At 45.2% G+C, this 121,732-nt stretch overlaps 2 protein-coding genes, 1 long non-coding RNA gene and 1 pseudogene across 10 annotated transcripts; 2 read left to right on the forward strand and 2 right to left on the reverse strand.

Moving 5' to 3' along the window:
• Positions 1 to 2,227: 2,227 nt before the first annotated feature.
• On the reverse strand, positions 2,228 to 4,655 carry LOC132646344 (uncharacterized). Its single transcript, XR_009584525.1, has 3 exons — positions 4,520 to 4,655; positions 3,945 to 3,993; positions 2,228 to 2,356 (listed from the first exon to the last, which is right to left on the reverse strand). It is a non-coding gene; the product is annotated as an uncharacterized LOC132646344 (long non-coding RNA).
• A 63-nt stretch (positions 4,656 to 4,718) lies between these two features.
• Hmox2 (heme oxygenase 2) lies at positions 4,719 to 31,155 on the forward strand. 4 transcript variants are annotated; one of them, XM_021632410.2, is made up of 6 exons: positions 4,719 to 4,849; positions 27,411 to 27,529; positions 28,948 to 29,065; positions 29,528 to 30,019; positions 30,676 to 30,802; positions 30,891 to 31,155. In XM_021632410.2, the coding sequence occupies exons 2-6, from the start codon at positions 27,447 to 27,449 to the stop codon at positions 31,016 to 31,018; spliced, it is 948 nt and encodes a 315-aa protein (XP_021488085.1). In that variant the 5' UTR covers positions 4,719 to 4,849; positions 27,411 to 27,446; the 3' UTR covers positions 31,019 to 31,155. The 4 variants fall into 4 exon arrangements, with proteins under 4 accessions (XP_021488085.1, XP_060220072.1, XP_060220071.1 ...); XM_060364089.1 differs by lacking the exon at positions 4,719 to 4,849 and adding an exon at positions 4,903 to 5,050; XM_060364088.1 differs by lacking the exon at positions 4,719 to 4,849 and adding an exon at positions 5,145 to 5,163.
• Positions 31,156 to 31,798: 643 nt separating this feature from the next.
• Cdip1 (cell death inducing p53 target 1) lies at positions 31,799 to 63,556 on the reverse strand. 5 transcript variants are annotated; one of them, XM_021632409.2, is made up of 7 exons: positions 43,650 to 43,752; positions 40,883 to 41,005; positions 35,330 to 35,404; positions 34,806 to 34,913; positions 34,434 to 34,589; positions 33,673 to 33,946; positions 31,799 to 33,578 (listed from the first exon to the last, which is right to left on the reverse strand). In XM_021632409.2, the coding sequence occupies exons 4-7, from the start codon at positions 34,888 to 34,890 to the stop codon at positions 33,467 to 33,469; spliced, it is 627 nt and encodes a 208-aa protein (XP_021488084.1). In that variant the 5' UTR covers positions 34,891 to 34,913; positions 35,330 to 35,404; positions 40,883 to 41,005; positions 43,650 to 43,752; the 3' UTR covers positions 31,799 to 33,466. The 5 variants fall into 5 exon arrangements, with proteins under 5 accessions (XP_021488084.1, XP_060220075.1, XP_021488083.1 ...); XM_060364092.1 differs by lacking the exons at positions 40,883 to 41,005; positions 43,650 to 43,752 and adding an exon at positions 63,433 to 63,556; XM_021632408.2 differs by lacking the exons at positions 40,883 to 41,005; positions 43,650 to 43,752 and adding an exon at positions 54,688 to 54,840.
• Positions 40,211 to 40,311, forward strand: LOC132646559 (U6 spliceosomal RNA; annotated as a pseudogene).
• Positions 63,557 to 121,732: the final 58,176 nt, after the last annotated feature.

Raw genomic sequence — 121,732 nt, forward strand, 5'->3', positions numbered from 1 at the left:
CTCCTATCTAATGTTAAGGAATAAAATGGGGAGGAGGGATGAATTAAAATGGGGCTATAGGAACGATAGGATATTATTGAATCTACTTTTAAACTAAAGAGCTTTCAATAAGCCAGCAATTTTACAATGGTTTTGGTCTTTTATATTGATACAAATTTAAGGCTATTTTTGTTGCAACATACTGTATATGTGTTTTAAGTATTATATAAGGTATTGTACCTATGCAACTCATTCCAAAATATATGAAATTCTAGTTCTTGAAAGCTGCTATTGCAAACTGTTTAGGATAATTAAGAAATACAAATTAATATTAAAATTTATGGTCATGTTAGGTACTAGTTTAGTTATTTACAAAAATAAGCCTTATTTAGCTTCCCATAGAGGTTTTTAAGGTTGAACAGATAGTAAATAGCTAGAAACAAGTGTTTGCCTAGTCAAATAAACTATTATGATAGAGAGATGGTCCTCAAAAACCTCAGAGATCTACAGAATATGGCATTTAAAGATGTGTTATTAGTAAAAGGCTTTTTTTGACAGGCATGTCAGCTCCTGGCAGCACCCTCATTCTACAAAGAAGAAAAGAAGAAGAAAGAAGGAGGAGGAGGAGAAGGAGGAGGAGAAGAAGGAGGAGAAGGAGAAGAAAGAAGAAGGAGAAGAAAGAGGAAGAGGAGAAGGGCATCCAAGACCCTCCATATGGAGTTTCCTTCTTATGTGGCAAGCTAAGCATTGGGCAAGAAACTGCCCTTGCTCAAACTGCTGACGGTATGCTGACCAAACCGGAAGCCGACTTTGCCAGGACAAGTTATGCAAGTCCTTCATACTTCCTACTTCTCATAAAAGTCTGTCATATACTAGACCAGAAGGCCAAAGGTGATGCCCCTGTGTTGCAGAGGAACCTTGGGTGACTGTCTAGCCAGCTGCTCTGTCATTTCTAGCGTTTTGGAAGCGGTTTACCCTGCACTTCTTGTCTACTCTGGTAATGTTTATCCTTCTCAGCTCTCTGATGGGATTGAAGACTAGATAGTTATAGTCTCACAATTAAGCTTAAGTTATTTAGGATTTAAGAAAATATTTTTAAGGTCTAGGAAGATATTTTTAGGTCGATAAGTGCACGTTATGATAGAACATGTTTTGAGTTCAAAACTATGAACTCACCAAGATAGGATAGATCTCTAAGGTTGCCAAATACAAATGGACTGGATGGACATTGTGAATGTAAGTATGCCCTGGTAGTTTTTGTAATTGTTTTTATTGTCTATAGTTCATTAATGTAAGAGAAAGAGCCTTTTGTTGGACTAAAGGGGGAGATCTTGAAGGATGTTTTGTTCACTGTGTATTCAGATGATGATTATTTATTTATTTATTTATTACGTCTACAGTGTTCTGCCTGGATACCAGAAGAAGGCACCAGATCCCATTATAGATGGTTGTGAGCCACCATGTGGTTGCTGGGAAGTGAACTCAGGACCTCTGGAAGAGCAGACAGCGCTCTTAACCTTTGAGCCATCTCTCCAGGCCTCAGATGATGATTTTTATACCCAGCGATCTGGTTAAAGTCTGGATGTTGGCATTGTCATTTCTATGAAGCATCTCCTATGAAGCATCTCAATGTTGTGTTGATCTCCATCACATCTGATTGGTTAATAAGGAGCTGAACAGCCAGGTTGGAGAGATGGCTCAGAGGTTAAGAGCAATGGCTGTTCTTACAAAGGTCCTGAGTTCAATCCCCAGGAACCACATGGAGGCTCACAACCATCTGCAATGAGATCTGGTGTCCCCTTCTGGCCTGCAGGTACTCATGCAGGCAGAATGCTGTATAAATAATAAATAAATAAATAAATATAAGAGCTGGACAGCTATTGGCCAGGATTTGATAAGGCGGGACTTCTGATCCCAGTGAGGGGGTCCCAGGTGGTCCCAGGTGGAGAGCAGATAGTGAACAGGGAGGAGGGAGATAGTGAACTTCCATGAGGGAATTAGGATGAGGACTGGCTGGGAAGTAGGCCGGGCCAGCATAGTTGAGTTAGAATAGATGAGTATTATCTGCTCAGCTATCATGCTTGTAGTTTATTAATAAATATAATCGTGTCATTATTTGGGAGCTAGGGCAGGCATAGAAAAGCCATAATTTTATAGTGCACATATAAACATTGAGGAAAAACACTCGTACACAGAAAATAAATCTTAAAAAACAACAACAATAACAACAACAAAAAACAGCCTGGGGTGAGGTGACACATGCATTTAATTCCAGCATTCAGGAGGTAGAGGCAGGAAGATCCCTGAGATGTTTGAAGCCATCCTGGTCTATATACATGAGTTCCAGGACTGCTTGGGTTATATAGAGAAACCCTGTCTGAAAAAAAAAAAAAAAAAGATAAATAAATAAATAAATAAATGTATACAGTTCATTATGGATTCATTTCAAAGCAACTTTTCTTAAAAGGGGGACAGGCTAAAAAAAATATAAATAGCCACACTAGAAGAAAAAAAAAAAAAAAAAAGCCGGGCATGGTGATACATGGCTTTTCACCCCAGCACTCAGGGAGGAAGGGGTAGGCAGATCTCTGTAAGTTCAAGGCCAGCCTGGTCTACAAAGTGAGTCCAGGACACCCAAAGCTACACAGAGAAACTCTGTCTCAAAAATAAATAAATAAATAAAAATTATAAAATAAAAAAGAACTGGTTAACATCAATTTCTTCTAAGTTCTATCTTGTGTAAGGATTAAGGCCAAGAAAACATTTATATCTTGTTAATTGAAACCTGTGTTGTCGGCCTTCTGGCACCTTGCTGCCCCCTAAATTCTGGCATCTGGCTTGACCGGACTACTGCCCGGATATATTAGTGCATTCCTGGATGACCTGGGGCTTTCGATAAGATCATCTTCCTGAAATACCTTAAATCCTCCTCTCCCTCAGGGCTTCCTAAGTAACTCTTCTGAGGAACTTTCCAAATTACCATTATTAGCACATCTTGGTGGGCCCTCCTGTGATTTCTAGTCACTTAGTAACCCTGCCAAAGGCAATTACATTCCTTTCGCCCTGCCTATATAATTGATTGGAAAACTCAAATAAACGGAGACTTTGATCAGAGATACTGTCCTGGTCTTCATTTCTCAAGCCCTTGTCCTCTTTTTCATTCCCACTCCCCCATTCAGGATCTCCAGTGACAGACCTGCGGGACGGGTCACTGTGTGTTTGGGAAATTTGGCTATTCCTGCATATTATTTTTCTGAATGTTAAGATAAATAATTTAGTTTCAACTTGGAAATGTGAAGCCTGAGTGATCATTTTGGTTTTTAGCCTGATCTGGTCAGACTTACTAAAGGAACTCATTCCAACATTCCCCTGTAGCCGGACATTTGGCTACTTTACTGGGTTCTTTTTCCTACCTCACTACGCCCATCCCTTCCAACCCCGTAACACTAGGTAGGAGGAAAACGGGCGTTGATATTGTTAACTATTTCCTGCTTATTAGGGCCATCGAGTTCCTTGAACCAGATTTGATCTTTGTCATCAGGATATCTTCACCCAGTAATCCAGCAAACAGCAACAGCAGCAGGGGGAGCAGCAGCCACCATGCCTCTCTGGGCCCTGGAATTATACACTCTCTGAAGCGTCTCCAGAATTCCAAACATAAACTATCCTCAGCTGGAAAAAAAATCATGTAGTTGCTAGAGCATGAGGCAACTCATAGTCGGCTCCTGTAGAAAATCTGAAGCAGCCCTATAGCCCACACCTGGGATTAAAACAAACATACTCACATAACATTCCTATGTTTTTAAAGAAAGCAAAACTCTCACTGAACTCTCCAATAATTTTCATATGATAGGAGTATCTTTTACTGTGATGCAGTGATCTTTCTATTTATGCTTTTTTTGGGGGCCTTGAAGGTATTTAAAATATACAACTATATAGGAATAACTACCCAGAAGCGGTCTTACCTCAGGGTAGTGTGATGTACGAAGAGCTTGCGCTCCAGGCCAGAGTGGGCTGCATAAGCAAGATGTTAAAAAGGTGAAAAAAAGGGGAAAAGTTTATCTTTATTTTGAATTATGTGCATGTGCCAGTGGAGCCCAGAAGGGGGCATCAGATCTGGCAGTTCCTAGACAACCAATCTGGGTGCTGTGACTAGGACTGGCTATATCACTATTTACTCTGAGCCATTTGTGTAACAACCAAGGTCCACAAAGGAGACTGATAGGGACTCTTAGCAGAGGTGAACAGAGACTGGGAGTCAGGGTGAGCGTTTGAACTGCTTAGGGCTGGCTAACGTGCCGACCGGTCACGGGGTATATGTCAAGATTTACAACCTGGATCTTCCATCTCTGAGCAGATATGGGAGGATTAAGCAAGAAACCGATGTCACTGTAAAACGCTCATTAATTTTCTTCTTTCTTTCTCTTTTTCGGTGTTAAGAATCTAGTAATTCTTTCCCGACGACTTACATCCGCAGCCCTGTGGTGCTTTGTTTTTTGGCAAACTCTCCCACTGTAGCTCAGGTTGCCCTTGAACTCACCGCAATTCCCCGGCCTCAGGGCCTCCCCCGGACCCTCAAGCCCCTGCTGCCGAGTGCTGGGACGGTAGGCTCGAGCCACCACTCTGGACCAACAAACAGCTGGCTTCTGTTGACCCACCTCTCCGGTCAAGTCCCGAAGCAGCGCTGGAAGGCAGGGTCAGCGTAACCACGTGCCTCCCGCCTGCACGGCTCGCGTGGGGGCGTGGCCCGTCAGCCCCCGCCCCTCGCTGCGTGCGCACGTCGCGCCGTCCTCGCGCTCGCCCGCTCGGCTGCGGCGGCGCCGAGGGAGTCGCTGACGCGGAGATTGACGGCCCTGCGGAGGTGCTGAGGGTGAGTGGCCCGCGCTGTCCCGGCCTTCCCCGCCCGGGTCCTTGCCTGGCGGGGGCCTCCCCCAGAGCTGCGCTCCGCTGGCCCGCCGCGCCTCGCCGCCGGCCCGCGGGGACATCTGGGCGGGGGGCGTCCGGAAGCGGGCCGAGCGGGCCGGCGGGAGACGGGGGTCAGAGGGACCGTCGGACGGGCCTTGAGCATCGGGTGAGCCCGAAACCGCGGACGGCGCGCTTCAGGGCACCTCGGAGCTCTATACCCCAGCGTCCGCTGGTGTTCCGGTGGGCGCAGCCCCTCCCAGCGTCCCGAATGCTCTTGAGGTGACTCCAGGGTCGAAGTTAGTGCAGCCCAGCGCTTGAACCGACCTGGGGTCCCGTAGGCGCCCGGGGCGTGGTGGCCTTCTTGGCCTGTCCCCCAAAGACTGCCCCCGGTGGAAAGATCTCTCAGAATCCCTGTGGAGACTTCGTGATTGAGCTCTAGTACAGGATGCAAGACGAGGAGTACTCAGACATAGATGTAGCCGGTCGGTCTGGACTGGGAGGTCACCTGTCACCTCCAGAGCGCAGGGCTCCAGGTGACTTAATTGCCTTGTAAAAACTGCCAGGACCGCCTTGCACACAGTGTTTGCACAAGGGCTCTCTGTGTCATAATTGGTTCTGAGGGATCAGTTGTTGTGGCCTGTGGCTGTTCATCCTTGCTGTCTTCTGTTGCTGACGCTGTAAACTCAACAAGAGTGAGTGTAAACGAAAGGCATGACAGCATTTAATGTTCGATTAGGGAGCAATTCGCTTGCTCTTCATCCCTTTGTAAATCTTTGCGTGTTTTCTTACTTATAAAATGAGATTATTGAGAGACTCGTGGAGTAAATGGACTAACATCCCACCGGCAATGCACAGAGGATTTTAAATCTGGTGGCCTGCCTGGACATCCTAAGCTTTTTCAGAGATGGTTATGTTGTTTAAATGGACATACAGGCCTTAACCAGTCCAGTCATGCAGAAAGAAATAAACCCATTACTGATTTTGTGCTTTTCTGTTTTTGGTATGGTGCTATGTTTGTAATAGCTATTATAAACATATATATAATTATTATTAAAATATTTTTTGGTAGTGGATGTTCAACATGATGAGCACGTGTTTTACCACAGAACCCTCAACCTACCCAGTGTTTTGTGTTTTTGAGAAGGTAATCTTGCTATGTAGCTGTGCTGGCTGAATTCGAGATCCTCCTGCCTCAGCCTCCTAACTGCTAAGATTATGAGCTTGCACTTACAGTGCCCAGCCTAAACCTTTTTGTTTTTTCCTTTGAGTTAGGGTCTCTTAAAATTATATAGTCCTGGCTGTCCTTGAACTGGCTGTAGACAGGCCTCAATTCACAGAGATTCTCCTGTTTCTGCCACTCCAGTTCTGTGATTAAAGGTTTATACATTATGCTGGGAACTGTTTTGATTTATTTATCAATGCTTTTAATTTCTTTAAGGAGTGAAAATGATTATTCAGAATTTTTTCCCTAGAAACATCACAAGACATAATCTGTTTGCTAAGAGTTCCCAGCTCAGTAGGGCATTAATAAGTTCACTTGATTAAAATTGGTAAACATTTTCTAATAAAGTGCCTCTACCAAAACACTGATTAGGGTGTGAGAATCTGTGAGCCTCGGAAAGTGACTTGCTCACTGGATGACTTGATTCAATGGGGACACGAAGAGGAAATCCGGTGATTCCTCCAGTTCGACTTGAGTTCCTTTTTTTCTTTGCTTAGGGCAGTGAGTTGAGAAGCTGTTGAGTCACCAGAGTATTTTAGAACGGATAGGGCCTTTGAGCTGCAGAGGTCACACATTAACTGCCTTTACTTTACAAAATGTGTTGGAACTTGCAGACTTGGATATTTGGGCGTACCTTGATTTTTAATAGCTGACTCTTTACAGAACAGCTTGGCTTTGCATCAGGATTGCACCAGAAACTGAAATACCACCCTTCCAGAAAGCAGATCTTTTAGAAACTGGAATTGTATAGTTTAGAGTAAATTTGTAATCCTGCTTGTCACTCCTTGGAGAAACAACAAAAACACAACCTTCAAATGTTTTTCTTTGTATCTTACTGGCCATAGTTGAGGAAAACGTTACTTAAATGTGTGCTTCTTTTGGAGGCTTGGGAGTAACCAGTAGGAATTTTGAGGCCAGTACGAAATGAGGTGCTATGATGCTGCGATTTCAGCATTTGGAGTTGTTCAAGGTCATCCTTGGCTATATAGTGGGCTTGAAGCCAGCCTGAGCTACTTGAGAACCTATCTAAAGCAAAACAAAATAGAAAAAAGTAACAAAAATGGGATAAAGACTTTAAGATTTTTGTTGTAATCTGAATAATTTCTCATTACTTTTGTAGGTGGAAAAATGATACTATTATCAATTTAAATTATTTTTATTTTTTATATACATTGGTGCTTTGCCTGCATGTGTGTCTGTAGGAGAGTATCTGATCCCCTGGAGCTGGAGTTAAAGACAGTTGTGAGCTGCCACGTGGGTGCTGGGAATCAAACTCTGGGTCCTCTGGAAGAGCAGCCAGTGCTCGTAACCACTGAGCCATCTCTCCAGCCCCCCTGTTATTAGTTCGTGGCTATGTATAGATTTTCTTGCTTGCTCAAAAAAAAAAAAAAAAGTTATAGCCAGGCATTTGTTTCTAGATCTCTTTGTGGCATCTGAACTGGGATTGGTATACAAAATAGTCTACTTAAAGATGCTAGTGTAGAGTACCTCCCCCATTCCCCCATCAGTGGACTTGGGGAGGGGCATGCATGAGGAAGGGGGAGGGAGGGTGGGATCAGGAGGGGAGGAGGGAGGGGCTTATGGGGGAATACAAAATGAATAAAGTGTAATTAATAGTAAAAAAATAAAATAAAAAAAAAAGATGCTAGTGCAGCCAGGTGTGGCATTACACGCCTTTAATCTCAGCATTTAGGAAGCAGAGGCAGAGAGTTCCAGGACAGCCAGAGCTACAAATACAGAGAAACCCTGTCATGAAACAACAACAAAATTGTTTAAGTTTTTAAAATTGAGGTGGGTTAGGGTTGTAGAGGTCAGAGAACACCATGTGGGAGTTGGTTCTGTTTACACCCTGTGGGTCATAGGGATTAGGTTGTCAGGTTTGGTGGCAAATGCCTTTACCCACTGCACTCTCACTGGTCCTGTTTTGTTTATTTATGTGCTCTTTATGTACATTGGTGTTTTGTCTGCAAGTATGTCTGTGTGAGGGTGTTGGATCCTGGAGTTACAGACAGTTGTGAGCTGCCATATGGGTGCTGAGACTTGAACTTGGGTTCTTTGGAAGAGTGGTCAGTGCTCTTAACCACTGAGCCTTCTCTCCAGCTTGACTTTTATTCTTGAGAAAAAAAAAATTTTTAACTTAGGAGTGTTTTGCCTGCATGTAAGTATGTGTAACACGTGTGGCAAATGCTGTAAGTGACAAGTGTGAAAGGCTGTAAGCTACCACGAGGGTGCTGGGAACGGAACCTGGGTCGGCTTCAAAAGCAGCAAGTGCTTTAATTTTAAGCACCATCTCTCCAGCTCCCATTATCTACCTACCTACCTACCTACCTACCTATCTATTTAAAGACAGTATCACCTGGCTGTCCTGGAACTCCTTGTATTAGATTGGCCTCAGACTTGTAGGGATCTTTTCTTCCTCCGCCTTCTAAGAATTGGGATATGTATTCCGGGTTAGCCTGAACTTAAAAGAGATCTGCCTCCTCTGCCTCATGTCATTTCAACTTACATGTCATCTTCTCTTTTCAAAAAAGGTCTGGGTTTAGGACTGAAAATATTCACTTTAGTCAGGTGTGGTGGCACATGCCTAAAATCCCAGCACTCTGGGAGGCAGAGGCAGACGGATCAGTGTGAGCTCGAGGGCAGCCTGGTCTACAAGGTGAGTCCAGGACAGCCAAGGCTACACAGAGAAACTCTGTCTTGGAAAAGAAAAAGTTCACTTTAATACAGTGGTTATTTTCACTAGAAAGTTCTGTGACTATCTAGGAGCACAGGCAGAGACACTGCATTAGAATAACAAATGCTTTTCTTGGAAACTCCAAGGGATTTGGGAGGTCTGCCTGCCTCTGCCTTTCAAGTGCTGGGATTAAAGGCTTGTGCCACTGCACCCACCTAGAACCAAGAATAATTATTATGTCATTCTCTGTAAGGATTCTAGAAGCTATGTGTATTTTAAAAATCTCAGTATCACACTGGTGTATAGACCCAAATTTTAAAGGAGTTGACATGTTAAGTGCATATGCCTACCGGTAGAAGGAGAGAGGAACAGAAATGTGAGCCCATTTGATAGGTGTGTATTAAGTCTCTAAGCTGTGCTAAAGACAACAAAAACCTGGCATTATATTTACTAGGAACTGACAGTCATCTTGGGAAACCCAGAAAAGTACAGTTGATGGAAGATTTATGATTATCCTTCTGATGCTCAGTGTTTTGAGGAGTCAGGGAAGTTAAATAGCTGAGAAATTGAAAGTATGAGGAACTAGAACCAGACCCACAGCAGGTCAAGGAAAAGGAAGAGGAAAACAGGAAGGAGACCACAGAAAGGAGAAATCTGTAGAAGAACCTCAGGTTGTTGTGGAAGTTTCATGCTCACAGAAAAAGAATTTCCTAAAATTACACTAAGTGGGCTGGAGAGATGGCTCAGAGGTTGAGGGCTGGCTGCTCTTCCAGAGGTGCTGTATTCAATTCCCAGCAACCACATGGTGGCTCACAGTCATCTATAATGAGATCTGGTGCCCTCTTCTGGCATGCAGGTGAACATGCCGACAGAATATTGTATACATAATAAATAAATCTTTAAAAAAATTTATGCCAGGCACATAATCCAAGATTAGGACAGAAGATTCAGGTTAGCTTTATGGAGACCTGTGCTTGCTTGCAGATGGAATGAGAACTTCTTTTTCTGAATGAAAATGTGATTTGACCTAGAGCCTTCATCTGACTCTCAGTACAATGAAAAATGGCAAATGTCCTTCCTCTATATTCAGAGATGGACAGCTGTATCTTTATACCTGTTAGACAAGCACTCTACCAACTGAACTATATCCAAACTCAGAGTTTTGTTTTGTTTTTTGCTTTTCAGCAACTTACGGGCATTGATTTATTTTTTTCTTTATGATGACACCCAATGTGAACAAACATAGGATGTGAATTTGCTGTGCGGTTGTATTGGTTTTCTAGTGGTTGGCGCCTTTCTCCAAGGAACAAATGAGAAAAGACCTTGATGCTCTGAAGTACAGACTGTCAGGACATCTGAGACGACACAAAGTATACAACAAGGAATGTCTGGTGGAGGCTGGGAAGCATTTGTTGGCATGATTGTTAAAAAGTTGCCACTGGAGCCTGTAGAGTTGGTTCACTGTTAAGAGCAAGAAATGCTCCTGCAGAGGACCCAGGTTCAATTCCCAGTACCCACATGGAAGCTCATAACCATCTACAACTCTAGTTCCAGAGGACCTGATACCCTCTTCTGACCTCTGAGGTCACCAGGCACACGCATGGTACTTATAAATACATGCAAGCAAAAACATTAATATACATTGAATTTTAAAAATCTAATTTTTTTAAACTTTATTTTTTGGAATTTGACACAGGGTTTCTCTGCATACCCTGGCTGTCCTGGAACTCACTCTGTAGACCAGGTTGTTCTCAAACACGGAGATGCACCTGCTTCTGCCCATGCTAGGGTGAAAGGTATGTGCCACCACTCGACTGAATTTTTTTTTTTTTTTTTTTAATTTGCTTGTCTCTGTTTCTTAACTCCCCTGGAGACATTCACTAGGAACACTTTTCTCCCCTCCCCCCACCCCTTTTTTATTTCTGTGCTGGCACATGCCTCTAATTTGGGAGGCAGAGGGAGATCTCTTGAGTTCAAGGCCAGCCTGTTTTACATAGCGAATTCCAGGATAGCCAGAGCTATATAGTAAGGCCATGTCTTTTTTTCCCCCTATTTGTGTCTCTATATTATATATGCGTGGGTATGTTTGCCCGAGTTTGTGTGTCTATGTGGAGGCCAGAGGTCAACTTCAGGTAGCCTTCGCCTCCTTCCCCAGAGAGGGTTATGCTGTGCAGCCCAGGCTGTCCTAGAACTCACTCTGTAGACAAAGCTGGCCATCAACTCACAGAGATCCATCTGCCTCTGCCTCCCAAGTGCTGGGTTGAAAGGCATGGACTACCACTGCTCAGCTGGTTCTTTATGTCCAAGATAATCATGTTGCCAGATTTGGTTTCTATTGAAGCTTCTATGCTTGGCTTGCAAAGGTAGCTTTTAGTTACTTTCCAGTGTGTCATTGAACCCAGGGCTTGGAGTTTTGGCTCAGCTGTCTTTTCAGTGAGCCTGAAACCTTCCTATCTTTGCATCTCTCATCCCCTAGCACGGAGCTTGCAAGTGCCTACCCACCATTTCCAGTTTTTATGTGGTTACTGGGGAATCTTAAGTCTTCCTGCTCGCACAGCCAGCACTCTACCCGCCGAGCCGGCTCTCTAGGGCAAGCATTCTACTACTGGATTGCACTCCCAGTCATCCTGTGCATTTATTTGTTTATTTTTAAAAGGTGAGGTGGGTGTTTAGGGTTTAACTTGCTGGCAGAATGCTTGCCTATTATGCCCCAAGGCTCTGGGTTTGGGCCCTAAGCACTGCCTAAGCAAAACAAAAACACAGAGGTGACTGGCATTCTCAGACTTTTCCATGACCTTAACACAGAATTTAAAGGTCGGGTGCTCACTGGACCCTTATCTGTGGTGTGAGGGAACCTACTTAAACCAATGTAACCCAGTATTTTTCCTCTAGAAAATGAACAGAAATCACCATATGATTGATAACCCCCCAAGGCCAATCTTACCCCTACTAAAAGTTTCTCTTTTGTTTGATTGTTTTGTTCTTGAGACAGGGTTTTCTGTAGGGTTAGAGAAAAACTGTCCTGGACTTGCTTTGTAGACCAGGCTAGCCTTAATCGAATTCACAGAGATCCATCTGTCACTGCCTCTCTGAGTGCTGGGATTACAGGCATATGCCGCCATGCCTGGTCTTACTAAAAGTTTCTGCCATAAAAATGCTCTTTAAAAAAAAAATGCTTACTCCAAAAGCAAACAAAATTTTAAAATGCTTACTTTCATAGAGTGTGGTGATGTATACCACCTACAATCCCAGTTGGGTGTATGAAGTAGGAGGTTAGCAAATTCTAGTATAGTCTGGATTACACAGTGATATCCTGTTATAAACTAACAGGCTACTCCCTAGCTAGCTATTTTCTTTATTTCTGTAATTAGATTTTGTTTATATGTGTGTCTGTGCATACGTGATGCCTGTGCAGGTGTCCACATTGGCCAGAAGAATGTGTTCACTGGAGCTGGAGTTACAGACAGACTTTTCGTTGGGTGTTGGGAAACTTTCTTGGGTTTTCTGGAAGAACAGCAAGCACTCTTAACTGCTGAGCTTTTTTAGCCCCTCTGGATTTCTCGTTATTTATTCATTGTTCTTTATCAGCAGCTCTTTTGAGTGTGCCTCTATTTTGAGAATACCTGATCTTTTTTGTTTGGTTTGTTTTGTTTTTCCCTGAAACAGAGTTTATCGGTGTAGCCTTGGCATGTAGACTGTGCTGGCCTAGAACTCACAGAGATCCACCTGTCTCTGCCTCCCTAAACTCTGAGATTACAGGCATGTGCCACTGTGCCTGGCTTTGAGAATACCTCTTAATTCTGGAAATCATTCATTCACTCAACAAACTCTTGATTATATGTACGCATTGTAATGTATAATGATGCAGGAGAAACTTGAGATAGTAAAATTAATGCTCTAAAGGATTTATGAATCAACTTGCTTAGGAAAGATTAAATTACACAAAATAGAATTTAATTAAAGGAGCTCTGCCTCCTGGAAGATAAGTAGTGTACCTACCAGGCTTGTTAGAAACTGTTAGAAAATTTTGTGTTCAAAATAATTGAAGTTTGGGCTTGCTGACTTAAAACCAGCCATTAGGCCCATCCACATATCAAAGAACATGCTCAAGGGTAGCTCAAGTGGGCAGCTCAGGCCACAGCCATCATGAAGTCCTGGTCTGCCATTAAGTTCCTCAAGCTCTTATCAGGAAAAGTATAATTTTGCCAAGTGGACAAGGTGAACCTGGTAACAAACTCCCAAAAAAACAACACAGTTGTTCACTCATTTGCTTGTTTGCTACCTCACTCCTTTCTCTCTCTCTCTTTCTCTCTCTCTCTCTCTCTTTCTCCCTCTCTTTCTTTCTTGCTCTTTCTCTCTCTCTCTTTTTCTTTCTTTCTCTTTTTCTTTTTCTCTCTTTCTCTTTCTTTCTCTCTTTTTCTTTTTCTTTCTCTCTTTCTTTTTCTCTCTTTCTCTCTCTCTTTCTCTTTCTTTTTTCTCTCTTTCTCTCTCTTTTTCTTTCTCTCTTTTTCTCTCTCTTTCTCTCTTTCTCCCTTTCTTCCTTCCTTCCTTCCTTCTTTTCATTTTTTTTTTCCGGTTGTTACTGTTTTGCTTTGTTTTTTTCTAGACAGAGTTTCACTGTGTACTCCCTGGCTGTCCTGGAACTCACTCTGTAGACCAGGCTGGCCTCGATCTCCTCGGGTATATTCCCAGTTTTTGTTTGATGTTTTTGAAATAGGGTCTTACTGTATGGCCCTTGTCTAGCCTAGAGCACACTATGTAGACCAGGCTGTCCTCAAATTTATGGCAATCCTCCTGCCAGCCTCTTGACTGCTGTGATTTCTGCTGTGTACCACCACATCCAGCTTGCTGTTTTGAGACATAATCTCTCTGCCTGGCCTCAGACTCCAGTTTTTCTGCTTCAATATGCTGAATTTTAGGATTACAGGTGTATGTAACCATGCCCTGCAGTTTGACAGGTTTAGAACTCATTTCTTATAACTACCTTGTAGAATTGTTACTGCAAAGAGTAGAAACTCAGAGAAATTAAGTAGCTGTTCCTGAGTAACTCAGCTAGTACGTGGCAGAAATGGGGTTTGCTCCTGGTTGTGAGCATTGAAAGCTTGTGCTTTAATCACAGCCGCATCCACGCTGCCTTTTGTCTTCAGTAGACTTCTCTGTCGATGGCTGATTTCAGTTAGCTTTTATTGAGTGCTTACTCTCAGCGGGGCTCTAGAACTCATGACTCTACACCATTTCAGCTTCTTGTGGGTTGTGATAGCACATATGGTGGACTGCTATGCAGGGAGGATGTCTGGGCATATGCCTGCTGTTAGATTTGGTGAACTCCTTTTCTAGAAACTTTTCAGATGGAAGGATTCCATCTTCAGGTCATAGAAAATGTAGAATTATACAAATACTGAAATGTGCATCTAAATTAATAGTCATATACTGCTTTCATGCAAATGGCAAAAGACTGTTGAGTTGGAAAGACTATGTTCTGAGAATCCACTAGTTAGGAAACTATCACAACTCTGGAAATTTCTAGTGTGGATCAAGTAATGAGGAGATGAAGTGTCTTGAAAGCTTTTCTAGAAATCTAGTTGAAGGTTATTCTGCTAAGTAATCACCGTGTTACTATTAATTTTTGCCTTTTAAGTATGATTATGAGGTATGTTCAAGTAATTTTTTTGCTAATAGTGAATGATTATGAATTATTTTTAAAATTTGGGGATATAGTTTGGTAGCATGCTTGTCTTATATGTGTAAGGTTCTGAGTTCAGTCCTCAGCCAAAATAAACTTTTGATTGGATTAAGGTATTTGACCTGCATCTGAGAGTCCTTTTTTCAAGTACAGTTTTAATTAATCGGTTTCTTTATTTATTTAGTTTAGCTTTTCAAGACAGGGTTTCTCTGTGTAGCTCTGGCTGTCCTGGAACTTGCTCTGTAGACCAGGCTGGCCCAAACCCAGAGATTCTGCCTCTGCCACCCAAGAGCTGGGATTAAGGGCATATTCTAGCACTCCCTGCATTTTATTTTTAATTATGTGTATATATATCTGAGTGTGTTTGTACAGTGCCTGCAGAGGCCAGAAAGGGGCGTCAGATTCTCAGGAGCTGGAGTTGCCAGTAGTTATGAGGCACCCAACGTGGGTGTTTGAATCTGAATTCAGTTCCTCACCAAGAACAGTATTGTGGAACCATCTCTCCAGTCCCTGTGAGGCTTTTTGTCGTACCAAAAATTTCATGAGTCTATACTCTGGTATGTGTCTCTTTTTATGAGACATCATTGTCTATATGTAAATCAACCCTTATTTGATAAGAAAATACAGTTGAGAACCCCTGCTCCTAGGGATTTCTAGTGCCTTGCTTATTAAGGTAGGAAAACAGCATAAGATGGAAGTTCACTTTTTCTGATACTCCCTCAAGTATAGGCTGTTCTAAGAAATTCAGCTGTTTTACTCTCGATCCATCAACTCTGCTTTATTCTCTACTAGCACAAAGCAGTATAAAACATAAACCAGTCATTGGAGTTACTTGAACCTGTTTTAGGAATATCACTGTTAGGAAGTCTTGGAATAATCCCTAACTCTCTAGGACCTGAGGAAGCATGTACAAGTGCCTTGTAGAAACAGGGTGAAATATGGCACCAGTTGATGAAAGTCTTATCCTGTAAAGTTGCTGATCTTACCCCTTATCCTACCATTTCCGAACAGCATGCATTTTATTTTAGAATTTTTAAAAATATATTTATTTTTAAATTTTATATGTTTTACTTGTATGTATGTATGTATATATGTGTACCACTTACATTCCTGTGGCCACAGGGGTCAGAATAGGATATTGGACCACCTGGAACTGGAGTTAAAGATAGCTGTGAGCCACCACCACGTGGGTACTGGGAATTGAACCTAGATCCTCTGGAAGAGGAGCAAGTGCTCTTAACCACTCTCCAACCCAAGCATACATTTTCAGAAGTACACAGGACTGCTTAGATTTTTAAATGACCAGTATACAGAGATTCTTTTTTTCTTTTTCTTCTTCTTCTTCGTCTTCTTTTTTTTTTTTTTTTTTTTTTTTTTTTGAAGCAGGGTTTCTCTATGTAGGTGGCTGTCCTGGAACTTATTCTGTAGACCAGACTGCCCTCAAACTCATAGAGATCTGCCTGCCTTTGTCTCCCTGCTGCTGGGATTAAAGGCCTTCATCACCACCTCATAGAATCTTGTAACTAGATCTTGTTTCTCTCAGTTGCTATGGCAATTAGTGCTATAGAGATGTGGAGACCCTATTGTGACCTCTTTAGTGTAGGAATGCCCTCAGAGCCTCTGACTTTATTGTCCACCTAGGCCTATAGGTCTGGCTGCTTCTCTCCAGGCACGGAGTGTTGGGGTGTGCCACCTCCTCCTTTGGGACCACCTTGGGTTGCCCTCTTAAAAAAAATTGTCCTTACCAAGGAGCTTGGATTGTATAACCTGAGCCAAGGGACAGGAAATAGCAGCTCTCAGTCTTGTTTGCGTGTATGTGAGTAAGTGCACATGGAGACCAAAGGTCAACATTGGGTATTTTGCTCAGTCCTTCTTCACCTTAGTTATTGAAACAGGTTCTCACTGAACTTGTTGGTCATTGATTTGACTAGGCTGGCTGGTCAGTGAGCAACAGGGATCTGCCTTTATCCTCACTCTCAGAACTGAGGCTACAGATGTGCCACTGTTTTTATGTAGGTCATATGATTCTGAATGCAGGTCTTCATTGCTTTTACCCACTAAGCTGTCTCCTCAGCTCCCTGCTCTTTAAATGGAAGCTTAAGCATTTGTTTCAGAAATAATAGTCATGTTTTTTTCATTCTGAAATAGCAAGCTATGATTTAATGCCTTCCTGTAGGAGTAAATGCAGTGTGTTACAGGCGCCAGTACCTCAGTTTCTGTGTAGCCTATAGTGTGTGGTAATACTGTACTAATTCTCACACGAATGAACCAGTGAAAATTAGTTGGGGACACAGGAAGAATCTCTTGCATTCTGAATGTCTCAGGTTTGGTTACAAAGCTGGTCTCACATTCACTTTGTAGTCAAAAATGACCTTGGGCTTTTGATCTTCCTGCCTCCACCTCTGCAGTGCTAGGATTACAGCTGGGGATTTAACCCAGGACTTTGTCTGTGCTGGACAAACACCAACCTAGCTATAGCTCCAGCCAGATTTCAGTCTCTCTTTTAAGTTTTTTTTTTTTTTTTTTAATGTGCATCAGTATTTTGCCTGCATGTATGTCTGTGAGAGGATGCCAGGTCCCCTAGAATTGGAGTTACAGACAGTTGTGAGTTGCCAAGTGGGTACTGGGAATTGACCACAGGTTCTGGAAGAACAGCCAGTGCTCTTAACTGGTTGGTGAGTCATCTCTCCAACCCCCTGATTTTAGTCTTGTCTTGTCTTCCCCTTCCCTTCCCTTCCCTTCCCTTCCCTTCCCTTCCCTTCCCTTCCCTTCCCTTCCCTTCCCTCCCCTCCCCTCCCCTCCCCTCCCCTCCCCTCCCCTCCCCTCCCCTCCCCTCTCCTCCCCTCTCCTTTCCTTTTTCCTTTCCTTTCCTTTCCTTTCCTTTCCTTTCCTTTCCTTTCCTTTCCTTTCCTTTCCCTTTCCTTTCCTTTCCTTTCCCTTTCCTTTCCTTTCCTTTCCCTTTTCTTTTTCCTTTTTCCTTTCCTTTTTCCTTTTTCCTTTCCCTTTCCTTTTTCCTTTTTCCTTTCCCTTTCCTTTTTCCTTTTTCCTTTCCTTTTTCCTTTTTCCTTTCCCTTTCCCTTTCCCTTCTCTCTCTCTCTTTCTTTCTCTCTTCTTTCTTTCTTTTTTTTTTTAATTCAAGACAGGGTTTCTCTGTGTAGCTTTGGTTGTCCTGGACTCATTTTGTAGACGAGAGGCCTTGAATTCTTCCTGCCTCAGCCTCCCAGAGTACTGGGACAACAGGTGTGTGCCACCATGCCCAGCTTTGATTTTAATTTCTTTATAGTCAATGGAATACTGCTCAAAAGTGACTTAGCCTGATAGAGTATCCAGATCTGTCATGCTTGTAGCCTGATGCTCTGTCTTCCATCTTTTTCTTTGCAGGAATAACTTCTAAAGCTTTTTGGTGTTACTAAATTGGAAAGTACTGGGGACCTTGGTTTGCAAAATGACATTTTTGGAGCCATCTTAATTATGGACTCTTTCCAACCCCAAATGTGATTCCTGTAGGGACTGGCATCAGCTCAGGACATGCCAAAACCAGGTTCTCAGCACAGAGGAGATTTATTTGCCCCAAAGGGACAGAGGGCAGGGAATAAGATAAAGACGGGAGAAAGAGGATGAAGGAGAAGGGGAAGAGAACAAAGGGGAGGGGGCAGAAGTTATTGTCCTAGAAGGATGACAAAGAACTGCCTCTGGATAGAGAGGAGATAGATGTGGCCCATAGGCCAATAGCAGTTTATAAAGGCAAAGGGGGAAACACCATGTTAAGATGAAATGTTTAATTTTGATTGGCCATGTTAATTAGGTTATCTGAAAGAGAGCTTTTGATTGCTAGGCTTCAATACTTTGATAGCTGGGCCTGGTACTCATCCTCAGGAGGAGGAAGTGGCCAAATAAGGGAATGGACCTTGGTGGCCAGCTTAATCAACATTTTAGCAAGGCAGAGGGAATTAGAAAGAAGGTCAAGGCCTGCCAGAGAGCCATGTTTGGGCTGGCAAGAATCTCTTTAATTCTGTTCTTTTTAAAATATATCTTTTGTTAGTTTTTATAAATTTCATACAATACATTTCATACAATATATTTTGATCCTATAATTTATAGTTGTTGTTTTTATAGAAGGTGAAACTACTGATGACAATTTTTTTGCCTGAGTGAAAGAAAATGAGTGACTGCATATCCATAGGGTACATGGCTTTAAGCTTGCCCAAAGTCATCAGAGCTTTTTCTTTTCCCTGGGCTCTCCCAGGCCCCACCCCCGACTCCTTCATAGGGTTTCTTTGTGTAGCCCTGGCTGTCCTGGAACCCATTCTGTAGACTAGACTGGCCTTAAAATCAGAGATCCACTTGCCTTAGCCTCCAGAGTGCTGGGATTTCCAGCTTTTTTTTTTTTTTTTTTTTCTTTTGGTCACAGCTTTTGCTTATCTGTGGTTGACCTGTGGTTTTTATTTGTTTGTTACCTTTCTATTTCCCCCAGCATTTCTTCAGGGAATGTTGTTGTCTACACTTTGTCCTTTAAAAAAAGAAAAAAAGGGACCTGCTGAAGGAGCTAGAGAGATGGATGGCTCAGGGTTTTAGAGCACTGGCTGTTCTTTCAAAAGGACCGGGATTAGATTCCTAGCACCCACATGGCAGCTCACAATTATCTGTAATTACAGTCCGATGCCAATATGACACCCTCTTCTGGTCTCTTCAGGCACCAGGCACACACATGGCACACTGATAAACATGCAGGCAAAAACACGTTATTTAAAAACAAAATAAAACAAAAAAACCCTGCTCAGATCATTTAAAAATTTAGTCACTGCTCTCTATATACCTTTCATTCTTCTTATGATACTAGAATTGTTGCCGTCTTCTATGAGGTTTATGTCATACAGCGTATGACAGATAGTAGTCAGGGAGCAGGAGTGGGTCTGCTGTTTATTTCATTTGTTGTAGGAAGGCTCTCCCCCTTCTCTCTCTCCTTCTCCGTGGCTGTCTTTCTTCTTGGTCTGGGCTGTGAGAAGTGAAGTTAGTGTCTCACACATGCTGGGCAAATAGGAAAGTCTATTGACCAGTGAAGGAAAGAAAAGGAAACATGACTGGTTCCAGGTTTCCTCACCAAATGATGGGGGGTCGGGGAGGAAAGGAGCATGACTGCTCCTAGCCTAGGTATGGTGGAGGGGAAGTTTATTTATTTCAGACATGTGGAGAGTAGCTAGAGGTGGATACACCTGGGAGAACCCAGAGCTGACCTGGCCAGGCTGAGCTGCGCCATGTGAGGAGAAGGGGGAAGGAGGAGAGAGGGACCAAATGTAGCAGCCAGGAGGCCAAAAGTACAAAAAGAGTAAACTGGTAACCAGAATGGTTGGGTTATATGGGGAAGAGCAGCAAAACCCCCTTGAGGTGGAGTAGGCCAACCAGGAGGACCCTGTAACAGGTAGGGGCTGAGGGATGCTGGGAGAACCTGGCTGCTTTAATATGTTGAATAGGCACTTCCGCCCTTTGTCCCTGGTTTGAAACCTAACAACCAGGACTCCTGATTATCTCAAATGTTGGTCCAGGCTCCTTCTCCCATACGTGTTTACTTTACCATTGCATCCTTGGTATCTGTTTTGACGGCTCTTGCAGCTGTATTTGGACGTGCTAGAGATGAGGACATTCACTTTCCTCAGTTTAAAAAAAAAAGTTTATGGAAGGAGCCTAAGACATCCTGAGCTGATGTGACTTATTAAAGTTTCTAAAAGGCTGGTGCTTTTAGATTAGGTTTTTGTTACTGTTTTTGAGATGAGGTCACATTACGTAGCTTGGGCTATCTGTAACTGCCTCATTCCGTTCTTAACCTGGTATTAATATTACAAGGATGCAAGGCCAGTGGTGGTGGCACAGCAGCACATGCCTTTACTCCCAGCACTTAGGAGGCAGTGGCAGGTAGATCTTTGTGAGCTCAAGGCCAGTCTGATCTATAGAGCAAATTCCAGGATAGTCAGGGCTTCACAGAGAAACTCTGTTGGAAAAAAAAACAAAAGACAAAAAAAAAAAGATTACAAGGATGTACCTCTACACCCTGATGTGTTTTTGTTGTTGATTTTTCCAGTGCTGGGGCAGAATATAGGACCTCAAGAATACTAGGAAAATGTTCTGCCAAGAACTAACCTAGCCTGTGCGTTTAGTTTTTTGCAATATGCAAGGGCATATTTCATAAATCAGACTTAAGTTTTTGTCACTGGGTTTTTACTTTTCCAGGCTTTCTTGGCTGGTCTTGCTTTTTATCAAGAGGTTAATAGTCATCTATATTGTGGGATTCAACCTCCACAAATTAAGTGAAGAGTGACACTTAATGTATCAGGTTTCCTGAGGAATGGTTGTGCCAAAGTTCAGAGAGCTTGGGCCATTTATTGTAGAAACTGAAACTGTTTACCTAGATAATGTGGTTTCCTTAGGGTGTTGAGAGGCTCCTGTTATAAATGTCTTGTTGAGTTAGCTGATTTAGCTATCTGCTGTCCCCAGCATTTACGTAGCTAACATGGAGCTCTGAGCTACCCCACACTATAGAGTGTGAGCATTCTTTCCTGCCTTGGTCACATGTTTTTACCTTGAGCAGGTATTGCCATTTCCTCACTCTGTCACAGAAGGCCTGGGTTTTCTAGTATGACATTTCCAGAATCATGCGAATTGGCTGGATTTTTCGTATTTCCTTAGTGATTGTTTCAGAATCTTTCAGTTGTTCTTTCTTAGTTTTTATGTTGCTTGGGATGGGGTCTCATGTATTCCAGGCTGGCCTTGAACTCATATCTATCCAAGGATGACCTTGAAATAAGAGATCAGCATTTGAGGCAGCATTATATTCCATACAATATCTTTATAGCATCTCATTTTAGTCCTCACAGCATATTTGAGAAGGTAAAGCAGTTTTTGTTGGCCTTTTTTATGGTTGAGGAAACTCAGCTTTCAGGAAATTATGACTCGTATACTGCCAAGAACTGTTGAATATGGAGACTTTATCTCTCAAACCTAAGTATTTTTATTCCTAAAGACTAGGCCCTTTGTGCAGGGTCAGTCTCTCAGACTCTTGAAGATAAGCTGAGTTTCTAGTAATATTTAGTAATAAGTAGGAGTCCAGTAGTAGCTTCAGTATACTGGCAGGTCCACTCAGTATGCCCCTCCAATACCACGTGGTGGCTTACCTAGAAAACAGGTTCATATCATCTCCTTACATCCATTTGCTAAATGAGATGGAAAACTGGCCCTTAGTATTTAGTTGATTCTTCTCTTTTCTCTCCTTTCTCTTCTCCCTCTCTCCCTCCCCTCCCCTCCTCTTCTTTTCCAGATAAGCTTTCTCTTTGTAGCTCGGGCTGCTCCTTTCCTTCAGTACAGAATGAATACAAGAAGTCTTATTCTTTAGATCCATCAGATGGGAAATGAACCATGATATGGTTGTATCATGGTTACTTAGATTATGTTTCTGTCTAGCAGCAGTGCTCTGGACTGTGTGGCCTTATGAAATTTGGTGGAGCTAGTCTCTACTATGAAGGAGAGTTTCTTTGAATAACATCCGTTATTTCAGAAAGTCTTAGTGCCTTCACAGTGGTTTACGAGCAGCAGCAGCTTTGAGTTGGATGTTCTAGATCTGCTGGGTGGGTCTGCAGGAACCTCTTGCTATAGACGTCTCTGTGATAAGAACTTGCTGCTTCACTCAAATCAGGTACTAGAATAAAAACAGTAGCTGCCTGTGAAAACAGCTGGCAGTACAAGAATTAAAGACTAGCAGTCAGTGTTTTTTTTAAAAGGGGTGCACAGAAGTGACCTTTCTGAAACTTGTGATAGCAGAAGGGCCAAGGACTGACTTCCTGTTGCCTGTTCAGGGCAGATCTTAACTAGTTTGCTTATACCATCTAAGTCCTATCTCCAGGTTTCCTTTTTACCCTTTCCTTCCCTGCATTTCTCTCCTCCTTCCTGTTTTTCTTTCCAATAGGATCATGCTACATAAAAACGAAACAAAATAAAACAAAACAAAAAACAACAGCCAGTTGGCTAAGTTGCCCAACAAAAACCATGACTTAAGAGTTTTCCAAATTTCTATCCTATCATTGTTAATGTATTTATACACTGATGTAATTCATGCTAGGCAAGCACTCTACCTCTGACCCAACCCTGTCCTGGGCTGTTATACATAATTTCAGTCAGTGGTTTGGGTTTTTGTTTTTTACTTCTTCTTTATTTAAACTATTCTGTGCACGATCACAGCTTATCAGCTTTAGTCAGAGTTGTGCTAGCATTCCATTGTTTACTGTCCTTTGAGTAGCTTATTGTTCTTGGATGTTATGCTGTATGATTTATTTTCTTACTTCATTGTGTGACTACTTATGGCACAATTGCTATGAGCAATTTTTAAGGATTATACAGATCACAGAGGATTTGGAAATGCAGCTTTTCAGAGATTGAAGATAATTATTTCCACCGGGGCCAGGTAACCTCTTAGTGTCACCCTACATGGTTACTCCCTTGAGGAATGGTGACTAGGCAACAAGAATGGGTACAGTAGCCTATGCTGGTTAAATGTAACAGCTTTCTCAGGAAGGGAGCTTTCAGACACCTTGAGGACTCAGTGTTTCTCAAAGGGAATACATAAATTGTACTTGGAGTTTAGAAAACTATTAAAGTGGTAGACAGTAGGTTATTGGTATTATTTTATAGTTTTAAAAAAAATACATTGTAAATTGATATGATACATGCCTGTTGAGGTACTTTTTTAAAAACCCCTTTATTAATGATTTTTACATATTTTTCTTCCTACTCCACCCCAATCCCTTCCATCACCAGGTAGTAGAGAGAAAGGGCTAGTGGGAGAGGGATGCAGTTCTTTTTAGCTGCTTCCTGCTGGTTAGGGTCATAGAGTTCGTTGGAGCCAGGCCAGTCTTGTTTCAGAAGATCTCCGACTTTTTTTTTTTTTTTATATTAGTTACAGTTTATTTACTTTGTATCCCAGCTGTAGCCCCCTCCTTCATTCCCTCCCAATCCCACCCTCCCTTCTTCATCTCTTCCCTGCCCCTCTCTATGTCCACTGATAGGGGAGGTCCTTCTCCCCTTCCATCTGACCCTAACTTATCAGGTCTCTTCAGGCTGGCTGCAATGTCCTCCTCTGTGGCCTAGCAAGGCTGCTCTTCCGGGGGTGGGGGTTGGGGGAGCCAGCCATTAAGTTCATGTCAGAGACAATCCCTGGATCTCCAACTTCTTGTCTGACAACAGCAACCAGGAGCAGCAAGGTGAAACAAGAGCAGCCATGTTCTTTTTTGGAGCCACCGCAGTCTCTGGGCTCTGGCATTTGTTTTCTTTCCAGAGTCCTCAGATTTAAACTATCTGCAGTTGACAAGAATTCCTCTCAGAGCCTGCATGAAGTAAATAGTGTACTGCTGTGGATGACTTGAATCAGTCCCACATCCCACACCTGGGACCAAAACAAAAATATTTATATCCACAACACATGCCTGTGATCTAGAAGGCTGAGACAGCGCTGGAGGATTGAGATTGAAAATAGCCTGGGTGAAACTGGGCCTAGTGGCACACACCTTTAAGGTAGAGGCAGGCAGGCCTTGTGAGTTCAAGGCTAGGCTGGTCTACATAGTTACAGGACAGCAGAGCTACATAGTAAGACCCTGTCTCAAAAAAGAAAAGGAAACAACCTGGGCTACATAGCCAGACTATAGCCTGTCTTGATCTGCCAGCCACCCAAGTAATGGACATAAAGACCTGTAAAAGTATGTTTTTTCTTTTTTTTTTTTTTTCTTTTTCTATGCCTGCCCTAGCTCCCAAATAAAGCTTCAGGCACTGTAGCTGGGCAGATAATGAGCTATTCTAACCTGACTATGCTGGCCCGGCCTATTTCCCAGCCATATGGCTCATTACTTACCATCTTAGGCTCGCTCTAGCACCTCCTTGTTCATCACTCCTCATGGTGACTCATTAGTCCCCATCTGAGACCCTCTCTTTTTTCCCTGGAAGTGTCCCAGCTTATCCTCTCCTACCCAGCTACAGGCATGTGCCATTATACCTGGCTCTTTCCCCATTTATATCAATCTGTTCAACCATCCATGCATCCATCCATCTGATTTAGTTTGTTTTGTTTTGTTTAACACCAACAAGTATTTATAGAAAGCCCAGTGTTCCATGTTATGGAGCTAAATAGTGGAAAAGACAGCTGTAGCCTTTTTGTAGAGCCAAAGGTTAGCCTTTCACTGGCTGTAAGGACAGAAGGCAGGGGCTGGCAAATGGTAAAATTGAAAGATGGTTAGTGAAAGGTAATGGGGGGGGGGAGCCGACACAAATTAAGTGCTCAGAATTCGAAAATGATGAATGGGTACCAACGGAAGCCAACTCTCCTTTTTCCCTTTGTATTTTTAAGAGATGAAAAAGGTCTTGTTGCTCAAGAAAACTACATTCCCAGAATGAGCACTAACTACCAGATAAAAGTGATTAAATTTAGTTACTGCTACCCATTATAATTGGGTGCAAGTATTATTTGCAGAACTATTGAGGTGAGGCATTAGTATTTTATTGTTTTGTCTGCCTCACTGCAGCTGGTAATCTGTGTTACTATGCTTGTCCCTGATATTGCCATGCTGTACTCTGAAAAGCAGGGGACCTGCAATTTTAAGGTGCTCAGCTTGGTTTTCAACATCATGGTGTATCTTAGAAGCTCTGGGACACTTTACTACACTGCACCCTTCTCTAATACAGGCAGCCAAGGGCTCTTAACTTGGTACTTTCTTTGCCTTGTTGCTGCTGCCTGGCACTGAAAGGCCAGAAACACTTCTTGTCTGTCAAGATTCCCAGAGATGTGGGGCATTATTTCCCCCTCCTTTTTTTGTATGGTCTTAACTAGGTAGCCCTGATAGCCTGGAACTCAAATTATAGACCAAGGCTGGCTTTGAAGCTGCAGCCATCCTCTTGCTTCTGTAAATCTACATTAGTTCTTTGAAAATCCTTAGAAGGTACATGTAAAGGTCACCCTATAGTTAATAAAACTTGCCTCAGGCCCTCATGAGAAAACATGACAGGGCAGCCTTGTACAACTGTCTTTTTCATACTGTTCTTTAATCTGCTGTACCCCATCCCCCAGCTTTGAAATCCATTCCTTATTGCTGGTTTTCCTGAAAGCCTCTCTATGTTCCATTATTGATGGTCACCTGCCTTTACATTTTAATGGGCAATTCTGTGTACCATTTAGTTCAGAATTATGTATGTTTTGGAGTCAAGAGAATGTTCTATCTTATACTGTTTATTTTTTATCTCATTCTTAGATTTCACTACACATCAGTCAAAATACAAGTAGAAGACCTAGGATGTTGGCACATATCTGTAATTCAGCACTCAGAAAGCTGAGGCCATAGGATTATCACAAGTTTGAGTTCAGTTTGGGGATACAGAGCTATTTCAAAGCAGCTTAGGAGGTTCAAAGTCTGTTTTAAAAAAAAAAACAGAACAAAAGCTGAAGGGGCTGGAGAGATGGCTCAGCAGTTAAGAATACTTACTGCTCTTATTGAAGACTGGGGTTCAGTTCTCAGCAACCACACAGTGATTCACAAACATCTGTAACTGCAGTTCCAAGGAATTCAACACCCTCTTCTAACAAGTTAAAAAATGACTGTGCTGAGAAGACCATCCCTCCCCCAACCCCTTTAAAAAACTGGAAAGATGGTAGAAAGAACCGATATATACTAATGTGAACCTCTAGGGGAAGATGTGTTTTCTCGCTTTCCAAGGACCTTTTCTCTTTCTTTTCTTTCTCATTCTCCCTCTCCCTCTCTCGACAGAGCTTCTCTATGTAGCTCTGGCTATCCTGGAATTTACTGTATAGACCAGGCTGGCCTCAAAATCAGAGAACCTGCCTAGGCCTCTTGAGTGCTGGGATGAAAGGCGGGGTACCATCACTGCCTGGCTTCCAAGAGCCTTTTCTATAGTGCCGGACATTAAACCTAGTATATCACACATGTTAGGCAAACCTGAGCCTCATACACTCCTACCTCAAGGGTTGTTCTTACACCTAATTGTCTCCTTTGTAGAAGATGCTCATTAAATAAGTACTAACTGAGATAGAAAATTAAGTTTATTTTTCCTTGGCCCAGATTGGCCAGATATAGCTCCAGAGTTGGAATTTTTGTCTTTATGAGTGACCTTATTATTATTATTTTTTATTACACTTAAAAATATCTCAGGCTTGTTGACCTGTTCTGTTCTACAGTGGAACAGTTAGGTATAGCCTGGCTTAACTAAATTCTTGCCAACACTCTGCCCTTATTCCTTTTTATCCAGCAGCCCACACAGGTAGAACTGTGGTAAAATGGAAGCCTTGCATTGCTTAATAAGCTGAGAGCTCCTGCAGATTTTATCTTTTTTTTTTTTTAATGCTGCTTTCTTTTATGTCTTTAGTAGGTTTTTATCTTATGATTTTAAACATGCAGAAAAAAACTGGTAACTTTTGTATGTATCCCTTTTACTAGACTTGTCAGCATTTCTGCCTCCTTTGCTTTCTTGCTTTGCTTTACCTAAATTCATCCTTAAGTGGTGACAGTAATTGCAGACAGCATGCATACTTCTGAATGCCAGGTTGTGTTGCCTAAGAACAAACTCAGCATTATTGTAACCTAGGTCCATCTTCAGATCTGTCCATGTTCTGAAATGCTCCCAGTAATGGCAGAGCTGTGTTGTGAAAAACAATTTTTTTTTTAAATACTATTTATTTAATGTATTCTATCTGCATGTGCGCCTGTACGCCAGAAGAGGGCAACACATCTCAGTATAGATGGTTGTGAGTCACCATGTGGTTGCAGGGAATTGAACTCAGGATCTCTGAAGGAATAGAGTGTTCTTATCCCCTGAGAAAAACAATCTTGAGCTGCAGGAGTGTCTCCTCGGTTATGATGGCCTAAATCAGGTTACTCAGTTACCAACTCCTTGTGTTTCTACAGGACCAGAGTGAAGGCAGCAGGAAATACTCAGCAACAATGTCTTCAGAGTTGGAGACCTCAGAAGGGGTAGATGAGTCAGAGAAGAACTCCATGGCCCCGGAAAAGGAAAACCATACCAAGTGAGTGATAGCACCCGCTGCTTCCTATCAGGAGGGCCTTGCAGCTGTCCTGCCACATGCTAGTGTGTCTGGTTCAATCTGGTGGTGGCATTAGGGAAGGGTCATCAGCCCTGAGCTGTCTAGACCCTGGGATGTTTTGTTGGTACTGTAGGGCCCTGTCCAACCTCGGCAGTTCTACTCTCGTTTTCTCTCTTCTGTTACCCAAGGAGATAGGCCAGATGCTGCTGGGAGTGCTGAGTTAAGTTTTATGGTAGTTATTTTTCTCTTTCTGCTTTTAAAAACCAAGTGTTGCCAGGTGTGGTGGCAGAGTTGGAGGCCAGCCTGATCTACAAAGCAAGTTCCAGGCTACCAGGCCTGCACAGAGAAAACCTGTCTCAAAAAAGCAAACAAAACAAAATAAAAAACTCTACCTGGGCTATTGAGGAATGAGAGGTAAAGCTGGTTCCTTTTACAATGTCGCCTCCCTACCAAATTTGGAATCTGAGCTTGACTCTAGGGCAGGCCTTTACTTTCTAATCTCTCCGAGACTCAAGTTACTGGGCCCTGCTGTGCACTGTTCTTAGGCTCTCATTAGAGTCCTATCATTGGCTAAGTTATTTCTTATATCTTAAAATAATTGCTAATAAACCAGTTCTCAGGATGTGGGGTGATACAAATTAATATCCTAAAAAATAAAATAAAAAAATAAAAACTGCAGATGCTAGACCACAAGAGAACCAAAATTTTCTCATTCTAATAGACTGTGTAGATACACAGGAATACTCCCTAGGTTCCGTTGTCCTTATGATACTTTTCTACCGTACCCATTTATTGGTGTAACTATCCTGTCTGATTCTGTTAAATACAAAACTAGGAAGCAGAGGCAGGTTTTGAGGCCAGCCTGGTCTACAGAGCTAGTTACGGGATAGCCAAGGCTACACAGAGAAACCCTGCCTGGAATGACCGAAAGGAAAAAACAAAAAACAAAAAAACAGACCCAAGATCTTGGTCTCTTTCCCTCAACTATCTTATCTTCTCACACCTAGGCCCATCCCATTCACACAACATCCCTAGAGGAAGGAAGCTCTTTCTGGGCTGGATTAAATTTTGTTTCTTCAGCTACGAAGTGGCCAGAGAAGCAAACTGTCATTCATTTGGGTGTTTACTAACACACACACACACACACACACACACACCCATGGATCCAGGCAGTCTTGAGGAAACCATACTAATCTTCATGTGTCCTGAGTTTTTGCGGCAGATTGTCGTATCTGCTTGTCTTGTGCTCACTGACAAGGCTCACCTGCTCATGCTCACTGAAGTAGGGTTTGAGGCACTCATGCTTGCAGTCTGTATCTGGGGTCTGAACTGTCCTTTGCCCTTGAGTCCTTTCTGGAGAACTGGAAAGTGTTACTGTCTCACAAAATTCATCTCCACAGAATGGCAGACCTTTCTGAGCTCCTGAAGGAAGGGACCAAGGAATCACATGACCGGGCAGAAAATACCCAGTTTGTCAAAGACTTCTTGAAAGGAAACATTAAGAAGGAGCTATTTAAGGTTTGTGCCCTCAGTCATATTGGGGTGAGAAGTGGGGTGGCTTTAGTTGGCTGAGGAAGTTGCCCTGCAACCACTCTAAGTGAGAAGATGCTGGCTCTTTTCTAATTCTTTTTGGCAATAGTCTGGCTGCAGATGGGCTCTAACCCTGGATCCTCCAGCCTTAGCTTCTTGAATACTGGGGATGAAAGGTATGTGCTACCATGCCCAGCCATATTTTTTTTTCTTAGTGTTAAGCCATGGCTGTTCAAGCATAAATGGAGTAACAAAAATGTTTGCCAATATTCACTGTTGTTTTTTTAAAAGAAATTACAGAAGCTCCTAGGTGTATTAAGTATAAAGAGTCACAGTTGGGTCTTTGGGAACTGGACAATGACTTCTATCTTGAGCTACTCTTAAAACATGGTGGGTTCTAGAGCTGCTGTCTTGGCTTATAGCTCTCTCCTACAATCTTCTATCACATAGCTGGCCACTACTGCACTTTACTTCACATACTCTGCCCTTGAGGAGGAAATGGACCGCAACAAAGACCACCCAGCCTTCGCTCCCTTGTATTTCCCCATGGAGCTACACCGCAAGGAAGCACTGATCAAGGACATGGAGTATTTCTTTGGTGAAAACTGGGAGGAGCAGGTCAAGTGCTCTGAGGCTGCCCAGAAGTATGTAGATCGGATTCACTATGTGGGGCAGAATGAGCCAGAGCTGCTGGTGGCCCATGCTTACACTCGTTATATGGGAGATCTTTCGGGAGGCCAGGTGCTGAAGAAGGTGGCCCAGCGGGCACTGAAACTCCCCAGCACTGGGGAAGGGACCCAGTTCTACCTGTTTGAGCATGTGGACAATGCCCAGCAATTCAAGCAGTTCTACCGGGCCAGAATGAATGCCCTGGACCTGAGTTTGAAGACCAAAGAGAAGATTGTGGAGGAAGCCAACAAAGCCTTTGAATATAATATGCAGGTACTACTGGACACTGACTGTGGAGCCTGCTTCGTGGGGTTATAACCATTGATATATGAGCTTGATTCCTTTAGCAGTAGAGTCAAAGCCAGAGGATTCTCAAGAGGCTGTGGGAAGTAGGACAAATGAGCTCCTACATGCCCTAGAAAAAAAAGTGAGAAATCAGCCATCAGAGAGCATGAAGCAGTATGTGGCTCCCAGATGGAGAGACCTGGCTTGAGGCCCATGGCACAGTATTTGAAAGGTCTGAAAATAGAGCCATCTCCCTTTCACTGCAGGATGCTAGAATTGAGGAACGGATAGTTTCCTCATTGTGTAGCGAAGATTGATATAAAAAGACCTTGCTTGGTATGGACCTAGATTCATTGGGAAGTAGAGTTGGGTTTCCCAAGTCGCTGATCATGCAGAAGCCATTTCTGTCCCCAGAACCCCATGTCAGCCCTTAGTGTCAGAATAGTCTTAGTATTCAAGTAAGAGTTGTGAACAGCAGTCACCTAAGCTCCAACTAAGATGTGCAGGGTGCTGCTTGCTTTTCTGGCTTGATGTTAAGCTGGTTTGCAGTCCTGTGGCTCTAGCTTCTTGGTGGGTGGTGTGAAGGGTGCAAATTCTGAGTCTGCCTGGTTCAGGGATTGCTCCTGATGATTTCTGCTCCTCAGATATTCAATGAACTGGACCAGGCTGGCTCCATTTTGGCAAGAGAAACCCTGGAGGACGGACTCCCCATACATGATGGGAAGGGAGATGTACGTAAATGCCCCTTTTATGCTGCTCAGCCAGACAAAGGTAAGTTGTGGGTCCTGAACTAACATTTCTGGAATGGGTTTATCATTGTCCTCCACTAATGTCATATCTCCTGTTATGCTGCATGCAGGTTCTCTGGAAGGCAGCACCTGCCCCGTCCGGACAGCCATGGCTATGCTGAGGAAGCCTAGCCTTCAGCTTATTCTAGCTGCTACTGTGGCCGTGGCTGCTGCACTCTTTGCCTGGTACTACATGTGAAGGACCTGTCATGTTGCATCTTACCCCAAGTGACCTGCTCCACCCCATCTCCACCTTTGACTAAAACTACCACCTCAGGTGACTTTTTTAATGCTGGGTTTGAGAAAACAAGCAACCAATAAAAGCCAGACGCTAGAGCCTCTGCCTAACAGCCATCTTCTCTGCCAGCCAAGTGCACACCAGGCACAGGCTATCACTCTAGTGCCAGTGCATCAATGCAAGACAGCCTTGGACCTCTGATCTGGCAGTGCTCCAGGACTTTGGCCACTTAAGAGGCCTGGGTACATTCTCTTCATTCCTACCAAAACTTGTAGTCATTGCCTTGCTGGAGTGAGCTGCCCACACACCTAGGCTTTGTGGGAAAGGGTCATGCTGGCTGATGATGGTTCAGTTTTCTAAGCTTCAGGGAGTCTTTTGGGGTGGAAGCTCTCCTCCAAAGCCTATCCTGTTCAACCAGGATGTCCCTAAGAAGTCTATTAGCATGAGCTATTGCCACTGTTTGACTGGTGTACTTGCCACAGTGCTCTAAAAACAGACACCACATACTTCCCTCCCTCCTGTGACAGGATAGAGGCCTTCAGAAACAGTGGCATATTGCATACAAATGGACATCTTCTTTGACGACAGTCCTCACCTGCCTTCTGACACTCCTGACCAATTCCTAGCACCTTTTCCCGTGTATTCACGCTAAACACCATAAAGATCCTTAATTATGTTCTTGGACCTGTGGTTTTTCTAACTCAGAAATTCTTATAAAAGCACATATTTATATTTAAACAATTCATGGTCTAAAATATTTTATTAGTTAAGAACCTAGTCCTATAAAAGTCTTGCGTGAAAAAAAATGGTGAAACAGGGAAACTCTTTAATGACTTGAACCCACCACCTTCACAGTTTAGATGATTGGTTTTACCAAGGTCTGAGTGCCCAGACTTCAGTGTTTATCTTCAAACTGTAAGATCTTAGACCTATCTTGTTTAAGGACTGAAGAGCAACAGCTATAGGTTAGGAGGTCACTAAGCTAGGGCAGGGCTCCAGTTCTCAGGTTCTGCAGCCAGGACACCTAATTATGTAAATAGTGGAAACCAATGACCTGGCCTAGAACAACTGGGGTTCCTGTGTTGTTTCCCAGGCCTGGGGTACTGCCTGCCAGTAGAGTTACCTGTAGTCCCACCCTGTCCCTCAGGAAAGAAGGAAGCCAGGCAAGACAGCAGAGGCCCAGGGCAGGGGAGTGTAAGGGCCAATTTAATGAAACTACAAACTGGGACTTGGCCACAGTTCACAGTGATAGGAGGCCATGCAGTGGTAGTGAGACCAGGAGAGGGACAGCAGCAGGATACAGCGTCCACATGGGCATATTCACAGACCATTCAGGAAATGGAAAGGTTTGGGCTTACACCCTGGGCACGACTCATGTCCCTAGGACATCCCCACCACTTGTGACTTCTTCCTGGTCTCCAGCCCAGTGCCACAGCTGTCCCTAATGAAGTGTTCCAATATTGAAGCAAGTCAACTATAGCGAAAAGGCTGGGACTTACTCCAGTGACAATGAACCTACAAGGAGGTTCTTCTGGTCTTCTGTCAACAACCAACCAGGCAGAAGTTGCACCCATACACCACACAGACACAGAAGTTGACAGGACAGGCTCATGGGCATTCATTCCTTCTGGCCCCAGAAAATATAGGGGTTCACAGATGTGTGGCCAGAAAGGAGGTCTGTACACTGACTGATTCAAAGAAGCTAGATAAGAACAGGGCAAACTTTTCTTGGCTACCAGGGCTTTAACTTGCCCAGCATTCTCTTTGCCTTATACCAGGCAGCTCTTAGGTACCTCCTGGACAGTGGGTAGAAGTCCTGGGTTTCCATACCTGAGAGTTCTGAGGTCCAGGGTGGGCAGTCATTTCTTTTTTACCCATGCTGGTACCCCAGACAACATACCACACAAAAACCCAGGCCTTAAGACCCTGTCATCAGGCTTGGGTCCACTTAATCCTACATGATACCCTGACCTCTTCCAAAAGGTCAGGAACAACTGTTGTTTCAGGCACAACACTCACTGTCAGCCCTCATCTGGGACCCGTTGATGTTCTCTGGGTGTTCTTGGCCCCAGGAAGAGTTAAGGGCCAAACTGGACCTTATACAGAAAAGGAGGAATGAGGACCCCATTAAGAGACCCTCTCCAGCTTATCTTCTGGATTGCAAATGCCCAAGCAACACACAGATTATTGCCACCCCCATGTCACCCACTGGCCCTTGGCCTAAATCCAACAGAATGTTTGCTGGAAGAGTCGGATGCTCAGGGAAGGGCAAGGGGAGGACAGGATTTCCAGGGTACAGTAGCAAAACTTCCAACCCTAAATGGGGGGTTGGGGAGTAGTGACCACTGAGCACAGGGAACAAAGCACATGGGGCCAGACTGATAGGTGGGGAGTCCAAGTCTGGCACCGTTAGCACAGGCGCTTGTATGTGTAGATGTAGGCTTTGCAGCTGGGACACGTGTGCGTCACATCCTTGAAGTCATTGATGAGGCAGGGGATCAAGCAGCAGCCAAGATCACACCTGCATTGAAGACAGAGATAGGCTGAGGCCTGAGAAGAGTGAGGCAGCATACAGAGCCCCAGCAGCACCACCATGTGTCTGTGCCCACACCTACCCCATGAAGCAGCAGAAGAAACCCAGCACAAAGTTCATCAGGCCAATCTCGTAGGAGATCTTGGTGGTGATGGCCTGCTGGCAGTGGGGACACACTGTCTGTACAGGTGCACCTTCAAAGATCTCTCCCTGCAGCACTGTCACCGTAGTGGCTGCCCCTGATGGAACCAAGACCGTGGCCGTGTGGCCCCCAGGGCCAGGGTAGGGCCCTGGTGGGTAGGGTCCTGGTGGGTAATAGCCCATTGGTGGGTGAGGGCCTGGAGGAGGGTAGAAACCTGTAACAACACACAGAAAGGTCACTGGCTGGCTAAGAGAGAACACAGACAATAGCTTCTTGCTATCTTCCCCAAGAGGACCAAAGTGTCAGCAGGAACAGGCCTTGCCACTGAGGCCGTGGCTCAAGGTAAGCATTTGTAATGACCCATGTGATCCCTACCACATTGCGACCAAGACTGTTCTTCCATGTTTTCAAGGATGAGGGCTTCAGCAAGAGGGAAGGTATCATTCCTCTTCAACCCAACCCCAGATATTATAGGCACCAGATGAATGTAGCCCAGAGGGTACTGGTGAACAAAGCTCTAGGTCTCCATTGGGGGCTTGTGTCCTTAACAGGGACAAGCCCCACCACACCACAGCCCTTAGCGTGAACCTTCCCTCAGTGGATGGCAAGTTCTCCTTGCCACCATTTTCATTTCATACAGCTTGACATAAGTGAATTTGGGGCAGCAGCTGCCTTAATGCTTCCTTCAGTTCTCAGCTCACCTGTAGGCATGTAGGTGCCATCTGCATTCATGTGGGGGGGCACAAAGCCAGGCTGAGGCATTGGATGACCAGGTGGCTCATAGGGTGGGGGGGCAACTTCAGCAGAGGGCAGTGGCATGCCTGATGGCGGCTGCACCACTGCTGGGGAGGTGCGGCCTGGACAGAGAGGGACAGAAAGGTGGGTCAGCTAATCTCTACACACAGGCTGGGCACAGGGTGACCCTAAAGCAGGATTTGAAAAGCTTCAATTATACTTGGAATACAGAGAGCTGTGACAGAGGCAGAGGTCAAGAAAGACCCTCAAGACAAGACAATCCATCCCATCTAGGGACCTTACCCAGGCCTCTAACCAGGGTAATTTAACATCCTTACCTGGGGTAGGTGGGGCTCCACTTTTTTCTTCCAGTAGTGGGGCTGTAGGGCCTCCCGGATAAGGAGGGGGTGGCTCATTAGACATCTTGGCTGCTGATACACCTGGACCTGGAGGAAAAAATTCAGCTCCTTGCTTCCATGCAAGGCCAATATACTAGGTTGTGACCATCTTCAAATGCTACCTTTTCCTGTCCTCAAAAGGAAATCTCAGTGTGTGGAAGATCAGGGTTGGTGGTTAGATCCATTACCCTTGGCAGCATCAGTGACCACTGAGCTCCTTCTGACACTTGGGATACTCTATCTCTGGTGGGGACAACCCACCAGAGCTACCATCCTTTATACTTTTCTTTGGAAGCTGGAGGGTAAGGACAGCTCTGGTGACAAGCCCAGCAACCCTGTTTGGGAGTCTAACCTGGCCACTACTCAGGGAAGCTTGGTACCCAGTCTTCTAACTCTTAACCATGGAGGGGTGTACTTCTACCACAGGCTATAGCATGGTTTGGAAAGCTGTCTGGATTTCTTACCTCAGATTTCTGATGCACAGAGAACAGGTGCAGGTGAGAGTATTTCAGCTGCTTGCTGAACAGGGATCTAGGAGGCTGTTTCAGGGAAAGAGAAAGCAACACCTTTAACCACAGGCTTCCAGGTGAACTACTCCCCATGCCTGTTCACAGCTTAAGCATGCCACTCTCCAGGTGGGCACAGCTGCTGAATCCTCTATGTACCCACCACTCTCCATCAATGCCTACAGATCCAGTTCCCATGCAAAAGGAGTCAGCTCTGTGATGGTGGCACTAGCTTGTCTCCTTAGGCATAAAAAGGAAAGGAGTTGTCAAAGTCAACACTCAGATACACTCAGGTCGTATTTCACTCTATTTAACATAAAAGACTAACCATTAGCAGTATTCTGAAGTAAGGACTTCTTTTTGCTAATTGAAAAGCAGTAACAAATAGAAAAACTCCAGCACTGTAGTATAGTCAGTAAAAATAACATTTCTAGCAAAGCCTAGAGTCCTTACAGTAAGTCCAAATACAGAGAGAGGTACCAAGTCTACCAAGGGTAAGGGATCCTGGGGTTCATGATTCTTTTCATCCCTCTACTCACAAACCTCACTTTTTTTCCCCTTTAAAAAAGAATCCCATTGTATACTCCAAACTAGTCCACCTCTCCATCCTCTTGCCTTAGCCTACCATGTGCTAAGATTATAGGCATACACCTGGACACCTTGCTTCCTAAGTTCAACAAATCAGGGGTAAGGGCAGAGGGATCACATCCAAGCTTTGGGTTCAATGTGTGGTGGTCTGAATAGGAATGGTCCCCATAGTCTTTTGTTTGAATGATGGCCCATAGGGAGTGGTACCATTAGGAATTGTGACCTTGTATGAGGAAGTGTGTCACTGTGGAAGAGTTGCCATGGTCATGGTGTCTCTTCACAGCAATAAAATCCTAACAAAACCCCAAAGCAAAATTTAATATGACAGTTTGAGAAAATCCATTCATGACCAATGCAACCTAACATCTCCATGCCCTTCGGCAGGAAGTTATTCAGGCAACTGAGTACAGGGCTCTGCCTGCACCCCACTACAGCTACAGTCCATCTTTCCACAGCAGGCCCATAGCTGAGGCTTCCAGGAACAGGTCATAGTTCTAGCCCCATTCACTGCTCCAGGTTGTAGGGCCACTCTTCTACAAAGCCATCCTGATGTCTCACAGCGCCAACCTATAGATAATGTTATGTGCATTTTATTCAGCTGCTTTGGGGGCTGCTTGTTCCAAGTAGCAATCGTGGAATGGAGACCTGTTGGGCATCCCAGCAGTACAGCCCTGCCTGGCTTCCCCCCTCACCCTGTATGAAGCTCTACCAGGGTTGCATACTCTACCTTTGCTTGGCCACACCCACCCACCAGACTGAGCTCTTGCTTCACTGAAGAGCTTCCAGATGGGGGTTTTCACAGGAACAAGGACAGAACTGACATTTTGAGATGCCTACTGAAATTACTAAAGAGCCATGAAATCAAGCAAAAGCTTTACTCCCCCACCCCCATCCCAGGCCATATGGAATATGACTCAGCTCCAAGGAAAAAAAACTCTTACAGTCAGCAAAGCACCAGAACTCCATTTCGCCCTCCCTTAGAGGAGAAAGGATTGGCCTTGTATCAGGCAAACAGAATGACCAACAAAGAGATCTGGAGTCAGACAAACCTGGCCTCAAGCCCAGGGCCTTGGTATGTCCTGTATGAGAAACCCCCTCCCCAGGAACCCAATTTCTAGTACATTCCATGGGGAGGGGTCTAGGGGTTCATAATGTTCTGCAGTTACATCACGGTGACTGTCAACAAATTAAAAGCACCAAACATAATAGTGGGAAATCATTCTTAAAAATAAACTGTTAGGCAACTTTATGTATTACAGAAACTAAGATGACTAGGAAAATAATCTTATGGGACTCTTGTCATATATGCAATCCATTCTTCACCAAAACATTGTTATGTAGCATACTGCCGTACTTTGAAAAGAACACATTCTAAGATAGGACCCTGAAGGATAGTACTGCCTGGTATGATGGCTAATCTTGTCAACCGGGCATACCTGAGAAGGAAGAACCTCAAATGAATAGCTTCTGCAAGATTGGCCAGCAGCATGTCTGTGGGGCATTTTCTTCATTGCTAATTGATGTAGGAGTCACCAGCCCACTGTGGGCAGTAATAACCCTCGGCACTTGGGCCTGGACTATCTATGTAAGAAAAGCAGCTGTGAGTCTGGCAGCAAGCCAGTAAGTAGTAGGGTTTTTGTTTGCTTTTTGGTTTTTCAAGACAGAGTTTCTCTGTGTAGCCTTGGCTGTCCTGGACTCCCTTTGTAGACCAGGCTGGCCTTGAACTCACAGAGATCCACCTGCCTGTGCCTCCCCAAGTTCTATTGTACTTGGTTAAGTAGTGTTTTTGTTTGTTTGTTTTTTGTATTTTTATGTTTCTCTCCTTGAACTCCTGTCCTGGCTTCCACTGGCAGTGATAGACTATAAGCTGTAAACTAAAACAAATCCCTTCCTCTCCAAGCTGTTTTTGGTCATGGTGTTTACAACAACCACAGATACTTGGGATGGAAAGAGAGAAAGAGATGAAGGCTGGACTTCTGGTGTGCTAAGTTCAGATGCTCTCCTCTGGGTTTCTTGTTTCCCAGAGAGGAGTTCCAAGCACAAGGCCTCAGAACCTGAGAACTACCCCTGGCATTCTGCTTGGCTTTCGGCTATTCATTATGCAGTGAAACTTATCTAAGGCCAAACTGGAGCCTGGCAGTTTGCCTGCTGATACAAGGCCCCTTACAGGGGTAACAGCAGGGTACATATCTCCTGGCTAGTACATGTTACAGGCCACAGTTGTAAGGTCTGAGGGCAAACTTAATTCTGGTTGAAACTGTCCTAACACTGTAACGGGTACCAGCAAACTCCATGGTCTTTTTTGTCCCCCAGAGTTCCAGGAGGAATACCACCAAGTCCCAATGCAGCAAAGCCCAGGAGAGAAAAGGGGAATTTTGAATCTTGAGACCCAGTGGGGCAACCATCCTGGCACAAGTTCTCACAGGACTGAAGAAAAGAAATGAGGGGATGAGGCAAGGGTGACAGGACAAGGCTCAGACAGACTTTCTGACATGACTTTTTCCAGGTTTACCAGACCAATGAATGGTTCTCCAAATGTTTCATCCTGTGGACTTCTTTACACCTGATTATTAAGAACTTCAAATACACTATCTCTCAATACCATATTAGAAATATCTCTTAAATACTTTATAAAATAAGGAATTTTAAAAATTAGTTGGCCAGGCAGTGGTGACACACACCTTTGATCCAGGTAGAGGCAAGTGGATCTTTGAGTTCAAGGCCAGCCTGGTCTACAGAGCTAATTCCAGGACACCCAGAGCTACACAGAGAAGTTTGTCTTAGAAAACAAACAAAAATTAGTTCAAGGCTAAGGGTGTAACTCAGGGAGAGGCCAATTTCCTTATATACCCAAGATCCTAGGGTTAGTCTCTACAAGTAAATGAATACATACATATACATCCATACATATGTATGTATGCTGGCAGTGGCAGATTAAGTTTCCAAAATTCTAATTAATACCAACAGATCAAATTTTAAAAGTGGCAACAAATTAATTACAAATTTTCCTGGGAATGGCTCAGCATTTGGGAGGCTAAAGCACAAAGGTTACTGTAAGCTTGAAACAAACTAAGCTACAGAGTGAGACAAGGCCTCAGAAATCCAAAGCAGGGGTCAAAGAGATGGCTCAGCAGTTAAGAGCACTAGTTCTTATAGAGGACCCAGATTCAGTTCTCAACATCCACATAGCCCACAACCATCCAGTTGAGGAGAACCCAAAGCCCTCTTCTGAATGCCACAGGCACCAGGCACATATGTGACTGACTCTGACTCTCTCTCAAACACTCATACACATAAATAAATTTTTTATAAATCCAAACCAGTGGGGTATGAATATGGGTCAAGAGGTGAAAATGTGTGCTATGCAAGTCTAGGAACCTGAGTTTGATCCTTGGAACCCACAAAAGGTGAAGAACCAACTCCACAAAGTTGTCTACTCACCTCTATACAAGTGCTGTAATACACACAACACCGTCACACATAAAACAAATGCAAAAAGTTACTAGCAACATATAAAGAGACAAAAATTGTTTCTCAGCAGGGAATGCTGGCACATGCCTGTAATCCCAGCACTCGGGAAGGCAGAGGCAGGTGGATCTCTGTGAGTTTGAGGCCAGTCCTGGTCTACAAAGCAAGTCCAGGACAGCCAAGGCTACATAGAGAAACCCTGCCTTGAAAAACCAAATAAATAAATAAAATGGAAATTTAAAAATTAAAAAGTTTCCCTATATTATGGAATTACTTTGTTCATATTCAAAACAGTATCTGTTTGTGCTGGTAATTCTTTGGGGAAGCTGAGGAACATGAAGAGGGAACCTAGGGTCTCTTGACCTGCACTTTGCCACTAATACTCCCAGCAACTTCATTTTTTAAAAAAAGTATGTCTGTTTATCTGTTTTCTAATATGTGTTTATGGGTGCCTTTAGAGCTCAAGAGTGTCAGTATCTTGAGCTGCACTTAAAAGCATTTGTGAGCTACTTGAGGTGGGTGCTAGGATCTGAACTCTAGTCCTCATGATTGAGCAGCAAGCACTTTTAACTGCTGAGCTATCCCTCCAGCTCTCAGTCAGTTGTTTTTCTGGGCATGAGGGGGGAAAAAAGCAGCTTTAAACCATAACTTGAGAAACTGTAACTGTGTATACGCTTTACTTCCAGACAGCCATCAATACTGAGGTTTTCTTGCAGGCCTCACACTTTATACACAATGTTGAAAAGCTATGTACTTACTTACATACTAAGAACTAATAAAACTGTGCTTGCTTTGACAGCACATATACTAAAATTCAAGTGATATACAGATAGCAGCCCCCTGCACAGGATGACATGTAAATTCAAGTAACTTCTGTAGTTTTTTTTTTCTTGTTACTATAAAACTCTTTATCAGTATGTTTAGTTTAATAACCATTTTCTTATGAGGAGGCTTTGTATAAAGCTAGTGGAAAAGGTTTTACCATACTTGTTTTGGTAAGTTCTTAATGGTTTAATGTTTTTTTTTAAATTTTAGTGTTTGTGTGCACATGCCATGGTATCTGTGGAGGTCTAAGAACAACTCTTCAGAGTCAACTGTCTCAATCCCCCTTATGTAGGTTCTAGAACAGAACTCGGGTAATCAGGTTTACATGGTAAGCATCTTTAACCACAGAGCTATCTCACTGGCCAGGCACTAACTTTTGACAAAAACCTATCTTTAAATGGGCAGTGGTGGCACATGCTTTTAATCTCAGCACTGTGGAAGCAAAAGCAGGCAGATCTCTGAGTTTGAGGCCAGCATGGTCTACGGCAAGTTGCAGGACAGCCAAGGCTACACAAAGAAACCCTGTCTTGAAAAAAAATCAAACCAAACCAAACCAAACCAACCAACTAGTTAAACAAAAACCCAAATCTATCTTTAAAAATAAAAAAGAATAAAGTTAATTTTTATTACCTTTATGTGCTATGTAGTGGTAAAGACAGGTGCAGGTCAGGTCAGGTTAGTGCCCTGTCTTGATCCAACTCAGACTCTAGTGCTTCTTGCTTTCATCCTGATTCTGAGCCATCCATGCAAATGCTTGTACAATGCAAAGTCAAGGTAACTAACGTTGTCTTTGCTCTACTACTAAGGTAGTCAGACCTCCAGCAGGAGACCCTAAGAAACCCTCCCGCAGGCTGCAGACACCACACCACTAGACTGAATGCACTACTAGGTGCCTAAAGGCAGGGTCAACTCTCCACTCCAGAGAGACTTAGAGTCAGGTTTCTCTAGGGAAAGGAAAGCCTCTTGTTGTTCTATCTGGATTGCACCCCAGGGAGGCATCTGCTGCTGTGCAAGCTTTTTAAATTAAGCAAGCAGTTGGGACAAGGACTCTACATCAACCTCACATGCCTATGATTTTCTGGCTGCAACATCAGAGCCTTGGTTTACTCATTTGCCTTCCTCTCAGAATTGAAGAAAGGTTACTAAAGGGTGTGCAAAATGCCCTCTGCTGGAGGACAGGGGTTGGCCCACAAGAACATGGAATAAAAACAGTATGTTACAACATGAGCTCCCAGTGGTGGTGGCAGTGGTGCATGCCTTCAATCCCAGTGCGCAGGAGGCGGAGGCAGAGGCAGCCTGGACTACAAAGTGAGTTCCAGGACAGACAGGACTATATAGAAGCCCTGTCTCAGAAGCAAAACAAACAAATTAAACAAACAAAAAAACCCTGTTACTTTATTACTCAACAGTGATCAATGCCTCTCTCCTGAAGTTATCTGATCCCTGATCATGGTGCCTGTGGCCATCTACAATGACCTCATTCAGAGACATTCCAGCAAGACCTCAGTCTGAGAAGCTCAGCTCTGTAATGTCCCTTACCAAAACAGCAGAGATCACAGCCTCTGTGAGAAACCTCTAGATTGCTCTCCTGGTAAGACTTGCCTGGAACTCCCCAAGTCAGCAATACCTTTGGGAAGGCATTGTACTCTGGATCCAGCGGCATGGAAGCAGGGTACACCTGCTGTGGAGCTGCATTCCCAGGATCAGCTGACTTCTACTACCCTGTCCCAGAGGTTTAGTCCCCTGTGGCAGTCTTGGCTTAAGACACCAGCTGGCCTCAGATGGACTCCTCTGCCTCTGGGAGCAGATCTCTGGCATCTGGCCAGTGGCCAGGCATTCTTCCCCACCCAGAGTCTCCCATTTGCTAAACACAGCAGGAGGCCATCCAGTGATGGGTCATTACAACCAGTGGGCTCTAGGACCCTTACTGCTTGTTTACTAGCCCCTGGGCAACATCATATTGCTGATTTCCCAAATACCCCAAGGGTAGATTTTAGCAATAGGTTTCTGTGGTGGCCATGTGAAGGAAGGCCATGTGGGTGAGATGAGATCCAGATGGCTGGTGATCCCTCTTGGAATAACCAGCCACCTGAGCTCATGTCACAGTTGAGTCAGCACTCATTCCAAGAACTACTCAGTGGTCCCATTAAAAACAAAATAAAAACCAGAGGAATCAGTGTCCTGGAGTCTATACCCATCCCTGTTTAAAGCCCAGTAAGAAGGCTTGGAGGAGACAGAGTCCAGTAAAAAAGTGCAGCGGGCTAAGCAGAGGAATAGGAGAGGACAGCAGCCTTGAGGTTTGCAGGGTGACCCAGCTATAGGGTTGCTGCTAAGCTCCAAACCTTAGATCCTGAGACACAGCAGGGCAGGGAAGATAGTCCTAGACCTTCTGAGGCTCAGGCTTTTGGGATCCCTGCACCTCACCACTTGATTTTTTACTCTGAAGACACTAGCAGGACTGGGATATATGTAGCTCAATGGTAAAGCATTTGTTTAACAGCCATGAGGCCATGGTTCAATTCCTTGAACTGAAAAGAAAAACTCAGGAAAGTCAGAGCTACATCGTGAGATCCTGTATTGAAAACAACAACAAAATATGTAAAATAAAAAGAAAAGAAACAAGCAAAAAGCCAAGTAGCAGTGGGAGCAGAGCCCCCTTCCTTTCTTGACCATCAATGACATACTAAGAACAGATCTTCCTGGCACTCTAGTATCATGATAATGGCTGAGGCCCTAGACAAATTCCTTTATCTCTGACTTCTTTTGGAAAATGATGTCCTTGTGAGGTGGAAGTAAACTCTTCATGCTGGGCAAAACAGGCTTCATGGAGGTGACAGGTACTAGTTATTTCAGAAGATGCTTTTAAGCGAACTACTATGGAAAAAAACATCCATTCCTAGTGAAATCAAGGCTATGATTATGTCACATTGAAAATAATAGTGACAGATTGTGAAGAATGACAGCCTCATAAAGTAGGTGGCTCAGACAGTTAGCTGCACCCAAAGCCATCATTCCTGTGTTTTGCCTTCTGTTATGAAACCAGTGGATTAACTAAGACACTCCAACCCTAATTACAGTTCTACGAGCATCTGATTAAGCTCTGGCCAAAGTTGGCCTTAGTGCCTGCATGGGGAAGCACTGAGGGAAGTTAGCTTGATCTAAATCACAGACACTTTTCTCCTTCTTGCTAGCTGGCCATAGGACATAGTTACTATAGTACAGCAGCCTTGGAGAGATGTACCAAGGATGGCCATGGGACTCCAGCCACCTCTAACTCTTCCACATGATAGAAATATACTTGTTTTAGTCAATTACTGGTAAACAACTTCCAAATATTAGGAAAAAAACACTAGCATTAAAAGTTAGTGTTCCTGAGGTCAGATGTGGTGGTGCATACCTTTAATCCCAGGGCTCAGGAGGCAAAGGCAGGTGGATCTCTTGAGTTTGAAGCCAGCCTGGTCTACAAAGCAGAGTCCAGGACAGCCAGAGAAGAAACCCTGTCTCCAAAAAAAAAAAAAAAAGAAAAAAATTATATATATATATATTTGAGCCTAAAAGTATATGTCTTTCCAGGAGATGAACTATTAAAACACACCCATTATCTTTCCAGTTAAATGGGTTTCTCCAGGTGACTAAATATAGCCTGTTAGTCTAGCAAGCTGGGGCAAATGTTCTTGTTTAAAAACAAACCCCAGACCTACCTCCTGACTGCACACAACCATGGAAGAATAATCATCTATGCTGGATGCAAACTTTCCAGTATGGCTGCTTTAAGGTCACTACACACTAAGCTCAATAAATAAGCCTAATAAATTCAGTGGTTATCCAGAATAAACTTTGGTAGAATCGGTTTGTTGCTGAGACCACAGAAGCAGGTAGACATTACTTATTTTATGTCTCCCCAAGGGAATAGATTTTAGCAACAGAAGCTATCATGGGCCTCTATGTTGAGATCTTCTCTCAAAAAATAAAAAATAAAAAAATTAAGTCTCTCTCTCTCTCTCTCACACACACACACACACACACATATACACACAAGGGCAGGGGATGTAGTTTAGTATAGATCACTATGTAAAAAAGGGGGGGAACAAATACAGACAACTAGTGGCCCTAAAATGAGGCCACACAATTCTAGTGCTCACTTCAGTGTGACCACCTGATTGCAGAGAATGATGCATAGGGAATACTGATGGAGCATTAACCATGTCAACATAGATGCCCAGCATGGGGAAAGATAAGAAAGGCTCAAACTGAACACACGTGCACCCCCTATGAGTGACCCTTGTAGGGACAGTACATCAATATCTCAAGCCCTCCCCATCTTCTTCTCACCAAGCTCTGCACAAATCTGCAGCTAATTCAGGCACTTATTAGTGTGTAACCAGGCTAGAATTCCTACAGCTGCCCAGAGACAATATGCTAAGGAAAAAAGACAGAGAAAGCCAGGCATGGTGCTCCATACCCTAATCCCAGCACTCAGGAGGCAGAGGCAGGTATAACTGTTAAGACCAGCCTAATCCACATAGAGAGATTCAGTCTCAAAAGAAAGAAGGGGAAGGAGAAGTGTCCTTCACAAAGAGAACCCTAGGGAAAGATGAACTTTTCTATGACTGTGCTAGGAGGACAACTGTGCTCCCACCTGAAACCTGAGACTGGCTGAATCAGCATTGGGTAGACAGTGAAATTCTGTGGTCCATTTCCACCCACTCTCTCTGGAGGCAAACCAAGAGGGGCAATAACTCCACTGCTGGCGCTGACTATCTCTGGCTTGTAGCTATGAGGGCACAAGTATAACATGAGAAAAAGGAAGTAAAAAAGAGAAGAGAAGCCCAATCAAGATAGGACCAGCAGCTCCAAACTTACAAGCAGGCACTATGTCTAGGCCATGATGAGGACAATAACTGTGCATTGATATCCTAATGATCTCTTGTCCGTGCTCTTCGCAAACTCCTTTCCCTTCCTGTGACATCAAAGTGGTGGCCACAACAGAGCAGGTTAATGGTACTTTTCTGGAGGAAAGATGTGCTTCCTGTACATTCTTTTTGATTTAAAAAAAATCATTTAATTTTAAGGTAGTTATCTTAGAGATAGAATAGACACAGACAGGAGCAGCAATTCCCACAAGCAAAGATATCTATATGTATTATCTTGATGTTCAGCCAAAAGAATGGCTAACTCCACCTGATTCAAGTACAAAGTAACTGCATTCACACTTAAAAATGACACCTATCTACTTTTAACCAATATGGAAAAATAGTATGGACAAGGAACTGAGTACAAGTAATTAAGAACACGGAAATCCTCCTTCAGTGGTGTTCTCTGGGTAGTGAGATCTTAGATTTGTTTGTATACAAATACAAATGCAGAAGCCTTTTATTTATGTGTCGTTTCTAGTTTTTCTATGATGAACACCAGGTCCTTGAATGATTCCTTCTTCAAATTGCTCAAAACTGTTAAATGTTATTTCTAAATCCAGAACAGTGCCTCAGACTATGACTGAATTCTGGAGCAACAGGGGTTTCTGATAACTCTCTCTCTGATTCTAATCTTCCTATGTCTCCGTAGGTCTGGTACAGTGACTCCTACCTCTCTTCTGGATCACAGCCCAAGGCTTTGAGCAAACTGTCAAGTTTACTAGGTCTTGCATGGAGAGGCAGCAAGTCACCTGATGGAGGAGGGCAGGCAAGTAAATCCCCAAAGGACACATGATACACTAAAGAGTGATGAAGTTACCCAGCCTGAGGCTGATGATGGTTGGTTCTTAGCCAAGAACACAGCCTGGGCTCCACCATGGTCCTGTGCCCTGCTCTCTGAGCTGTTTCTGTATATTCTGCTGCTGGCATAAAACATTATGGAAGTTCACACAGGAGAGGAAACGGGGAGCAAAGGGTGGAAAAGGAGCTACAGCTGCAGGCACAACCAAAGATAAACAAGCTGTCAGCACCTGTTCTAAGGCAGGCCATGGTGACTGAAAACTAATTTTAGAAATACCACAAGCCTAAAGACCCATCTCTTAAGCCACCAAAATGGAACCCTGGGGAAAAAAAACCTCCTGATATCTGCCTGCAGTAAGCTTACACAAATGGACATAGTTAAACTATGTAGTTACGACAATCATAGCCACCAGGTGCAAGCTTTTTGTTTATAAGATTTTTATTTTTTGTATATGCCATGTGTGTTCTGGTGCCTGCAGAGGCCAGAGGTGGGCATCAGATCTCCTGAAAGAGGAGTTACAGATGGTTTTGTGCCACTGGAAACTAAACAACCTCTGGGCTCCATTCTTTCATATAGCTCAGAGTTGCCATATATGCTTTGTGCTTCCCCACCAAACTTTCTCTACAGCAATGAGGTGACATCATCTTTATGATACTGAGCTCTCATGCAACAGGTCACTCCTATTATTCTGCAGAAAGTTCTGCTTGGGCGAAGATGATAAGCTGCAGAGGTGTGTTTTTGATAGTACTGGGCACTCTACAAAAGTCACAGCAATTAGTAAAAGGAAAGAAAATACCACAAAACACAGCAGACCTGGGCAAGACCTCAACAACTCTTTAATGCTACTGTCAACTGCTTTTTCAAGAGCAATTTAAAAGAAACAGGACCCTATGTTGGCATATATTTTTAATACCAGCACTAGAGATTAAATTGTGAGTTTAAGGCCATCCTGATTCACTTTCCCAGGCCAGCCAGGGGTACAGAGTGAGACACTGTCCAAAAAACAAACAAACAAAAACAGCAGACATTAAGAAGTGACCCCAAAACCTGAGGAAAATGTGCCTACTTCAGGGTCACAGTGAAATCTTTCTTTCTTTTTTGAGACAGGGTTTCTCTGTGTAGCCCCAGATGTCCTGGACTCACTTTTTTGAAGCCAGGGTGGCTTCAAACTCACAGAAATATGCCTGCCTCTGCCTCCCAAGTGCTCTGATTAAAGGGGTGAGCCACTATGTCTGGCTTCACTATGGAGTCTGTCTTATCAATAGCCTTCCCCGTGGATCCATGCTGATGTCAGCAAAAGCACCAGGAAAAAGTGGGAATCAAAGTGCTACAGGAGTGGAAGACAACTAGAATTTTATATGCATTATATAACACAGTATACAGAAGTTGAACCAAATTCTTATTACCTGAAGTTGACATGGGACCCTGGGATGTTCACTCCTATCAGCTGGCATGGGAGAACTCTGGATTTTCTCTTTGGAAAAAAGGGGAATGTGTGTCAAGTTTGGAGCTGTCACTGGCATGTGTAGGTATCTCCCTGACTCAGATATCTCAAGTGTCTGGCTAGAAAATCATCAGAGATAACTAAATCTGAAGTTTCAACTAACATTCATTTGGGTGTCAAATACTTATTACGCACCCAAGGGCAGGAGCCATGTGAACTCCTAGAGACTGAAGGAGAGAGAAAAAGAGCAGCAGGTTGGGGGTGGGCTGAGGAGGGATGCTGCTATTCTGGCTGCTAGAACAGACACAGGACTCAGCTGTCCTGACAAGCGCCCCAAACACCTGCTGCAGCCCTCTCAGTCCTCTCCTGTCACTCTCCAAAATGTTCAAAGCACCATCGTTGCCCAGCATGGTGGCACAAGTGCATAATCTCAGTATTTGGAAGGTGGAGCCAGGATGACCAGAAGTTCAAGGCCAGTCTCAGCTACATAGAATGTTTGAGAACCGCCTGGGCTATATAAGACCCTGTTGCAAAATCAAACAACAATAACACTGCACCAAACTTTTTTTTTTTTTGTTCTGCCTCTGTCTCCCTGAATGCTCGGATTACAGGTGTGTGATACCTTGCCCAGTGCACCTGAGTGTGTGTGGGTCTTATGCTCCCAACAAAGAGCTACACCAGTGAAATCCATCCTCTGCACTTAAGTTTACATGGAGTTCATGGTACCTAGAACAAAATGGTGGTGAAGTCTCCCTACCTAGCCCCTGGCTTTTCCAATGAAAACAGAGCCGAAAAGAGAGTGGGAAACAAAATGACATGTCTCCACATTTCTCAAAACTCACAAGCTAGTCAAGGACTTTACAGGGCAGTTTGACCTTATGAGGTCTTTGCTCTACTAACTGTGCTCTACTAACTGACTTTAGAACTGATCCAATGACTATACTTGAGAATTGAACTCTTCATTCAAAACTATATTTCGAAGGAAGAATGCATACGCCATGCTCCTGTGCCTTCAGAACTGATAAGCTCATAGGAAGACAAGACTAACTGTAAGTCACGAAGTACCTGATTTTATTCAACCAATAAATACTAAGTGTCTGCCATGAGTCAGATTTTTTTCTAGGCAGTCAAGGTGGGAGACACTTCTCTTAACAGATTGGAAAGAGGAAGCTATAAACACAGAAACAGAAACAATGGTACAGTGATGGAGGAACAAGAATTAGGGAAGAAGTCCTACAGAGCTTAAGTCTACATAGAAAAGGCTTCACTGAACATGGAACATTTCAGCACAGGCAAAGGTGAATTACAAGCAGTATGGGAAGAAGGTCCATGTAAGAAGCTACATGGAAAAGCCTCCTGAGCAAACTGATGAGAGGGGATCCTAGGAGAGCTTCCACACTGAGGGCAGGGCAGTAGTCAGGACAGCATTTGGACTATAACCTCTTTTATACCAAATAATTTAGAAAATGGGGGTGGGGTTGGGTTAGGTTGTCCCAGTTTCCCTTTGCATTGTGTGGTATACCATTATCAAATAGGTGGCTGCTAGAGGGAAGAAACCTACAGTACTTGGGTACCTCTGGCAATGCTAAGTACAGTTCCTTTTTGGTCAGTTTGAAGCCACAGAGAACTGGTCATAGTGTGGCTAATCTCCAGGCCAATCATGCATATGTGGAAGCTGAGCTTGACTATACCAAGGGCCAAAAATTGAGGCCTGACACTTAAGAGATTCAGAACTCCCAGGAAATCTGAGACCTGAGTAGTGATCATTTGAGGTCTTCCCTCAACAGGGCAGGGTTATTCAGGTCTGAATTTGGGCCAGTTTTACCTAGTGAATCCATCATTAGTCAAGTTTCCTTTTCTAAGTGACTTATTCAAGAGTCAAGACCCTTAACTCCTTAATTCAGACAATTCACTGCACCCCTAAGAGTAATTACTCAATTCACAGTCCCAGTTCTCACGGACCTATAGACCCACCTGGGAACCTGGGGCACCCTTTGGAAGAATTTACAAAATATGCAAGAGCAGCAAGTGGCTCTAGTCACCAGAGAGATCTGTGGGCTAGGGGCCTGCAGGATGGCAGGCAGTGAGTTCCTGGCCCAGGGCATTAGTCACTCCCAGCAGAAGTTCAAACATTGTGCCCAAGAGCCCAGACTTGGGGGATAGTCTCATGACAGCTCATAAAATGTGTACTACAGCTTGACTGCCATTCCTGGGCAGAATCTCCCCACCCAGAAGGGTTATTTCTGTTTGTCACACCCTAGTCATCAAACCAGATGGGTGAAGGGGGTTCCAAACACGTTTTTTTTTTTTTTTTTTTCAAAACTACAGTTTATTTATTTATGAATATGTGTGAGCTCATGTACCATGGTATGCCTGTGGAAGTCAGAGGACAACTTAAGGGAGCTGGTTCTTTCTGTTATGTCTGTTGTGAAGATTAAAGTCGGAAAGTCAAATGCCTTTATCTGCTCAGCATCTTGTCAGCTGCTAATTGTTTTTTTTTTTTAATTTTTATGTGTATGGGATTTTGCCTGCATGTACATCTGTGCACTGCATTCATTCAGTGCCTGAGGAGGCAAGAAGAGGGTGTAGGATCCCATGGAACTGGAGTTACCATAGGTGCTAGGAATTGAATGAAGGCTCTGGAAAAGCAGCCAGTGCTCTTAACTGCAGAGCCATTTCCCCAACTCTGAAAATTTAAAGTATTTCCTTCAAACTTTGACCAGAACTTCTAATTCTGTGAAAAACCAATAACCAGTCTCTCTCATCTGATGGCCACGGTTTGAAAGAAAAGGTCTAGGTTCAGGTTCAGCCCTATGTCCCAAACCTGCTTCTGTCCACTACAGCCCTACCCACTGTACTTTGCACATCTCTGAACATACCTGCTGAATACATGAGTCCATGAGCTTTGGGATTAACCTCCGTGGACTCTCTATACTGTCTCTAATCAGTGGAACCAGGAAAGCTCCCACTTCTGTATTCCTTCTTCCCTTTAACCCCTGTTATCTTAGGATGTGAAGGCCTGCTTTGTCATTATTTGGAAACTCTTGCTGCTTTCTCTGCTAGAACTATAGGCTACCTCCTAGACCAGTGGTTCTCAACCTTACTAATGCTACCTACCTTTTAATACCTCATGTTGTGGTGAGCCCCCAACCATAAACTTATTTTTGTTGCTACTTCGTAACTGTAATTTTGCTACATTGTAGTGATATCTTCAAAAATTCTGGAATTTTGGTTTCTTTAAAAAACACAGAAATGTTGTAAGAAAGTGTTTTTGTTTTAATCCCAGGAGTGGGGATTTGGGAGTGATTTGCCTCCTGCTCTAGCAGAGGTATGTTTTTGCCAGCTGCAGACAAGTTCTGCAATTGTGGGTATATAAATGCTAGGGTCCCAAAAGGTGAGGTTGGTTGTTATTGGTTGTGGTTTTTCAGTAGTCATGCTCAAAGAAGAAACAAGAAAAAATTAAATTCAAGAATGTCTCTCTTTCCCCCCCTTCTCTATTCTTCTTTCTCTCTTATCTAATGATAGGGGGTGAAACTAGGGGATAAAGGGTGGGAAAAAAGAAGAACCCACAAAGTAGCAAAGACCAGCTACAAGCAAAGAAAAAACAAGAAGAAAGAAATCAGATCCCAAGATCTTTCTCTCTCTTTTCTCTATCCTTCTTTCTCTCCTATCTAGTGATAGGGGTGAAATAGGGAGGGGATTAAAGAACCCACAAAGTAGCAAAGACAAGCTACAAATCATAATGTATATATGTGTGTTTTCTGATTGTCTTATATGACCCCTGTGAAAGGGTCATTTGACACCCAAAGGGTTGTGACCCATATATATTGAGACCACTGTCTTAGACAGATGACAGGTAAGAGTCAGCCAAAGAGCAACAATAAATACACAAAGGGCACTGTATTGAAATCTTATTCTACTTCCTCAACTTGTAAGGCTATTGTACTTAAGTCACTGAACCATAACAACTGCTCACCAAGTAGTAAGAGGTTAGAATTCTTCTCAAACTCAAATAACCCTTGAATCTCACTACCAACTTTCACTTGTACTTCTAGAAGCAAAATCCCAGACACAACATCCAACTGGATCTGAGTTTAGATTAAATTAACATTTACTGAGTATGTGGCTTTTCAGGCATATTCAGAGGTTTAGCTGAACCCCTCTGACACCTTGTAGTCAAGAACTGGGTGATGGTGGCACACTCCTTTAATCCCAGAAACCAGGAGGCAGAGGTAGGCAGACCTCCGAGTTCAAGACCAGCCTGGTCTACAGAACCAGTCCCATCCAGGACAGCCCAGGCTACACAGAGAAACCCTGTTTCAAAAAACAAAAACAAAAACAAAAATAAACAAACAGGAGGAGGAGAAGACAAGCCATATCACCCAGTGGACAGGCTAACCAGGAATTCTCAGCACACATCAGGAGTATAGAACAAGAAGTATTTTCTATAATGAAAATGTTCTACAAACAACTGCTTTAAAGGGAAACCAGCATCCCCTGTCCATCTTCTGGGTCCAAGCAATCAATCATTCCACCTCAGCCTTGACTTGACTCCATCTCCTGGGCTCAAGCAACCAATCCTTCCACCTGCTTAAAAGTAGCTGAGAATACAGGGGTGCGCCACCAGGCTGTTTGTTAAGACTCCTTTGTGTTATGCAGCTTAATGTTCTTTCTTTTGTCTCTCATGAATGAATCCTAATCTTTTCAGCACTTAGAGCAGACACAGGTCTTCATCTGGTCTGGGTAGGGAAATGCTTGTCATAAAGCTTCAGAGTAACAAAGAGGGACTCTTCAGGGTGGTCTGCCTTCTCCAAGTCTAGGAAATACTTGTCCCAGAATCCAATTATCACCAGACTTAAAAAAGAGGCATCAGGTAGGCCCAAGGAGCCACAGGCTCAGGACTGTGTGAGTGGGTGGTCGTGGAAGGGTAGGAAGCTCTGAGGCAGGGCCTGAGGCCAGCTTGCTGTTTCCTCTGCAGTGGTATACTACCACGAATCCTCTCCTACAAGACACTGTTTGGGAGAATCCTAGGTGGAGATCTTTGGTGGGCTCCCAGAAATGGGTCTATTTCTATTTTGTACAATCTACTAAGTTCCCTCATAGGACACCTCCAGCCACTCTCCTTCTCCTTGACCCAGTAAAGATCAAGTCCTCTGTAGAACACCCCACATATTGACTTCCCACTAGAACATCCTTCACTTACAAGACACCTTGACATAAATGATGAGACTTCTACTGCCACATCTCCCAATCAGTATCTCTTTACATTTTTGACTTTTGAGTAGTGTTTCTGAAAGCAGAGAATTTCACAGAGCCTGTCTCTACTCCTTTCAAATGAATAGGGTGTGTGACAGACTGGTGTTCAAAGCTTTGGAGCCAAAAAACAAAGAACTGTGGGACTCAAAGCTATAACTATAATTCATCAGTACTGTGAGGTTACCGACTGTGCACTTCAGCCTTGTTCTAAAGCTTAGAAAAACATCCACCAAACCAGCAGGTTCAAAATGGGCAAGCTTGGAACATACAAAGGAGCCAAGAGAACAAGGCCAAGGGCTGAACAAGCAGACAACTCACTTTAATTATTGCCAACAAAATCTGTTGGGACTACACAGCCTCTGGGACACATTCCATTTTCCCTCTCTCAAAACAGTTTTGTTCCCTGAAGTATTCTTTACACATTCCCAATTTTTTCTGATTCTAGAAACATAGTCAGTTAATTTAATGGACTCTCAGAGTCCATGTAAAAGTCTTTGCTGGTTCTAAAAACATATTCCAAAGAAACCCTCCAAAACCATTTGGATCTCTAGGCCTGGGGAGCAGACTGACTTTCAAACAGCCAAGGTTAAAAAAAAAAAAAAAATCAATACACAACAACAAGATTTCTAAGTCTAGTTAATAAATGCAAGCTTTACTAGGAATGGAAATATACTCTTATCTGCAGTGTACTTTGGCAGGTGTAAAAATAAGAGACTACTAAAAGTAAGTATACAATAAAGGACGATCTTAATAGTACATTCTAGTTGGTAATCCATGAGTGTGCACTGTGAAATTCAGCATCTTCTGTATGCTTTAAATTTTTCCTAATTAAATGTCGGGGTAGAGGTCTTTCAGACAATGAATGACTGAAAAATACCTTATTATGAGCAGAGGGCAAGAAGAGCAGACATGCCCACCTCTTCCCACCCAACTCAAGTCAGCACCAACAAGAAGCAATCTTGTTGTCCAGACAAAACCCTGTTTGGAGTACACTACAAAACTGATACAAAAGCTATTGAATGCTCTCTCCCCGGAATACCTGATCCTCACCTCTGAGACACAGGTTCTCAGTCTCCACTGCGTGTGAGAATTTCCGAAGAGCTTACTAAATGCAGATTTCTGGGCCTCACTCCATAACTACTCAATCAGACCCCGGGAAGGGGATGGGGAAAGTTCAGGACTTTCTCATGCTCACTCCACCTTCCTTGACACCTGTTGAGAGGCCCCTGGGGAGCCACCTCCTCCAAGGTCTTGGATAGCTTGGGGCTACGCCAGCCCACCACCTTTCCTAACGTCCTGCCTGAGCGCCAGTAGAGCCACGTCCAGACCTGCAAACCCGCAGGAGAAGGCGAGACCGGCTCCTCTGGGACCGCCAAGGTCACCCACGGGTCTCTGAGGTGGCTTGGCGCAGGGATCCTCCCCAACCGGCCGCAGTTCCTCTGCCCACCATAACCCGAGGAGAAAAGGCACACACTACCTCCCCTTACAGAAATAAAGAAAGGCGTGAAAATCACCCGAGTGGAATGGCCTTTCTCCGGCCCATAACCTCAAGTGTGCAGGCCCAGTCGCTCGCGGCCCTCAAATGCTGTCCCTCACAGCCCCGCAGCAGCAGCCACCCCGAAATTAACTCTCCGCCCTGGTTCTGGACTGCGTTTCAGGGGCAATGAACTCTACTGCGCCAGCCCAGCTCCGTTTACCTCAGAGTCCCGGGGCCCGAGGCCGGAGGAACACAACACCGTGCAGGTCGCGCCTGGTGCTCTGAAGAGCCCCTCTACAAGCGGCTCGCAGCGCACGCCGCCCCCGCACCCAGAGGCGCCTGGAACTTGTAGTCCTTCGGCGCAACCGCAGCATTCCCTGAGGCGGGGGCCTACGGCTCCCGGCACCCTCCGCGCGAGGGGCGAGGGCGGGGCCCCGCGGGCTAAGTCACGCGGCCCCAGCGTTTCGAAGCCCAGCCCCCGCCTCGAAGTGCGGAGGGAAGGGGCTCATCGGAAGCCGCCCGGAACTCTCAGAGGTGACTCACCGTCGCTGGGCCCCTATCGGGCCGCGAGCAACTGCAGGACCGGCTGCCTCAGTTCGTGGCCGTCGCGGCCTGTGGAGAGCAAAAGCGTAGGCTTTGGAGAAAGGCTCCTGGCCTCGCGGCGAAGGGCGGAGCTTCGCGCCACACGTGATGCTTCTGGGTGACGTCAACAGAGGCGCGTTGCAGGTGTGAGACGAGCACGTGGGCGTACCCCAGGCCTTTCAGCTGGGGGAAAGGCTCAGGAGTGAGCTTGGCTCTGCTTGCGCTCCCTTCGCCCAGCCAGCCGCGCTGTGCAGGGTTAGGGCGAGAGGCACCATCCCTGCCCTGGGCCACCGAGGCTATGTGCGTTAAGATGGGAATCACACCAGCTGTCCCTGCCCTCACACAGCTTCCGCTCTGACGGACCGTATGCAGATAAGCCACGTAATGCCCAGCACCACCAAGGAAAGCTCCAGGATGTCCCAACACAATTACAGAGCGTTGCCTCTGGGTAGGGAAGTAGGAAAGACGAGGTGGGGAGAAGAAAAAGGGACTAGCTTAAATGAGCAAGAACTGAAAGGTACTTTGGCCAGCAAGGTGAGGACTCTGGATGGTAGTCTGGATCCAAGTCATGGAAAGAATTTGGACTTAACCACAAGTGGAAACAAGCTCTTGGCTTATTTTTCTTTAGTATTTGGATGTATATTGGGCAGTCATGGAGGTAAAAGGACAACTTTCAGGAGTCAGTTTTGGGTTTTAGCCATCACGCTCCTATGAGTCATCTCAGCAACCCTGTGTGTTTGAGTCAGGGTCTCCCTCCGTCCAGGATGGCATTGCACTCAGACTCATAACCTCAGTCTGCCAAGTGCTGGATGACAGGCAGGGAGCCATCACATTTTGAGGAGTTTTAAGCTTTAGAATTACTGTTGAGATTCATTAGTCACATGTTTTGTATTGCAAATCTCACCTGCTCATTAACATAGTTTTATTCCAAAATCAATACTTGTGCTTCCTCACTCATGGGCATAATGGATCCTGTGCATTTTTAGCTGAGGTTAAATAAGAGCAACCTGTTAGAAAGTATTGCAAGTTTGGTGTTAGTGGTTTTGCTGTTTAAAGTGACCCTAAGGGTAGACTTGAAGTGCTGTCTAGTGTTTCTAAATTAAAAAAAGATTTGATTTTTTTTGTGCGAATTATACCCATTAGTGAATAACTTGGAATCACCACTAATGCATCACATTAAGGAAAGAAATAAAAGCACATCCCCTTGGAGTCATTTGATCAAGAAAAAGTTCAGGTTTTAATTGTGTACTTCGTGCTTCTTGTGTCTTCCGTCCTCGGTTGTATGAGCCTGAATCTGAGTCTGAAGGCTGTCTTGTAAGTATTTGTTCCCTGTGTCTGTGTGTCTGTGTCCCTGTGTCTCTTTCAGTCCATGCCTGACAAAGGGCTTCATTCTGTGTTTATTGAATAGCACAGAAGACATCACATGGGGAGAAAATGGATTCTTTACAGACATCTTTGACAGTTTACAAGGGATTAAGCTCCAACTGATCCCTACTGACCCAGATAACAAACATTGTTTATCAACCAATATCTTAGGATGGTGCTTTCAAACTTTACAGTATTTTTAGGAAGTTGCTTTCAGCTTCTATATTTTCTGCTTCCAGGAAATGATACACATGGGTTATCTAGGGGGGAGGCATGGAAGTGTAAATAATCTAAGATCGTAGCTATATATTTAGGTAGTAATACTGATTATTTGGGAAACCCAAGGCAACTAAGGATGATTGTTACCTTGTTCTCTTAAAGACAGGTTAAACAATCACTTTGAGTAAATAGCAGTCTTAAGACTTTTATTTTTGTTTGTGTGTGTTTTTGAGACAGGGTTTCTCTGTGTAGCTTGTCTGTCCTGGAACTCACTTTGTAGACCAGGCTGGCCTCAAACTCACAGAGGTCTACCTGCCTCTGCCTCCCCGAGTGCCAGATTACAGGCATGCACCACCATGCCCTGCTGAAGTCTTAAGTCTTAAGGTATATTATTAACTTTGGCTGTGAGGTCAAGCAAAAGTTCCAGACTCTAGAATTTAAGAAATATTTTCAGAATATTGTATTGCCATAGTGCCTGAGAAAAATGTATTAGTTGAGTTTTGTATAGACTTGGTTTTGAGTTTAATTAAGCAGAATCAATAACATATGTTAAGTAAGGTGTCTTTAAACATAAACACTCAAAAAACAAGGTTGTATACTAATTAGATGACAAAGAAAAAAGATGTTGTAGCCAGAGGCTACCTAAGGAACCTAACTCTTTATTTTCCCCAGAAGCAGTATTCTACTTATTTCAGCATTCACTACTTATTTGTAGCAACTTCATAGAACACACCTACCTCAAATAATGTTATTTGACTAAATATGATTCGACCCAAACTTCATGGGCTCATTCTGAACTAATGTGTAAAGAATCAGACCAAGAGTGGCACTTAGGAAGCTGGAGATCAAGCACTTAATGCATTTAAAATTTTTCTACTTGCCATCTTTTGCTAACTCTAGCATTAGAGGGGACAGAGAGATGGCTCAGCATTATAGAGGACCCAAGTTCAAGTCAGGTGGCTTACAGTGAACTGCTGGTAACTGCAGCTCCAGGAGATTTGCACTTCTGTCCTCCACAGGTTGCTGCGCTCACTTGCACATGCTCTACATACAATTAACAGTAATAAAAATAGCAGTTTAATGATGTGGATCACCAGGCTAAAGTACTCGCTACCAACCCTGAGAATCTGATTCCAATCCTCAGGACCCACACGGTAGAGAGAAATGACCACCTAGTTGTCCCCTGAGCACTATGGAATACCCCACCTCCACACACAAATAAGTAAATATGCAAAACTATTTTTTTTTCAATTTGCCATGCATTAAAAAGCTGGTGTAGTGGGGCAGTTGCGGTGGCACAGGCCTTTAATCTCAGCACTTGGAGGCTGGAAACATGGTTCAGAGGTTAAGAACATTCACTGTTCTTCCAAAAGTCCCAAGTTCAATTCACATGGTAGCTCATAACCATCTATAGTAAGATCTGGTGTGCAGGCAGAACATTGTATAAATAAGAAAGAAATCTTTTTTAAAAAAAAATATTAGCAGTTGGGAGGCAGAGGCAGGCATATCTCTGAGTTCAAAGCCAGTCTTGTTTACAGAGCGAGTTCCAGGACAGTCAGTCAGGGCTACACAGAAAAACGGTCTTAAAAAAAAAAAAAAGGTAGGTGTACCACGTAGACCTCTTGGCACAGTCTTTGAGGATATGAGGCCAGCCTGGTCTACAGAGGGTTAAGCCAGTCAAGGCTACACAGAGAAACCCTATCTCAAACAAACAAAAAAGTTGGGTGCAATGGTGCTTTTAGTCCCATCACTATAGAGGCCAAGGCAGGAAAATCTTAGTTCTAGGCTAACTGAGGCTACATAGCCAAACTCTGTCCCCAGAAACGTGGGCTATAGGCCTCAGTGAGAGAACACTTGCCTGTTAGTGTAGGTTCCTAGGTTCCATCCCTGGTACTACACACACAAACCCTTTAATTAAAAGACAAGTTAGGAGCATAAAAAGGTAAAATTAATTTTGGTAATATCGTATACTGTTTGATGTATACTGACTGGGTTATTGTTTCAGTATTTAATCAATATAAAAATATCAATGAAACATCTTGCTTTTCTTCACGATGCCTTTGAAATCTACACTATTTTATTCTTAGAACACATCTAAATTTAGACCAGCTACATTTCAAGAGCTACCACAGTGGTTGTGGCCGCTGTATTGGATAGCCCTGATCTAGAACACTTACTCATTTATTCATTTAGCCAAGCGAGGTCTTGTAGCCCTGGAAATATACAAAATGTTGTAAGGCCAATCTCTATCCTCAAAGTCCACACTGTCCATCTGGGAAGACTAGTACGGTAGCTTGTTGTGAAAATGATAAGGAACTTTGACAAGGCTGTGTATGCTGGTGTGTATAATCCCAGTACTCAGGAGGCTGAGGCAGCATTGCCACGAGTTTGAGACCAGCCTGTGCCACACACCAAAACCGTCTCTTTTTGTTTGTTTGTCTTTCTTTTTTTTGCTTTGGTTTTTGAGACAGGGTTTCTCTGTGTATCCCTGGCTGTAGGCACTAATTTTTAAAATTCTATTTTATTATGGTTTCTTATGCCTCTTTCTCCCTACTCCACCCCAGTCCTTTCCAACACCCCAACACCAGCTAGGAGAGAAAGAAGTTTAGTGGGGAGAAGGGGCTTAGTTTTCCTTAGCTACTTCCTGCTATTCAAGGTCATCGGGTTCCTTGGGGCAAGCCCAATCCTCTTTTCAGGTTATCTCCAATATCTCATCACGCTGCATCAACAGCAACCAGGAGCAGCAGTGGGGAAGCACCATAGCCTTTCTTGGAGCCCCCCTTCTCTTCCTGGGCTCTGGCACTTATTCCCTCTCAGATTCCCCAAAATTAAACTATCTGCAGCTGGCAAAGAGCCCCTCTCAGAGCCCGCACGAGGCAAATATTTTGCTGCTATGGACAATCTGAGTCAGTCCCATATCCCACTACTGGGATTAAAACAAAAACATGTTTACATATCATAAACCAAAACTTCCACAACACCTGGCTGTCCTGGAACTCGCTCTGTAAACCAGGCTGGCCTCAAACTCCCAGAGATCTGCTTGCCTCTGCCTCCTGAGTGCTGGAATCAACGGTGTGCACCACCATCACCTGGGGCAAAACCCTGCGGTGAAAAAAACAAAAAACAAGGAGCTGGGTGTGGTCCCAGCACTTGGGGAGGCAGAGGCAGGTGGATCTTGTGAGGTCAAGGTAAACCTGGTCTACAAGGCAAGTCTAGGACAGGCAAGTCTACACAGAAAAACCTTGTCTTGAGGAAAAGGGGGGGACTATGTAAATAGTTTAGTCATTAAAGTGCTTGTTGTACAAACATGAGAACTCACATAAGTGTCCATGGGATGAGGTGCTATGTACTTTTAATCCCAGTTCTGAGGAGGCACACACAGGTAGATCCCTGGGACTTGCTGGCCCCAACCTTCCCTAATTTGCAAGTTCCTGACAGTGAAAGACCTGTCTCAAAAAACAAAGTGGATAGCTTCTGAGGAAAGATATTGAATATTGACCTCTGGCCTTCACACACGTGCAAACACATCTAAACACAAACACATAAACATACACACACACTAAAACAAACAGGACTAGGAGGATAACTCAATTGGTAAAGTCCTGCCTAACTGCCATCTGGGTTGGTGATCAGCCCCTAGGACCCACGGAAAAATGTCTGCTCTGGCGGCCCATGCTTATCCTTCTAGCACTAAGAAGGTAGAGACGGCTCTCTGGCTAGCCGGCCTAGCCTACTTGGCAAGATGCAGGCCAACAAGAGACCCTGTCTCAGAAAACCAGATAGATGGCTTCTGACAATACCCAAAGTTGATCTCTAACCTCCACACATACACACAGTAATATGTACCCACACATACATGAATGTGTGTGCTGCACACACAAACCCCCACCATCAACACAAGTGCTTTGAGAATCTAAGAGGAGTACCAAGACAAAGAAGCCTTTAGAGGTGAGGTGAGCATGTAAGCACTGGATTTGTGCTTTCTTCTTTTTGTTTTTTGAGACAAGGTCTCACTATGTAGCCCTGGCTGTCCTAGAACTAGCTATGTAGACCAGGCTGGCCTCAAACTCACAGAGCCCTGCCTGCCTCCACTGGGATTAAGGAATGGGTCCCACACCCTGAAGGACTAGAAATGTTATCTGAGAAAACCCCTTGGGAGGGTAGGGATGGAGAGATGGAGGGATGGAAGGGGATCAAGAGGGAGAGTAGATTTATGTTGTGAGGCATGTTCCTCAGAATTGCAACATGAACTTCAGTGGAACATTTCTTCCAGGAAAGAAGCAGAGCCTCCTTGAGAAGAGAAACTTGAAAGGTGGGGAAGATTCCCGAGTGCCCCTACCTAGCAGGATAAAACGGAATAAGCTTGCTCGGGGTAGAGACTCTCAGCAGCTAAGCTTCAGAGAGAGATGAGCGGTCTGCAAGCCCATAGTCTCTGCCTCCTCGTAGTCCTCTTCTTCCCCATTCCTTGTAAGGGTCACAAAGGGGTTATGAAGAGCAGCTGAAGAGGTTTGGCGCTGTAGGAGGCCCAGAGGCCATTGGGGAAGGTGCGGCCTCAATAGCAACTGAAGCCCCAAAATTGAAGGAGTCATGGAAGGAAGTTGAGACGGGTATCATAAGAGAACCCAGGATTGGCTACTGGCAAAAGTGCAGCCCAGTTGCATCAGGAGACCCCAGCATTTTGGAGACGTCAGTACCATGAAATGACTGCCAAGGACAGCAGCAGCCTGGAGTGGAAAACAGCCTGAGCCTGGGAGACAAGCTGTGTGTGCTACAGGGGTGGTGCCAGAGAAGTGACCCAAGCCTTTTGGAGGAGCCCAGAAGATAGTGGACACTGCTTTATTTACGGCTGGAGTTGCTCTTGCTTTGTCCAGATCATTACTGTGCCGGGTTCCTCCCTCTTGGAATAAGAAAGTACTTATTTTGATTTTATAGGCCCACCACTGACAGACTTTGAACTTTGGAGTTGCATAGAGAATAGATTTTTAGAAAGCCTTTAGAGTTTAAGAGACTGGATATTTGAAAGAGACTGAAATATTGTAAATATAAATCTTTAAATTTGTTTGAGGCTGGGCAGCGGTGGCACGCGACCTTTAATCCCAGCACTCAAGAGGCAGAGGCAGGAGGATCTCTGTGAGTTAGAAGCCAGTGTGGTCTACAGAGTGAGTCCCAGCACAGCTGGAACTGCAGAGTGAAAAAACAAATACAAAAACAAAAAGCGTTTGAATTTTAAAAGACTGAGGGACTTTTATTAGGGCTTGGTTATCAGCTAAAGTTATTTATGTTTTATTTTTTTATATTGCAATATTCATATTAACATGCCATCTTGGGGACAAATGAGAAAGAAAGGGTTCTAGTTGAAAAGTGATGTGTTTGTGTGTCAAGCTAATAGGGGGTCAGTTTCCTAGCTAGCTATTTTTTGTAACGTTTTACAAAGAAAGTTTTTTATTAGTACATACTAATTATAAATAGTGGGTTTCATTGACTTTTTTTTGAGACAGGGTTTCTCTGTGTAGCCTTGGCTGTCCTGGACTCACTTTGTAGACCAGGGTGGCTTCAAACTCACAGAGATCTGCCTGGTCTACAAAGTGAGTCCAGAACAGCCAAGGCTACACAGAGAAACCCTGTCTTGAAAAAAAAAATTAGATTGTAGGCAAGTCTGTAGAACATTTTCTTAACTGGTGAGTGATGTGGGAGGGCCCAACTTACTATAGGTGTTAACACTCTGGACTGGTGGTCCTGGGTTCTAAACGAAAGCAGGCTGAGCAAGTAATGAAGAGCAAGCCAGTAAGCAGTACTCCTCCATGTCCTTTGACCAGCTCCTGCCTCCAGATTCATTCTCTGTTTGAGTTCCTGGTGAGTGGTCATGTGGAAAGGTAAGCAAAATAGACCTTTCCTCTCTCCACATTGGTGTTGGTCCTGGTGTTTCATCATAGCAATGGTAAGCCGAGCTAATGGCACTATTGGGAGGCAACAGAAACTCTAGCAGGTAAGGCCTAGCGAGGGATTAGGTTATTTGGGTGTGTCCAGGAAGGACAGATCTTGTCCCTGGACCACTTGGTGGCCTCTGTTCCTGGCCACCTTGAGGTGAGCAGCTTTCTTCTGCCACTCCCTCTCCGCTATGATGTTCTGCCCTCACTTCAAGCCCACAGTAAGGAGACCGTGACCATGGACTGAAACATCTAAAACTGAGCAAAAATAACCTTTCCTTTGAGATCACCGATTTGGTTAGACCGGCTGGCCAGCAAACCACACAGTAGTTGTGTGTGTGTGTAACCTATATATGGTAATTATATATATATGTATATATATATATATTTCTTTTGAGACAGGGTTTCTCTTTGTAGCCCTGGCTGTTTTGGAACTTGCTTTGTAGATCAGGCTGGCTTCAAACTCAAAGATCGCCCTGCCTCTGCCTCCCAGCACTGGGACTAAAGGTGTGTGCCACCACGCCCAGCTCTATTCCTTACCACCAAAGTGCTATGACTATAGGCTTGTGCTATCACACCCAGCTACTCAACTGATTTCTCTCAGATATTTTGTCACAGCAAGACAAAGCTGAATAACGTAATCCAGGAAAAGGCAAATTTACAGACTAAACGCTTGATGGTTTCCTCAGGTTGGACAAGTTCAAAGGAAATGGAGAGAGGTGATCTGTGCTAACAGACGAGGGCTTTCCGAGTAGTCCAGACTGGCCTGGAACATCTTGGGCTGCCCTGTGTCGTTCCAATGTGCCATCCTCCCACATCAGCTTGCCAAATGATGGGCCTGCCTAACGTGATTTTTTTTCAGTGCCTAAGATTAAACACAGAGCCTTAAATGTGCTAAGCAAGCAAACACTGTGTCACTGAATTATATACCTCCATCCCTGAGCTTTCTCTTTACGCTGATAAAAATATTGTTCTAAAATTGTGAAGATGGTCACGTCACACATACTTGCAAATAAACTAAAAGCTATTGAATTGTACATTTTAAATGGATGGATTATATGGTTTGTAGATTATGTTGTAATACAGTTGTTAGTCAAAGTAATTCACACACAAAAAATAAACTTAGATAAGTAACGATAAAAACAGAAGGCCACTATCTCTCAACATCAAACGGTATTGTATGTGCATTACTTACTCCGGAGTCTTCATTGGCTGTGTCTGAGATCAGGAGCCCACAAACTGTTCCAGAAGCTGTTTAGCTGACAGTGTAACCATTTCCTGGGAAACATCAGAACCCAATTCCTTCATCAGCATCTAGTTCCTTCATATCGTTGGCTCCTCCCAGCCTCATGTGTACAATGCAGAGCTAGCCACCTTTTATTTTTAGTCTAGATTTTAGCGAATCTGGGGCAGCAGGAGTGCCAGAAGCACACCACAGCTTCAGTGACAGGTGCCTGTGTGCAGTGGCTCTGTCCCCAGAAGATCGCTCTTCTGCTGTTGGGGGAAACTTTATTCTCCACAGGGTGGCCCCACAGGTCCCAAGCACTTTAAGAAAGCCACAGCATTCCTGTGCTGGTCTATAAGAGGACTACTTGTAAGAGTTCCATTCTCCTTACCCTGTGTGGCTTCTTGAGTTCAAGGCCAAGCTCAAGCTGTCAGGCTCAACAGCAAGGGCCGTTAACCATTGAGCCATCTTACTAGCTCTTCCCAAATAACTGTGTTCAGTGGCTTGCTCCTACGTAAAGAAACAGCCCAAAGGTAGAAGAGTCAGGGCTTAGCAGCTCCACAGCCAGTTCTCAATGCAGTGACAAAAAGGACATGGCAAATCCCTTCTTGCCTGTCCTTCTAGGCCAGAATTAAAATTAGACCTGATGAGCCATGTGGAGACCCACAGACTCAGGCACCTGGCTGAGGCAGGAAGATTGGGAGCTCAAAGAGGCCAGCTTTGAGATGAGATGCTTCCACAGTCAATCAATCACCCCGAATTTTATACTAAGACTCCACATAGCAGACTGTACTTTTTTAGGCCTGGAGCATAGCTCAGTAGTAGAGTCCTCATCTAGCAGGTGCAAGCACATGGATTTCGTCTCAGGCACTACACCATACAGAAAAGGGAAGTCTTGCTGGGCTTGGTAATCTTTCATAAACCTCAATTACTAATGCAGTCAGCACCAAGCTGGTGCACACAACATGCCCATGACCATGCAGCCTGCGGCCTTTTCCACTCAGTACCACCAGGAGATGTTACTGGTGCCTAAGAATAGGTTCATTTCCCTTGGTGTTTTTCCCAGTCTAAGTTAGAAATGTTGGGATACAGCTTTGAAGGAGAGCACTTGCCTGGGAAGCCCTTGTTCCACTCCTGTCAGTTGGAGCTGATGGCACCTGTGGTATATAAATTGTATAATGCAGAGGCCCAAGTTGACTAAAGGATGTTTTGAGGGCAGTCATATTCATTGGCACAGACTGAGCAGTCAGGAGGTACTTTTCCTTCTTGCACTCTCTGCTTTCTCTTGCCACCCAGCCAATGAGTTTATGCATCCTTGGCTTGAAAACCTCCAACAAAATCATGTGCTCATTTTGAGAAACAACTAATATCATTTAACACTTTGTCCTGGGTGTCAAGCCAAGCACTTTGCATTCACCTTCATTCATTTCAACAGAGAGCCTAGAAATGTTTATCTCTGCCTCTCAAGCATACATGGAGAAGGGTAGTTGGTGAAGGGGGCGTTAACATATTCAGCGCCAGTGCCCTGCACCTTCCATGTCTTAGGGTTCTAGTCTGGGATAGACCCCACTACTCCAGGACTGCATGTGAATAAATACACATAAGCTGGAAGAGGTGTTGTCCAACTCAGGCCAGTTCTTTGCAAAAATCTGTTTACACCGGCACAGGACAGAGGAGGCCCCTGAGTTGAGCCAGCAATCCTGTGGAGCCCACATGGTGGCATCAGCAGATGTTTGTTTTTGTAATACTAATTGTAGTCAGTCTCTGCTACTCTGTGGGTTCTTCTTTTTCCCATCCTTTATCCCTGCCCCCTTCCTTGCCCCTCCACTAGATAGGAGAGAAAGAAGGATAGAGGGGAAAGAGAGATAGTGATCTCTGAATCTAATTTCTTTCTTCTTGTTTCTTCTTTAAGCACAACTACTAACAAATTGAAACCAACTCCGCTGAATGACCAACAACCACCTACACCACCTATTGGGGCTCTAGCATATGGAATTCTGAAAAATTCCCAGAATTCCAAACATCACACAGTGGCAGAAACTATCTGAAGTTGGCAAAAGCGCACCCTCTGCTAGAGCACGAGGCAAATCATAGTCAGCTATTGCAAAGATGCTCCATTTCCCCATACCTTATATTTATGTGTTTCCAAATAAACCAGAATTCTCCCGATAGCCAATAATCCACTGAGGGCCTTGCCCGTATAGATAAGCACTTCACCCTTGGTGTTTTGAGAAGGTCTGAATTCACAGCTCAGGCTGATCTCGAAGATATTTTGTAATGAGCCTAGCCTCTAACTTGCAATGTTTCTGTCTCTGCTTTCCAAGTCCTAGGATTCTAAGTGGGTGTTACCATGCTCAGCTATTCTAAGATCTTTGCTATGAAACAGTGCTTCCATCAAAAGTATACACCATGGTGAATTTTCCAGGCTGACTCTACAAGCTCTTCTTCACAGTCCCTTCCAAGCCCAAGGTTATTGTAGGGCTTTTGCTTTGCTGACTTATGAAACCAAAAATTAGTTCTCTCCATGTTTGTACTTTTTTTTTTTTTTTTTTGAGATAGTCATGTGCATCCTAGGCTGGCCTCAAATTTGCTGTGGCAAGGATGCCCTTGAACTTCTGACCCTCTTGTCTCTCTCTGCTCTTCTTTTTTTATGAAGCCACATTAGTCTACACATCAAACTTTTCAGTGAATGTCAAGCATGGTGCTTTGTGTTTGTCAGGCACTGCTCCTGCTACTGTGACAAAAGCAGACTGGGTCTGTGGCTCTTGTGCCTCCTCTTGAGACTCTTATCTTTCTTCTGGATTGCCTTGTCCAACTTTGATATGGTTTTTCACTTTACCTTATTTTATTTTGTTATATTTGATTGTTATCTCTTAAAAGCCTGTTCCTTTCTAATGATAGACAGAAAACATGTGGATATGGAGGGGAGGGAAACTGGGGAGGAACCAGGAATAGAAAGGGGAAACTATAATCAGAATATATTGTATGAGAAAAGAATTTATTTTCAATGTAAAGGGGGAAAATGAAGAAAAGACATAGTATTCTGGAAGGGCTTTTGGGTTGGTTTTGGCTCACACTAGAAGGTACAGTCCATCAAAGTGGGAAAGTTGGAACCCTCCTGAGAGAACTTACACAGGTAAAAGAAGAAATAAAAGGAAGAACAAACAAGTTAAGATGGATAATACCAAAGAAAGGGGAGGGGTGCAGTGCTAGGCAGCCACTAAAATGTTGGGACAGGTAGGAATAGAGATAGGCCATTGTAAGTTAGGGTTTTGAAAGAGAGCTTTGAGATAAGTAGAACCCAGAGAGAGGGAGCTGAAAGCGATTTTGGGAAAACTCGGGAGCGAGCCGGAGGCCATCGCCACCTCAGGGTGTCTTGAGCTGTGGTTAGGAGGTGTGCTCTTGGTTTCTAGGGAAGGGGCGGTGAATTTGGCTACTTGGAAAATTCATTTAAAAGTATGAGACGATTAAGGTGTAGGTATACAGCCTTAGGACTTGAGCATGTTGCCATTTTTGCGCTCAATGTAACTGCTTTCATACTACTTTTAAAAGGCGGGGGATGGGGGTGTGTGAAACAGCGCTCATGGGGGCAGATGTATGCACACTCAGGCAGCTGCGTGGGCCTCAAGCTTCAGCGTGATCCACCAGAGCCCGGGCCACAAGTGCTGCATGTGCCGTCTTGCCAAGGAGCCGCGGGTGGGGGTGGCGTGGGGGTTGGCACAGCAACCTCCGGGGCTGCAGTGCCCTCCTCCGGGCAAGAAGGCACGCACAGTGAACAGTGAGATGAAAGGAAAAAGCGTGTCTGGTAATTGTATCCTTGAATGTAAGCCAATCAAGGGAGAGGCCGACTGGAGGGATACTTTTCCTTGCTGTAGCTTGGTCACATCCTCCACACCTATTTATTCTAATGAGCCCTTCCGTTTAGGGTGGGGGATAACGACTCCAACCATCTGGAATCCCAATTAGCTCCGTTTGACTATTCTGGGTGCTGCAGCCCTGCAATTTCAACGGGATAATTGGGAATTAATTGAGACCCATCTCCTGGTTGGCTGGAGCCATGATACCATGGGTATGGCCAATTATGTGGGTACATCCTGGAAAAACAAAAGGTTTGTGATCAGATTGGTTTCTCCTGCAAATACTGTGGAAAAGATCCTTGACAAACTTTGTCAAGCTTCAAGGCTCCAACCATTAAACCTGTTAAAACATTCCTTTTGTTTCTGATGGGCATAGTGGCTAGTCTGATGTTAAGCATTGAACTGCCCATGGACTAAGCATGAAGATCCATCCTGACCTTCTAAGAAGTAAGAAAGGGGGAAGTCAGGCACTGGTGGTGCACATCTTTAACCCCAGCACTTGGGAGACAGGCAGGTGGATCAATACGTTTGAGGTCAGCCTGATCTACAAAGTGAGTCTTGGACAGCCAGGGCTCTGTTACACAGAGAAATCCTGTCTCAGAAGAAGGGGCGGGTAGGGGGGGGATGTGGAGAGTAGAGGAAGCCCTGAGTGGTGAATGGAATCCTAAGTAAAGGCTGTGCATATGGACACAGCTATATCAAGTCCCAGAGGGAAATGGCAAAGCCGCCTCTTCTGGTCCATGTGTGCGAAAAATAGCTTCCTCTCTGAGGGTATTTATTGCCCTTGGTATATTATGCTTCCCTACAGAGACTGGCTCTCTGAAGATTAGCTAAACCTGCTTCATTGATTCATCTGAACAGCATTAACACACCTCTCATGGCTCTGTGTGTAATTGCCCTGCCACCTTGTTCAGCAGTGTGCAGTAACCCCATCTTTCTGTTCAGCTCTCTGTTATAACCCCCTTGAGCTTCCAGAGTGCTGACATCCTCCATCTGAGGGCCCAGACCACCTGACTCCAGTGTTTCTGTGTCTGTCTATATTTGTCTTTTCTTCATTCCTTGGTTGTCCCTCTTTCAAGTCCATCCCTGGACAAAATATACCAAGACTCATATAATTAAGATATCATCAGATGGGCTGGAGAGATGGCTCAGAGGTTAAGAGCTCTGGCTGCTCTTCCAATAGGTCCTGAGTTCAAATCCCAGCAACCATGAGATTTGGTGCCCTCTTCTGGTGAGCAGGTGTACATTCAGGCAGAACACTGTATACATAATAAATAAGTAAATAAATATTTAAAAAAGATATCACCAGACACAGAAATGCTTTGGAAGCTGAGAATTAAAGAGAGAGAGAGAGGGAGAGAGAGAGAGAGAGAGAGAGAGAGAGAGAGAGAGAGAGAGAGAGAAAGAGAAAGAGAGACAAAGAGACATGATGCCTTGATGCCTATGTACCTAGCCTAGCCTGGCTCTGAATAACTTGTGATTAAACACCTCCTAATTCTTTGTATGGCCCTAGACATACCTATTCCACTATGTTACAAACCATTTGCAATCCATATTGTCTTCCCTTATCCAGCTGGAGAATGCTCCCTTAAATTTCCATTGTAACACATGCCTTAGGCCAGAGAAACATATTTTTAAGTTACCAAACTCAGTCCTCTCCACCAGCATCACTTGGAACCACCAGCAGCTGGACAGATTTGGGTGTACTGCCTCCTTGCATCAAGGTAGAACCTAGCCTGTGGCTGTTTAGCCACCTCTTTTTGTTCCCTATCAGGGGAGGAATACCTACCTTGCAGAATGCAAAATGGCCAAAAATCCAGTACTGATCACATTGGATGAGAATGACTGGCCTAGTTCATTAGTCACTTGTACTCACAGCCCATGTGAGGACACGCAGCTGGACTAGGCTGCAAAGGGAACCAGCAGGTATGTAGGAGGCAGGCTTTGTGGTGAGTAGGGCATAATGTACCTCCAGCTCCCACAGAAAGATGAGATGGGTTGTTTCAATATTTCCAAGAGAACCCCAAAAATGAGATAGATAAGTTTGAGCAGAGCTAGTCTGACTGATGGAGATGCCAGCCAAACAGAAGCCTTTCCCCTTGGGTAAGCCATTTCTGTCAAGAAAAGTCAGGGGCCCTGTGTAACCCAATGTCATGGCAGCACTTGAATTTTCACATCTCAGAGCATAGCTGGGACCTTAGAGGCATTCAATAGAGGGTGTGTGATCACGGTGAGGTTTGGGAAATAGCTCAGTGGGTGAAGAGCTTCCTGGGCAAGAACATGATCTGTGTTCAGATCCCTAGCACCCATACATAAAGCTAGGCATATTGGTATGTCTAACTACAGCACTAGGGTCCAGAGATGAGCAGATTCTGAGGGCTTTGCTGGCCCGACAGATCACCAAGATCAATAAGCAGAATGTGAACCATTTCCTCAGTACACACACACACGAAATAAAAATAAAATTTAAAAAGGACAAATTACTCGTTTATATCCAGTTGTTGGATGCCATTGTTCCTCCCCTGCGTTTGGACTCCCACGATTTATACCTATGCTTTCCCTACTCAGGTTCTCAGGGGACCTTTGATCTTGGACTGAGTCTAAGAAACCATGGGCTTCCTAAGTTATGAAGTCTTTGGGACTTGGCCTAAGTCACACTGCCAGCATCCAAGGGCCTCCAGCTTGCATACATCAGTCATGTGACTTCAGTCTCCATAACCACAAAAGGCAGTGCTCACAATCCCCTCATGTGTCTCCATTACATTCTGTTGTTTTTCTCTCTGGAGTACCCTAATATTTTTTCTTATCTCTGTTTTTTTTCCTTTGTTCTTTTTTTTTTTTTTCTTTCTTTTTTTGGTTTGTTTGTTTTTGAGACAGAGTTTCTCTGTGTAGCCTTGGCTGCCTTAGAACTATGCAGATCACTCTGTGGATCAGCGGGCCTAGAACTCAGAGATCCTCCAGAGTACTGGAGTTAAAGTTGTGTGTCACCTCAAGGGTAGGGGCTGGGCAAAAGAAGTATGGTCACCTGGGCTACAAGATCATCCAGTACTTGAACACTAGAACTTCTTTCTGCCCTGCTTTCTCTCTCTACAGGAATGAGTGCCTGGGTATGGGTGGTGGTGTGCAGTGGAGGTTGTCTTTGACCACATCTCGAAGCTTAATTCTTCAGGCTCTTTTCTCATCCTCTTTCCTTAAAACCTGGGACCTTCTGACTCCACGAAAACTGTATTCTGTCCTGATTCCAGAGATTTCCAAGAAGCCAGCTGCCTCTCCATACCTCCCTATGTGTCACTTAGAGTCATAATCAGAGGGTCTGAATAAAAGGCTGTCATTCACTCCTGAAGTATTTGTCAAATAGTAACTGACTAGCTCCTCTGGGGGAGCTCACCTGAGCACCCACCCCACAGTGGGGGACTCACCTGTGAGCACCCACCCCACAGTGGGCTCTCGGAAGCATGCCCACTTGACCATGTTCTCTGGTGTCCTAGCAACCAGAAACTCTGATCTGAGCTCTGACAAGGACAGAGGCCATTCCTTGATGACCACTGTGACTTGATGCCCTGAGTCTGTCAGGACCTGTCTCTATAGCAGTTCCAATAACTGAAAGCCGCTACTTGTCCCTAAGGACGCCCAGAAGCCTTGCCATATCAACCCACCCACTGGCAGGATGAGTTTCTCAATTACATACACTGAGCTGGTCGGCATAGCCATACCACAGTGTGGGGTGGTAAATTTCAAAGCCCTTCACCTGCTGCTCCAGGGTATCCTGGATCACATCCACATCGCTGACACCGCAAAGACCCTTTCAGGGGACGAGGACTTCCTTCAAAGTTCACAGGTGATCATTGTGCCCAGAGAAGGAGATGCCCAGCCCATTGTGAACCCTATGAAGAGGCTCGGCAACATCTTTGACAATGTGATAGACCGTCTCAACAACATAGAGAGCAAAATAACCGTGATTCAGGACATGCCCACCACCTCAGAGCTGCTGGAGGCCAGCTTTGGGGCCAACCGGCCTGCGGAGGAAATGTGGAACATAATCAAGCTCCAGAAGAAGATCGAGGGCAACGAGGAAACCATGGCAAAGGTAAACCCCCTCTTGTTAAAGCGCTCTAGACCCCAGGGCTCCTCCTACACACCATGTCCCTTCTCCTCCCTTTGTGATGGGATATATCCACTTATGGCGAGTAGGCGAAACTTTGTCAGACAGAAGCCAGGTTCCAAGCTTGCATCCTTGATTGTGTACTAAGGGAAGAAGCAGACACAACAGACATGATACAGGATTCTGTTGTTGCAAAACACTCAGAATAGGCAAGTGCACATGCCCAGAAGGCAGACTGGGAAGGTGCAGGGGATGGTAACCTGGTGGATATGAGGTTTCCTTTTAGAGTGATGAAGATGTTTGAAACTCCATCGAAGTGATGGATATTGAACTTCATCCATGGAGTCGGTACACTGAATAGTTTAAGTTAGCTAATTTGGACTGTGAAGATGGCTCAGTGGGTATAAAGTGTTTGCTATATATGCATGAAGTCACCCTGAACTCATATAAAAGACAGACACAGTAGCCTGCTTCTGTAATTCCAGTTCTCTTTTAAAATTTATTCCTCTCCCTCCCTCGTGTGTGTGTGCGTGTGTGTGTGTCATGTACACATGTGTGAAGATACCCTTGGAGGAGAGAAGGTGTCAGATCCCCCTTGGGCTAGAATTATAGCTGGTTGTGAGCCACCCAACATGGGTACTAGGACCTGAACTTAAGACCTGTGTCGGAACAGTACAAGCTCTTAATTGCTGACACATCTTTCTAGGCCCAATTCCAACTCAATTACAGTGAGATGTGGGGGTGGGTAGAGACAGGAAAATCAGCAGAAATCAAGGGCCAGCTAGCCTGCTATACACAGCAGTAATGAAGCTCTGCCTCAAACAAGGTGGTAAGATAGGAATGACACCAATGCACACAGCACACATGTGCCCACACTCACACAGCAAAACACAAACACACAAAAACTTTTCTGCTTATTTTGTTTTTAGGGGTATTTTTTGTTTGTTTGTTTGTTTTGTTTTTTTGAGACAGGATTTCTCTGTTAGTCCTGGCTGTCCTGGATCTCTCTGTAGACCAGTATGGCCTTGAACTCAGAGATCCACCTGCCTTGCCTCCTGAGTGCTGGGATTAAAGGAGTGTGCCACCACTGCCTGCCTCACAAAAGTTTTTAAATGGGTATTTTTGGCTGAGGAAGCAGCTCAGTTCATAGAATGCTTGCCTATATGTGAAAAGTCCTTGATTGGATCCTTATCAAGTAAAAGCAGACATGTGGCACATGCCTGATGTGGGAGGTGGAGGCAGGAGGATCAGGAGTTTAAGGCAAGTTCCATACTAGCCTAGGTTCATAGGACCCTTTGTCAATTAATAATAGCAAAAAATATTGTGTCATGTGACTCTTCAACTAAAAATGATGCTGGGTGGTGGTGGAGCACACCTTTAATCTCAGCTCTCAGGATGCAGAGGCAGGCGGATCTCTGTAATTTCTAGGCCAGCCTGGTCTATAGCCAGGGCTACACAGAGAAACTCTGTCTTGAAAAAACAAAAATAAGTGAATGAATGAATGAATGAATGAACAAATAAATAAATAAATGAGGACCAAATAAATAAATAATGAGGACCTAAATAAGGCATGACAAACTATGTATAGTGGCATTCACTTTTAATCCCAGCACTTGGGAGGCAGAGGCAGGTGGATCTCTGAGTTCAAGGCCAGCCTGGTCTACAAAGTGAGTTCTAGGACAGCCAGAACTACACAGAGAAACCCTTTCTGGGAAAAAATTTTAAAAAAGAACATCAGTTGCTTTTGCAGAGGGCCTAGGCTCACTTCCCAGTACCCAGATGGTGGTTCATATAACCCCTGTTCTGATGCCCTTTTCTAACCTCCGAGGGCAGGAGGCCTGAACATGGCGCATATAAACATATGCAGGAAAAGTCCCTACACATAAAATAAAATGAATAAACCTTTTAAAAAATTAAGAGGAAAGAGAAACAAAGCCTTCAAGATGGCTCAAAAGGTAAAGCTCCCTGCCACCAAGCTTGATAACCTAAGTTGAGCCCCTGGGACCCAGATGGTGGCAGGGAAGAACCGACTCTCAGGAGTTATCCTCTGGCCTCCGCGAGTTCGCCATATCTGCATGCACATGCACACACAGAGAATAAAAATCACACACCTGTATTTTCCAACACTCGGGACACTAAGTCAGGAGACTCAGGTTCAAACCTAGCCTGAATTGTCCATCAGCCCTTCTGGAGGGCCGAGGGTCTAAGGCAGTGGTAGCACACTATCCTAGCATCTCCAGTGAAGGACTGGTGGCCGGATGGAAAGAACCGGAACGGTCAGCCACTGCGGCGGGGGATGGAAAATGGTGCAGCTCCTCTGGGGCACAGCTCCCAGGTCCTCACGAGGACCGTGTGACTGTGTGGCTCTGCAGTCCCTCTCCTGGGTTTGAATTCAAAAGAATTGAAAACAGATTCAACCAAAAGCCTGCACACTGGTGTCCCTAACAGAGCCACCCAAATGCTCTTCAGCTAAGGATATTTCTGTACTGACCCCACAACATCCTTTTTGAGCCACATGGCCTTGAGCAGCTCAACCTTTCACTCCTGTTTTCCAGCCTGTGGAGATAAGAGGTATATCACCTTCTTGAGCTTTTGGTGTGTAGAGGAAGAGTCCTTGACACCCAGCTGGAAGGAAGGAAATACTAGGAAGGGAGTAAACCCTAAGCCTTGAAAGACAAGTGGTGGGTGTCAGGAGACAAGATGATAGGGTTTGGGCTGAGGAGGAGGGTGACATTTTCAAAGGCCAGGAGCGAGGCTCCAAGTTAGGACTGAGTGAAGCCATACTGGGCACTGGGCTCAGGGCCCTTCTACTCGCCACTAGTCTCTGAACCCTGATGGTTAGAAAAACCCTACAGGAGAGAGACATAGGGAATTGCCACCAACTTGGGGTGGGGTTAGAGGTAGGAAGGGCTCTTCTTATTTCCATTGTGGGGCAGAATCACCTAGCAAGTCTCAGATGAGAGCCTACACTGGGCATCAACCAGAGGGGCTGCTGGCTCTGACTTAGGTGCTTTGGGCATGAAATCTTCAACACAGGTGTTTGTGTGATGGCAAACACAATGTCCTCCCACCTCAGTATTGTGTGTCCTGTCTTACAGTTAATTTTATATAACTGCGTTGGTTTCTCTTAGTTTCATCCCTTGGATTAGAAGCTATCATATAAATAATTGTTTATAATTTGCTTCACCACACAAGAACTGAGAAGTTATTACTCTATTGTTAATCCTCTATACTAATCTGGTTTCCTCTCAGCATACATCCCAGGATATTTACACTTTGAAGCTCTCCTGCTGTGCTCTCTCTGCTGGACCTCTGCCTGTGGCTGAATCCCCTACTTCCTATCCTCTAACTCCTCCTCCCCTGTCTGGTAGGAAGTCCAGCCCTAGTCTCTCCCCTGCTCAGTGATTGGCTGAAGCTGCTTTATTGACATATCAAGGGACCATTGGGGAACAGAGTTTATACAACACTGAGAAAGGAGATTCTCAGAACAAGGTTTGCAACCAGATATTGGGGGATACAGAAATCAGCATTTGCATTGTAAAATAACCTTATGTCTGCAGTCCTGGTTTTCTTGGGCTCTACACCTGCCCACTCCTTTCCGCTTTGCTTCACTGTGCGCTACGTGAGCTACACACTGGCTCTGCTAGCACCTTTAAGCTCTGTAGCGCTTATTAACTCTACAAGGCATGTGTTATTAATTCCAGTTCTCAGATGGTTAGTTGATCCAATTGAAGAAATGGGGAGAGATCTCGTCAGCTTTCAGCAAGTCCAAATTTCAGCTCACAGTCCATAGCTGATCCAGGAATAGAGTCAAACAGGTGAAAATCTGCTGAGACAAATTCAGACTAGAGACAAAAGTTAATATTTGTCTATTAAATGGGAAAAGTGAGGAATCCCAAGAAAAGACCAGGCAAAAACTCATCTGGGATCCGTTTGAGCTATTCCAGATCCAGGTCTCATGACCTTTTGAATTCCTGAAACTCATGAAATTTTTGGTACACAAAAGGAAATATATATTTAGAAAAACTCAGAAAAGTAACATATCAGCAAATCTAATATAACAACATTCTGAGAGTAACAGGTAAAACTACATCCAATGGAATGAGCATAAGTTAGATGTTTGTTTTGTAACCTTTTATAAACAACTTAAGTGTGTCCACAGTCTGAAACCCTAACACTTTAACTGTGGTCTCTGTTGGTAATCAACCATCAAAGGAGCTCAGCCACCTTTTGTATATTTAGACAGGAATACATTCCTGGCTTTACAGCTAAACCCTGGATGCTTGAATTTTTCTTAACAAAGCAACTAGAAGGAATATGTTTAAGATATTTCTAAATCCTGTCTACCTCAGAAATATCAGATATTAAGAATACTATAGTAAAGGCTTTTGGGTCAGATATACACATTAAACATGTTTTTAGCGTGATGAGAAGCACCTTTAAGTCTATCTCCAGAAGATAACCAAAGGAAATTAAAATCTTGAGCTGCTGACTGAAAAATAAGCGGTCAGTGCTCCATCAACTTATCAGAACTCTATTGATCAATGCCAAAACTCTGAACTTCTGAAATCTTATAACATAAGCACAACAGTAGCAAAGACGGGAAGAAATCTAAAGTATCTCCCATTTTAATGTGCTTTAAAACATTTTTATGTCTTTATAACTCATAATTATATACCTTAAAACATCAACTTAGACTCTTCAATCTTTTTTGCATTTATTAACCCTGAAACATTTTTCTCAGACCAAATAACAACCTAGATTTTTGCAACCTAAATTTTTATATTTTCAGACCATATATAAACTCATCATCTTTTATCCAGCTATATATCTTAAGACACAGGCAACTGACATGAATCCAGTGAGCAAGGCAAACCTGTTTTCCTTTCTAAATAAGAGATCTAGTACCTAGTAGTTCTAACTAACTAATGAACTGATCAGTGAGCTAACAGTGGATCTAATTGTCTGCTCTTTAGCTGCAAAGCTATCATTAGCTTTAGCATAGTTATCAAGGTGATCAGAGACCTGAGAAGGATAAATTATAAGCTAAATAAATGTACCAGTCCATGTACCAATCAAAATGACAGAGATGACTAGTTAGTCCATCACCTAGGCAGTGTCCCTGGTTCCTGTGGTCTCATGACATCATGAGCAGAGGCGGTTCAACTAGGCACAAAAAAGAGACTGCTTCTGTGGAAAGAGGAACATGAGAGATTGACCTCACCTTGCCTCTCGCAATATGAAAAAATGGCTCTCCAGGTGTCCACGGCTTTGTCCACAGTTTAGGCTGGGCCCTAGCAGTGGGCCAGTTGAGGCAGTATTGCCCAGTGGTTAGCATACCACAATCCGGAGTCACCATCATCTGCCATGCCCAAATCTTCTCGGAGACCTTGGGGGAGCTACTGCCAGGATTTTGGGACTCTGTCACAATAAGTTTACACATGTTTAAATGCCATATTCATCAGATCTCTGACAAGCTTGAAGGCTAGCAGGTCTGAGTTACTCTTTGTCTATCTTTATTATCTGCTCTAAACTGTGTCCTACAAAACAGAATGCTATACTCTCTAATTCTGGCATATTTCTAAGATGCATGTTCTAGAACTATATATTTTAAGACAAATAGGCAAACTTCATAGTTACCCGTCCTAGGCTTAACCTTAAAAAAGCTAAACAAAGAGACTAGATAAGGCTCAACTGCAGTATTTAGCATGACTTTAAATCTGCTCTTTCTGAACTAAAATCAAAGCAAACCTTTTAATCAGATACAGTTTATAGAGAGGCTAGCAAATCTTGCTGATCCTACCACTTTGCATTAAAATTGAACAGTAAAAAGCTTTTCACTTAGCACTAATCAGAGGACTGAACATAACTGAGAGACCTAAACAAAGATGATCGCAAAATCGTAGCGCCACCCTCTTTGTCCCTGAACCATCATGGCGGCTAGCCATGTGTTAGCACAGGCTGTGACTGACAATACCAAACATAGCCATTAGGTGTTGCTGATGGTGTTGTTAACCTCCTATAACCAAAAGTCCTAACATTGTCATCAAATAAATTTTAGAACCAACTGCATAACGATAGTACAGAACAATTGTAAACTGTACAAACGATTCTGGCCACCCAAAATCTATCAGCCAGAATTCTTTCCCCTTAAACGAGCATAAGAAAACATTTTGCAATGAAGAATCACCAGCCTTTTAAATGAAGTACAACATATTTTTAAATACAGTTCTTTCTCAAATCATTTACTCTCTGGCTTATTATACATACACAAACCTTCTGCAACATTCTATATACCTTCAGGTTCCTAACTTCATTCTTCTGGCTTAACCAGACATTCTTACTTTAGACAAGCTATTTTTTTTTCTTTAATATCTCTTGCTCTCTCCCTTGCTTTCTATAAAACATAAAAACTCTCATCAAAATCCTTTCCATCCTGACATGATCCTGCTGGAGCCCAGCGTCCACGATTTGATTTTTATAGGCAAAGCAAAAACAAGTCATATTAATACAAAAAGAAGTTCTGAAACTGCCAAATTACTTTTCTAAAATTATTTCCCTATAGCAGATAACATAAAGGTAACATAAACAAACTCTAAGGAACTTAGAACAAGTTTTAAGGAACTTTGTGAAACTCTTCCTCTTTTCTGTCTCAATGTGAAGGCCAGGGTAGAAACATGTTTTCTGATAAACAAAGCAGCTTAACAATCAGCTCTCCACAAGACATATTGTAAAACTGCAATTTTCTCAATTAATGCAAACCATATGGCTTGGTTTTATTTAGTAAAATTAATAATATAAATACCAAAGTTTTTTTGTTTTCCCCCAAAGAATGGAGAAACTGTTTCAAATTTCTTGTTAGACTGCCCAAGATCATTGTCTAAAATGCCTGATAAACTTTAAACATTTTATAGCCTTAAACATCTAAACATTTTTTAAAACCTGTTTTTGCAATATCAAAATAAAGTACCCCTTTTGTAGGAGAGAAATCACAAAGCATAACCATAATTTTAAAAGTCAAAACCAGATTTTAAAACCAGAATTTACCAATACAAACAATTTAATTTCTAAAACCAATACCAATTTAAAATAACTCATCCTTTTAATCTAGAAGGAAATGAAAATTATTTGACTACGGTTCCCCCCTCCCTTTTTTTTTTTTTACCCATAGAATGTGGCTACCAAGATGGCGGTCACATTATAACCCACATGGTAACGTCAAGATGGCAGTGAGGCACTTCACATACCACGTGGTAACCTATATTGTTGCTTTTTATACATATGCATTCATAGACCTTATAAACACATAGGCACACATATACATTTTAAGCAAAAGTTTGAATTTAACCTTTAAACATACCCAACTACTTTTGATCATATTAACCATTTAAGATTAGTTGAAATCACGATGGCCATATATTTAAACAGAAACTCTTTTTATTGGACTTAGCTGTAATTTTAAACATTACAGTTAAGTGCGGTTACCTCCCTTCACCACTGCGTGGTTTGCTGGCAGCAATTAACTTAAGCTCGCTGGATGGGAGAGGAGGAAGGGCTGGGGAGCGCTTGTTGGTTCCGCTTGGAGCCAAGGCTCTGCTTGTCCGCCTTCAGCTTGGCCCCAGTGGAGGGGAGGAGCCAGGAAGCTCTGCGGGCTCTGAGCCTGGGCCACGCCATGAGCCTTGCTGTTTACCCTAGTTTGCTTTCCTGCAAGGCAGGCCCTGAACCTGCTTCCTTGCCTGGTCTCCCCCTTGCTCCGCTGCCACAAGCGGCTGCCGATCTTGGCAAGGGGCTGTAGCAAGCCTTTGTTATGACGCTTCTCCCACCTGCCGGAAAGGCGCACATAGCTGCCTAGAGAGGCACGCACAACTGATAGAACTCCAGCCCTGGCCCGCCAGCTCTGTGCATCTCCCCAGCCACCTGCAAGCATTCCTGCCACGGCTTCCCCCCTGAGACCAGCGGCAGTGGCTAGTCTCAGGCGGATCGCGCACGTCCCCAAGCCCTGGGGCAGTTGGCGCCACGTCCAAGACCAAACTGTCCCATGTCCAAAACTGTCGTCCCTCAGTCCAAGTACACACAAAGAAACAGGCACAAAGAAATACACACAAGAAACATAGGAATCACCTTTATCTCGCCAAGGTGCTCAGGCTCAGATTCAATCACCACCTTTATCTAGCCAAGGTGCTCAGGCTCAGATTCAGATTGTTGGGGGAGCAGAATCTCTCTACTCCTTCCCACTTCAGAGAAGGGGCGGTTAGTGTGTCCACAAAAACCGTCCCGTGACCCCCAGCGTTAAAGGCACGTCTGCCTGCCTCAATGGGCCCATCCAGGTGAGCAGACTCAAACCACTCTTCTGATGCTCGGGAGCCATACTAGAAGCAAAGCTTCAGGGGAAACAGAAACCGGACGCTGCCACCGTTGGTCCGGCCCTGCCACTGCCTGAGTAACTAGCATTCAGAACAAACATGTAAACAGAGGAGAGACAAAGACAAACAACCGCAGTACCTGCTTCTGAGCTTAGATGAATCCCCAGATAGCTGGTGTCCAGAAATTCCCTTCAGCACCCCAATATTCCCGGCCAACACACCATAATGTAAGACCCAAAGGAGGGGACCCTAACTTTCCAAGGGGGATGAAGAGAACTCAGGAGACCAATCATCGATGCAATAACAAGAGGTTTAATTCAGCCATCGTACGATGAGGCTGCCCCCCAAAAAACCAGCGAGGAACAGCCGGGAGAGACAGAAGTCTGAGGGTTTTAAAGGAAGGAGCGAGGGAATCGCGGAGGTTGCGAGCTTGGCGACACTGGATTGGGTAGTTGACTTTTAAAATGATTGGTTCATTTTAGGTGCCAAGTCCTTCTGGTTCTGCCCTGAGTGGGTTGGGGAACTGGTGACGTCTGGACCAGTTACTAAACAACGCTATTTCATACTGCAGATCTGGACACTCCTCCACAAGGGGGAGGAGACCTTTCGCATTTCTTTGCAACGGGGTGGGGTCTTGTCTCAGTTTATCCGCTCCTCCTCCTGCCTTCTGTAAACGTGCTGGGAAAATTTAGTCTAACATGGGGTATAGAATTTATAAAGAAACCTGTAAAGCTAGCCTGTTCCTTTCAGAGGCACAGATTAACTGAGCCAGTTTAGGTCACTATGCTGTAAAGCAGAGAAGCCATGGAAACCCGGCAGCCCTTTTTGCCGGTAGGAGACGGTGGGTGGATGTTTCCTTATCCCAGAACCGTAGTTGGAATTCACACAAATTGGGGCTGAAGATGTAGCTCAGTTGGTAGGGTGCCCACCCAGCATGCATGAGGATCTGGGTTCCAGCCCCAGTTGGAATATAAGCCAAGTACGGAGGCAGCATCTCAGTATTTGAGTTATACAAAAAGAGGGTCTGGGGTTCAAGGTTATCCTTGATAAATATTCAGTTCAGGGCCACTCTGGGCCACATGAGAGCCCTTCTAAAATAATAATAATAATAAAAAGGTTTCTCATTAAATGTAAATCATACAGTGCCACATCCTAGGTCCCCTGCCCGTGTTTGCTGTCATTCAGAGCTTCATTCTGAGCAGAAAAATGGGGTACAATCTCAGAAGGCCCTGGGACCCTGTGGGAACATAGGGGCCTGAGTCTGTGGAGTGCTGGAGAGAGCAAGAGCCCCATCTGGCTGACACAGCCAGGTCTGACACCAGGCAAAATAGCCACGAAACACAGGAAGGAGTGCTGATCATCCTGGTAGGGGAAGCAGTGCCAAGAGCACAGGCTGTGAGAGTCCATTTATACAAAGCGTCAAGAAGAGGCAAATCCAGAGAACTGGAGAGAGGCATGAGGAGAAAGAATTTTATTTTAGGGAAATAAAATGTCTTGAAACTATCCAAACAGTAGAAAAGATAGATGTCAGGCACAAAATGGAGCAGGTATGCCTGAGCCAGCATCAGCTTTGTTAGGCTTCAAGACAACACTGCTGGAGACAAGGCTGCCCCTGATGGCCTAGGGAAGGACATTATGGAAGGACAGGTGGACACAGATGTGGGAAGTGCTAGCCATGGGTCTTTGGCGTTGAGTAAAGGCTTCTAGAATTCTCACGTACTCAGAGAAGCTGGGCAAAATCACCTATTTGGACAGGTTCAACCCTAGCACTGCAACCATCAGAAGACTGTACCGGTAAGGAATGTCCCAGTCGTAGGAGCATGCTGCCTGGTCCTAGCCTGATTGGAGTTGTTCAGGGTTACCACAATGACCCATTGGATGAGGTTGCTATGGTAGCTGGTGCAAGAACAGTGAAAGCTGCTTAGCTAAGTGTCTGCACGAACCAGACAGTTAGCATGGCAGGCCAGATGTGAGAGATGCTGATGAACACGTCCAGTGCTCCCTTCCACTCTTTCTCCCCACTGCTTGGGTTATTATATTCTGTCATCCATAGTAGGCACCCCTTAAAGGGCACAACAAAACTGTTGCCCTCAGTACTCACTCCAGACAAGGCAAACAAAACTAAAACAAACACCCGAGGGCCATCCCATGGTGGCAAAAGGCCTGTGAGTGTCTGAGCCCATGCTATTTATTAGTCAGGATGCTTGCCCCACATAAGTCATTATTAAGCAGGGTTAGGTTGTAGGGTTTCTCCACCCTGGTATTATAGACATTGTGGGTAGGATCATTCTTTGTGGCTGGGAACCATCCTATGCATTGGAGGGTGCTGAAGAATGCGCACGGACACCAGAAGGCCTGTAGCCACGGAAAACAACTCCAGGCACTGGCAGGTGCCCACTGACCCAGATGAGGACTGTTGGATTAGAAAACCTGGGCTCCGAGGGCTGGAGAGAGATGGCTCAGAGATTAAGAGCACTGGCTGCTCTTCCTGAGGTCTTGAGTTCCATTCCCAGCAAATACATGGTGACTCACAACGATCTGGTGCCCTCTTTCAGCGTGCAGGTGTACGTGCAGACAGAACACTGTAACTGTATAAATAATAAATAAATAAATTTTTAAAAAATAAAGAAAGGAAGGGAGGAAAGAGGGAAGGAAGGAAAGAAGAAAGGAAGGAAGAAAAAAGAAAGAAAGAAGAAAGAAATTAGTTTTAGATAGAAGGATTACTGAATTTGGAAACTGTTCTTTCTGCAATGAAAGGTTTTTTTTCTATAAAAAAGAAAGAAAGAAAGAAAGAAAGGAAGAAAGAAGAAAGGAAGAAAGAAGGAAGGAAGGAAAGAAAGAAAGAAAGAAGAAAAGAAAGAAAGAAAAAGAAGAAAACCTGGGCTCCAGGCTGGGTAGAGACAAGGCAATAGGATTACCTCAACTTCATGTCAGTTTGATCTACATATCAGATCCAAGGCCAACTGTAGCTAGATAACCAGACCCCTGTCTTAGGAAGAGAGGGAGAAAGAAAAGGAGAAAGGGAGGGGCAGGGGGAGAGAAGGAATTAGGGAGAGAGAAGAAGGGAGGGAAAGAAAAGGAAAAAGAAAGAAAACTGCTAGGTGGTGGTGGCATATGCCTTTAAAGGCAGGCAAGTCTCTGTGTGTTTGAGGCCAGCCTGGTCTACAGAGCAAGTGACAGGACAGCCCAAGCTACACAGAGAAACAAGAGAGATAGACAGGCAAAGAGGAGAGAGAGAGAGAGAGAGAAACTAAGCTTCCATGGTAGCTTCAGTCATCTTTTCCAGATTGTAACCCACAGTCTGTCCAGCTCAACTCATCCCACACTTTCCACAGCTACCTGGGTACCAACTCCCTTTAGCAGGTTTTCCTCAAGATGCAAGCCCCTCCTTGACACCTCCCCACCCCCATTCCTCTTCTTCCTGGAAAGCTGCCTTTGTTGGTCCCTATCTGAGACCTTTGTTCTCGTAGATGAGTGTGACATCAGCTTCAGGGGAGGAAAGCTCGGCATTAGCTCTTTGTAACTAAGGTTGTTCCAAACCCCCCCCCCCCCCCAGCCAAAGCACACCTGTTGTGTATCATGCAAATTAAAATGACTTTACAATTAACTTGGGTTTGGGGTTGTATAATGTTGCTTAAAGGTGCAGATTTTAGAGAATCAGTGATGAGCCCATGGAACTCTGCTGTCGCCCTTCCCCGACTTTTGTGAAGTACTTTTGCCCTTCTTGGTTTCCTTTGGCGAGGCTATCATTAACATTCTCACGTTCACAGCTCTGGATTATGACCATGTCAGCCTTCCTGGATGATTGCTCAAGATAATGTGTGCTTCAGACCCCTTTCGTGGACCCCTGGAGGCCTAAGGACTCCACAGAGAGGGAGCAGTCAGTTACAAGTTTGGACATGCCTGGCTTCTATGCCTGTTCCAGGCTGGTTAGCTTCAGGACTTGCTTCCCTGTGAACTCAGCTCCATCCAAGTCCAGTCTGTGGCCTGAGTGGCTGGGCAAATGGAGGACTTTCCCCTAAGGCCCTAGAAGCCAGGCTTGTCCAAACTGACTGACTGCTCCAGATGAGATACAGGACACACCCCAGGCACTGAGGCAGAGGACAGGGTCACTGGCCAAAGGAAACCTTTCAGTTCAGTGTCCTGGACCAAACCCTCAGACAGGAACAGAACTTAGCTTTCATTTGCAGCTTCACTCACGGGGCAGCCCCAAAATTCTACCATCTTTTCCAGGTACTTTTTGTTTGTTGATGGGGAGCATATTGTTTGTTTTTGAGATAGTGTCTCATACAGCCAAGGCTGGCTTCAAACTTGCTGTGCTATAGAGGATGATCTCCTGATTCTCTTGATCCTCCTGCCTCCAAGTGCTGGGAATTCAGGTGTGGCCCTACCTGGCACTTAGCTGTGTTTGTAGAGGAAGGTTGTTCCTGCCTGAAGCGTTTGGTCTCTGAATGGCTCTAAAGGAGACAGGAAAGAGGAAGCACCAGTAGACAGTGCTGTCTACATAGCACCCACAGGTCTCTCTGAAGAACACTCTCCAACCACAGTGGATGAAGACTTAAAAACTCATCTCAAGCCTGGTCATTGTAGTGCATTCCTTTAATCCCAGCACTCAGGAGGCAGAGACAGAGGGATCTCTGTGAGTTCAAGGTCAGCCTGGTCTATAGAGTGAGTTGCAGGACAGCCAGAGCTATAGAGGGAGACTGTAATGCCAGGTTCACAGGACCCTCAGAGACCACCAGGAGACGACTTCATGCAATTGCAAGAGCGCTTTATTACGAGAGCAATCGAACTCAGGTGCCCCGACCCGAGGGACCTAGTTATTCGTGGGGGCAAAGGGGGTCAATCCTGGAAAAGATGGGCGAGAGAGAGAAAGGACACAAGCAGACGGTTGCCGGTCAAGTGTCAGCTTTATTGAGCTTCAGTGTTTCTTTTAAAGCATGGTTCTGGCAGGGCGGGGGAGAGGGGCGAGAAAAGGGGAGTAGTGGTGGAAAAATACCAAGACCCTTGGTGGGGAGGTGGGAAGTTCCCAAGACTAAGAAGGTGGGTTAAAGAGTTACAAGGCCCAAAGATAATATTGGTGGTCACGGATGTGTCCCAAAGCAAACAGTTTTGGGAACAATGGGTCGTAAGAAACTATGGCCTGCTAGCGTCCGGTGCTCTCTTTTTTTTTTTTTATAGGTATGCCATTATCATAGAAAAATAAAAAATTATCAGGGTCATGGACAAAAAATCGGGGAAAAATAACAACAATAACACAATAGTCTTTTTTATCTATAAAATCCTTATTAATAATGCAGGTAGTAAGTCCTGTGGCGCAAGCAAGGTAAGTATTATTTGGGGCTTTTGTATATGAAGATGTTTGATTGACAACAATTGTCTGATTACAGACCAATTGTAATGGTCGTGGGGGGAGCATGTTGAGCCCAACAAGGCAGTAGCCGAATCCCGAAACCGAACTAAGGGTAAGGCCTTCCTCAGGGGGGGCCTGCCAAAGTAAGTCAGCAGTTTCATTGGTGGGGACAGGGCCACTCATCACGGCTATCCCCTCATAGAATGGTGGAGTAGGAGAAAAACAGATCTAACATTCATCATAGGCAGGGTTACTGGTGACTAGAAATCACAGGATGGCCCACCAAGTTGTGTTAATAATGGTAATTTGGAAAGTTCCTCAGAAGAGTTACTTAGGAAGCCCTGAGGGAGATTAGGATTTAAGGTATTTCAGGAAGATGATCTTATCTAAAGCTCCAGGTCAGCCAGGAATGCACTATTGTATCCGGGCAGTAGTCCGGTCAAGCAAGATGCCAAAATTTAGGGGGCAGCAAGGTGCCAGAAGGTCCCCCTTTATTTTATTTTTACAAGGCCATAATCCCAAGGGAACCGTGCCTGTCTTAGGTGGGAATCTGGGGTCTTCAACCCTTGCTAAGCTCGTCATTGGATACATCAGCAGCGATTGGCTGAGCTCCTGTCTTACGTGGCAAAAAAAAAGGGGGGAACAGAAGACCACTGTGGATTCTCTTACCCATCACTGGCTAACTGGTTCAGCTCACTGGGATGATTAGCATTAGGCCTATTCATAGTCTTGGATGACCATCTCTAGCCTTTGATAGTGCACCTGGATGAGGCGTACCTTTAGGGCCTCAATCTGCTGTTTAATAGAAGCCATAATTGTATTGAAAAGAACAGGTCCTATTGAAAGAATTATCAATAAGATAAGCAGGGGACCAAGGAAAGGAAGGAGATAGGGAAGGAGCCCATTCCTGTGCTGCTTAAGTCCACCATGAACATATATCAGCTGGAGGCAAAGGATCACAGTCCATGGAAACAGTTGTTTTTCTTCCATCATTTCTGTAAAGAGATATAAAAGGAATATGGTCTCAGGGTAATTTTTTTTACCCTGGACTGATGAGGGTTATTATTATTATCTATATGCTTTACTAATGGCAACCATCTGGCTGCATCTATCTCTTTAGAATTGATGCAAACTGCTTCTCTGCCCCGTATCAGGACAGGACCTGGACCATGCCGTTTGTTATCCAAAGGATCTTTCCATAGGACAGTAGCAAACTGTCTTTCTGTATCCATATGCCAGAAACATTCCACAGCTGAATGTCCATATTTTTGAGTTTCAGGCCCTTGTTAATTAAAGTGTTAATTAAAGCCTCACAGTACTTTTCCAGAGTACGGAAGAATGTAACTGCCCTGGACTCTGGTCCTCTGCTCGGGCAGAGATAAGGAAGTGAGCAAGCAAAGACCTCCACTCTGCAAAGAATGACCAGATCTATGCTTGAGAGATAACATCACCTAGCAATCAACCCAAATGGACTCAATTCTTCTCCTGAAAAGCCCCTGACCTTCTCTCAGGCTCGCTCCTCAGAGAAGACACAGGTTGAAGCTAATTGCTCTTCCATCTTTGGCTGTAGCCACATCCCCACTAGCAGGAGATTCTGAACGTGAATTAAAGATCAGATATTCCGCAGGTGCCTGGCCAGGACTGACCAGACCTGAAAGTCAGCTACCTAATCCCTCATCCAATTATGAGTAGCCAGGATGGCAACCTCTGAACTTCCCTGTGCCTCATCCCCTAATAACCTGAGGCTTATGTCTCTGGGGGCCCGCTCTTAAAATTTTGAAAACATATTTCCAACATAGCCAGGGCTATTATCTGTTTTATGTTGTGTTGGAAGTTTTAATATAGCAATTGCTGACAACATATGAGCAATAACATTTTTTTAAGCTTTACCAGTTTGGAGTGTGGAAAATATAAACCCACTACAAGTGTCAATGAAAACATGAACATATTTTAAATTACCAAATTTAGGAATATGTGTAACATCCACTTGCCAAATAACATTAGGTACAAGGCCACAGGGATTGACCCCAAGATGGGAAGTAGGCAAAAGGACAACACGAGGACATTGTTTAAACAAGTCAGCTTTATAATTACCTTAGTTAAAGGTCCTGGAAGGTTAGAATGAGCTTGTAAATGTCCAATGTAAAAGAAAAAGGTTGTTTTTTTTTGTATCAAATTTTGAATTTGTAAAAATAATTTTAGCAGGAGAAGATGTCTATATTTAATTTGCAGTCTCTAACCTAGGCAAAGACTAAGCTACATAGGCACTATCTGTAAAAATGTTTAAAGACTGTTTATTAAAACTTTAAAACACAGCCAATACTGCAGGTAACTTTGTTATTTGCACAGATGTGCTAGACACTTGAAAAGATGCATCAACAGGTTGGACTTTGTCATAATAAGCTTACATATGTTAAAATGCCATATTTAGATCTCTGACAAGCTTGAGGGCCAGCGTATCTGAGTTACTGTTTTTATCATCTGTTCTAAACTATGTCCTATAAAAGAGAATGCTATCTAGAACTATATTTTAAGTAGATTTATAAAGACAACTTTAGTTACCTATCCTAGGCTTAACCTTAAAAAAACTAGACAAAGACACTAGGTATAGCTCAACATCTTAACCAACTGTAGTTGTTAGCATAACTTTAAATCTGCTCTTTTTGAACTAAAATTAAAGCAAACCTTTTAATCAGATACAGTTTATAGAGAGGCTAGTAAATCTTGCTGCTCCTACCACTTGTATTGAAATTGAACAGTAAAAAGCTTTGCATTTACCACTAATCAGATGACTGAACATAACTCAGACCTAAATAAAAATGATTGCAAACTCCTGGCTCCACCCTCTCTATCTGGACCAGCATGGCGGCTGGCCACGTGTAACTGAACTCAGCTGTAAGCCCCGAACAAATATGGCGGCAAAACTACAGCTCCACACACTCTCTATCCCTGAACGATCATGGCGGCTAGCCACGTGTACAATCCCCCACAACCAAAAGTTCAGGGTCATCTTTGGCTATATATGGAGCTCAAATAAGTTTTAGAACCAACTGTATAACAGAACAGTAGAGAACACTCTTAAACTGTATAAATTATTTTAGCCATACCAAACCTATTAGCCAGAATTTTTTTCCCCTTAAAAGAGCATAAGAAAACATTTTGCAATGAAGAATCACCAGCCTTTTAAATGAATTATAACAATACCAGTTTTTGTCCTCTGGTTACATACATTTATTAACCTTTTGCAACGTTTTATATACCTTTAGGTTCCTAGCTTTCTTTTTCTGGCTTAACCAGACATGCTTGCTTTTTTGCTCTCTCTTGCTTTTTTTATTATAGCCTTAAATATTTAAACAATTTTTTAAAAACCCTTTTTTGCAATATCAAAATAAAGTATCCCTTTTGTAGGAGAGAAGTCACAAGGCTTATAACCATACTTTTAAAGGTCAAAACCAGATTTTAAGACCAGAATTTACCAATACAAACAATTTAATTTTTAAAACCAATACCAATTTAAAATAACTCATCCTTTTAACCTAGAAGGAAATAAAAATTATCTAAGGTTTCCTTTTTTTTTTTTCATACCAAGATGGTGGTTACATTGTAAACCATAGGCACACACTTTAGACACACAAAAAAATACTGCACAAAGACATTCAGACAAAAAAAAAACATTAACCAGCTGGCCAAATTTATTGAAAATACTGATGAAGTTAGGGGCGTCCCCCTGAACTTTGGCAGCTGTGACCACCTTGATCACGTCTTGCTGCCCAGATACAGACACCTCGAGCTCAGGAATTTTTAGAACAGAGAACAGAAAATACTACACGCACAAACATTGCACAGAAACATTTAGACACTTACGGCCGGCAAAAACTAAACAAAAACTAAACACAGAGACAAAGACAAAAAACAACCGCGGTACCTGCTTTTTAAACATTTAAATATATAGAGAGAGCATAACCATGATTTTCAGTCAGAACTAGAAAAATTCAGAATTTATCAGTGAACACAATTTACTCTTTAAAACTAGAAGTGGCTCCATCTTTCTGGTTTCTGTTCGAGAGCTGGCTGAAGCTGACACTGGCTGAAGCCGGTGGGAGGGGACAGGGTAAAATGCAGTCTTGCTAAGCTCTGCAGCTGGCAGAGGCAGGTCTTAGGCCTCTGAGGGTTTGGGCGTTCTCATCCACCCAGTTCTCCGCAAGCCTGGCCCTCGGTAGGGGAGTGGAAGGGAGACAAGTAGAGTCTCCGTTCCTCCTGCTCACCGTGCTACGGCTCCAATCCATGCCCTTTGCTCCAGCCCACCTGGGGGCCTTTTTTGGGAAAAACGGGGAAAGCTAGGGAATTAACAGTAATGACGGGGGGAAAATTATTATCTTTATCTCGACCTCTTTCTCTAAGGTCCTCGAGAGGGCAGGCTCCAAACTGATCCCACTTTTTGGCCTATCTGGCCCATCAATAGCAAACCATGGACAAATGTCCGACACAAAAACAAAGAACTTAATTAAATCCTTTTTCTTTTAACCCGTATTCCTCTCTCCCTGAGGGAGGTCTTTAATTCCTTAACGAATGACGCCTCCTTAGACAAAGAATGGCCCATCTCGATAGGACGGAAATGTAAAGCTTACCAGGTCTTGTAGTCTCTCCGGGTCAGAGGGAGCTGATCACGCTTGTGTGGTTTCGAAGGCCTTCTTCCTCGCTTCAGGGTCCGTCCGGAGAGACCCGTACTTCGAGCCCTCACGTTGGGCGCCACTCTGCCCCAACCCGCGGGACCTAGTTATTCGTGGGGGCGAAGGGGGTCAATCCTGGAAAAGATGGGCGAGAGAGAAAGGACACAAGCAGACGGTTGCCGGTCAAGTGTCAGCTTTATTGAGCTTCAGTGTTTCTTTTAAAGCACGGTTCTGGCAGGGCGGGGGAGAGGGGCGAGAAAAGGGGAGTAGTGGTGGAAAAATACCAAGACCCTTGGTTGGGGAGGTGGGAAGTTCCCAAGACTAAGAAGGTGGGTTAAAGAGTTACAAGGCCCAAAGATAATATTGGTGGTCACGGATGTGTCCCAAAGCAAACAGTTTTGGGAACAATGGGTCGTAAGAAACTATGGCCTGCTAGCGTCCGGTGCTTATCTGGTGGCCAGGCTCTTAGGAAGGGTCCCAGGGCTTAGTTCCCAACACTCAGGACCCAATTCTCACTGATGCAGCAGTAGAGAAGTGGGACCCCGAGCTCTGAGTGAGCAGGATTTTTAAAGGGAAAGTCTATGAGCAGGGGGTTTCTATGGCAGCAAGCAGAGGGGCATAAGCCTTGGCATTACAGAATTGGGTGAAATTTAGCAGGGCAGGGTGACCTTCTCTGAGGCACACAATCACAATGGCTAAGGCATATAATCACAATGGCTATTTTTCTAAACCATATCTGAAACATTGGGGAAAATTTTCCCACCCGATTTCTAACCAATTCCCATTAATTATTGCCAGGGAGATTGTCTCTATTTTCTATGAAGCATTTTTTTTTCTGTATTATTTCCTGGAGGCTGTTGCTAGGAGAGTTAACTTTGTTCTCTGCCAAGTGCACACTCTGTGATATTTCCTTATACCTGAATTCAGCTCCCAGTCAAGATGGCTCTTTACTCAGGCTCACTATACCCAGGCTAACTTAAACTCTTCAAGACCTGTCATGAAAAAAAATGATAATTATGATAATAATAACAATAGTAATAGTGGTATTTTCTTACTTTGTTAAGATATTTCACATAACCAGAGAATTCATGTATTGAAGGTGTATGGAGTTCAGTTTTGACCGGGGATGGGAGTAGATAGGGCATTTTTCTATTCCACATTCTAAAAGGGCTCCTATACATATGCTGTGAATAGACGAGCACACACACATAGTTAATGGCTTGCTTGTGCCGAGTTAATTCTCCAGTCTAGATGGAGGCCTCGAGGAACATAGGATTGACACAAGCAGACACTAACTAGATTCAGTTTCCAGAACATGAGAGTTCAAGGAACGGTAGCAGCAGAGACGCAAGCCTCACCAATCTCCTGCTCCTCCTCATACAGCTTGGTGGCTAGCGATGGGATGAGAGGCAGCATATTCAGGGTGGTAAGTCACTGTATTGTTGGCCCACCAGCACTCTAGACAAAGTGCACCTTACAGATTCAATTATTGTCTCTGCTCATTGGCATTTGTGGCAAGCAATGCAAGCCCCGGTATTCCAATACTGATTATCCCCTAGTGCACTCCTACAACCGTATGACTCTTGCAATCTAACTTTAAGGCATTATCAAGAGCCCCAGAAGAAATTCTGTCATGATTAGCTTAGCAATCACTCACACTCCTGTCCTTTTAGCTTCCAGAATTTTATTTTATCATAAGGCTTTGCAGGTTAACCTCTGTGAAGCACTTAGTATTTTATTTTACTAAAAAAGCCTCATTATTTTGCTGGCAAGTGATGCTGTGTTTCTATGCGTATGCCACATTTGGTTTACCCGCTGATAGACATTTGGGTTCTTATCGTTTGGGGCTATTTGTGGCTACTGCTCTTATGAACATCAATGCACATGTTTTTGTTTGTTTGTTTGCTTGCTTGCTTGTTTTTCAGGACAGGGTTTCTCTGTGTAGCCTTGTTTGACCTGGACTCCCTTTGTAGACCAGGCTGGCCTCGAAACTCACAGAGATCCGCCCACCTCTGCCTCCCAGAGTACTGGAATTACAGGCGTATGCTCACACCTGGCACAACTTTCTGTAGGTCCTTTAACGAGTTATTTTTAGCCAGATGCGGTGGTTCACATCTTTAATCCCAATAGTCAGAGGCAGGGGCAGGCAGATATTTGAGTTTGAGGCCAGCCTGGTCTACATATTGGTTCCAGGAGAGCCAGGATCACATGGAGACCCTATCTTTAAGAAAATATTTTTTTTATTTTTGTTTGTAATTATGTTGTATGCATTTGTGTCTGTATGGGACTATGTACAAGAGAGAGCATTTGCCTTCGGATGCCAGAAGAGGAGCTGGAGTTACATGGATGCTGGGATTTGCACTCAAGTCCTCTAGGAGGTACCAAGTACCCTTAAGTACTGAACTCTCTCTCTAGCACACCCTGCTCTCACTTTATGTTATTTATTTATTTATTTATTTATTTATTTGTTTTTTGAGACAACACTTTAAACTGGTCTTAAACTCCTAGCTTCAAATGATCCTTCTGCCTCAGCCTTCCAAGTGGCTGGGACTACAGACACAAGCCACCATAAGTGACAACTTTTTATATGTGAACATCTAATTACCCTGGCACCATTTGTTGAACAAATGATTCTTCCTCTCACTGGATCATAGTGCTTTTGTTAAAAACTGGTCAAGGAGGCTGGGTGTGGTGGTACACTCAGCTTTAACCCAGCACTTAAGGAGGCAGAGGCAGGCAGATTGCTGTGGGTTCAGGGCCAAGCCTGGTCTACAAATCCAGGACAGCCAAGGCTACACAGAGAAACCCTGTCTCAAAGTAAATCGATCGATAGATAGATAGATAGATAGATAGATAGATAGATAGAATAAAAACTGGTCAAGGGCTCAGCCATTAAGAGCACTGGCTGCTATAACAGAGGACCTGGTTTTCAATCCCCAGTATCTACACGGTAGCTCACAACCATTTGCAACTCTAGTCCCAGGGGACCTGATGACCTCTTCTGCGTTCTGTGGGTATACCATGTGCACATGTGGAATGCAGACATGAATGCCAGCAAACAACTCATACAACAAATCAATCAATACATTTTGACAAATTAGTTAAGTATAAAGTTGTCAGTTTACTTCTAGACTGTCAGTTTTATTCCAGTGACCTGTACATTCGGCTTCATGTCAACATCATACTTTCTTTTTTCTTTTGCCATATTGGGGATAGAAGCAGGGTTTTGTGTATATTGGACTGAGGTGTAGTCCCAGCACTACCACACTGACCTAACTACATTTGTCTTATAGTAATATTTGAAATCTTCAAGGTCTCCTATGTTGAAATCTGCAAGTACAAGGTCTTCTATGCTGATTTTAAAAATTGCTTTGGTGCTAGGTGGTGGTGGTGCATGCCTTTAATCCCAGCAGACGCAGAGGCAGGCAGGTCTTTGAGTTCAAAGCCAGCCCGATCAGTATAGTGAGTTCTAGGACAGCCAGGGCTACACAGAGAAAGCCAATAATAATAATAATAATAATAAATAATATTTTGGCTGTTCTGGAGCCATGCAATTTCATGAGAACTGCAGAGAAGAACTTGCAAGTCTATCTCCTTTTGTTTGTGACAGCAGGTGAGATAGCTTGTGAGGGTCACACCTCTTCCTCAGGCTCCTTGTGCAAATTAACCTATTGTTCTGAGATGTTTTACTGGCTAAAAGTAACTCCTGACAATTAAAGAGGTCAGAGGGCTGGAGGCAGAGGAGGAGGCAGAGACTTGAGACTTGCTGCAGCAGCCTGCCTTTTGCTGTGGCTGTTGAGTCTGGACCTTTAAAAAATTTCCTGTGTGCTGTGTGTTTATTTTATTAATATTAATTTAATTCTCACTCCTGACTCTAGAAACGTTTGACTCTGCTGGCTGGCTCCGGCACAAGTTTATAAATTTCTGTGAACCCACCTGATGGGGATTGGATTATATTGGACTGAGTTGGTAGACAAGTTTGGAACATGGCTATCTTAACAGTACAATATAGGGCTGGAGAGGTGGCTCAGTGGTTAAGAGCACCGGCTGCCTTTCCTGAGGACCAGGTTCAATTCCTGGCACCCACATTGCAGCTCACAACTATGTAACTCCAGATCCAGGAGATCTGATGACTTCTTCTGAACTCCTAGGGTACCTGGCAGTCACATGATGCACAGACATACATGTAAGCAAAGCACCCGTACACATAAAAATAAACAAATACAAATGTTAAACAATACCACATGACCATGATACAATGTGTACATGTATGGAATTGTTAACTGTTAGATAAAGTATTTTAAAACTGCAGCATGAGTAGAGGATATTTTCTAATAATTTATATACTTTTTATTGACCTAACTAACCAGGATGTGGATAGATCTCAGGTGTTTAATGAAAGGAGAAGTATTGGTTCAGGACCCACAAGACCAAGTTCTTAGCATAAAGGAGATTTATTTGCCCCAGAGGGACCAGAGGACAAAGAATAAGAGACCAAGACAAGAGATAGAGGACCAGGGAGAAGGGGAAGGGAACAAGGGAGAGGCGTTAGGGGTATTTGTCCAAGAGGACAAAGGACTGTCTCTAAATCAAGAGGAGACAGCTGTGGCACACAGGCAAATGGCAGTTTATAAATGTAAAAGAGGGGAAGGGCATAGGAGAAGAAGAGGGAGGGAGAGTGGGATTGAAAGGGGTTGGGGAGGGGGCTACAGCTGGGAATGCAAAGTGAATAAACTGTAATTAATAAAATTAAAATAAAAATTAAAAAAATTAATGTAAAAGAAGAAACCCCATGTTAAGAGGTGTTTAATTTTAATTGGGCATGTTAATTAAGTGAGCCAAAGGGAGCTTTTGATTGCTGGACTTCAATACTTTGATAGCTGGACCTTGGTAGTCAGCCTCAGGAAGAGAAAGTGGCCAAATAAGGGAAGGGACCTTGGTGGCCAGCTTTAGGAATGTGATCTAATGGTTTTCAGGAAGGCAGAGGGAATGGGGAAGGGCAAGGCTGCCAGAGCCATGCTTGCAGGCTGCTGGCCTGAGTCCCTTCTTTCAGGCCATCCTGCTGGCCCTCTGTTTTGTGGCTTTGTTCAAGGCTAGCCTTGGACTAGCTATAGCCTAAGATAACCTTGAACTCTCAGAACTCTCAATGTGCCTATCTCTACTACTTCTCAAGTGCTGAGATTATAGGCATGTGTCGCCTTGCTCAGTTCTATAGGCCTGCATTTATTTTATTGAATTTATCCCTAAGTATTTTATCCTTTTTTACTGCTATGAAGTGAGATTACTTTCTTCATTGTGGAGTGCCTATTTTGGAAAGTCAGGGAATATAATTAATTTTTGCATGTTGATATTATACCTATTCTACAAACTTGCTGAATTAACTTGTTAATCCTAATACTGGCTTCCTTAGTACTTTTTCCATTTTTTAATGTGTGGGTATTTTGCCTCATGTATGTACTGGCACCATGGCTGTGTGGTGGCACCGCAGAAGAGAGTGTCCCCTAGAAGTGGAATTATGGATAGCTGTGGGGTTTGTTTGAGTTTTTGGTTTTGGTTTTTTGTTTGTTTGCTTTGGTTTTGTTTTTTATTTGTTTTTTTGTTTTTGTTTTTGTTTTGAGGCAGTATTTCTCTGTGTAGCCTTGGCTGTCTTGGACTCGATTTGTAAATCAGGCTGGCCTTGAACTGACAGAGATCTCCCTTTAATCCTTGTCTGCTTCTCTCTGCCTCCCAAGTTCTGGGGCTGAAGGCATGTACCACCATACCCAGATTGTACCTTTTTTTTGATAGATAGGATTTTTGAAATTTGTTAACTATGTATTATATTAAATGACTTTTAGACACAGAATTGATTGAGATTAAACTTGGCCATGACACACGTTTCTTTTGTTTTGCTTGATTTGGTTAGTTAGAATCTTGTTGACAATTTTTTGTTTGTTTTTTTGAGCAGGGTCTCCCTGTGTATACATTCATCACAATGACCCGAAGCTAGCTAGTTTTGAGCCAGTCTTGTGTAGCCCAGGCTGGCCTCAAACTTGTTATATAACTGAGGATGACCTTGTACTCATGGTCCTTTAGCCTCTACCTCCTGAGTTTGAGTGAACCATCAGCACCAGCTGCTCCAGTGTCTTAGGGTGGAAGATTAAGCCACTGCATTGAGATGTTTGTTTAGTGATGTGGTCACTGGCACTGCTCCTGCATCCAGTAAGTGCTGATATGATGTTCTTATCTGGCATTGGTGTAGCTCCTCTGGATTTCTTTAGGTTACTGCCTTCAGAGAACCTTTTTCTGTTCTTTTTTTTTTTTTTTTTTTTGACATATTTATAACGTTGAGTTTGAAATATGTCTGATCCCTGGAAATGTAGCATTCCCAAGAAAATTCAAATTTCAGGCTACCTGGGCTACATAACTTATAAACAAATGTGTCTCAAATAAATAAGTAAATAGATGTGGTGCTTGTGGGCTGATGAGATGCCCCAGTTGGTAATGTGTTTGCCACACAAGCAAGAGGGTCTAAGTTCTACCCCCATCATCTACATAAAAAGCCAGGCATGGTTGTTAGTGCCTGTAACTCCAGTGTTGGAGAGGCAGAATCAGGAGGGTACTGGACCTGCTGGCCACTCAGACTAGACCTCTCAGTGAGCCCCAGATCCCACTGAAAGACTGTGGTTCAAAAAATCAGGTGGATGGTGACTGAGAACACCACCCAACTTGACCTCTGGGTTACACGCACACACACTAAAAACTACCTTTACATGGCATGTAGTTGGATTTTTGTTGTTGTTTTGTTTTTGTTTTTCCGAGACAGGATTTCTCTGTGTAGGCTTGACTGTCCTGAAACTCTCTCTGCAGACCAGGGTGGCCTCAAATTTGTAGAGATTCACCTGCCTCTCCTCCTGAGTGCTGGGATCACAGATGTGCACCACCATGCCCGGCATACATAGAATTTATTTGGTTATCCATTCTGTCACTCTTCACCTTTCATCTGAAAGTTCTGTACATTTATTCTTAATATAATTGTAGATAAGTACTGTTTTGTGCCACTTTGTTATTTCTTGAAAGCTTAGTTATACTTTGGGACATTTATATACATTACGACTTTGCTACTCATTTTTCGGCTGAAGAATCAAAACCTAGAAAGTCATAGAAACAGCACCAGTCATTGTGAGCAGAACTATGATCTTAGCATTGCCAACATGAATTCTGCCCCAGAGGTTACCTTTCTAGTCCCCTGACTTCCTCTCTCACCAATCAGAGACAGTCCCTACATGCAGCCAGGGGAACCATTGAAAAAGGTGAATTCACAGAATTTGGGCAGCAAAGGCAGGAGAATTCTAGGTCAGTATAGGCTGCATAGTAAGTCCTGGGTCAGCCGGGGCTATACGGTGAGACTGCCTCAAAAGTCAATTGGTAATTTTAAATTAAAATAAATAAATAGGCAAATCTAATCCCAACATTCCTGCTTCTGATCCTCCAAGGGCTCCCACATGGGAGCTGTATGTGCTGCCTTTCTCAAAAGCCATCATGGCTGACATACATCACACACACACACACACACACACACATATACACACATACTTACACATATATACACATACACACAAGCACACGCATGCACATGAGGTGCTCAAGATGGGGAACTCTACTGTGTCTTTCCTACCCGGGCTACCTGGGCTTCTCAACATTGCTGTCTCAGTGTCCTTTGCTGTTCTCTGGGTACATCCATCTTAGGCCTTTTAAGAACCAAGAAGATCCCTTCGATGGCTGTCACCAAGAGTGTCTGATGTGACTTATTCTGCCTACACCAAATTTCAGTTTCCTCCCTTTTCTCCCTGTTCAGTTTATGAAGACTCTGCAGGATTTGTTCACTGACTTTCATACAATCAAGAAGAATGTTGAAACGCTCCGGAAGGATGTGGACGTGATAAAGTACATATTTGATAAGGTACTCATCCCTGTACCTTTATTCCCTGCTTGGCCATGCTGATTAGACCGACAGAGGCTAGGGCAGTAAGGAAAATTCTAGAAGGCTTGTTCTTAGAAAATGTTACCATAAAGGAAAGAGGAAGGTTTAATCCCCCCTAGCCATTTATTTTTCCTACCCCCTGAACTTTCTGTAATCCCTCTACACCTCCTCCCTTGCTGTGTTAAGCATCAGGCATCAGAAACGGAAGCCTAGTTCATCTTGGTTTAGAAAAATAGAATTTAATGGTTTACTTTCTAAATTGTTTTAAAGTGTGTGTGCGCGCGTGTGCTTAATGTTATGTGTATGGATGTTCTGCCTGCCTTCATGTCTGTGCAATATGTTTGTGTGTGTGTAGTGCCTGGAGAGGTCAGAAGGAGGTTTCCAGATCCACTAGAACTGAGTTAGAGATGGTTGGGAGCCACTGTGTAGATGCTGGGAGGTTTAGGGTTGTCTGAGTGTTAACAACTCCAGAATTCAGTTTCACCAGCTGTCCGCTCATTGAAAGTGCCATCCACACTAAAAAGTGAGATAAACCTAGCACACACTAGGAACACATGCTCTTTCTGTAACTTCATGTCATTGGCCTGAGTAAATCTCAGCCTTTCATGGGGTGACACAGAATCCCTAAGGCAAAAGGCAGCAGCCTCCAGACAACAGCTGATGATGGCCTGTGAGAGCCAAGTCACCCCCAAGCCACAGAGTGTTGCAGTTGAGCCATTTGCCCCAAAGAGTGTGATCTAATGTAGCATTTGAGCCTCAGGATAATCTGGGGCTGGTCAGGAAACAGGACCATAAAACACTAGAAAGGACACCTTGGAGCAAGTATGTCTGCAAAACAATTTCTCCTTAGCCCATCTCTTGCAGACTCACTGTTCTGTTCCATTTGCGTCTGCTCTGAAACAGGGTGTCTTGTAGCCCAGCCTGGCCTCCAGTAGTAGGGAGTGACTTAGGTCTGTCTGGTCCTCCTGCTCCACATCACAGATGATTAAAGTGTTCATAATCACTCCTGGGTTTGTGCAGCACTGGAGAGCAAACCTCGGGCCTCAACTATGCTTGGCAAGCACAGGACAAACTCAGCTACACTGTCAGCTCTCCTCTTGAAGATTCTTTTTCCAATATAACATTTTTTATTGATTCTCTTCAAGTTTTGTGTCATGTGTCCCCCACACACACTTCCCAGTCCTTTCATGTCCAGTCTGCCACCCTTGTGGTGACCTTGTCCCTCTTCAAGATTTTTTTTCCTTTTTTTTTTTTTCAAGACAAAGATTTCCTGTGTAGCCTTGGCTGTCCTGGACTCTATTTGTAGACCAGGCTGGCCTCAAACCCCACAGAGATCTGCCTGCCTCGGCCTCCCACAGTGAAGGGATTACAGGTGTGCGCCACCATGCTCTTCATAATTCTTAATGTTCTCCTCATTCAGTGTTCTGAAAAATTCCAAGATTGTTGAATGCTTTGTAGCCCAACACTTTTTTTTTTTTTTAATCTGTGGAACACTTTTTCTTTCCTGGGAAATTCTGTTTTTCTATTCCAAACTCAGTTAACTAATATGGTGAGAAGCAGCCAGACTGGGACCAGAACCTGTACCCCAGCCTCAGGTTAAGCTTCTTGGACAGGTAAACCCAGAAAGGATGGATCTTGTCTGTGAAGACTTGAAAGCACAGAACCGGAAGCTGGCTGCCTTGCAGCGGGAAGTGGTAAGATCTTTGGATTCAGCTCTCTTGCCCTGTGTGCCAGGGGCTAGAATGCATTTGGAGAACAGCATAGTCTGGAAAGGGTTTCAGTGAGCCGGCAAGTCCCCAAGAGCAGACGTGGTGCCATACACATGCTATTGACACCCCCATCCCACCTCCCCACCCTTCCCTAGCCTGGCTTCACTCACATTCTCCATCCCACTGCATAGGTCCCCCTCCAGGAAAAAGTTCGTGCCCTTCCCCATCCTGAGGAAATAGTACTCTGGGGTACCCTCCATGAGGCCATGTTCACTCAGGTGAGTGTTGGAGGAGGAATGGGATATAAAGGGGTATGAGACCAGACCAAGCAGCTCAGCTCCTTCTCCTGCAGGAAGCACCTAAGCTGGAGCTGGACATGTGGAGGAGCACAACCTCTTTTCCAGAGTCTTCCTTGAGGCAGTTTGAGGATGGCTCTTTAAAGACCATGGCGGATTCGGGAGTACTTGGGAAGGATGAGTACATTCGGGCCAGTGGCTCGCAGGCTCAGTATGGCCCTCTGTTTGCATTTGGGCCCAGGTCTGGACAAGAGCCAGCAAAACGTATTGGGAAGCCTGGTTCCAGGCCAGTCCAGTGGGCTAAGCCTAAACCAGCTGCCCCAGGTGCATTGCCCTTATTGCCAAGAGGCACTCCTGAGGAGAGTGGTGGGCCTGTGTGGGATATGGGTGCCTTCCAGCCTAGCCTAGGTCCTGAGGGCCAAATTGACAGGGCTGCTTTCCCAGCCATGGAAGTTGGACCGTCAAGGCCTCAGCCATTACCACAACAGGAGGTTCCTCAAACAGAGACCCACCGGCTTTCAGACCATGAAGAGAAGGGAAATGAATATGATGATGACTACATGAGAGACTCTCAGGAAGAGGTCCCGAAGGATGAGACTTCCCAGGATGGGAGTCCCAAGGGAAGAGCTCCCCGGGGTGGGATTGCCAAGAAAGGGGCTTCCCGGGATGGGAGTCCCAAGGAAGGGTCTCCCCGGGATGGGATTGCCAAGGAAGGGGCTTCCCGGGGTGGGATGGCCAAGAAAGGGGCTTCCCAGGATGGGAGTCCCAAAGAAGGGTCTTCCAGGGATGGGAGTCCCAAGGAAGGGGCTCCCCAGGATGATATTGCCAAGGAAAAGGTTCCTCAGGATAGGATTGCCAAGGAAGGGGCTCCCCGGGATGGGAGTTTCAAGGAAGGGGCTCCCCAGGGTGGGGTTGCCAAGAAAGGGGCTCCCTGGGATAAGAGTCCCAAGGAAGGCGCTCCCCAGGATGGGATTCCCAAGGAAGGGGCCCCCCGGGATGGCATTTCCAAGGAAGGGGCTCCCCGGGATGGTATTTCCAAGGAGAGGGCTCCCCGGGATGGGATTGCCAAAGAAAGGGCTCCCCGGGGTGGGATTGCCAAGGAAGGAGCTCCCCGGGATGGGATTGCCAAGGAAGTAGCTCCCCGGGAAGGGATTTCCAAGGAAGGGTCTCTCTGGGATGGGAGTCCCAAGAAAGGAGCTCCCCGGGATGGGATTTCCAAGGAAGGGGCTCCCCTGGATAAGGGTCCCAAGGAAGGGGCTCCCCAGGATGGGATTCCCAAGAAAGGGGCTCCCCGGAATAGGAGTCCCAAGGAAGGAGCTCCCCGGGATAGGAGTCCCAAGGAAAGGGCTCCCCAGGACGGCATTCCCAAGGAAGGGGCTCCCCAAGATAGGAGTCCCAAGGAAAGGGCTCCCCGGGATGGGAGTCCCAAGAAAAGGGCTCCCCGGGATGGGATTGCCAAGGAAGGGGCTCCCCAAGATAGGAGTCCCAAGGAAAGGGCTCCCCGGGATAGGATTGCCAAGGAAGGGGCTCGCCGAGATAGGAGTCCCGAGAAAGGGTCTTCCCGGGATAGGAGTCCCGAGGAAAGGGCTCCCCGGGATAGGAGTCCCGAGGAAAGGGCTCCCCGGCATAGGAGTCCCGAGGAAAGGGCTCCCCGGCATAAGAGTCCCGAGGAAAGGGCTCCCCGGGATAGGAGTCCCGAGGAAAGGGCTCCCCGGCATAGGAGTCCCGAGGAAAGGGCTCCCCGGCATAGGAGTCCCGAGGAAAGGGCTCCCTGGGATAGGAGTCCCGAGGAAAGGGCTCCCCGGGATAGGAGTCCCGAGAAAAGGGCTCCCTGGGATAGGAGTCCCGAGGAAAGGGCTCCCCGGCATAGGAGTCCCGAGGAAAGGACTCCCCGGGATAGGAGTCCCGAGGAAAGGACTCCCCGGGATAGGAGTCCCAAGAAAAGGGCTCCCCGGGATAGGAGTCCCGAGGAAAGGGCTCCCCGGGATAGGAGTCCCGAGGAAAGGGCTCCCCGGGATAGGAGTCCCAAGAAAAGGGCTACCCGGGATAGGAGTCCCGAGGAAAGGGCTCCCCGGGATAGGAGTCCCGAGGAAAGGGCTCCCCGGGATAGGAGTCCCGAGGAAAGGGCTCCCCGGGATAGGAGTCCCGAGGAAAGGGCTCCCCGGGATAGGAGTCCCGAGAAAAGGGCTCCCCGGGATAGGAGTCCCGAGGAAAGGGCTCCCCGGGATAGGAGTCCCGAGGAAGGGTCTCCCCGGAATAGGGGTCCCGAGAAAAGGGCTCCCCGGGATAGGGGTCCCAAGGAAAGGGCTCCCCGGGATAGGAGTCCCAAGGAAGGGTCTCCCCGGGATAGGAGTCCCAAGGAAAGGGCTCCCCGGGATAGGAGTCCCAAGGAAAGGGCTCCCCGGGATAGGAGTCCCGAGGAAAGGGCTCCCCGGGATAGGAGTCCCGAGGAAAGGGCTCCCCGGGATAGGAGTCCCGAGGAAAGGGCTCCCCGGGATAGGAGTCCCGAGGAAAGGGCTCCCCGGGATAGGAGTCCCGAGGAAAGGTCTCCCCGGGATAGGAGTCCCGAGGAAGGGTCTCCCCGGGATAGGAGTCCCGAGGAAAGGGCTCCCCGGGATAGGAGTCCCAAGGAAGGGTCTCCCCGGGATAGGAGTCCCAAGGAAAGGGCTCCCCGGGATAGGAGTCCCAAGGAAGGGTCTCCCCGGGATAGGAGTCCCAAGAAGAGGGCTCCCCGGGATAGGAGTCCCAAGGAGAGGGCTCCCCGGGATGGGAGTCCCAAGGAAGGGGCTCCCCGGGATGGGGTTGCCAAGAAAGGGGCTCCTCGGGATGGGATTGCCAAGGAAGGGGCTCCCCGGGATGGGATTGCCAAGGAAGGGGCTCCCCGGGATGGGATTGCCAAGGAAGGGGCTCCCCGGGATAGGAGTCCTGAGAAGAGGGCTCCCCGGGATAGGAGTCCCAAGGAAAGGGCTCCCCGGGATAGGAGTCCCAAGGAAGGGTCTCCCCGGGATAGGAGTCCCAAGGAAAGGGCTCCCCGGGATAGGAGTCCCAAGGAAAGGGCTCCCCGGGATAGGAGTCCCAAGGAAGAGTCTCCCCGGGATAGGAGTCCCAAGGAAAGGGCTCTCCGGGATAGGAGTCCCAAGGAAGGGTCTCCCCAGGATGGGAGTCCTAAGAAAGGGGCTCCCCGGGATAGGAGTCCCAAAGAAGGGTCTCCCCGGCTTAGGATTTCCAAGGAAGGGGCTCCCCGGGATGGGAGTCCCAAGGAAGGGGCTTCCCGAACTGGGATTGCCAAGGAAGGAGCTCCCCGGCATGGGATTTCCAAGGAAGGGGCTCCCCAGTATGAGAGCCCCAAGAAAGGGGCTTCCCGAACTGGGATTTCCAAGGAAGGGGCTCCCCAGGATGAGAGCCCCAAGAAAGGGGCTTCCCGAACTGGGATTGCCAAGGAAGGAGCTCCCCGGGATGTGATTGCCAAGGAAGGGGCTCCCCGGGATGGGAGTCCCAAGAAAGGGGCTTCCCGAACTGGGATTGCCAAGGAAGGGGCTCCCCGGGATGAGAGCCCCAAGAAAGGGGCTTCCCGAACTGGGATTGCCAAGGAAGGGGCTCCCCGGGATGAGAGCCCCAAGAAAGGGGCTTCCCGAACTGGGATTGCCAAAGAAGGGGCTCCCCGGGATGAGAGCCCCAAGAAAGGGGCTTCCCGAACTGGGATTGCCAAGGAAGGAGCTCTTCGGGTTGGGATTTCCAAGGAAGGGTCTCCCAGGGCTGGGATTGCCAAGGAAGGGGCTTCCCGGGATGGGATTGCCAAGGAAGGGGCTCCCCGGGATGGGATTCCCAAGGAAGGGGCTCCCCGGGATGGGATTGCCAAAGAAGGGTCTTCCCGGACTGGGATTGCCAAAGAAGGGGCTCCCCAGGAAAAGAGTCCCAGGGAAGGGGCTCTCCGGGTTGCGATTTCCAAGGAAGGTATGTCTCCCCGGGATAGGAGTCCCAGGGAAGGGCCTTCCCAGACTGGGATTCCCAAGGAAGGGGCTCCTCGGCATGGGATAGCCAAGGAAGGGGCTCCCCGGGATGGGATTCCCAAGGAAGGGGCTCCCCGGGATGGGATTCCCAAGGAAGGAGCTCCCCGGGATGGGATTGCCAAGGAAGGAGCTCCCCGGGATGGAATTCCCAAGGAAGGGGCTCCCCAGGATGGGGTTGCCAAGAAAGGGGCTCCCCGGGATGGGATTGCCAAGGAAGGGGCTCCCCGGGATGGGATTCCCAAGGAAGGGTCTCCCCGGGATGGGATTCCCAAGGAAGGGGCTCCCCGGGATCGGATTGCCAAGGAAGGGGCTCCCCGGGATGGGATTCCCAAGGAAGGGGCTCCCCGGGATGGGATTGCCAAGGAAGGGGCTCCCCGGGATGGGATTCCCAAGGAAGGGGCTCCCCGGGATGGGATTCCCAAGGAAGGGGCTCCCCGGGATGGGATTCCCAAGGAAGGGGCTCCCCGGGATGGGATTCCCAAGGAAGGGGCTCCCCGGGATGGGATTCCCAAGGATAAAGCTCCCCAGGATGGGATTCCCAAGGAAGGGGCTTCCTGGGGTTGGATTCCCAAGGAAAGGGCTCCCAGGGATGGAACTTCCAAGGAAGGGGCTCCCCGGGTTGGGATTCCCAAGGATAAAGCTCCCCAACATAGAGCCCCCATTGATAAAGCTCCCCAACATGGAGTCTCTAGGGATGGGATTCCCCAAGACAGAGTCACCAAAGATGAGGCTCCCAAAGCCAGAGCCCTCAAAGACATGCTCTACAAATATAAAGCCCAGAAGGACAAAACCCCAGAAGAACGACCTAAGAGCCCTTCATCTAATGTAAATAGACTCAGGTCTGCTCTTGCCGCAGCTGCAGCAACTGCTGCAGCCTATGCAGCTGCAGCAAACACAGCAGTCCAGGCAGCCAAAGCTGCTGCCAAGTCAATCAAGGATGTTCCTGAAAGCAAGATGTCTGTCAAAGCAGTACACGAGGCAGCATCAGGGCCTTTAGGGACCATTGCAGACCTCCTGAGTGCAGGAACTAGCTATGGGGCCGCCAGCGTCATACCCTTCAATGATGAGGAGCTGGAGGACTTTCTTGAGGAGTTTGCATCAGTCTTTCCCCACAGCACATCCAAATCATCCTTGTCCCAGGCCATGTTGAGGGCCAAGCAGGCTGTAAGTCCTGAAGAGAAGAAAAGAGCTGTCCAGTACTCCATGAGCTACATAGCCCAGATGCCTGTCAAACACGACTCCCTGAAGGAGGAGTTTGTCCAGATGTCAACCAGCATGAACCAGCGCTTGAATTACTTAGGTAGGTCTGGCCAACCTGGGGGGAGGGCAGCAGGTGCTCAGATCATCACTAGCCTCATTTTTTGCTTAGGTTGTTGTTGTTGTTGTTTGGTATTTCAGGACAGGTGTCTGTGTAGTCCTGGAACTTAACTCTGTAGATCAGGCTGGCCTCAAACTCAGAGATCCACCTTCCTTTGTCTCTCAGTACTGGGATTAAAGGTGTGCACCACCTTGACAAAAAGTCTTTTGTGCATTTCTTAAAAAATGTATTAGAAAATCTACCATTCTAGCTGTCTTCTCTTGCTCTCTTCTCTCTCATTCTGTATCTCTCCTCCTCTTCTCCTTTCCTCTCTCTCTTTGCATGTGCTTCCCTCTCTCCCTCCCCTACCCCTGCATGGCAATCTAGAGCTGCTTCGAATAAACCTGCGTTTATATACTTAGAAAGAAAGAAAGAAGAAGAAAGAAAACCTGTCATTCTCTTTTAAGTAGCCCAGATCACAGCATTTCTTTTGGACAAACATGGCAGCTCTCTCCAGTCATGTCCCTCCATCATTCCTTTTAACAGTTGCTCCTCTTTTTATCTTCAGCCAAAATGGGAAGCTTTGGTAAGCTTGGTAGCACAGTGAGTGTACTGGAGGACAAGATTATCGGCCTGCAGAAGGCCAGGCTACAGGTCAGTGTCACAGTCACCAAGGGGCTTCTGAGAAGGTGATGACTTGGCTTGAGTTAGGGTCCGGCCTCCTGACTATCACACTCAGTGAAGCTTTGGGAAGTGAGCGGGGCAGCACATCAGCGGCATCCACACAGAGTTAACCCAGCTAGTTGGCTCTGTTGTCCCTGTCAATAAGTACTTAATGGCATCTCTTCCAAGTGAAAGGGTCCTGTGGCAACATCAGAAGCAGAGGCCTTGGATGTCACTGTCTCTCCTATTCAGGAAGAAGAACTTGAGAGAATTTGGGGTCACCAGATCGAGTCCATGAAGAATCACTATATGGTGCTGGACAGGACAGTGGAGAGGCTCCAGCTTTCAGTGGATAACTTAAAGGTTCGGGGACCTGAAGACCAAGAGGGAGGTGTAGGAGGGACCATGAGATCCTCCCCAGAGGCTTTACAGAAGGCTCCACAAAATGCAAGGGAACCAGACAACATTTTACTCTGTATAAATTACACTTCAGTTAAAAATAAGTCCCAGAGGCTGGAAAGAGTTAAGAGTATTGGCAGCCTTTGCAGAGAACCTGGTTTTCATTCCCAGCATCCACATGGCAGCTTAAAACAGTAACTCCAAAGCCAGGTGGTGGTAGCACACGCTTTTAATCCCAGCACTCGGAGGCAGAATTCTATGAGTTTGAGGCCAGCTTGGTCTATAGAGCGAATTCCAGAACAGCCAGGACTACACACACATACACACACACACACAGAAAAAAAAACCCTGTCCATTTAAAAAAAACAACAACCACAAAACAAAAAACAAACAAACAAACAAAAAACCAAGCAAACACTTGTAACTCCAGTTCTAGAGGATTTAATGCCCTCTTCTGGATTCCATGAGCACCATGCATGTATGTGGTACTCATACATATATGCAGGTAGAACATTTATATACATAAATCTTTAAAAAAAATTCTATACACATAAAGGGCCTGGACATTCTTGAGAGTCTTTGTGTCACCAGTCACCAACATGAGAATAGAAGGACAGATTTAAGGCGTAGTAGCATTTGCCAAAGGCATCAGTGAATGAATAAAGGATTTCTTGCAACAACAGTTATATTCATGGCATTTTCCCTGAACCAACTCTCCCTCTCCCTTGGGGTTGAGGATGGAACCCAGGGCCTCATGCATTTTAGGTAAGCAGACAAGCACTGGGCCAGAGAAGGCCACTAAATGAGAGGCCAACTAGGAACTTTTCCCCCACACCCATCTCTTTTTGGTGACCTTGGAAACCCCATGGGGACAAGATGGATGTGGTGATTACTTTACGTTAGTCACAGTTGAGTTTAACTTCAAATAATGTAAGAATCCTCAGGTAACTGACATCAGGTATAAATGTATTTATCCTTCACATCCAACAATTCAAGTGATTGCTCTAGAGCCAGCAGGTTGCTTCTCAGTGTCACTTTTCTAGTTCTTTGTGACTGCCATTCACATTACCTCATGGACCATCATGGCTGCTGGGACTCCAATCATTAACTCTGTTTTCAAGACAGCGGCAAAGAGGGTAGAGGATGGAAGCTGGCTGTGTGGGGTGCCAAGTGCTTGCCTAGCACCCACAGAACCCTAAGTTCTATCCTTAGCACTTCTTGGAAACAGAGACAGAGGATAAAGAAGGCCAACCACACCCACTGGCCTCTGTTTACATCCCAGTAGGTGTAAAGGCAAGGCCGGCTGTAGACTGCAATCCTGATCCAGGCATCGAAGCTGGGACTTTTGCTTGTGGCTGAGGGAGACCAGAAGTGATGAGAGAAGACAGTGTGTGGCTTGACAGGAAAAAGTGACCCTAGCTTCTGGGGACAAGTCAGTTGGGAGCTGCTTCCAATAAACTGCATTTATAAACAGAAAGAAAAAAAGAAAGAAAGAAAGAAAGAAAGAAAGAAAGAAAGAAAGAAAGAAAGACAGAAAGAAAGAAGGAAAGAAAGAAAGAAAGAAAGAAAGACAGACAGACAGACAGAAAGAAAGAAGGAAAGAAAGAAAGAACATCTATCATTCTCTTTAAGTGCCCCCAGATCACAGCATTTCTTTGGGACTTGGAACAAACATGGCAGCTCACTCTAGTTATGTTCCTCCATCAGGTGCTACTGCTCCTGTCATGGGTGAAATACATTAAGAGGAGACAGGCCAGCACTAATAGGGGATTTTCATGAAATTCCAAGCTGGGAAGTGGGGATTTCCCCCAATGCTTAGCTTGCTATGTGGCCTGCAACTACGGTGTGTGGTTCTGCCTATAGGAGGGCACACTGGGACCTACTGACGGATAAAGTCAGCCGAGTCACCAGCACCGGTTTGTGCTTCCTTGGGTTGGCCTCTGGTGACAGCATCTCCAGGGACTAGCTTGTCTCTAGTCTCATGTTGTTCCTCTTCTGTTCCTGCCACCTGTCAGTTTGAGCCTTCTAACACTCTCACCTGCTGCTTCTCCACCTGGCCCCCATCCCCTTCCTAATACACAGCAAAGTTGGAGGCAGAAAGCAGATGTTTTCCTCAAGGCCATGACAAAAGCTGACCTGCCTATGTTCTGTTCTTAGAACCTCAAGACTGACATCGAAAGGCTGGATCTGACTAAGGCAGATAAAAACATGCTGTATGACGAGCTGAAAGAAGTGAGTAAGCAGAGAAGCCCCTGCTTTCCTCCATGTAAATCCTAAAGTCTCTGATTTGCCAACCAGGGCAATAGAATCACCCAGGCGAAGACAGTAGGGAATCCCTCTGCTGCCTTCATTCAGGAAATCTGGGAGGCCTCAAAAGTACCCACCCACTCCCCTTTTCCATGACTGGAGGCTATTTATTATTTAATAGTCACTATTATTAATAGTGACACTATTTATTATTTTAAAAATCAGGCATTAGGTCAGGTGTGGTGGTTCATGCCTTAAGTCCCAGCACTCAGGACTCAGAGGCAGGCAGGTTTATGAGTTATAGGCCAACCTGGTCTACATAGTGAATTCCAGGCCAGCCAGAGTTACCTAAGATCCTGTCTCAAAAAAAAAATTTAAAAAAATCAGGCATCAGGCTGGGGATGTTGGTTCAATCCCCAGTACTATATGAACTGTGCATAGTGGCATACACCCATAACCCCACCACTGGAAGTAGAAGAATCAGAAATTTGAGGTCATCCTTGACTATGGCATGCAAGGCCACCCTGGTATACATGAGACTCTCTCTTAAAAAATAAACATAAAGGGGCTAGAGAGATGGCTCAGAATTTAAGAGCACTGGCTATCTTCCAGAGGACCAGTGTTCAATTCCCAGCACCCACATGACAGCTCACAATTATCTGTAACTCCAGTTGCAGGGGATCTGTCACCCTCACACAGACATTCATGCAGTCAAAACAGCAATGTACATAAAATAAAAATAAATTCAAAAAATAAACAAAATAAAAACCACATTGTCAACTGTCCTGCTTGGGTCAGATCCCACAGCTATGTTTGAGCCAGTGTAGACACTAACACTAAACTTAAGTCAAGGCTACACAGTCATGACCTTCTACTAGAAAAACTGACCACAGGGATCAAAGGTCTCTTACCCCAGCAGTCTTACTGCCCTGGACCCCTTCTACCTAGAAAGCTGACAAGGATAACTTGGCAAGCAAGGCAAACCGGTCAGACCTGGAGACGGTGGCACTGGAGCTGAATGGACTGGTTCAGAGTATGCTCTTGAAGATCACAAGCCAGGAGGATGACTGGAAGAAGTCTCTGAAACATCTCAGGAGGGACCTAAATACTAAGGTGAGTCTGTATGAGGTAGCACTTGCTACATAACAAATAGCCCTAGAGTTTAGCAGTCTCAAAGAGCAAGTACTGAGAGTTTTGAAGAGCGAGAATTTGGAAGCAGCTTACCTGGGTGGTTCAGGACCTGTGACTCACAAGGTCAGAGTGAACATGTAATTCCAGGCTGTATTGTCTGCATTAGTGTTTTATCTGCACATATACCTATGTCAGAGTGTCAGATCTTGGAGTTACAGACAGTTGTGAGCTGCCATGCGGGTGCTAGGACTTGAACCTGGGTCCTCTGGAAGATCAGTCAGTGTCTTTCACTGTTGAGCCATCTCTCCAGCTCCTCAGGCTGTATTATCTGAATGAGCTATATGAAGCCACTTCAAAATTGGACCCTCCTGTGACTATTGGCAAAATACTTCAGTTTCTCATATAATGATTCCTTCTTAGGACTTATTAAAGGGTCTCATAACATGATAGACACACACACACACACACACACACACACACACACTCACACTAAGTGACCTGAGCCAATGAGAAGAATGTACAATGTCTTTTGTTACACAACTGTTGGAGCCACTCCCATCATTTCTGCATTACCCTGTTGGTTATACAAGGCGGCCCTATTCCATGCAAGAGGGAATGGCTCCAGTGGTATGAGTTCCAGCCATATCTGGAGCCATGGTGGAGGCTGACCTCCAGAACTCTTGGGGAGGTGCTGTTAGGCCCAGCAAGAGCCTAATTTCGAGAGAGGATGAAGAGAACTCAGGAGACAGGTTTCAATGCAAAATCGCAAGAGGTTTATTTTGACCATTGTGCAACGGGGTCACCCCTGCTGGTCAGCAAGGAGTAGTACTGGGAGACAAAGGCCTTGGGTTTTTAAAGGACAAAGCGTGGGAATTTTCAGAGGTTGCTATCTTGGCAATTCAGGATTGGATGAGGTATTTAACTTTTAAAATAATTTGTTGGTTCTGGGCACCCTTAGGTCCGGTCAGCCCTGTCATAAATATCTGATCTTCAAGTCAGTTTGGAATTTCCTGCCATATGAGATATAGCCACAGTTAAAGGTGGGAGAGTGATTAACTCATCCAGTGTCTGTTCTGAGTAGTGGGGGCTACAGGCTTTGGATCAAAGGTCAGGAGCTATTCAGGAGAAGGATTGGGGCCATTTGGCCCAGTTTCCAAACAAAGTTTATCTCATAGGCGCCGGCCGGTGATTTTCTCTCCACTTAGTAGAGATTTCTGCTTGTTCTCTTCCTTATCTTTGCCCTCGCAGATGGCTAATGTCAGGAACTTTTACATTCCTTGGTTCTCTGGAGAAGCACTAAGAGGCTTTAATTAACATGGGCCTAAAACTTGAAAATATAAGTTATAAGGCAATTAAAAGAAACATAGGTTACAAAGTTAGTCTGATTCTTTCAGTGCAAGCAAACTAAGAGGTTGGGAGTGGAGGAGGCTTTCTGAAGAAAGGATCGTGTGTCAGTCAGTGTGCCACACCTGGGGAACGAAAACAGGGCTGAGAAATCAATGCAAAGTCACAACCCATAGCATTCCACACAACAGCTGGCCTGTGCTTCTATTCCTTCAGTGGGGCTGATTCTAAAGTTGGACTGGCAATATCCCCCAAATAGGAATTATCATATAAGAAGGATGGGGTACTCTAGGCCTGTAATCCCAGCAATCAGGAGAATCACAAGTTAAGTCCAGGGTAAAAGTAACTTTTGTTTGTCTGTTTCAACTGTTGTCTTGAAGGCTTGCTGCCTCTGCCTGCTAACCTAGGCACAGCCTGAGAGCTTCTGGCCCCCGTACAATCCAACCTGCCTGGAAGTTGCAAGGTGAAAGGGTGGACATGAAGGAAAGGAGAAATTATTGGGATTGGGCACATAATGTAACATTTAGAAAGAATCAATAAAAAGCTAAAAAAAAAAAAAAAAAAAAAAGACAAAAGGAAAAGAAAAATAGCCAGGTGTGGTGGCACATGCCTTTAATCCCAGCATTTGGGAGGCAGAGGCAGGCAGATCTTCATGAGTTTGATGCCAGTTTGGTCTACAAAGTGAGTCCAGGACAGCTAGAGCTATTACACAGAAGAAAAATCCTGTCTTGTAAAACCAAAAATTAAAAAATAAATAAATAAAATAAAATCAATCAATTAATTAGCCAGATGTGGTGGTACATGCCTTTAATCCCAGCACTTGGTAGACAGAGGCAAATGGATCTGTGAAAGACAGCCATTGCTCTGGAGAGCCTGTCCCATAATAATAATAGATTGTGATGTTTCCATACTTTGTAAGCATATTAAAGCAACTATCCACGTTACACGCAAAGCCTCCATAAATATTTGTCAGATGTGTAAAAGTCAGGGCATGGGGTTCACTGGATAGTTTTCCAGCCTCCAGCTCTGCAGTTGAGCAGAACAGTAGGTTTGGAGGCATCTCTGTTTGTTTTGTTTGTTTGTTTGTTTGTTTGTTTGTTTTTGAGACAAGGATTATCTGTGTAGCCTTGGCTGTCCTGGACTTGCTTTGTAGAACAGGCTGGTCTCAAACTAACATGGATCTGCCTGCCTCTGCCTCCCAGAGTGCTGGGATTCCAGGTGTGTACCACTGCTCCTGGCTTGGAGGCATTTCTTAAAACAGCTGGTAATCTCACTTTGCAACCCCCCTGTGCCAACAGTACCCACAAAGGCATGAGCTAAATGGTCTTCCTCTCCGGAGTCCCTTGCTGTCTTTGTTTTATCTGATTCTCTGTGTGAGTCTGTAGGTTGTCGGGTGAGCTAACTGACTGTACGTCTTTCTTCCCTCTGACCGGCAGCTAGTCCACAGTGATCTGAACAGCCTGAAGAAGGACATAGAAGAGGTCTGGATGGTGGTCCGGAAGCTTCTGTTGGAAGGCCTGCGATTCGACCCTGACAGCGCTGCAGGCTTTAAGAAGTGAGCACACGAAGGTGGTGCTGCTGTTAACAGAGGGATGCCTAGAATTTCAGACCTTGGCCACGGGGACGAGGGCAGGAAGGGCGGGATGCAGCAGAGTGCTTCTAGTCTTCTCTTCAAATGAGGAAACTGAGACTCAGGGGAAAGGGAAACCGGGATAAACCCACACAATTGGCATGCCTATCTGGAGACTGAGTCAGGACCAGTGGTTCCTGTCCCCAGGCAGTCAGGCTTGCCGTCAGGTTCCACATACTTCCTTCCTCCAAGGGAGGTTTTTTGTTTTGTTTTGTTTTGTTTTGTTTTGTTTGTTTGTTTGTTTCTTATTTCCTAGTAGAGGAACTGATGTGGTCACTAGCCCTGAACCTGCAGCAGTGGGAAACAACAGTGCTCTACCACAGGGCCACAGGCCTGGACAAAAGGGCTTGGGGGACCTTATATTCATCCCAACCCCAGCCCTGGGTTCTGTTAACACCTGACCACTGACCTCTTCGTCCTCCAGGAAACTGTTTGAGCGCGTGAAGTGCATTTCCTGTGATCGACCCGTAGAGATGATGACCGGCCCGTGAGTACTGCCGCCGAAGGGCACCGCACAGGTTTGTGGGGTGTCCAGTAAGACAGTGCAGGCCCTCGTGTGCTTTTCTACAGTAGTTACCTGTATATACACCCTGACGCTGCTCTGCAGACCCGGAACACAAACAGCTAATGCACACACCTACCTCTGTATATACTCATTCTTCTACACCTTTCTATAGTACAGCCCTCATCGCCTGTCCCCCCTAGCGGTTACCTATGTGAGGAAGTAGGTCTTCTACCTCACCTTTAACACCCGTAGTCAGTGCTTTGTCCCAGAGACTGAGTCAGAGCCACAAAAAATAAAAATGGGAGAGGAGGACTCACTGAGGGAAAGCAGGAATTTGTTATCTCTGAGTGCATTAATCCTTTTATTGACAGAGTCCTGCTATGAAGTCCAAACTGGTCTCAGAACTTGCAGTCCTCCTGTGCCATTGTCCCCAGTGTTGGGATTTCAGGCGCACATCTTTAGTCCCATCTCCTTGCCCCTGCTCTGAGACCATTGCAAAGGGCATGGTTCAGTGGCCTACAACATGCAGTGTTGCCTCTAGTCAATTCCAGCCCACTGCTTAGTCCCAAAGGCATCCTGTGCCATTAAGTACTCACTTCTCTTTGCCACCTCCCTTTAGCACAGGAAGCCGTTAGATTTTCTTTTTCAGATGTTTCCTGTAAGTGGGACTGAACAGTATGTGACCTTTGGGATCTTCACTGAGCTTAATGTTCATGAGAATCCTCCAGGTTGTAGCAGAAATCGATGCTTCTTCTCTCCTTTGTTATGGCTGAGTAATATTCTGCTGTGCGGGCAGAAAGCCTTTTGTCTATTCATCAGTTGGTGGGCATTTCAGTTGGGTGTCTATTCACCAGTTGGTGCTTCTGTCTTTCAGCCACTGTGACTAGTGCAGCTGTGAACATCGCTGTGTATTTACTTGACCACCAGTTTTCCATTGCTTGGGGAACAAACCTAGGAGTAAGCATGCTGGGTCATACAGTGGCTCTGTATGGTGCTAGGCAGTAATTGGTCCTGGACTGCTGGATCTCTGCAGACCTAGCCCAGCCCTGAGACCCACAAAGCTGCCAGAGCCCCAACACCAGCAGGGAGCCATAGGGTTTCCATCAAGATTGTCCTTTCAGACCACAGGATGGCGCTGTGGTTTTAGTGATGGTAGTAAAACAGCTGGGTGCTGAGGCGAGTTCACAGCAAATAGTACAGACTGTTGTAGAACTCTGGTCTAATAGAATATGCCTGGTGAGGAACCGGAAACCGTGCAAACTGTATGGTCCTGGGCGGAAGGCTCTAAGGACCAATGGGACCAGGAATCTGCTTGTTAAGTCTTATCTGAATTTCGTTAATTAGCCATTTGCAGCTACTGGTTACTCCCTGGGCAGCATGGCTGTGGGAGATCATTAATGACTTGAAAAAATGTGAGATTAAACCAAATGTATGTGATTTTTTTTTTTCATTTTCTTCCAAGAAATTATATAAACATGGAAAAATATTGGATGGATAATAATGTCAAAGTCTGTACCTGATCATGGCACTTGTTTCTTTTGTGCCCTTCTGTGTTTTATAAAACAGAAATCAAAATGTTTCACTGAACATGTCTCATTACAGCTTACCATCTACATAAAGGACATGTGTATGTAACCACAGCTCAGATGGAGAGATGGGGTGGGCCCAGCTCTCTGGAAAGCTGTTCTGGATTTCCTTATTGTTGTTTCCCTATGGAGGTAAAATACACAGGATGTGACCTAAGCCATTTGAAGGGAGCTCCCGCAGTGAATGTATTCTTAATATGAAGCCTCTTGCTCTCTGGTGCCTGAGCCCTTTTTATTTAGTGATTACTGGAGACAGGCCTTTCTGTATAGCCCAGGGTAGCCTTAGGCTTGAATGAACTAATAGTACAGGCTGACTTTGAATTTGCTATCCTCCCGCCTCAGTCTCCCAAGTGTTGGGATTCAGGGGTGCACAAACACCCCTGGCTTGCTTTCACTTTATATTCAGAACAGGGTCTGCGTCTTCCCCCGGTTGTCAGAGGTCCTGAAGCTTTGTGTGTGAACTGTGAGCTTCGAGCTGCAGACAGCCTGGGAGGGTGGAGCCCTCTCCTGGCCATGTGCACCTCTCGTAGCCCTGGTCCCTCTGTCCACAGACAGTTGATCACCATCCGCAATGCCCCTGGGCTATCACGAATGAGGCCAGCCAGTGCCAACAGTTTCGATTATCTGCAGCGGCAGCTGATGAGGTGAGGGCCATGCCCACCCCCACCCTTGGAGAGGCCCAAGACCCTTGTCCTGCAGAGACTTTCCTTCAATGCAAGTGCCAAAGAGGGCCCAGGGTGCTCATCTGGGAGGCTGTGGTATGGCTGAAAAGCACACAGAGGATAGTGGAGGAGAGAAACCAACATTTGCATTGGTGTCTACTGTGGGCAGGAACTTGGGTTCCACATAGCAGAGCACATATGGTAGTTACTCAGGAGTCTGAGGCAAAAGTATCTAAGGGTTTCACAGCCTAAAAAGTAAAACCTTGGTTCAAAATAACAGGAACAAAGGGCTGGGGCTTCTGCTCAGTGATAGTGTTTGTCCGGCAGGCAGGAGGCCCTGGGGTCAGTTCCCAGCACTGCCGAATGAATGGGGTTTGCAAGTAGGAGGGCTTACCCTTGTCTTATAACCCCTGGAATCTAGGATTACCATGCTTGTTGCCTTGTGGGTGAGTAACTGTGATCCTCTGGGAGCTCTTGCTGAAGCCTTGCTGGCTTCTTTTGGAAGTGTATCCCTTTATCATTCCACTTCACAGTTGAAAAGACTGAGACTCAGACTACGTGACCTGCCAAAGACCACAGCTAGTGAGTGGCTGGGGAGCCTGACCTGCCATCATTTTTCCACTCAACCTAGCTGGCTCCCTCGACCCTAGCTCCATTTACTTCATCCTTGGGTGCCGGGGTCCTGGCAGGGCACAGCCTGTGTGAGCTTGTGGCCATGAGTGGGACAGGGGGCATGAACAACCAAGTGCTAGTCACCACCAGAGGAAGAACGAACCCGTGCTGGCTCACCAGTACTATGCCTGATGACTGGAGCCCAGGGTGAGAGCATGTGCTTAGCGAGGTCAGACGGGGCTCCAGGTATGGCTGGTTGAGGGAAGGGAGTATGGATCATTCCCCTCCCAGACCTGCCCATGTCTTATTTGCTCACTACACTCCAGACTTGCCTGCTGTACTATTTACCTTCCTTGATACTGTCCAGAGCCTGGGGACCTGTGCTGGCCTCCTCTGTGACAGAGGGGTATCCATGTGGCTGCTGACCTTCTGCCCTGTCCAGGGAACAGCAGCAGCAGCTGCATTTCCAGAACTTTGGAGTCCGTGAGGAGCTGGGCCTCCAGAAGGACTGGGGTGATGGGCCCCGAAATGAGACTACCTTCAAGCACAAGTCACATGAGCTGTCAACACTCTACCCGTATGGGGATCCTGAGCTGATCGACTACGACTCTGTGAGTCTGGCTGCGCCCTCCTCCCACAGGGGCTGGATACCAGCATACCCAGCCCCAGGTGTGGGATGAAGCCCTGAGCTGTGGGCACCTTGAGGAGGCTGTGCTTTGGCTCTGGGCATCTGTGTGCATCAAGAGGGAAGGGTGGCAATGGAGCCCCTGACTTGGGACCCTGGTCATCCACAGGCAGAGGTGGACATTCTGGGAGTGGATGGAGTCCTGTACAAAGGCCGAATGAGCAGCCAGTTTGGGGCTCGGATTGGGGAGAAGGACCTGTCAGGTGAGGAACATTGGTGTTTCTTGGGATTCCCGCCCTGGGATCCAGCTCTCCTGGCCAGAACAAGGGGATTCAGGTGGACTCATGGCTGGTGCTGCCCCTGGTTGAGGAGCCCTCACAGCCACTTGCAAGAGTACAGTCCCCATTATGTGCCAGGCACCAGGAAGCCATGAGGAACAGAAGTGATGAAGGGCCCCTTATGGACAGTGGGGTGGGTGAGTGTGGCCTGTGAGTACATGACAGAAGGCAAGAACTCATGGTGACAGAGATAGAGATAAACAAGCAACCTGAGTCAGACATGCAACACACTCCCTCCCCCCTCTGTTTTTTGAGACAGGGTTTCTCTGTGTAGCCCTGTCTGTCCTGGAACTCACTCTTAGACAAGGCTGGCCTCAAATTCACAGAGATCTGCCTGCCTGTGCTTTCTGAGTGCTGGCGTGAGCCACCAATGACCAGCAGTGGCACACACCTTTAATCCCAGCAGAGACAGGTGGGTCTCTGAAGTCAAGACCAACCTGGTCTGCAGATAAAGTTCTAGGACAGCCAGGGTTACACAAACAAAACAAAACAAACAAAAATACAAATTGACCTGAGGGACTAAGGGTACAGTTCAGTGAAAGAGTTCACAAATGCAAAGCCCTGGGTTCTTTCCCCAGTACTGGAAAACAAACAAATAGTTGAGCTGAAGGCCCCAGCCATAAGGCAGCTGGACGCCAGCAAAGACCAGCCTAGGGAGGGATGCTGGGGCGGCAGTGAGAGCTGAGCCAGACAAAGCTGGTCCATGGGGGATCAGCTGGATAGTTCCTTGAGCACCTCTGAAGAAGGAACAGGTGTGTTAGTTGCTGAAGGGGGTGGAGAGGGAGGAGTGTGGCCTGAGTGGAGGGAGTAGTAGGCTCAAAGGTCCTGTGGTAGGATGGGCAGAACTGGGGAAGGATGAGTCCATCTGGAGCACAGAAACTAGGGTAAGGGTAAAGAGGCTAAGGGTCAGGCCAGTGAGAAAATTAGTTGCTGTGGTTACTCTGGTGTCTGGGACCCCAAAAATTTTGTTTTGTTTTTCAAGACAGGTTTTCTCAGCACAGCCATGTCTGTCCTTGAATTCACATGTCTGTCCTTGATCCACCTGCTGCTGCCTCCCTGAGTGCTGGGATTACAGGTGTGCAACACCACACCTGCTTTTTTTTTTTTTTTAAGATTTTTTTTTTAAGATTTATCATTTATACAGTGTTCTGCCTGCATGCCAGAAGAGGGCACCAAATATCACTATAGATGGTTATGAGCCACCATATGGTTGCTGGGAATTGAACTCAGGACCTTTGGAAGAACAGCCAGTGTACTTAACCTCTGAGCCATCTCTGCAGCCCAACCCCAAGATTCTTGGGTGTGAAATGAAATAATACAAAAATGGAGCTTCTCTGCACACCCTTTGGGATGTTTTCCTCTGGGAAGGATAAAGCAGCACTTATATCAAGGGTGTCACAGGATCCCAAGGGTGTCTAACTCATAGTAACCACATGGGCTGCCCATGGGCCAGAGCACTGAGTCTAGACATGCAAAGGAGAAAAGATTTGGCCTTACTGATATGCTAGAGAGAGACCCACCCACCCCTGCCCATAACAACTGTCAGAGCTAACCACCACACCCCAGGGCCCGAAAGCCACAGGACACTTTTAGTGGATCTGAAGGCTGAAAGTCCTAAGTCACAGGGTAGGCTGTGCTCTCCGCAGAGCTGGGGCCAGTCTCTCCCCTTGCCCGTCAGCTCCTGTGGCTGCCGGAGCCTCTCGGCAGGGACCAGATCACTCCAGCTGCCACTGCTGCGGCCTCCTTCTCCAGTCCTTTCCCTTCTGACTCCTGAAAGGACACTTGTCACTGGACTTAGTGTGACCTAGGGTCATCCTATTTTAAGACCTGAAATTATACCTGCAAAGATCTTTTTGCGTCAATAAGGTCACTTCTGTAAGTTCCACGGAACATATTTTTCAGGAGTCCACCTTTGCCCAGGCAGGAAATGACTGCTCAGCACAAAATTGCAGATCTGATGGGAGGGGACTCAGCTGGGCCTCAGGGATAACTAAAGCAGGACAGCAGGGGCTAATGTTTGAGGAGCCCTACTCTGTGCTAGGCCCTTCAGAATCCTTGCCTACAGCAACCAGGTGAGGCCTTTCACAAACAAGGGAGGTCTGCTTGGTGTGAAGTAGGCAGAGGAGAGAAGACTGGACCAGGGTCTCCATCTCTGTCTATTGATGTAGACCTCACAGGGGCTAAGGGAGGGGCTTTTCTCTCAGTGGGTGGTATATTCATATAAAGCAGAACTTGAATTGGGACAAGCTCAGCAGCTTTACCCTGCTTGGATCTCACCAGAGCAAAAAGTCTGGCCTGATGTAGAAGCCAGACCTCTGGATGGGCCCCACCTATTCAGCTCTTTCCTCTTCAGCTGTGAAGGTTTCGTGTCCCTTGGTTCAAAACATGAATGATCGCGTGCGCCCGGGATCCTTACTTGCTCCAAGCTACCCCCGTGAGTACCTGCCCCTCCTAGGATTCTGGCAGATCCTCCAGTTTCTCCTGGTCCTTCCCCATTCCCCTCACCTCAAGCCTGGGCCTCACTCCACTGATCTCCCCATTTTGCCTGCTCTGTCCACATCCTGGCAGCCACCTTTTCTCTTGCCAGGAAAAAAACTGTTCTGGGTTTCTGTGTTCCCCTTCAAGGGAGTTTCTTGGCCACTGCCTGTCCCCCAGGGGTCTCCCTAGCTGCAGAGGTGGGACAAATGAGGCCACTTATAGTCCTGGGTTTCTTGGCCAGGGCTGCCAGGAACCAGTCTGAAAGGACTGAGACCTTGAGCTTCTCTGGTTCATATATCTGGCCCTCTAGAGGCGTCTTAATGTTCACAGAGCACTTCCTATTGTCTGTCTATTCTGGTTCTTGACCTGATTCAGCAGGGTGGTGCTGTTTTCCTTGTCAAGGACAAAATAGTTGAGACTCGGCTCAGACGCCTGAGCCCAGACTCTGAGCCTCTCCCTATAGATAGGTGCACCACTCTCTCCTTGTACCCATTCTTGGAGTTGTATGTCTAGTCACCTTTGAGGAAGTGCTCAGGAGCAGGACCAGAGGAAGTGCAGTGGCCAGCCCTGCCACGGCTCACAACGTATCTCCAGTCTCCAGCTTCTGTTCCCTGGGGGAGCACTCCATCAGGCTAGCAGCTTCCAGCAATGTTGTTAGAACACAGCATGGGTTCTTCTTGCTTCATCTGCAGCCTTGGGCCTCCGCAACAACATGACCTCTGCCACCTCTCTCCATTCTGCCACAACGCTGGCTCGGCCACCATCCCTGCCACCATTACCACAGCTACCACCACTGATCCCAGTCTCAAGGGATATCCAAGAGGGCACTGGATCCACCAAGCACTTGAAACCTCTGCGGCTGGAACACACCAACCCGTGAGACCTAAGCCTGTGACCCAATTACTGTGAGGTCCCCTTCGCTCTAAGAGACCTAGTCCTTGGAACAGATCTAGGAAAGGGTGCAGGGGTCCTAGATATAGGGGAAGGGTCTGCATAGAGGACCCATGTTGATTTAGTGTTTAATTGTGTATCTAAAATAAAAACCATACAATCCTTCCTAGCCAACGTTTTCATGGATAACTCAGCTTCTGAGTGAAGTTTTTCACAAAGCCAACTGAATTTCTTAAGCAATTTCCTGAATAGCACATAGCAGTTCCAAAACTATCCCCTTTGGGCTGGCAGAATGTTTGCATAGTATTCACAACCCTGAGTTTGACATCCCCCACCCTCCCCTTAGCACCAACACTTAGCTGGTATGGTGGCATACACTGGCAATTACAGCACTTCAGTGATGATGGTAGGAGGACCAGGCCAGGATCACCCTCAGCTACACAGTGAGTTCACAACCAGCTGGGTTACATGAGACCCTGTGTCAAACAACAAAAAAATCCCCTTCCTTGGCATTTTGCTTAATATATCAGGATTAGCTTCTTCCTCCTTGAATCTTCCTTTGAGGCCATTCACCAACTTTGCCATGAGAAGCAAATTATACCAGGCATTACTTTTATTTCCTCTAATAATTTCTAAATTTCTACCAGAGACCATTATGAATTGAATTGTTTGTGTGTGTGAGCCCCTGTGCATGTACAGAGGCCATAGAAAGAACCAAGTGTCAGCCAGGTGTGGTGGCCCATGCCTGTGATTCCCCAGAAGGCAGAGACAGGCAGAGGCAGAGGCAGGCAGAGCTCTGCGAGTTCCGAGGCAAGCCTGGTCAACAAAGCAATTCCAGGAAAGCCAAGGCTACACAGAAAAATCCTGTCTCAAAAAACAAAAATAAGGAACTGGAGAGATGGCTCAGAGGTTAAGAGCACTGTCTGCTCTTCCAGAGATCATGAGTTCAATTCCCAGCAACCACATGGTGGCTCACAACCATCTATAATGAGATCTGGTGCCCTTTTCTGGTGTGCAGGTGTACCTGCAGACAACATTGTATACATAATATTTAAAAACACAAACAAAAAAAGTGTCTTGTTCTATTGCCATCTACTTTATTCTCTTGAGACAGGGTTTCTCACTGAGCACTAACATGGTGTTAAGCTGGTGGCTAGCAAGTCATAGCAACCCTTCTGTCTCTGGTCCCCGACCCACCAGTACTGGGGTTACAGTTGTGTGCAAGACCATACCCAGCTTCTTACATGGGTTCTAGGTATCTAAACTCAGGTCCTCAAACTTATGCAGCAAGCACCCTTACTTGTTGAGCTAGTTCTTTGGCTCTATTTATTTCTGAGACAGGATTTTGTGTATTCCAGGCTAGCATTGAACTCACTATGTAGCTGAGCGTGACCTTGACCTCCTGATAATTCAGTGTCTACAAATGTTGGGATTACAGGCCTGTACTGCTGTACCAAGTTTCTGCAGCAGTGGGATTCAAACCAAGGACTTGGATGTTTGGCACGTGCTCTAGCAACCGAGCTACATCTCCAGTTTTTT

The sequence above is a fragment of the Meriones unguiculatus genome, chromosome 11, assembly GCF_030254825.1.
Source record: "Meriones unguiculatus strain TT.TT164.6M chromosome 11, Bangor_MerUng_6.1, whole genome shotgun sequence".
Classification (NCBI taxonomy): domain Eukaryota; kingdom Metazoa; phylum Chordata; class Mammalia; order Rodentia; family Muridae; genus Meriones; species Meriones unguiculatus.

Coding starts and splice junctions, on each gene's coding strand:
- Hmox2 (XM_021632410.2), top strand. CDS start 27,447: ATGTCTTCAGAGTTGGAGACCTCAGAAGGGGTAGATGAGTCAGAGAAG. Junction 30,020..30,675: donor CCTTTGAATATAATATGCAG/GTACTACTGGAC, acceptor TCTGCTCCTCAG/ATATTCAATGAACTGGACCA. Junction 30,803..30,890: donor TGCTGCTCAGCCAGACAAAG/GTAAGTTGTGGG, acceptor TGCTGCATGCAG/GTTCTCTGGAAGGCAGCACC.
- Cdip1 (XM_060364092.1), bottom strand. CDS start 34,890: ATGTCTAATGAGCCACCCCCTCCTTATCCGGGAGGCCCTACAGCCCCA. Junction 33,947..34,433: donor TGGCACCTACATGCCTACAG/GTGAGCTGAGAA, acceptor GTGTTGTTACAG/GTTTCTACCCTCCTCCAGGC. Junction 33,579..33,672: donor TTCTTCTGCTGCTTCATGGG/GTAGGTGTGGGC, acceptor TCTTCAATGCAG/GTGTGATCTTGGCTGCTGCT.